Here is a 106526-nt window from a genome sequence, read left to right as displayed (position 1 = left end):
ATCACCTACAGCTTGTCGCCCTTCGAGCAGCGCGCCTTTCCGCACTACTTCAGCAAGGGCATCCCCAACGTTCTGCGCCGAACTCGGGCGTGCATCCTTCGCGTCGCGCCGCGTGAGTGCCCTGGCCGGGCGGAGGGGCTAGACTCCCATCCACAGAGGGTATTGCGGGTCCCCTCAGTGAGCACTCTGCAGCTCGCTATAAACACGCTTTCTCTTTCAATAGTCCTGAATGCCGTTGAACTGGTCATGTCCTCCCCATCTTACAGATAAAGGAGTTAGGTCACAGAGAAATGACTGGCTCAAGGTCACTTGTGTGATTCCAGTGTCTCCCTCTGAGGTCACCTTTACCCACTTCTTTCCTAGCAGTGAACTGTTTTGTGTTAAAGGTGCAGCAGATTGTGATGATAGTTGCACATTTTGACTTTGCTAAAACCCACAGAAGTGTACATTTCAAAATGGTTGAACGATGAAGTTTATGCTATGTGAATTTGACCTCAGTTTTTAAAGCATTTTAAAATGTGCAACAGGGGAGCGATAGGGAAGATTTGGTCACTGTTCACAATTTTCCTGGATAAACCCCTTTCTTTTACACAGCTGAAAAATGGGTTTGTAGCGTAAGCTTTTTGATCATCTGGTTTAAGAGTGATTTCTTAAGAACTAGAGACAGGAAAGCAGAATATAAGGTGAATCAGAAAAGAGAACGGATCCATGTGCCTTGTATGTGCTCACTGCTTCCTCTCATTTATTTTTATAGCGTTCGTAGTGTTCTATCTTGTCTACACATGGGGAACGCAGGAGTTTGAGAAATCGAAGAGGAAGAATCCAGCTGCCTATGAAAATGACAAATAAGCAACTCATCTGGATAATGGTTCCTTGTCTCTGAAAGACCCTTCTCTGGGAGAGGAGTGTATATTGTAGTGTCTTGAAGACACAATAAACTTATGGGCTTCACTGTTGTGATTTTGTGTGTTGTGTAAGCAGAGTCCTTGGATGTGACTGCCAATTTTCAAGTTCATAAACTCCCCTCCCCAGCATGATTCCTGAACCATTTTGGCTAGTCTGAGTTTGGGAAGGAGTGTGGCTCACCCCTTGTTCTGTAATCTACAAGACTGTAGCTGCAACTGAAGAGTTGTGGGTGGCATCAACTGTAGGGAATGTTAACTCCCTGCCCACTGCTTCCATATTGACAATAAAATCTAGTAATTACTGTGTCAGGTATTGTTAGCCCTTTATGCAAATAATGTCTTTTAAACCTCACAGCTACCTTTGGTGTTTTTTTCCTTCACAGGTAGCTTTGAAGTATCACCATTACACTCATTTTGCAGATGACACAGGCAGACAGGTTAAGTAATTTGCCCCAAATTATACAACTAGTGAATGGTAGAATCTGGCACTGAAGTTTCTGTTCTTAAAGCTATGCTGTTCTACATGATAGCTATCAAAGGAAGAGGTGAGGTGACTCCTTTGCCTCTAGAACTGAGGTCAGCAAACTGACTATGTTTGTACCAGGTTGCTGAAAGTGCTTTTTAGCCATGTATGACCCATAAAACCTAAAGTATTTACTCTGACCCTTTATGGAAAGTGTTCACCCCTGTCTTAGAGCCTTTGAATTATCTTTCTAGCGGAAAAATTACCCTTTTCCCTTCACCTAGGAGATGGTGGGGGTAGGTGTTGGCAGTTTATGCTTCTCGTTCCCTACTCCATTTCTAGAAACTTCCTTCTAAGGAGCTGTCCTGCTGGTCCAGAGCAGCAGTTCCACAGAGTAGGTCAGCTTCTGGCTCAGGCTGTGTCTTTCCTTCTTACTCGATTATTCCTGCCTTTCATGAACCAAAACTACCTCAAAAATCTATAAGGTATTAGGAGATTGCATTGATTGTGAGCCAGGATAAGGAGGTACAGCTGAGACTAATAGACCTGGGGCCCATATCCTTTTAACTTGCTTCCCTAATGTGTGGTAAAGGCAAGAAACCCTCATTCTTGAGCTATGAACTGCTTACCCATAAAATAGGTATATTAAGACAAAGCCACAGGGCTGAAGTAACTGAAATGTAAGAGTCTGGTAAGGTAGTGCAGGCCTAACAGAAGTGTGTGATGAAAATCAGCCTCACCAAACTGTAATTTTCGTTTGGCTTCTTGTCCAAGTTTATTCCCAGGGCTCACTGCCTGATATGCAACATATTTGGGTCATAGTCTCCTTTGAGAATCTGATGAAAGCTGTGAACTTAAGGTGTAAATATACCCATTCTTAATCTTGCATAGTCTGAACAGGTTCATGGGCCAGGGGAGGATCGACTACTTCCTTGACAGGCCATTGATCTCGGTTTCTTTCTTCCCTCCAATTCTAGCCCCAAGCTTCCTAGGTGGCATGGCCACCCTTGTCCCATCTTTGCTTCATTTTAGACTTATTTCTGGTTCTTTTGAGTGCTTTGGAGATTCCAGCCCCAAATCAAACTTAACCCTTTCTTAGTCTAGACTAGGTACTGAGCCTTTTGGTCTGAAATCTTTTATCCCAGTAGTGCTCTACTGAGAAGACTGTCCTAGAAGCCTTTCCATGCACTAAGCTTCTACTTCCAGATAAAATTGTTAAGCACTGCTTTAAGCCTGTCCCTCACTAAAGGACCTCCCTCTCTGTGTTTGGTGACTCAGAGTTCTGTGTAGTAGGGTCCTGGAGGGTGGGGGTAGTGGTAGTGGTGTGGAATATGAATTACAGCTCAGTACACCTGTACATGACTGGGATCTGGGATCATTTTATGGACTATTCTATCTATAGAAATTCATAAAGAAACTGAAAATGGGTGGTCTCTTAAGAGGGACCACTGTTATGGGCCTCTATCTCTATAGAGGATCCACTTGGAACCTCCAGCCCAGGTGTGGCTCCTTCACCTGCTGCTGGGGCACAATCACTTTTTCATTTAGCCCTCCTTTTCCCCAGCAATGCTCCTGCTCCCACAAAGGCATTTATCTCTGGTCTGCATAATGCTGTGAAGGGGACACTTCCATCAACCAACACGTTGCCAGAGATGCAGGCCCAGAAGTCAATGCCAGTTCTAGCCAGCAATTGAGCAAATATACTCTATTGAAGTTTTACCCAGAAAAGTTTTTCCATTTCAGTCTTTCATTTTTCATTAGGCATGTCCTACTTAGGGACAGCAAAAAAGTTTCCAATTACTGTCAAGCCCTTCGTGATCTTCCCTCCGCCTGGAATGTGTTTCAAACAGCTGTTCATGTAGCTACCCGCTAGGTCTCCCATTTCATCCTAGGCACTTAACTTCAGAAACAGAAAATCCCTTGGAGTTGTATTCAGAGTTACCAAGCTGTAAGCTATCAACCGTGCGTGTCTTTCTTCTTGTAAATTAATCATTTGAAACCCCACATGTCAGTGCCTGAGAGGCCTCACAGAGGTGCTCCCATCCATCTCATTGACACAAGAGACTAAAGCCCAAAGAGGGGCAGGGCTGGCTTCTGGTCAGCTAACCTACGTAGGTCTCTGGCTTCTGCTTTCCAGCCAAGCATTTCTTCTTATGGCTGCTTAGACCTTTCTGCTGGAGAAAGGAACATGTACTCTTATGTTGATTCATTCAGCAAAATACTTGATTGTACAGAGCCCCTGCACTTTTAAAATGTTTATGTTTTAATTTCAGGAATAGGCCTTCACAGCTACTCAAGGGATGTGGGATGGCCATGCCCACATCTGGACAATTCTGTCACTTCAGCTGAATGCTGTCTGGATGCCACTTTGCTTTTAAAAGTTTGACTTTAAATAAAACAACTACTGGGTTAGTGTAGACACATATTGAAATACTCTCCCCACAGTGATTCCTCCATGGGCAGTAACTAATGGATCTTTTTTGGGAGGAGGGATGGCATACAAGATAGAGGCTTGGGCCACGAAGGCTTCTGCAGTGTTGTCACACCCATGATGATGGATAGCCAGTCCTTTATTCCCCCTACAAAGAGGGGCCCTAAAGCCCCAGGCCTTTCCCTTGGCTGTGGTATTGGCTTTGTAAGTTAACAGGCTACTTTGATTTTGCCTGAAGTACAGGATGGCAGAAATGGAGGACTGGGAGAAAGCATCCATCTTGGGAATAAGCCCTTTCCACATCCCACTTGGCACATCACTGTAGGCTTGTTAAGGGGAGGTTGGCCCTCAGCCCACAGACCCAACTGGCTCTAGGCTATCACGTTGTTCAGGCTTTTGCTTACTTCATCAGATTTCTGTTCTTACCCAATATTCACTAGGTCACCTCACAGCCTCTTCTCCATCCCACAGAAGTTCCTAGTTAAGCCCCTACTTGAGGTCATTCTGTATCGAAGCACAGAAGTAAAGGGAAGGAACAGCTAATTAGTCTCAAACTTTCAGGATTGGTTGGGCGAGTTTGGCATAGGTCTGCTTCTCCATGTTCCTTAAGTGCAAGCAATGGCGTCTGTCTCCAGGCCTGGCCTGGTCCTGAAAGGACTGGTAACAGGCAGATGGATGATCTGTGGTCCTACCCTACCCATTATGCAGGTCCTGAGGTCTACCACACTCCCCTTTACTTCCTTGGCAAGAGGATTGGTGACTGTCCTGTAGTACCTTCAGCTGTGCCACATCTCCACCACTTTTTCTTGGGGAACAGGCACACCTGCCATATCCAACCTGTGAAGATGAAAAGGGCTTAGGGAAGAGGTATCAGCCAAATGTTCAGGGAGAGACAAGGCAGAAAATAAAAATCTTGTTGCCTTTCTTGGCTTTTTCCTCCAGATCAAAGGAAGATCTGAAGTCCTATATATCTCCTTTTTCACAGAATTCAAATTCATACCTTTCTCTACAAACTTATTAAAATATCTGTCACTTAACGAGTACCCATAATTACTCATGGTTTAGGGATTGCAGTGGTTCCTACTTAAGGTGACAGATGTTTTGGGCTTTGGAGAGTTCTCAGCCCTATGCCGGCTTCCCTGAAGTTGATGGATGTGCTCTGTAAAAGGTTCAGTCATGTACTGGCAGGAAAGCTAGTAATTCAAGGTTTGCAATATCTGTCACCACTGTCAAGCTTTCACTGACTTAGGAGGCCCTGCTATTTCCTCAAATTTTAAAGAAGGAAACAAAGTCAACCAATACTTATTTGCCCATAATTGAAACATATCAGTCCTGATTGCCCTTCCCCTGGGAGATAGCAGGTAGGTCGGACTTTGAATTTTCTGCTGCTGGGTTTCCATTTTCTAGACAAATGATGTGGAACAAATAATTAGAGAGACAGTTAATCTATACAAACAAGGATCTGGGGCACTGTAGGCAAGTCTGGCTGAAGCATCCTCCCACATACATCTTCCACAGAAGGGAGATAAGGGCCATATCCAATTGCCTGTAACAAAAGACATCAGTGCTTCTTTCCTAAATAAGCTGAAAGGACTCAGCACTGTTTCTAAAGAACTCATTAGGAGAATTCTATTTTGATTAGTGATTTCACTGAGCTATTTTGGAATGAAAATGTGGCTAGGTGCCTGGTCTCCCTCAATGGCTTCACGTGGCTTTTCAAAGGGGAGGAGGTAGTGCTGACTTTTGGTAAAATGGGTGAAAAAGTCTGAGCCAGCAACACAATCAAAGTCCAGATGAGGGATCAGTAAATACGTGCCTGAGAGGCAGGCCTTGAACACATTCCTCTCTGGTAGACATTAACTTATTAAACTGACCTTGACTGCAAACATAAACTTTGCCCCCATCTTACCTGGCAACCAAAAAAGAGGTGGGTCTGTCTATAAAAAGAAGTGGGTACTGTGCCCAGCCCTTCAGGCTCCTGGATCCTATCAAGATGTGGCATCTCAAACTCTTTGCAGTCCTCATGATCTGCCTGTTGCTGTTAGCCCAGGTAAGGGCAGGATATGTATGTGGGTGTGTGGGGGATGGCAGGGGTGGAGGGGGAACTGTAGGCAGAACTTGAGAGCCAGACTCAGTCCTGAGGAATGGACCCCTCTGCTCTGAGTCTACAGCATCTGGGGGTGAGGGTGGGTGGGGTGATGATCATTATTCTAAGATAAATAGTAAGGTTTCAACTCTTCTACACCTGAGGTGGCTATGTCTTCGCCCTACAGGTAGATGGCTCTCCAATACCAGAACTGAGTTCAGCAAAGAGAAGGCCGAGGAGAATGACCCCATTTTGGAGAGCGGTTTCCCTCAGGCCCATTGGAGCCTCCTGTCGGGATGATTCTGAATGTATCACGAGGCTATGCAGGTACTCCACAAACCTGTGAGCAGGGCTGGCTGGACCCAAGAGGCCTGGGAAGCTGGACAGAGGAGAGATCAGCACATACATACCTAATAACGAAACTGGGGTGGAGGACTGCCTGGGCTAGCGATAGGGGCTCCATGGAGGACAGTCCCTCAAGAGTTAAGAGCCAAGAACAGCTCCAAACAGGTACCCTGATAGAGTGATACCTTTCCTTTTTTTGCTCTACCCTGAGACTGGATATCAAGCACAGGAAGGAAATGCGGCAGAGGTGGCTCTGGGGACTGCTAGACCTTTGTCTTAAAAATCACCTTTCTTTTCCCTCAGAAAAAGACGCTGCTCCCTAAGTGTGGCCCAGGAATGATGTACACACCAGGGGAAAAAGAGGACAGCACTTACCTACAACAATGCTCCGTTCTATGGAATATTGATTAACTGCATTTGGCTGGAGACACTTAAGTAAAGCAATCTTGTTTTTAAATGTTTGAAGACAGATATACGCTTTAAATTGGTCTCCGTTTCTTCTTAGAATGTTGATATGTAGATAAGCATAACTAAACTTGTTAACTTAAAGAGTTTATTTTTCTATGGTTACTATTAAATGTCTCAAACTGCAATTTTGGCAGCCTGGAATTCACACTTTTGAGGGGAAGGATTCATTTTGTATACTACAGAAAACCCAGCATTGCCTAATGATAATGTGTTAACTTCTTAATCTGGAAACTGCAGTGAGAGTTAACATTTCTTCAGGTAATAAAAACACAATGGCAGGTTAAAGGCAAAAGTTTAGTAATAGCTAGTGATTAACCTGGAGAAGGCAATGGCACCCCACTCCAGTACTCTTTCCTGGAAAACCCCATGGACGGAGGAGCCTGGAAGGCTGCAGTCCATAGGGTCGCTGAGGGTCGGACGCAACTGAGCTGCTTCAGTTTCACTTTCATGCACTGGAGAAGGAAATGGCAACCCACTCCAGTGTTCTTGCCTGGAGAATCCCAGGGATGGGAGAGCCTGGTGGGCTGCCGTCTATGGGGTCGCACAGAGTCGGACACGACTGAAGTGACTTAGCAGCAGCAGTGATTAACCTCAGCAAGTTCATAAACCATGGCCCTGGATCTTAACCCTTCATTGCATGTAAAGAACGTATCAGTGAGGTGCAAAGACAGGCAATGTTGGTTTGTCTATGAACACAGAGAACCAGAAGAAAAACCTAGTTAAATGAAACAAAGCCCAAGCCACCAAGAATAACAAAAAGGATGTGTATGAGATTTCTCTTGGAGCAGGGAGAATTATGATCTATGCAGAGGGACCCATGGCCAGCCAGTTCAGAATTTTATTTTTTGTTTGCTGTCCTGTGAGTTTATTTTTAAAATAAACTGTAGTCTGTTTTTACATCATTGTGTGTGTTAGTTGCTCAGCCATGTCTGACTCTTTGTGACCCCATGGACTGTAGCCCACCACGCTCCTTTGTCCATGGGATTCTCCAGGCAAGAGTACTGGAGTGGGTTGCCATTTCCTTCTCCACAGAATTTCTGTAATCAGAAATTAAGACCTGGACTGGTGGGACCAGACTTTAAAAGAAGATTAGCACTGGACCCTAATATACAAACCAGAAAGTACACAGAAAGGGCAAAGTAAAAGTTAAAAAGTATAGACAGAACAGTGTTTATAAACTTTAATACAGAAAATCTATTTGATATTTATTAAACTTAGTTTCTCCAGCTATGGTTTGGCATTATACAAAGCATCTTAATGACACAGTAGAGTTAAAAAGATCTTTACAAATTGAAATGTGATACCCTTGTCTCCAAATATTTTAATTGCCATAAATTTGTTTAAAAATACACATTAAACGCATGTTTGACACTCTAAACTTTCTATAATCTCAATACCACAAAATACATATAATATACTATACAGATGTGGAAAAATCTAGTTAGTATATAATACTTTGCTCACCATTAACAGCTTTATTACGTGAAATGCACATACTGACTTAGAAATCCTAGCTTTTGAGCCCCAAAGTACCTCTGAAATTTTAATGTATTGCAACAAATAAAAATCACAGTATATAATTGAAATTTTGGTTGAAAATGTCAGATGCCTAAATATTTTGGATAAAAGAAATGTAAAACAAAGATTTGGATCATGTATAAAACAAAGGCATCCTATCAGACACTAACAGTACCTTTCTGCAGAATCAACAAGGCTTTTATCAGTGGCATTACCTCCCCTCCAAAACCCTCCCCAAGTATCAAACCATTATTCACCAAATAATTTTAATTAAAAAAAAAAAAAAAGGATTTTCAATAAATATATAAGTATTTATGTCCTCCATATACAAAATTTCTTAAAACCATTCAAAACGGAGGCTGGATAGAAATTTTCATAACTGTGCTTACCAACCCCACATCTGGTCCTCAAAGGTGACACCTTTTTAGGCACTGCCACCTGGGCCAGCTTTGTTGGTGAGCCCTGCCCATTCCCACCCCACCTCGACCCCAGTACTGTTGAATGCTCATGTCAATGATCTGCCAGGTGTGTGCATGAAGTTGTAAAATGGGGACACTTCTTGAACAGCAACAATAAACTCAACAGCATGGATAATTATGGCATTGATCTGAAAGGCAGCATTTCCAAATAGATGTTTTCCAGAGAGGAACATAGCAGGTAGAAAATTCCAGTGGTAAAAAGCTATAAAGAAACCCCATGTGGGAGCAGTAAGAGGTCAAAACAGAGTATTACTAGAATTTCTGGGTGGGAGCTTTTCCCCCATGCTCTAAATTAGAGCACCTTTTGGCTGTTTCTTTTTAAGAATGGGAATTTATGCTTAGCTGAGGAATGGTGGGCAAGGAGAGGTCAAAGCTGACATTCCCCAAAGTCAACTTCATTACTTCATTACATTCCCCAAAGTCAACGATTACTTGGGTTGCTATTTTCCGTTGCTTAAAGATTGGTTTAGACTTAACTCTAATGCCTTATTCTGTGACCAAATGCCATCAAAAAGAAAAAAAGAAGATATTCTTTCCATTCGCTTTTCGGGAGACTGTAAGTTCTTTTTAATTAACCATATGGTTTGAGTGAACAGAATCTGCAATTGGTTTACCAACTATTAATAACTTACTTCCTATCAGTTGTCGGCTTAGTTATAGGGTCTAGGGGTCTAAAATGAATTTTTCTATTAGTGAATATGTGAAAGAAATGCTCACAAACATGAACAATTTGGCCTCTTGTCACTATATATTCTAAGTCATTCAATGCTTATCTCTTCTATTTATATTACTGAATAGCAACCTTAGATGTGCAATATTATTATTGGAAAAAATTCTGCCTCTCCAACACATAGATACATGAAATTGAAATGAAATCTGTGTTCCACATAATTAGGGAATATGAGTTATAGGAATCTAGATGGATTTGAAATGTTTTGCTTTGCAATCTACTTAGGATTAAAAAACAATCTTCACAATCTGCCTAAAACATCCTTCCCAGTAGATGTTCCTGGGATCCAGAGGCAAACTTCTATAATTCAAAGTACATAATGAGGCCCTTTTGTTCAATTAGCAACTGGAAAATTAAAATCCTTCCCACCCTGTATGAGCCCTATAATACTACGGAAGGGCTCAAATATATTTTAAAAGTTAATTTACTACAAATCATAGTAATTAAGCTTTAACAATCTAAAAGGAATACACATTGCACCCTTGAACATTAATATTCAAGGTGTCAACAAGAAAGTGTCTTAGATCAATAAATAATGTGGAAATAGTTGCACTAAGCTAAAATACTAAACACACACATTTCTGACAAACTAATTTCATGTTTTCATACATACATACATATATATAAAGTGTGTATGTGTATATAATTTTAAAATCCAAAGTTGCATACCCTCACACTTAGAAGAGTGCACAGCGTACCTCTCCTCTACACAACTAGGCATCACTGACTGGAGCAACTACAGACTACTCTGAAACTCCACAGAGTGCTGCTGGCCTCCAGAGCCAGAACGTTCATTTACAACAGGTGTGTTTTGCAGGCTCTTGCTTCACAACACAAGCTTATTCAATAAGGTAATTTCTCAAAGTCATTGTCATTAAATACAAAAATGATGCTGTCTGATCTAGCTGATTAGACCTTTCTTTAATGAAAAGAAACAAACAACGATTAAAAAACAACAAACAACAGCAAACCCAATATAAAGCCACAAGTGTGTCGTTCAAAGTGCAACCCAGACACCTGTGCATCCATCAGTGCAAGAGCCCCCCAGAGCACAGGCATGTGTGGGCATGTGCACACATTACTCTAGACAGCTTTTACATTGGAGAATTAAACTGGTGATGGTCAACCTTCTCTACTCTGCAGCAACTACAGCTGTGAATTTATCTGAAGTATTCATTGCTTATAAAATCAGTTAACTACTTGCCCAGAAAAAGGTGGCACTGAGGCAAGAAATGGGCTAAATGCTTCCCAGTCAGGCTGGGCCTAGGCTGGACTGTGGAAACTTGAATCACCTGGAGGGGAGTGTTCCCCACAGCCCAGCCTAGGTTGGGCAATATTATATACCATGTGACAACTTCCTCCACTGTAATCTGTTCGCTGGTTGCCAGTGGTGTGGCTGCTGCCTCCTGGCATACAAGTGTGGTCTTAAGAGCAGTCAACAGAACAATTTTTAAAATAGTTGCTATTTTTATAATTAACTATATTAAATACAAGTCTTAGGCTAAGTAAGTTTTAGCTACTTGTCAAAATCAGTTTTAAGTATTTAGAGAACACTGAAGACACCTATTAAGGAAGGAGGAATGGTCGCCTGTAAAGGAGTCCAAAGTATGTGCTGAAACAGATGCAGACAGACAGAACTTCTGAGGAGATGGACACAGAGAAGAGGGAGGGGTGTTTCCACAGACTTTTACACTGAAAATTCAACTGTTTAGAAAAGGAGTTTGATCCATCGCCCATTACCACCTAGTGGGAAAAACCCTCCACAATTAAAAGCTTGAAAAACTTATTTCCCAAGAATTAACACAGTTTTAGAGACAGAATATTTTAGCACAGCACCATAAAACATGCAGGAAATTCTGCTTTAACAAATTATCAGTGTGACCTGGGAAATAAATGTTCCTGCTATCTTTCAGGACTCACAAGAGACTAGAACACACTGGAACTCAGAAGTGCCCCACTGGCTGCTGTTGCTGAAAGCCTAAAAGCTTTAAGGATACTTTTTCCATTTCGAAGATATCACAGAAAATTAAGGAATCAGAGTCAGAGAAATTAGAGAAGAACAGGGCAAACATTTACTTTGATTAACTGTGGCAAGTTTCTTACTGAATAACCACCATGGATCATAGAGAAGCTGTCTTCTTAAGGAAAACTGTTTCTAAAACACACTAAGATAAAATTACCAAGATATCAGAGGCAATTTTCTCCAAGGGAAAACTGTTAAATTCAACATAAATTAAGGATCTGAATCTTCAGTGATATGCAAAAAAAAAACAACTTGAGGTACAAAACCATTAAGAAGCTCAAGATGAGGCCACAGGACAAGAAAAGTTAACTAGCTTCATAAGTGTAGATTCAGACACAGAGGGGCCACTACACCACTGGGCTTAGAGATTTTCTATCCCTTCTTTCTCATTTCAAACCTTAGCGATCATCTATAAATAACAGGGCAATCCTTTTTTCTGATTGAATGGATTCATTTTTGGAATTGGGAGGACAAACTATTTTTTGAAGCAGCATTACCCAATAGGTTAGACTAAGTCATGTACCAAAGCATTAGCTTTTCTGAAAGAATTAATCTTTATGTGACCCTAAAGGACAACTGAAAAGGAAAGAGAATTTAACATTATTACTACAGAAGACCAACCATATGGGTGATCTGCTCCTAGTGTAAAACTTCATCTGTAAACAATCCATAGAGTCTTCATTTAAAGGTAAGATTTAAGGCACACCAGACATGATAGGGGCACTAAAACAAAAGACAGTAGGTATATTTCTCACCTTTAACTCCTATCTGCACCTTATAAGGGAAAGGTACTTTGATATACAACTCTTAACAGAGCTGGCTTATTAAGCTCTACTCCTGCTCCCCTCCCCTTCCCAAGAGAGCTCACATTGAAACAAGTTAGGTACTTTTCTAGTGCGAATTTTCTGATCCCATCAGAAACATATATCATTGATGAAGGCTTTCAAAATACAAAGGTAGTAAACATAAGATAGGTTTAAAAGGTGAAATTCATCATCTCTATATCAGGCATTAGAACCCTAAGTTGTATAGCAAAAAGCACACACACCAAAACTCCAGGCCACTTTACATCAGTCACTGCATGCTCCTACTGGAGCATCACAGTCTAGTGTGGGAAAATAATTTTTTAATTAAAATTCTGAAGAGAGATTTTACCCTACAAACATCATCAATGAAAGAGATATAGGCAGCAACCCTCAGGAGTTGGATCATCCTTTGTTCAACAGTAACTTACTCTGTTTTAGTTAAGTGTCAAATTATTAGTAGTAACAACAACCACCAAACATATGGTTTAATAAAATCCATAAGGTTCAAGATTGTCCTTTTATGAAACCCTTCACACGATATGCTTCTCCTAGAAAGTCTGCCTGCCCTCTTTTGTAATGCATTAAATGCAAGTTACAGTCACCTTGTGATTGCTATAGTGTTATTAACACATGTTCACAGTTCTTGAAATAATGCATACCAAATCAGAAACATTTCACTTTACATTCACATAGACTGCCATCTTCTCATATCTAAGTGATTTTCCATGTGTAGAAGAATATCCTTAATATTGTACTAAGTATAAATTCTGCAATAATAAAATTGTACTTAAGATCTGAAGTAATATCAGGTAGTAGGTGTAGAAAGAACATGTCCCTATTCTAGATAAACCAACTCTTACTCTTAGAAGAGTTACCACAAAAAGACATTACTTTTAGGTAACAAAGCTCCCAAAGTATATAAATAAAGTCTACATAACATTTACATAAAATATTCAACAGAGTAAATTTATAGGCAGAAATAACTAAGTTTTAAACTAGCCCCAATCTGGGAACTTAAAAAAATTAAAATAAATAGAATTTCAACAAATTAGTTATGAACTGCAACTGAAATTTCAATCTTATTATAGATCATTGAAACTAACTATCAACATGCTGCAGATTTAAAAGTATTTAAATAATTTTTCATATTGGGAATATTGAAGGGTCAAATGACATGACTTTGGGTTATTAAAAAAAAATGCAGGAACCAGGGAAGAGAAAACCATTCCTCATTCTTAGTGTCAACTAGGTGGTGTGTTATGGCAGTTTTCCTTCGTGACATGACACAGTGTTGTGGAGAAAATCAGAGGCAATGAGATTGTGTTCAGTTCAGGATATCAACTTGGCATCCTGGCGAAGCCAGTGCAGTCCCTGCCGGGTGTAACGAACTAGGTCTGTCATGATGCTTGCATTAAAGATGAGAGGGCCCATTACTTTATCCAGTTCAGCAAAGAATTCTAGAAAACCAAAAACACTCATTAAATGATGCACACTCTTTTCAATCAGTGCTTTAAAGTTTTTAGTCTAGACCGTAAAAAACTATTCATATAAATTATAGTAAAAAACATTTCCTCCTGCACTAAAATGGTAACTGTTCATGCTTTAGAACAAATCATCCCATAGTCAATCAAGTTATATTTTCCTTAAGTCACAAAACATTTTATAAAGACTATATGGTCAGGAATTAAGAGTTACACATATAAACAAAATGTCACCGATGGAAATTGCTACTACAAAGTAAACATGATTAAAATGGAGACCTAATTATACAAGGTATTGACACTATACTATTACTCAAAACATTCTCTGTGAACAGTTTTTGTATAAGAAGCAAGTGGTATGAAAATGCAGGATGTTGTTATCTGCAAGTTTCCCCCATAAGAGCCCCTGTGAAGTTAGATACTTACAATAGCCTGTGTCCAATCTTTTTGCTGTCATCATGTCATGCAACTTTAATGAACTGAATCTCATGTTTTAAACAGTAGTTTAAAAACGTAAGAGATAGAAATGACATGATTCTTTCTATGTGAACAAAATCAGACTGATGTGTATGTAAGGCAGGGGGTAGAGAGGAGGAAAGAATGACAGTATCCTAACATTTGATCCCAACACCATTCTGGGAGAAAACAGAGGGATGTAGGACTCAGTGAGGACAGTTTTTATATGCACAATGATAATAAAGACCTTAGTATACATATATAAGATAAGAAGTAATCAAACAGTTGAGGAGAAAAGGATTTCCTTTCTAGTACTCCAGCTAATAAATTCCTGATAAATTTTCTATTTCCAAATGGAATAACACATGTAGGTGATAATCATTAATGGATGCTAAAAGCCTAAGTTAAATAGTTTAACATTTTAAAGTTTACATCAAACTGAATCAGGAAAACACCAGATGAATGGTCAAATACTACTAAGACTAAAAAAGGAATAACCATTATATAACTCATAGTATCGGAGAAGGCAACGGCACCCCACTCCAGTACTCTTGCCTGGAAAATCCCATGGATGGAGGAGCCTGGTAGGCTGCAGTCCATGGGGTCGCTGAGAGTTGGACATGACTCAGTGACTTCACTTTCACTTTTCACTTTCATGCACTGGAGAAGGAAATGGCAACCCACTCCAGTGTTCTTGCCTGGAGAATCCCAGGGACAGCAGCCTGGTGGGCTGCCGTCTATGGGGTCGCACAGTCAGAAACGACTGAAGCGACTTAGCAGCAGCAACTCATAGTATGATTTAATAGGAAATATAGAGTTCAGTTCAATTCAGTTCAGTTGCTCAGTTGTGTCCGACTCTTTGCGACCCCATGAATTGCAGCACGCCAGGCTTTCCTGTGCATCACCAACTCCCGGAGTTCACCCAAACTCACGTCCATTGAGTCGGTGATGCCATCCAGCCATTTCATCCTCTGTAGTCCCCTTCTCCTCCTGCCACCGATCCCTCCCAGCATCAGAGTCTTTTCCAATGAGTCAGCTCTTCGCATGAGGTGGCCAAAGTACTGGAGTTTCAGCTTTAGCATCATTCCCTCCAAAGAACACCCAGGACTGATCTCCTTTAGAATGGACTGGTTGGATCCCCTTGCAGTCCAAGGGACTCTCAAGAGTCTTCTCCAACACCACAGTGCAAAAGCATCAATTCTTCGGTGCTCAGCCTTCTTCACAGTCCAACTCTCACATCCATACATGACCACTGGAAAAACCATAGCCTTGACTAGACGGACCTTTGTTGGCAAAGTAATGTCTCTGCTTTTGAATATGCTATCTAGGTTGGTCATAACTTTCCTTCCAAGGAGTAAGCATCTTTTAATTTCATGGCTGCAGTCACCATCTGCAGTGATTTTGGAGCCCAGAAAAATAAAGTCTGACACTGTTTCCACTGTTTCCCCATTGATTTCCCATGAAGTGATGGGACCGGATGCCATGATCTTCATTTTCTGAATGTTGAGCTTTAAGCCAACTTTTTCACTCTCCTCTTTCGCTTTCATCAAGAGGCTCTTTAGTTCCTCTTCACTTTCTGCCATAAGGGTGGTGTCATCTGCATATCTGAGGTTATTGATATTTCTCCTGGCAATCTTGATTTCAGCTTGTGCTTCTTCCAGCCCAGCATTTCTCATGATGTACTCTGCATATAAGTTAAATAAGCAGGTTGACAATATATAGCCTTGATGTACTCCTTTTTCTACTTGGAACCAGTCTGTTGTTCCATGTCCAGTTCTAATTGGTTTCTCAAGAGGCAGGTCAGGTGGTCTGCTATTCCCATCTCTTGAAGAATTTCCCACAGTTTATTGTGATCCACACAGTCAAAGGCTTTGGCATAGTCAATAAAGCAGAAATAGATGTTTTTCTGGAACTCTCTTGCTTTTTCCATGATCCAGCGGATGTTGGCAATTTGATCTCTGGTTCCTCTGCCTTTTCTAAAACCAGCTTGAACATCAGGAAGTTCACGGTTCATGTATTGCTAAAGCCTGGCTTGAAGAATTTTGAGCATTACTTTACTAGCGTGTGAGATGAGTGTAATTGTGTGGTAGTTTGAGCATTCTCTGGCATTTCCTTTCTTTGGGACTGGAATGAAAACTGACCTTGTCCAGTCCTGTGGCCACTGCTCAGTTTTCCAAATTTGCTAGCATATTGAGTGCAGCACTTTCACAGCATCATCTTCCAGGATTTGGAATAGCTCAACTGGAATTCCATCACCTCCACTAGCTTGTTTCGTAGTGATGCTTTCTAAGGCCCACTTTCTTCAGATTCCAGGATGTCTGGCTCTAGGTGAGTAATCACACCATTGTGATTATCTGGGTCGTGAAGATCTTTTTTGTACAGTTCTTCTGTGTATTCTTGCCACCTCTTCTTAATATCTTCTGCTTCTGTTAGGTCCATACCACTTCTGTCCTTTTTCGAGCCCATCTTTGCATGAAATGTTCCCTTTGTATCTCTAATTTTCTTGAAGAGATCTCTAGTCTTTCCCATTCTGTTGTTTTCCTCTATGTCTTTGCACTGGTCACTGAGGAAGGCTTTCTTATCTCTCCTTGCTATTCTTTGGAACTCTGCATTCAGATGCTTGTATCTTTCCTTTTCTCCTTTGCTTTTTGCTTCTCTTCTTTTCACAGCTATTTGTAAGGCCTCCCCAGACAGCCATTTTGCTTTTTTGCATTTCTTTTCCACGGGATGGTCTTGATCCCTGTCTCCTGTACATTGTCACAAACCACCCCACCATCCATAGTTCATCAGGTACTCTATCTATCAGATCTAGTCCCTTAAATCTATTTCTCACTTTCACTGTATAATTATAAGGAATTTGATTTAGGTCATACCTGAATGGTCTAGTGGTTTTCCCTACTTTCTTCAATTCCACCTATGAAAAGTTCTTACCTAAAATAATGAACTTGACTCTAATCAAGTGTCAAGATATAACTATCAGTATAAATGAGGGGGACAGAAGAGCAAGCTAAACAATACCATGAGGAAGTAAATAGCAAAATCCAGAATTTGACACATTCTATGGTACAGTTTCTCCTTGATATCAATGGCATGCCCCTCCCGCCAAAGAAATAGAAGAATGGAAGATACATAAGAAATTGATCAATGAATGTTTGGATCCTGTTTGAAATAAACCCAATTGTTTAAAGAAAAAAGGCATATTTCAAACAACAGGAAATCTACGGGGAGATTATGTCTTAAAAGACATAAAGGAGTTAGCTTTAAAATATACCAGGGTAAAGAAAAATATGATGGGGGGCATTGAGGAGGGATGGTGGGGGAAAAGAAAACAAGATTAGCAAAATGTTATATTGCTGAAACTGAAGTTGAGTAAAAGATACATGGGTTCATTATACCATTCTCTTCCCTTTAGTCAGTGTTTGAAAATTAGCATAAAATATGTAGGTAGGCAGGCAGGCAAGTAAGAATGTAAACAATAGTGGGGAAAGGAAGAAGGAAAGGGAGGGAGGAATGGAGAGATGAAAGGAAAAATGATGCTAGAAAACTGGCATCAGGGAGAAGAATATAATGCAGGGATAACTTAAAAATTTCATCTTGTAACCTTTCCTGAGTTGTATTGACAATATTTAAAATTTTAGAAACAAATCAGGTTTTTAAAAACACAACCGTCCTCCCACCATTACCCGTCTTTAGGGATCAGAATTTTTCATTTTCATCTGATGCTATAAGCATTATATTTAAATATACTCTGTGACTAAAGTATACTTGCTTGATTGGCTACTTAAAGTTTTCTACAAAGGAGCTGCCTGAACAGATGCTACATACACATATTTGCTCAAAAACATCTACTAAAGTGTTTATCCCGTACTTTTTCAAAGATCTTTAATACTTCCTAATTCGTAGTGTTCTTAGTTTGGGAGATAATGAGGTGCAATGACCTAATATTAAAGAATGCTAGACAGAAGGCTATTCATTTTATAGTCTCTTTTATCACCTAAGTTTCTTCCAATATATCTTTAAAAATCCAGTATAAACATGTTTTCTTATATATTAAATATCTCATATGTATAAGATGTCTGGATATAATCCTTTGCCCATAGCCAAATTTACCTTAACCGTCCCAGGACAGATTATACATTTTATTACTTTTATAGTATAAGCTGCAATTAAATGTGGCTGAACAAAGCCATATTTATCTTAGACCAAAACTATTGTTTGGTCTGTGTCACCACTATAGTGCAAGGTATTTTTTTGACAAAACTTAGTACATTTACATGATTGATAAGCCATGAAGATCAGCAAACTGACTGTCATTAACTCTAGACTAGATAATAAACTAAATGTACAAGACACTTAATTTAACTATTCCATAAAATCTCTTTTTAACAATTCCATCCTTCAGAGTCTCTCCAGAGACCTCCTTACCTTTTTGCTCTTTGGAAAGCTGTTCGGCTTGGTCCCAAATTTCAGTGGCATAGAGGAAGTTGGATGTAACCTGAACATAGCTGGCTGCCATGTGGTGAATCCTCTGTGGAATGGTCACTGAAGAACCACTTGCTGAAGCACTACTGGCTCCAGAAGAATAATTTCCTGAATTGCCTGGTGACAGCTTTGGAGAAACAGGGGAAGGCATCCCAACAGCTTTGCTACACACAGAGAAACAGGAAGTTTATTCATATAGAAAATGATGAATGTGAGGAAATTAATGTACGACTGGCTCTTCCTACATGAAAGCTTTTAAAATGTGAAGGTTCTTTTAAACTAAAAGGGAACTGTACTTCCAAAGAAGTACAGCTTCTTTTAAATAAATACTTAGCTCACTAAAGTGTTTATTGTGAGTTATTATTTTATCAAGACTCTTTGGTTTAACCAATGGCAACAGTACAAAAGATGGGAAAGAAGTGAGGAAGTCATATACTTTGGTAAGAGCTGTTCCAAGACTTAGAAGCTAGATCATCTCACTCTCAGCTCAACACACTTTCCACCTATCTGGGCATATAATTAGGTACTTCCCAATTGTTTTATAGAAAGCTGAGTGGATTAACAACACGAGATTTCATGGTATTTTTCATCCTTTCTGTGGGTGAGTGGGATGGAGGTGATGTGGGAATGGAGGACAAACCATAATCATGCCACTGTTATTAAATTTTGGCAGTGTCCAGACATGAACAAAGATAAGTGCAAGGTGATAAAACTCCAACTAGCCACAGAACTCAAGCTTAGAAAGGTTGAGGAGTTGTTAAAAAAAAAAAAAAAATACTCAAGACTTCTACAGGTGAAATGTTCCTTCTCTAATCTTTCTAAGAGCATGTTTAAGATATTTTCAACTTAAAAAAAAAAAAATGATAACGGTAAAGAATCCGCCTGTAATGTGGGAGACCTGGGTTTGATCCCTGGGTTAGGAAGATCCCCTGGAGAAGGGAATGGCTACCCACTTCAGTATTCTGACCTGGAGAATTCTATGGACAGAGGAGCCTGGCAAGCTATGGGGTCACAAAGAATTGGTCATGACTGAGCGACTTTGACTTTCACAAAAAGTACCTTTTTTGGAAAGTGGCCAAACCCATTCCACTTTCACATAAAAATAAACTTGTCACATAAAATTTTACAGAATAAAATTTACCTACCTTCCCAAGCCTGGTGATGGTGCTTGAGAGTTATTGTAAGAATTCTGTGGAGAAAAGAGAATGTACTTAATAATTAAAAAAAAAAAAAAAAGGCAATTTATGAAGTAATATTTAATTATGATGTAATAAATATATTCAAAAGCATTGGGCCAGTACTGATCTTAAGAAACCAAAATGTGTGTGTGTGTGTGTGTGTGTGTATAAATATGCAACAGAAGGAAGTTATTTAGATAAGAGCTGGGGTGTTCTGGAAGACTGAAAAGTGAGAGACAAAGAATGAGTAACATTCAGATGGATAAAGAAGAGGGGAGAAGGCATAGAGCAAGGCAAGTCATCCTATGTACAAAGGCTGCAGACAAGAGAGTGTATATGACCCAGACAATTTACCTGGAGTAAACTTCAGAAAAGAAAGAAGGAGAGTGAGAGAGAGATTGATCTTGAGGGCCTTGTAGGTCAGGATAAGAATCTTTCACTTGACCCTGCAGGCAATGCTAAGCTATTAAAGCATTCCAAGTCATTATCAGGGCTGAATTTTAGGAAGACTTATGTAGGGCTATCACGAAAAAACATTAAGTTTTGTGATAAAAATAGATTATATACATTGAAAGATTACTAACAGCTACTGTATATAGCTACATAGGTTCCACAATCAGATATGTGTGCATTTTAAACCTCAAACTATTTGAAAGTTCCCAAATAGTAGTTCTTCCTCTCCTATGACAGGAAAAACATGAGGGTACTTCTGAGGTGGGAATAGGAGACTTTACAAATTTTGTCTCCTGGGAAACAGATACTCTTACTGTGTACTTACCTTCAGATGCTCTGTCAGCGTCTTTGAATACTTCAGAGCAGTTTCTTTCTTCAGTTTGAAGAGCCTCAGGTACAGCAAAGACTGGCATCGCAGGCTAGCCAACAGAAAAGGACAGCTTATTTACCAGGATAACAGACTCTGGCCGCATCTCATAGACAAGCTTCACATTGCACCAGAGTACACAAGTGACTCATATGAGCAGACCATGGCATAAGGTCAATGACACTAACTCTTAGGCAAAACCAAAAGGTGTGATGTTATTAAGGTACACAACCTAGGGAGGGAAAGGAAAAGGAAGAGACCTAGGACTAGCCTCCTATTTGGAGAAGGCAATGGCAACCCACTTCAGTACTCTTGCCTGGAAAATCCCATGGACGGAGGAGCCTGGTAGGCTGCAGTCCATGAGGAGGAGCCTAGTAGGCTGCAGTCCATGGGGTCACGAAGAGTTGGACACGACTAAGCGACTTCCCTTTCATGCATTGGAGAAGGAAACGGCAACCCACTCCAGTGTTCTTGCCTGGAGAATCCCAGGGATGGGGGAGCCTGGTGGGCTGCCATCTATGGGGTTGCACAGAGTCGGACACGACTGAAGTGACTTAGCAGCCTCGTCTTTGTTGACATTCAAAAATCAAAACCTCAGCCCCAGGACACCAACGTGTCATTTATAACATAGGGACTAAAAAATCATTGCGGGGGAATTTCCTGGCAGTCCAGTGGTTAGGATTCAGTGCTTCATCTTTCTCTGTTGTGGTCCGGGTTTACTCCCTAGTCAGGAAACTAAGATCCTATATAAGCCGTATGGCACAGCCACCCCTCCCAACACCCCTGCCTCCCCCGCCACAAAAAAAACTTCAGAGCATAATTTCTACATCAAACTAAAAATAATCTAAAACAACAAAACTAGGAACTCACTTGTAAATATTACAACTCTGAAGTAACATATGTAAAACCAACATGGCTTACAAAGGCCCTGCATGGTCATCACTGCCTACCTCTCCAATCACTTTCACTTACTTCTTTCTCCTGGGTCTTTTAGTTTCCTGACACAAGGTTTCCAGTTTCTTTTCACTATCCAGCCCTTGTAAATGTTTCCTCTACCTAAGGACTAAGTATCCCTATAGTTTACCTTTACAGTTATATAAACTTTTCCTTCAAAGTACTTAATTCATGTACTTGTGTGGTTATTTGATTAACTTCTGTCTCTTCACACTATACCCTAGACTCCATGACAAATAGGACTGTGCCAGTTTTTTTCTACAGTTGCTCTCCCAGTTGTTAAACCCAGTGCCAGGTAAAGTAAATAACCATGATAAATAAACTCTCTCTCTGGGGATAAGCAAACAAGTCATTTCTTTATTCTGAGCAAGTTAGATGTGTGCTACCTGAGGTAAGGAATGCGTGCATGCAAAGTCGCTTCAGTCGTGTCTAACTCTTTGCAACCCTATAGACTATAGCCCGAGAGATTCCTCTGTTCATGAGATTCTCCAGGCAAAAATATTGGAATGGGTTGCCATGCCCTCCTTTAGGGGATCTTCCTGACCTGGGGATTGAACCCATATCTCCTGCGACTCCTGCACTGCAAGTAGATTCTTTACTGCTGAGCTGCCAGGGAAGCCCCAAAGGTAAGGTATATGTATATGTAAATTGAGGGAGAGGATACCAAATGAAGAGCCTGGATTTTTTATAGTGTCCATCTTTACTGAAATACACAATAGAAGCCTCAGTGTACAAAAAAAGAAAAGTAAACTATAGTCAAATCCAAAAAAAAAAAAGCCTAAAAAAGTGATCACTTAATAGAAAGTTCTAATATCATTCTCACTCTACCAAGGCTTTTATTTTGTCAAGAGGGCAATGGAGGAGAGGCTCTCAACAACTAAAAATTTTCAGTAGGAATTCTGTTGTTTTCTTCTTGACCCATCAAGAATAGATTTATGACTGGGTTATGGAAGGCCGATTCAAGGATAACTTTCAGAAGAACACAGACAGAAACTGCTTTGTCATCTAGCAGAGGCTAACATACAACACTTACCATAGCACTGTAAGTCTTTTATCTGCAGCTGTAGCATCTGGTGCCAAGTAATTCTTTAGCTTCATAGTGTATCTGTGAGATAAGAGAAGAAACAAAGGACACAAAATATAATACTTCATCTGTTTTATGACCTCCTCAGTCCTCTAAACATTAGAATCAAACTTAAAGACAAAAATACCCACTAAAGTGTCTACTTCTCCTTATCCAAGGACAATAAAGGATTAAGGATCCTCTTTAGCTATTATTTTATAAATTAGTCATTTCCAAGAAGGAACAGAGAAATATTATTGCCAATAATGCGGCAAGTTTCCCCACTTACTTGATGAGCTCCACCGTTTCTGAATACATAAGGAATGGGGATTTGGATTCCTGAGCATTTTTCTCTAATGCATTCCCACATTCAATGAAAGATACCACAGCATCAAGATAGTATACAGCTTTCTCAAACCTATCAGACTGAAGAAAGGAGAATAAAGGTAAATGAGAGCCACATTGATGTGCTACGAGAACAAATGAAGATTCAAGTTAATTTGATTAAAGATATAAATATTTACATACCAATGCATCTGCATTGTGCTTTAGCTTTTTTGCTTCTTGTAAATAATGGTCTGCTGAATAATTTCTGCAATGTAAATTTTTTATTTTAAGTAAAATGGGAAATATTTTCCTAAGATAATATTAGTTTTATAGCCCTCAGTTTTCATGTCCTCAAGTAAAGAACATGAGCTATTACTAAACATTTGATTAATTTTTTCCCTGACAAATGTTTCTATTAGGTTAAGAGCATAAATCATTTGAAAGATTGAGAGTAAACAGAATGCAGGTAGGAAAAATAACCTTTATCAAAAGGGAGGGGAAAAAACCCTACGTTACTTACTTATTTGAGACATGAGACAGTCTTTATTTTAAACCTACACTGTTTTACTTAAGAAAGCCTTTAAACAGTAAAGTCAGCAAAGGTCTCCATGAGAATCATGAAGGTAAATTAAGTTAAAAGGAGAAATACTTGGACTTGAAGGTGCCTTTAAAATTAAAAATCTGAATGTTCTGTCACAATATCACAATACAACAATATCACAATACAACCAATTCTTCCGAGCACTGACAGACATTAAAATGAGTTTCTTATACACTGACTGGAATGATTTCTTAAATGCATAAAAAATCTTATTTATCTTACCTGTCATCAAAGGCAAGCTTCGTTCTCCGAGGCTTAGAAGCATCAGGAGTTGGTGCAGATGGAGGACAGTTAGAAGAACTATTTGGAGCCTTTTCCTGACCAGAAAAATAAAAACAAAAACTATGTTGAAAATTATGAAATTAAAATTAAACTAGAAGTATTTCTTAGCTCGTGGTTAAAAAGCAAACAAAATTCCATTGTCTGTGGTAGTTAATTCCCTTGTTATAAAAATTTAAAATTTCATAATGTAAATGTCCTTTTTATGGAATGAGCCCATTTTAAATAACCAAGAATATTCTTTATAATATTCAGTTCAGTCAGTCAGTCGTGTCCAACTCTTTGTGACCCCATGAACCACAGCACGCCAGGCCTCCCTGTCTATCATCAACTCCTGGAGTCTACCCAAACCCATGTCCATTGAGTTGGTGATGCCAACCAACCATCTCATCCTCTATCATCCCTTTCTCCTCCTGCCCTCAATCTTTCCCAGCATCAGGGTCTTTTCAAATGAGTCAGCTCTCTGCATCAGGCAGCCAAAGTACTGGAGTTTCAGCTTCAACATCAGTCCTTCCAATGAACACCCAGGAACAATCCATCTCCTTTAGGATGGACTGGCTGGATCTCCTTGTGGTCCAAGGGACTCTCAAGAGCCTTCTATTAGGGGTCTACTATGTGGGAGGCAATGACACTGACACTTGTAAAAACTTAAGGAATACACAAATCTAGTATCAATATAGCAGTATTACTTCAGACAAAATTTGCTGGTAATAACTGGTCAATGAAAACAATTACAATATCTACAATTTACTATGTGCTTACTATTTACTAGGCACTAAGTTAACTAAGTACTTAGTATAATCATTAATCCTTTAACAACCCTATGAAATATGGACTGCTATTCAGTTCAGTTCAGTTCAGCCGCTCAGTCGTGTCCGACTCTTTGCGACCCCATGAATCACAGCACACCAGGCCTCCCTGTCCATCACCAACTCCCGGAGTTCACTCAGACTCACGTCCATCGGGTCAGTGATGCCGTCCAGCCATCTCATCCTCTGTCGTCCCCTTCTTCTCCTGCCACCAATCCCTCCCAGCATCAGTCTTTTCCAATGAGTCAACTCTTCGCATGAGGTAGCCAAAGTACTGGAGTTTCAGCTTTAGCATCATTCCTTCCAAAGAAATCCCAGGGCTGATCTCCTTCAGAATGGACTGGTTGGATCTCCTTGCAGTCCAAGGGACTCTCAAGAGTCTTCTCCAACACCACAGCTCAAAAGCATCAATTCTTTGGCACTCAGCCTTCTTCACAGTCCAACTCTCACATCCATACATGACCACAGGAAAAACCATAGCCTTGACTAGATGAACCTTTGTTGGCAAAGTAATGTCTCTGCTTTTGAACATGCTATCTAGGTTGGTCATAACTTTCCTTCCAAGGAGTAAGCGTCTTTTAATTCCATGGCTGCAGTCACCATCTGCAGTGGTTTTGGAGCGCCCCAAAAATAAAGTCTGACACTGTTTCCACTGTTTGCCCATCTATTTCCCATGAAGTGATGGGACCAGATGCCATGATCTTTGTTTTTTGAATGTTGAGCTTTAGGCCAACTTTTTCACTCTCCACTTTCATTTTCATCAAGAGGCTTTTGAGTTCCTCCTCATTTTCTGCCATAAGGGTGGTGTCATCTGCATATCTGAGGTTATTGATATTTCTCCCGGCAATCTTGATTCCAGCTTGTGCTTCTTCCAGCCCAGCGTTTCTCATGATGTACTCTGCATATAAGTTAAATAAGCAGGGTGATGATATACAGCCTTGACGTACTCCTTTTCCTATTTGGAACCAGTCTGTTGTTCCATGTCCAGTTCTAACTGTTGCTTTCTGACCTGCATACAAATTTCTCAAGAGGCAGGTCAGGTGGTCTGGTATTTCCATCTCTTTCAGAATTAGGATAGAATAAAAAATAGTCTCAAGGAAGCTGAGCAACTTGCCCAAGTCCAAACAGCTTTTAAGTAGTATTCCTGGAATTCGGGTTTTATGTCAGATCTATCAGATTTCAAAAGCCTAGACACTTTCTTAAATTTTATTCCGCCTCCTATCAACATGTCCATTCTGTCTCCTATCAACAGAGACCTTTAACGCAAGGGCTATGACCCTGTCCTCCCAACAGCTTCCCCTCTGGTCCTATCTTCAATAAATTGAATACACATTTTTTCCCATTAAAAAAACCATAAATAAGTAGAATTTCTCCTATGACTTCATAAATGTCTCAACATTAGAAAACCCAATAATATATATATTTTTATTACTTCTGCTTAAAAGAGACCATGTAATAACCATTTTTTTTCCTTTTCTTGTAAAAGAGTCCTTTCAAGTTCCACCTATTACAGCTTTCTTCAAGAATGAAAATAAAAGCCCTGAGATTTGAAAAAATACTAAACTCTTTATGGTAAAATCTGCACATTTACCAAATGGCTTCCTGAATACTACTGCAATCTAACATAACTTGGACAGCTTTCCCCCTGTGTTTTATAAACAGATCTATTAAGGTTGGCACAAAAGTAATTGTGGTTCCAGACCATGAATTTTAAATCATTACAACTAGGCTAAACATATCTTTATTAATCAAAATAGGAACCATTACGGTCAACATGTTCTTGCCAATGAGAAATAAGTTTGTCTATTCCTGTAGTGAAAAAAATCCATGCTTTGGGATTCCATGAACTCTTGGAAAGCATTTTTTGCGCCCTACTGGCTGTGGAAGCATTTCCCCTGCAAAAAGTTGTTGAGATGCTTGAAGTGGTAGTTGGTTGGCAAGAGGTAAGGTGAATATAGCAGATGGGGCAAAACTTCGTAGCCCAATTTGTTCAACTTTTGAAGTGTTGGTTGTTCAATGTGCAGTTGGGCGCTGTCGTGGAGAAGAATTGGGCCCTTTCTGTTAACCAATCGGGCCCTTTCTGTTAACCAATGCTAGCTGCAGGCATTGCAGTTTTTAGTGCATCTCATCAATTTGCTGAGCATACTTCTCAGATGTTAATAGTTTTGCTGGGATTTAGGGAGCTATAGTGGATCAGACTGGCAGCAGACCACTAAACAATGACCATGACTTTTTTTGGGTGCAAGTTTGGCTTTGAGAAATGCTTTGGAGCTTCTTATTGGGCCAATCACTGCTGCTGGTGGTGGTTGTATAAAATCCACTTTTCATTGCATCTGATTGAGAAATGGTTCATTGTTGGTGCGCAGAAAAAGAGAGGACACTTCAAAATGATGATTTTTTTAATTTTCAGTCAGCTCAAGAGCCACCCACTTATCAAGCTTTTTCTCCTCCATAATTTGCTTCAAACACCAAATGACTGTAGAATGGTTGACATTGAGTTCTTCGGCAATCTTTTGTGTTGTTGTAAGAGGATCAGCTTCAATGATGGCTCTCAGTCTGTCGTTGTCAACTTCGATGGCTGGCCACTCGCTCATCTTCAAGGTTCTCATCTCCTTCATAAAACTTTTGAACCACCATTGCACTGTACGTTCATTAGCAGTTTCAGGGTCAAATGCATTGTTGATGTTGCGAGTTGTCTCTGCTGCTTTACCACCCATTTTGAACTCAAATAAGAAAATCACTCGAATTTGATTTTTGTCTAACATCATTTCCATAGCATAAAATAAGTTTAAAATGAATAGTAAGTAATAAAAGTCACTAGCAAAAAAACATGAAGTGAGAACTGTGCATTAAAATAATGTACAACATAATCATATTTATTTACAAATGTATTCCAATAGCAAGTGGCAAATTTCAACAATGCAAAAACCTCAATTATGTTTGCACCAACTTAAATATAAGTGCCTAAGTTTAAATCTATTGAAGGAAAAGTGAAGTTTCTGAAAATAAAGAAAAATTACTATGTGTGGTAAGAAATGCTAACTAGACTTTCTGTGGTTGAGTAAGTTTTTGCAATATATATACATATAGGAAATCATTCTGTTGTATACCTGAAACTAATACAATGTTATATATCAACTTTATTTCAATTAATTAAAAAAACTGGTAGAAAAGGACTAACAAAATTTCAGTCAGCATATAGAAGGTGTGAAAATATCATTAATCTAACTGAATTCTACAGGTCGCTGTCTCTAATTCACATGGAAGACACAGTCTTTTCATTACAAAAATCTACCATATAAGTACGCTGTTTTACAAAGCAACTCAACAAATTTCAAAAGATTACTGCATGCGGATCACTTTCTAGCCCCTTCTACAAGGTAGAAGTACTAATCAAAAGACAACCAGAAAATCTCTGTATGTTTGGAAATTGAGTAACACACTTAAGTATTCTTGGATCAAAAATGGAATCACACAAGAAATTAAAAAACATTTTGAACTGAGTTATAAAAATATTATATACCAAGTCTTGAAGATGCAGCTAAAGCAGTAATTAGAGGAAAATATATAGTCTAACTGCTTATATTTGAATATTAGAGAAAAAGAGCTTACAATTAGTTTTGAAAAACAAGCTTAGTATCCATCTTTAAAAGTTAATAAACAGAACAGCAAAACAAAAAGACATAAGAAAGGAAATTATAAAGAGTATAAGTTAATGATATAGAAAACAAAAATAAACTACAGTGAATAAAGACAAAGAAAGGCTGTTTTTTTGAAAAAGACAAGTAAAAGTGATAAGCCTCTGATGAAATTGATGAAAGAAGAGAAAGACGGTACAGAAAACTAAAATTAAAAATAAAAGACAATATAAGAAGCAATATTAAAGATATTAAAAATAAAAGGCTATACTGAACAAAACTTATGCCAACATATTTCAAAAATTTGGTATCAGCAAATATCTAGAGAAACAGAAAATAAAAATTATATGTAATTTTGGTTTATCATATTATCTAATTTTATCCAGTAAGTTAAACACTGGATAAAGTACAAACAAGTGAGACACAAATCCCTGCTTTCAAGAAGCTGACAAGAGTAGAGACATAGACATTGAACTTTACCTATGAGATAACAGAAACCAAATGAGCAGAAGAGCTCACTTAATGAGTGCATTTTAAAAAGAAAGAAAGAGAGAGAAGAAGTTTAAAAGAAGAAGCATACAGGTCTCAAATCCTACAGTTCAAGGATGGGAAATGGAGAAAGAATCAGCCAGCAGGTAAACAGAGAACTAGGTCAGGGAAGGAGGCCTACAGAACAGGTTCCTCAAGGACACTACCTAAACTGCTATGGGAGTGGCCCAGCTGGAGAAAACGCCTTCGGTGTATCTCAATTTGAGACATTGTTCACAATTTAAATTACCTCAAAATTTAAAAGATTTAATCACCACATTTAATAAGCAGGACTAACTGCCTTTGTCAATTTTTTTCAACTGTTAAACAGTTGCTTATTTTAAGTCACAAATAATAATGCAGTAAATTATATGCTTAAAAATCTAGGTATTTTCTTAATTTTGTCAGGGAGTTTGCTCCTGATCATATCATTTTAGAAAGCAATGAAAAAACCTGATAAACAAATTTAGGATTAGAGCCTAAGTACAGCCTTGAAAAAGCTCCTCTGATCTAGTTATGCACCCACAAACATTAATATTCCCCTACCTGATGATCATGCTCTAGGGCTAATTCCAGTGCTAGCTCAGCTAAAGAATATTTTTCTTCTTCATGAAGCCAAATGGTTGCTTTAGTACTTTATGTAGTATAACTAGCTTGTAAAATCTAACTCTAAATAATCCAAAGACAATTTAAAACCATAGACAAGAACCCAATCAGAACAACTGGAGTTATTTATAAATTTGATCATAAACAACTGTTCTTCCATAACCAACCTTTCCAGTTATGGAAAACCAACTTTTCCAATTTCTACCTTAACTAATAATATGCGTGTGTCCAGATGACTTCATTCCTTTCATGGTCTCAGATCACAGCACAAGTTTATTATCAGACTATGACATTTTGAGAGTAAAAATGAACAGATCTGTAAGATTAGTAAGATGTTTACAAAATTTTCAAAGCACAGTTACCTTGGAGAAGTCACGTGGCAAGGAGATTTTTTTCAAAAGGCTCAGGTCCCTCAGTGCCTTACCTTGACCTCCTTAGAGCTACTGGAAGTCTTTCCTTCAGTCCTCTTCTGCTTTGATGCGGAGGAACTGTTTTTGCTGCTGGCACTATTTTCCTTGTTGCTGTTATTACTTGACTTTAAGGAAGAAGACTGACTAACAGTCCTCTTCCGAGAGCCATGCTCTGTTTTTGGATCTTTTGAAGGAACAGGCCCAGCAGGAGAAGGCAATAAATCTTTTTCTTTAGCAGCACTCTGTTTAGATGACCTGCCAAACCAAACAAATGCCCTCATTTCTCCACATAGTCATTTAAGAGTGATGGACTTTTCCCATTTGACTTTGCCTGATTTCAAAACAAATTTGTTTTTCCCTATTTGATTATTAGAACATATGATTTCTATAAAACAAAATAAAACTATAAATTTCAAGAGGGCAGATATCTTCTCCAGTGTTTCCTCCCCATTATGGTTGTATACTCAGTGCCTAAGCCTTGGTCTGCCATACACAAGTATTCAATAAATAGTGATTGAATAAAAGAACAAAAAGAGGAATGGTGAATGAAGATACTAATGCTTAAATGTCTCCTGCAGCAATACATAAGCTTGCCATCCAGCCTGAAAGTGGTAAAGCTTTACTTTAATTCTTATCCTATGAATACTTTCTATTCTTCTAAAAACAGAGATAAAGTGACTGAATCTTGCTTTTAATCCCAATTAACTAAAAGCAAAACCTCCCACTATTGTGGTATATGACTGTGTACAGAAATGTATAACATATACATACTAAATGGAATATTCTAAGAGCACATTAGAAAGTACCCAGCAGCAAATAACACACATAGATCAACACACATGTTAACATGTTTTGCAGACATACTCTTTGTTGCTGGATGGCTTGTGGCCTGCCATATTCTTGTCCTCTGTTTTAGGTTTCTTGCTCTCATTGGCTCGGTTATCATCTTCATTCTGGATGAAAAATAGAGGAAAAAAAGCAGTTAGGTTTTGATTTTTATTCATCTAATTTCAGTTTTCAGTGCTAGTCACCGTCAAATAGTTAATCTCTGATATACTTCAGAAAGAAGATAAATGTGAAGTCAAAGAACTCATTTAAACAGTGTTAAATAAATTAGGTTTTTAAGTCTGAGAAGAAGTCTCCTATTTTAGATAAGAAAAGCCGAAATGCTGAAACAGTCTTTTAAATGGCATCTTTTCAGTCTGATGATTTGAGGAGGGGGGATGAGATAATTAAGATATAATTCACATACCATAAAATTCATCTGTGTTGTAAGATTATTTGTCAATATTTTATTTCTTTGTAATGAATGAATATATTCCATTGTATGGGTATACCACATTTTATTTATCCATTCATCATTTGAATTTTTCCTACTTTTCAAGTATAGGTTTTTGTATGGACAAGTTTTCATTGTTCTTGGGTATATACATAGGAATGAAATTGCTGAGTCATAAGGGAATACTGTCTATTTACTTTTTGAGGAACTGTTAAACTATGTCCCAAAGTGGCTACATCAGTTTACATTCCCATAGGCACTGTCGTTCTCCACATCTTCACCAACACTTGTTACTGTCCATCTTTTTGCTTTTAGCCAAGACTAATGATTTTTGAAAAACTTGTTTGCTGAAACAAAAGCTATGGGCCTGTCTATAATTATCAAGCTACTATGTTTGGGGAATTTAAGTTTTCCTATTGATTTAAATATCAGGGCACAAATATTGCAAACATCCTGCCTTACAAAAGAATTTGTTCCCATACACAAATGATTAAAGTTGGACATGTGAAAACATGAGAAAAAGGAATCCACATCTTTCATTATCCTTGGCTGGTCTCTTTCTCAGTATTATCTGCTTTATCTTCAAGAATAATTTTACCAAAGCAACAAATCTCAAAAATCATCACTGGAAAATACCCTGGTGGTCCAGTGGTTAGGACTCAGTGCTTTCACTGTTGGGGCCTGGGCTCAATCCCTGGTGAGGGAACTAAGATCCTGCAAGTTGTATGGCATTCTGGGGCGGGGAGGGGGCGGGGGCGGGGTGGGGTTGTGAATAATCATCACTAAGTTTCCTGGTGATATACATTTTATAAAATAAAAATTTCATTTACAGGTATTGATATAAAAAAACTTGTGAGGAATACATGCCAATGAAATGTGGGGGAGGTAAGGAGATATGCTTAGTCGCTCAGTTGTGTCCAACTCTTGGCGACCCCATGGGACCGTAGCCCACCAAGCTCCTCTGTCCATGCGATTCTCCAGGCAAGAATACTGGAGTGGGTTGCCATTTCCTTCTCCAACAGAGATATGGAACACTCCTTTTAGAGGAAGGGGATTTTTTTATTACAAGTTATGTATACTGTAAAATTTTAAACAAGAGTAAAATATACTCAGTATATTATATGTTAAATGTCTGAAAAAGTTTACAAAGATTTGTAATACCTTTTTAAAGATAAAAGAACCATTTTTTTAATTCCATAAGAAACATCTTATTTTTTTAAGGAGCAGAATCTATCATATACAAGCTCTTATTTCATATAATTTCTATGAATTATATAGAATAATATAAAATCCTATAACTAAGTCCACCAATGTGAGGTTGTGGGCTCTAGAATCCAGCAGCCCTAAAGAGTTTACCAGTTGAATAAAGCATCCCTTTACTACAATAATGGAAGCTCTTAGCTATAGTACTAAAAGTAGGAAGCTTCAGTTTTCTAGAAATTCAAATTTTAAAAAATCTTCAACTTTTGAAGATGCAAAAAAAAAATAAAGTGTTATTCTCATTTGTCCAGATACATCAGCAACAGCACACAGTACTGTGGTTCCAAGGAAAAAGAGGGAAAACCGCAGGCTCATTTCATTTTAAGAAAATGCTATATTCCTCCTGTCCTCCTACATGAGATTCTCAGGGTCAACTGGGACTGGGATTTTGTTCTGAGTCCACCTGCTATCCCGTTCACCTGCTCATGTTTTCAATATCTTACAATCGCATTCACACATGTGTATCAAGGGAAATTATACTATTCTACAATACAAATTAGTAAAATGTACTCTCCTCTAAAGATTTTTCACTAAAGTTGAGAGATCACACTTCTTTCCAAAAAATCTGTCCCTGTATGTAAGTTTTTCAGCTCCATTGTACGTCCATTATTTTCCAATCACAGATATCCATGAATTTTCTTATTTCCTGGGTTTAAAAAAAGCTGACCTTAAAAGTATATACCAAGCTTTATCCGTAAATCCAAATTATCTTGGAATTATTTAGGGAGGAGAGCTGGTTATGTGCCAGCAGATGTTTTTAATTCTGAACTTGCAGATATGAGTGTTTGAAAAAGCAGAAAAGCTGTGGCACAGCTATGTACAATGGATTGGTGAAATCCTTAAGGACATGTTAAAATTGGTGAGTCAATTTACTAGCTGGAATTTGTAATCTAAAACATGTCACTTGGTCTGGATATAAGACAGAAGAAAGTGTTATAAAGTGTGACAACCTGGAGAGTACATATCCCAACTAAAGACATTTAAAACCAAAATTTTAAGAATGTTGTAAAGGCCAGTTTGCAATCTTTGCTTCGTTCTCACCTCTACAATGGCCAGCACACACTATGAACAGATGCCCTGGTTCATTTCTTATCTGAATCAGAAATTCAGATAAGAAATGAACCTTTAGTAAAGAATTAGAAACTATAATTCTTTACTAAAGGAGACAGGGAGAGGCACAGTGGTCCTCAAGAGACTCTTGTGTCTGTTGCCTCATCAGGGCTTTAGGCTCACCTCTATTTTCCCTCATAGCTATGAATTAACTAGCTAGTTTTTGGCTTAATGAGATTTCCACTGCATTTTAGAGGATGATGTTCACACAACAACAAGAACAACAAAAAACCCATTACAAACCTTATGTTTCCTCTTGCCTTTGTTGGAAACTTTCTCTGAGGCTTGTTTCTGAGCCTCTCTTGTGTGCTTTTCTGGCACATTTTTCTTTTCCCCCTTGGGTGGCTCTGTTTCTTTGTAAGGCTTTCCTGGTATTCTAGTCAAGAGATTCAGGTCAATCTTCACAATAAGTGGATACCTGTCATCAGGCTCACTGAGGGGTGAAAGAAGTTCCTTCTCTTCCATAGGAGAGAACATTCGTTGCCGAAAAAAGCTATCTTCTTCCTCCACTGAGGAGGGTTTAACGGGAGTCCTATTACTCTCAGGGTACTTAGGAGTTTGTGAGGAAGGAGGAAGGCTCTCGCTTTCATCCGAATCTGAGGATGAGGTATCTGTTTCTATAATTTCCCTTGATTTCTGGGAAGATTTACTTGTTGACTTGTATTTCTTTTTCTCTGCTGAAGGTCGAGGGGAAGATTTGGACTCCTTTTTTATATTGGGTTTTCTTGAGCCTTTGGTGGCTGCTTTGTGTCTGCTGGAGGGCATGCTGGTAGCCATGTCTACAGGAGTTTCACTCTCTATCTTCAGGCCTCCACGGGGCTCTTCAGCAGCTGCCTTCTCAGTCTTTTTGGGTTGTTTTTTTCCTACAGTTCTCCTCTGTGCTGTGCTGTCACTCTGGGCAGGAGACTTTTGCCTCCCACGCCCACTTTCTGATCCCTTTTGGACAGTTTTGGAGTCTCGTCCAGGAGTAGCAGAACTTGTTTCTTTAGGACCACCTGGATCTGTGTAGCTATTCCCTGTGCCCTGTTCTCGGCCTTCCTTTTTATAGCCTTGAGATGATGGGATATTACTGTCCACAGAAGAAGCTGGTGACACTTTATGTGGATTTACTTTATTCAGCCAGTTATCAAGTTGCCATTTATTTGTGGGAGGTGGTTCAGGCTGAAAAACAGAGAAAGAAGTATGCTTTTTCAGTACTGAAACTTTCTCCTTTCTTCATAATCTCAAGGAAGAGGAAAAAACACAATGCCTAACACCACAAAAGCATTTGTTTTTCATAGTTCTAACTGAACCAAAGCAAAAGGCTAAAAATAATAATAGCTCTAATCACTTCAATGAGAAGATAAGCTAATTATTATATATATAGCCTTTAAATATTAAATAGCCCTGTCAGGAATCCATACAGTACATTTAATTCCAGAAGGCAAACAAACGATGTAGGAACCAACAGAGATTTTAAACCACATTTTATCAAGCTACAGTGAATTTATACTATTTAAGACTTCTTTTCACCATAACTAAACAACATGAGTCACCAGGCTGAAACAAAAATAAAGCTCAAAGTAAATGCTGGGCATCACCAGGGGCCTTCAGAGTGCCTACAGAAGGGACCCTCTTGGCTCCCTCTCACCTCAGGAGATGCACTCTGGGATGGCTCATTTGCCTCACTGTCACTGGAACTACTTTCACTCTCTGAGTCAGATCCAGAGCTGCTTTCAGATCCACTGTGGCTGCTAGAATCATCCCTGGAGTTATCTGCCCCTTCACTATTATGGTGTGAAGGTTCAGAGTTACTGAAAGAAATAAAAAATATAAATGACCAAAAGATTTTTTTTTCAGAATGACAACCCGTAAGCATTCAAAGTTGACACTCCACTTTATTTAAAATGTTTACTATTTGTTAAGCTCTTCAAATTCTATTATTCTTAAACTTCATTATAAATGAAATAAATACTTCCTTAAAAAGTTTCTGAAATGCAGCATTAGCCACTAGTACTCACCTTTAATAAAAGCTTTACTGGGGTACAAAATACTCTAAAATTCATTTATTTTAAACACACAATTCACAATGATTTTTAGTTAATTTACAGAGTTGTAATAATAATATTTACTTTATAAGGTCAATTACTCTATCACTACACACTGTTATCAGATTTACCCTTCCACTCTAAATAAAACAAAAAATAAAAGGATGCCTACCTTCCTGGTGTACTCCTTGGCATTGTCTTATCACAATCCTAAAATTAAAACATGAGAGGAAATCTATAAATGAATAAATAGTACTTTATCTGCTTAATGTGAACAATATGTGAAATCTTAATAGAAAAACTTTCTTCTCTAATATATGCATCAATGGTCACTTAACACTTATGAAATACTGTTTTTACCTGAAGAATAACGAATTGCCAGGATAAGATTAAAAGCTGTGTTAATAGTTCTTCTTATCAACAATCTCATGCTTCATGAGGATGTTCTGATATATGCTAAGTAATAAGGAAAAGCCATTTAAAAAAAAAAAATAATAAGGGAAAAAAGTGGAGGTTTAAAGACAGAGTGGAAAACTGTAATATACCAGTGTCAGAAAAGCAGGAATGAACTTAACTACCTGGATCATAAATGTATTATTCAATTATAATTCTTATAAAATACAATAAAAACGAACACTGTGTGAAACTAGTAAATCCTAAGCAGACACACCTGTTCCCCATCACTGTCTTCACTGCTGCTTAGCTTTAAGTCATCTTTTAGCATACTAGAAGGAAAAGACAGAAAGGATGATTATTTGGGGAATTTCATCATGGCATAGCACAGCATTAGATATTCAACAATAATTCTAGAAATAATCACCGTGGTAGCTGAATATTTAATTGAAAAATAAAGAAAAGACTCAGTAAGTCTTACTCTGTCTGGTTTGGTTTATATCCAGAGTAAAAAACTGAGAAAGATGAAATTTAACAATTTCAATTTTGGAAGCTCTAACTTTTCCATAAGTAAAATATTCATCTTTGTTTTCTATAAATAAGTTACCTGCCACAAACTCCTATACTCACTTCTGTTATCTGTAATTTTTCTCTAATTGCAAATACACAAACTCATTCATTATTAAAACAAATTACCATACTCACACCCAACAGTCCACTAGAGGAATATGACTCTCAAAAAGAAGGAAGATAAAATGAAAACATCAGCAATTCTCTTTCACTATCCCCAGTGTTTTATGAAGAGATATGTACACTTGGGTAATTGTGAAAACCAGAACACACAAAGTGCTAGTTCGTAAATGCCTTGCTATGAAAGATGAGTGCTCTTTGCAGATGTACAATTTTGGGCAAGAACCTTGGTCATACAAGAGAAATAACCATATACGAATTAAAAATAACTCCAGAGTCCAAATCTTTCTTAATCAAAATTCAAATCAACTATTTAAAAAACACAAATAAATACTTTAAGTTAACAGTTCCTGGAATTAGTTTTTAAAAGTAAAATTATAGATTTAAATTTTCCTTAAGGCCACAGAATCAAAATCAAAATTAAAAGCTGAGTAAGGAATCACAAAACACTCCTTGCCTTTTTATAAGAAAGGAAAAATTAACACAAACCTTAGGGAAAACTAGAAAATGTTTGATTTCTATTACCACTAGTTACATTACCTTTCTTCTCAAAATTTCCTGACAGTCTCCAATCAATGGAAAGGAAATCTTCTTTCACTCCTACTACTACTAACACTCTCCCCTCAAAACTTAATCTGAGTTTCTAAATCTGATCCCAAGTTCAGAGTTTCACATAAACGACCATGTTGATACAAAGTAACCAGATGATTATAGAACTATGAAATCTATTCTAAGGATGACCAAATAAGTGGGACAGATAAAAAGGTCTTCTTTTGGTCAAGGTCTCAGTACATCTCTATGACTGATTTCCTATTAAGAAATGTGCTTACTCTGAATTCTCTCAGCCCTTATGATTTAATAATGGCAGGTCAATGAACCTGTTTACACATATGAATATGTCAAAGCTTTTACCATACTGCTTAAGGTACTGGATGCTCTTGTTCCCTCAGAAACCAAAGTAATCTGCACATATATGGTATGCTCCCATTGGTTTTCTGCACATGAATAAATATAATAAATAGGAATTTACATAATTTGAACTCTTCAACAGTCAGGTGAAATTTCTCGTATTCATGTATTTTCATTCTCACTCAATTCCTACTATGTTCAGCTGAAGAGGCTGAGGTTATCAGTATAGACTGTGGTTATACTGGTTATTCACTTTCTTTAGAATTTTGTTTCAATTACTGGATTAACTTGTGGTCTCAGGAATTCAGTAGTAAGTTCATTCTTTAAGTTGGAATTTATTATCATCCACTATACCACTCTACTACATTTTGATACATATTTCTGGGTCTACCTATAAAATAAAAGTAGGAAAACAACACGGACAGTATGAACTATGCTACTTTAATATTCTAAATTTTGTGGTCAAATGGAGGGTTTTACTAAGAAGAATCCTGTATTTTTTTTACGCGTTTTTTTGTTTTTTTTTTAAACAAACTAGCATCACAAACACTTCTGAAAGATAAGAAAAAAGTGTAATCATAGAGCAGGGGTATGTAAACTATGGCCCCACAAGCCAAATCTAGGCCTATTTTGTAAAGAAAGTTTTAACTGGAATATAACCACACCCATAGTCTCTGGCTGCTTTTACAACAGCAAAACAGTACAACAGCAAAATTGAGTAGTTGAGACAGAAACCATCTGGACCCTAAAGTCTAATAAAATATTTCACTATCTGGTCCTTTACATAAAAGTTTGCCCACCCGTGCCTTAAAAGATTAAACACATATTTCTAAGTGTTCTAGATATCCAGATACTACAAGTTAGATTTTGAGCAAAAAAAAGACAAACATTAAACTTATTAAGCAATAAACTTACGATTTAGACTGGTGTGCATTTGAAGTTTTAGAAGAAGGATTATATCTTTCTGGAGCAAAAAAGAATGCAGACATCAGCAACTATAGTATGGCTATTTATATTTTAAAATGTCTATCTATATAACCTCAAAGAAATAAAAACGATGGGATATAATTCTTCATCCATCAAATCGGTAACACTTTAATGTACATAATATGAAATATTGGTGGAAACAAGCATGTCACATGTTATTGGTAGGACTGTAAATTCATACAATCTTTCTGGAGGGCAATTTGATAATATTATCTTACCAATACTGTAAATGCACATATCCACTGACCTAGCAATTAAAAGGAAATGAATTTACACTACATCTAGAGGAATACATACACACAAATAAACACTCACACAGTTTATTATAGCATGGTTTGCAACAGCAAAACTGGAAACCAATGCCCATCTACAGGGATTAGATAAATACATTAGGATAGTTTCAACAATATAACACATTTTTGCTTTTAAAAAGAATGAACTAGAGCTTTATATTGATATTAAAAAAAAAAGTGACAGTGTTAGTCGCTCAGTCGTGTCCGACTCTTTGCGACCCCATGGACTCTAGCCCACCAGGCTCCCCTGTCCATAGGGATTCACCAGGCAAGAATACTGGAGTGGGTTGTCATGCCCTCCTCCAGGGGATCTTCCCAACCCAGATTGGGAAGATCCCAATTGGTTGATTGACTGACCTGGTTGGTTGATTCCCAACCAGGGATCAAAAACCCAGGTCTCCTGCATTGCAGGCAGATTCTGTCTGAGCCACCAGGGAAGCCCATACTGATATAAAGACAGTTCTAAAATAAATTAAGTGAAAAACACAGGTAATAAAGAGTAGGTGCAGCTTATGGCCCCATTTGCCAATAGTTAGCTATGGGCAGAGAGAATGGGGGAAGAGGAGTAGAGGTAAGGAGATACTTTTAAAAGATTTTAAGAGAAAATGAATACTTTCTGGCCTACAGGTAGTTATTTACTATGTATCTATAATGCTGGGTCCTTTTTTCCTATCTGTAGCTTTAAGACAGAACAAAGAAATAGTTACATAAGATTTGTTAACCTTAAAAATGGACCTCTGCTTTAAGATCACTAAAGTCAACAAACTAAGGACTAAAAAAGCTCCACATTTTAATCTCTCTAAATAGCTTATTACCAGAGTAAATATACCTGAGAAGTTACTGCTCTTGGCAAAAGAACATTTGTTTTTTTTTTAGAGAGCTTTATGGTGAAGTCCCAACATTTGCAAGGTTCCTGACCTTACCACTACCAATTCATACAGCCATCAATTCGTGGAACCACAATGAAACTCCCCAAAGCTATCTTCCCCTTAAGTTCTTCTGAGAGGCCAAGAGAGTGGAGGTAGACAGGGATTTTGTAGCAGACATCAGACTTTCCTCCCAGTGAAAAAGACCCAGAAAGAATAGTATGGCTCTTGGGGATATGAGGTGGCCATCAAATTGAACTCATGAGCTCTGAACTATTAGTTCAAATACTTAATAAAAATAGCTTATTTTGATACAGAGTGATTTATAATTCTTCATTTTTGAAGCTAAGATTCAGTTCAACCCATTACTAATCATCAGATCATAAATACTGGGATAAGATACACAAAAGAATTATTAAAGAAACATATGATATGACCACGAGAAATGAATGTGCAATAAACAGCTTAATATAAAAACCAAGAGGAAAAGAAATACTCACTTTGTTCTCCAGGGCCAAAACTGGACTGCTGAGACTCCTGAGAAAAAGAGACATAAAATTATACAGTGACATTAAGAGAAAAAGTTTTATTAGAGAAAAATACTTCACATTAAACTACTCAATTCCAACTAATTCAAAGGAAGATTCTGTTGAGTTACTAAGAATGCATAAAAGACAAAAGCAAAAGCAAAAACAAAACAAAAAACAAACAAAAAAAGAATGCATAAAAGAAAAAAAAACACCAAAAGAATTAATGATTCATCTGATCAACTTCACCAATTCAATGGTCAGTAGTAGAGCTTCCCAGAGCTTAATACAGAAAAGTACCAATCTATGAAACAGTCTTTCTTTTATCATTTGTTTTTAGCAGCATCCTTGGCACTCATATCGTAATTTAATTCTTGGTCTTAAGAAAATGTTATTTTTTAAAGAATACTAATAATGATATATTAAAGTGAAAATAGTTATGCAAATTATATATACTCAAAACATACCACTATTATGGACTAGTAACCCCTTCACAGTTATTCCCATGTCATTTTACTCCCCCTCCCTGCTCCCAATATCTTATAATTAACAACCTGAGGAAGAGATTTGCCATACTCATTTTACATACTGCTTTGTAAGCCCTATACTAGCACTGTGTCTGGCACTCAGCAAGCATCAGTAAAAAGAAAGCCAAAATGTCCAGGAAAGAAACTTTTCAAACTCAACTTTCAAGATGAGAACAGCTATTTCACAAGTGCAAGTTGTACATTTTTCTAGGTTAAGTCTGTGGTACACATTGCAGTACACTAAGATCACACAAACATCCCTATTCTCTTCAAAAGCTTACTTAAAAGTATAATCTTCTAAGAATGACAGAATTATCTGTGAAAGAGAAATCCAAACAGTATCAAAGCTAAAATATAGTTTTGCTTTTTAAAAATACTTTAAACCTACATCAACTGTCAACTGATTTTCAACAAGGGTGTGAAGACCATCCAACACAGAGAGAAAATCTTCAACAAAAGATGCTAGGACAAGTGAAGAGTCATACGGAATGAAGTCGGCTCCTTACCACAGACAACCTGAAATAGCTTGAAGAGCTAAATCTAAGAGATAAAACTACAAACTCTTAGAAGAAAATGCAGTGCCAAATCTTAATAACCTTGGATTTGGCAAAGAATTCTTATATATGACACCAAAAGCACACGACATGAAAGAAATAGATAAATTGGATTTCATAAAAATTAAGAACTTTTGTGCTTCAAAGGATACCATCAAGAAAGCGAAAAGACAACATACAAACTGGGGAGAAAATATTTTCAAATCATATATCTGATAAGAGACTGGTATCTACAATATATAAAAAGCTGTTATAACTCAATGCTGAAAGTCAAGTAACCCAATGAAAAAATTGGGAAAAGGATCTGACTATACATTTTCCCAAGAAAGGTGGCCAGAAAGCATATGAAAAGATGTTTGACTTCATTTGTTATTGGGAGGAAATACAAATCAAATTGACAATGAGATATCATTTCATACCAAGATGACTAGAATCAAAAAGACAGATAACCGTAGTATTGATAAGAATGTGGAGAAACTGAAAGCCTAATGGGAAATACTAAATGGTACATCTAGCTGTTTTGGAAAACATTCTGGCAGTTCCTCAGATAATTAAACATTAGAGTTACAACATGATCCAGTAATTCTGCCCCACGTATAACCGAACGAAATGAAAACATGTCCACACAAAAAATTGTGCCCAAAGGTTTACAGAAGTATTAGTCATAGTAGCCAAAAGGCCAAAACAACCCAAATTTCCATCAGCTGTTGTTGTGTTAGACAGTCATGTCCGACTCTTTGTGACTCTGTGGATTGCAGCCCACCAGGCTCCTCTGTCCCTGGGATTCTTCAGGCAAGAATACTGGAATGGGTTGCCATTTCCTTCTCCAGGGGATCTTCCTGCCCCAGGGATCAAACTTGCGCCTCTTGCATCTCCTGCATCACTAGGGAAGCCCTCCATCAGGTGATGAATGTAGAAACAAAATGATATATCTCTAAACAATGGATTATTATTTGACCATAAAAAAGAATGAAGGAACTGATACATGCTACAACATGGAAGAACCTTGAACATTATGCAAAGAGAAAGAATCCAGTTGCAAGAGATATGCAATATATGATATGATTTCATTTACATGTAATGTCCAGAAAGGGGAAATCAATACAGAGGACATATTGGTTGGGTAGGACTGGGAGGGGAACAGAAGGAAAAAGGTTGATAGCTAAATGGTAGGGAGGTTCCTTTTGAGGTGATAAAAATGTTCTAAACATTAAAAAAAAATTATTTTTGGCCATGCCACATGGCTTGTGGGATCTTAGTTCCCAGACCTGGGATTGAATTCGGGCCCTTGTCAGTGAAAATGCAGAGTCCTAAGCATTGGATCACCACAGATTTCCCAAAATGTTTTAAAATTCATGGCTATAATGGCTGCACATATCTATAAACATGCTCAAAACCATTTAACTGTATACTCTGAATGGGTGATTTGCATGATATGTGAATTCTATCTCAACAAAGCTATTCTAAAAAAGTCTTTAAATACATCAGTGACCAAGAGGTCATTCCTGTGAATCTTATTAAAAATGAAAAGAAGGATTTCCCTGGTGGTCCAGTGGCTAGGACTCTGCGCCCCCAATATAGGGGGTCTGGGTTCAATCCCTGGTCAGGGAACTAGATCCTGCATGTCTCAACTATGACCCAGCACAGACGAACAAAACATTTATTTTTTTACATGAAAAGAATTCTCTACCCAGCCTTGAATGACTAATTGTCTTATACTCATTTACCTGGTAAATGGTCTAACAGTTTAATAACCTAAGCTTTTAAGTAGTCTCTTGATTCCTTTTTCTCACCTCTGACAATAGTCAGTCAGCTAAGTGACCAAAAGCAACTGGAGGGACGTCCCTGGTTGTTCAGTGGTTAAGACTCCATGTTTCCAATGCAGGGGACATGAGTTTGATCCCTGTTTGGGGAATTAAGATCCTATATGCCACACAGGTGGCCTAAAAAAACACAAAACCTATAAAATAAATAAGCAAATATGACTGGATTCTGTCTAGACCATCTACTTACATGCAAGCCCTTCTCCTCTACATCTGTACTGCAAAGACGTGGGTTCTCACTTTTCTTCATTTACAATGGTCATCTAATGGATCTTCCTGCAGCCTCTAGTTGACCTTTCTAAAGTCCAAGTCTTAGTATATATCATTAATACTCCCTTATTTTTCACAGAGCGTACAATGGCTCTTCCTTTTTCCTAAGGCTGAAACCCAAACTCCTTGATACACATTCACTCACATATCTAAGTACTGGAAAGACACAATAAGCAAAAACTGACATGGCCTTTGTCTTCATGGAACTTAATATCAACGAGTATTTTTGCAACTACTCATGCAAATCAAGATAAAATAGCAACTGTGTTAAGTACAACAAAGGGCAAATGCTTGCACAGTATTATAAAGTAATATAAAAATAACAATTCTATTATTATTATGTGTGTGTGCATGCACGTGTACATGAGAAACAAACATACAGATACACATACACACATATACCCCTGACCAAGAAAATGAGCAAAGGCTTCCCTGAGTTGGTACTGCTCAGGATGAAATTTGAAGGATATGTAGGAAGTAGACTGGGAAAGGATGAGAAACATAAGTGTTCAGGGTAGACAGAAAAGCATGTGTAAAGGCAAGAAAGAATAGGAGCATAGCTAGTATAAAGAACTTCTAGGCAGCCCATGAGAGGAAAATGTATAGAAGGAAGAGGGTTAAGAAATTAAACTCAGGACCAGAGAGGCTAAATCACATAGCTGATTTTTATAACCATATTAAAGATTTGTGTGTTTGTGTGTGCAGTTTACTACGCTGAAGAATTATCCAAGTACATCTGCATACTGTGATTACTTTGGCTATTAAGTAGAGAACAGCTTTGAGAAATCTAGAGTGGAAGTAAAGATATTTTTGTCAGGAGATAACTTCAGTGGTGCAAATATGAGATGACCACAGCTTAAAGATACTGGTCTCCAAGCTTTTTTGATCATGTACTCCCCACCACTAAGACATTTTTGCATTTGTATCTCCCAAATATGTGTGTGCTCAGTTGCTCCTGACTTTTGTGGCCCGTCAAGCGTCTCTGTCCATGGAATTTTCTAGGCAAGAATATTGAAATGGGTTGCCATTTGCATTATTAACTAGTATATATTATGTAAGACCAAAATATTAAAAATTTAAAGGGCTCGGATAAATAGAGTAATTTTAAAATTGTATTTATCAATGGCAAAAATGCTTTCCTTACATACACACAAAAGTACAGTCTGACACTAAAACTGGTTTGATAATTGTTCCACTGGGTATCACAAAGACACAGCTAGACAAATGGAAGAGATGCTATACTGACTAAATCATGATACCAAAATTTCAATCTTGCAGATTAATATGCAAAAGTTTCTGTTGAAATTTAGCTAACAGATTTCCAATGGTCACTGACACAAAACAATTTCTCAAGAAAATAAAAGGTTATGGTTTAGTATTTTTAGGAAATGGGTTCAAAACTCACTGAAGTTAGAAAATTCTGTTTCCAAGTCTTTAAAGCTTGCACATATGACAATCATCATAGTTTTTAACAACAATAAAAAATACAGGATTTCCCTGGTGGTTCAGTGGTTAAGAATCCACCTGCCAATGCAGGTGGCCCAGGTTTGATCCTTCGTCCAGGAAGATTTCACATGCAACTTAAGCCCCTATACCCTAGAGTCTGTGCTCCGCAAAAAGAGAAGCCACAGCAATATAATGAGAAATCCATGCACCACAACTAGAGAAAGTCTGTGTGCAGCAACAAAGACCTAGAGCAGCCATAAATAAATAACAATGGAAATACATAGTGATGACATTATTTTTAAAACACTGCCTTCCTAACTTGAGGCAGTTACTTTTTCATTCATTGTTAGGACGTCACTTTTATTCTAAGAAGAGGGTTTAATTTATTATTATCATTTTAAATATGCTATGAAAAGATCTAATCTATTTGGGACTTACATGTGAAAGAGAGGGAGGGGAAAGGGAAAAAGGAAGGATGGAGGGAAGGAGAAGAGGGAGGGAGGGACAGAAAGGAAGGGAAAGTGAAAGTGAAGTCATTCAGTTGTGTCCAACTCTTTGCAAGCCCATGGACTGTAGCCCACCAGACTCCTCCATCCACGGAATTTTCTAGGCAAGAGTACTGGAGAGGGTTGCCATTTCCTTCTCCAGGGGATCTTCCCAACCCAGGGACTGAACCCGGGTCATTGCAGGTAGATGCTTTACCGTCTGAGCCACCAGGGATGTATCTAAATCACTTTTAAGTGCACCAACTCTTATTGTCATTAAACAAATAATCAGTGAACTTCTGGGTTAATATAAAAAGTATTTGGGAGTGCCACATCAGTTCTCCATGAAGGAACGGGGAGGAGAAATTATCTATACGTTAAGACTTAACTTTTCTCTGTTATAACTTTCTTTGAGTGGTACACACACACAAATAGCTTTTCAAGTATTTTATAACTGAAGTTACCAGGAGCCTGGTAGCTCAGATGGTAAAGAATATGCCTGCAATGCAGAAGACCCAGGTTTGATCCCGGGGTCGGGAAGATCCCCTGGAGGAGGAAACGGCAACCCACTACAGTATTCTTGCCTGGAGAATTCATGGACAGAGGAGCCTGCAGGCTACAATCCATGGGGTCTCAAAGAGTCGGACACCACTAAGGGACTAACACACACACACCTAACTGAAAAGAGAGGCAAACAATATCTTAAATTGATACTAGTACTAGAAGCACCTACACTTTCATTCATCTATATAGAGCTAACTTTGTACACTGCATGATTTATTCTAATACTTGTTTCTTAAATCTTTAGTTTTGCTTTCTTTCTTTCTTTTCTTTTTAGTTTTGCTTTCTAAGTCTGTTTCAACAGTGTTTCCTGACAAAGGAATGCATTTTAGTCTGTTTTCTCTGTGCTTTCTTTGTACTGGATTTCAGTCATTTTCTTTGTGATAAAAAGACCAAGTTTTTAATCAAAGGGACAACACTGGGAGAAACAACAAAAGAAGTTTTTAATAAAATTTTATTAGACTTGATTTATGTTAAAGGTTGTACTGCTGCTGCTGCTATTTAGTCGCTTCAGTCATGTCCGACTCTGTGCGACCCCATAGACGGCAGCCCACCAGGCTTCCCCATCCCTGGGATTCTCCAGGCAAGAACACTGGAGTTGGGTTGCCATTTCCTTCTCCAATGCATGAAAGTGAAAAGTGAAAGTGAAGTCGCTCAGTTGTCTCCTACTCTTCGCGACCCCATGGACTACAGCCTACCAGGCTCCTCTGTCCATGGGATTTTCCAGGCAAGAGTACTGGAGTGGGGTGCCATCGCCTTCTCCAAAAGGTTGTACTGAATACCACATAATTCAAAATGTCACTAACAAATTATGATGCTTTCATCATTTTATCAGTTACTATCTCAAGGTATATGCTATATACACCAAAAGCAAGATTAATGATAAAAATGCATGTCAAATTACTGCTGATAATCTGGATTTTTTCTTATTTTTTCTGCTTATGGCATCTTTGTTTCTACTACGCAGTGGCAGATAAAGAGCTCATACTTGGAGAAGGACAATCTCAACTTTGCTATTTACTTGTTTGGTCAGAAAAGGATTTGTGTGTTATTTTCTTTTGATAGTTTCACTGCAGGTATGTCTTTTAATAAAGCCATTTGTGCATTGGTGAAGATTAGCTGAATTAAAATCAGTTAACACAATCCATATAATCTTAACAAAGCACACTTAAAACTGCAATATGCCACAGCTAGGAAGAACAAATGAACAAGAATAACTATCAACTTTTCCATATTGAAAAGACCTAAACTTCTCTTTGGATACCTCACATACCAGACATAAAATGTGATCATAAAATGTGAGGGTTTGATTCCTGTTCAGGGAACTTAAGATCCAGCATGTCACGTGGTGGGGCCAAAAAAAAAAAAGCAAAATCCTGTAAAAGCAACCTAGCCAAAGCAACAATCAGTAAGTAGCTAACTGAGCTGTTTCAGAAAAACAAAAAATCGAAACACAGTTCAGTTCAGTTTGGTCGTGTCCAACTCTTTGTGACCCCATGGACTGTAGCAGGCCAGGTTTCCCTGTCTATCACCAACACCTGAAGCTTGATCAAACTGTCCATCAAGTCGGTGATGCCATTCAACCATCTCATCCTCTGTCATCCCCTTCTCCCCCTGGCTTCAATCCTTCCCACATCAGAGTCTTTTCTAATGAGTCTGTTCTTTGCATGAGGTGGCTGAAGTATTGGCGCTTCAGCATCAGTCTTTCCAATGAATATTTAGGACTGATTTCCTTTAGGATGGACTGGTTGGATATCCCTACAGTCCAAGGGACTCTCAAGAGTCTTCTCCAACACCACAGTTCAAAAGCACCAATTCTTCAGTGCTCAGCTTTCTTTATGGTCCAACTCTTTCACCCATACATGACTACTGGAAAACCATAGCTTTGACTAGGTGGACCTTTGTTGGTAAAATAATGTCTCTGCTTTTTAATATGCTGTCTAGGTTGGTCATAGCTTTTCTTCCAAGGAGCAAGCGTTTTTCAATTTCATGGCTGTAGTCACCATCTGCAGTGATTTTGGAGCCCAAGAAAATAAAGTCTTTCGCCGTTACTACTGTTTTCATTGTTTACTCAGGTAAACAGAGTTACCTGAGTATATATTAATATATCTAAATTCAGTCAACATTTATCGAATATCTATTATATGCCAGAAATTATTCTATTGGTACCATCTAAATGGCTCAGTGGTATATCTACAGCACCAAGAACACTGCCAAGGATTGTTCAAAACATACAGTTGAATATGAGTAAAGGTAGTCAAAAGCTTTAGTTCACTTCAAACTATTACTGGAAAATCTACCAACTTATCCCTAAGCACACTCATTCACTCTGCTTTCCCTCCTGTGAAAAAGAATGACATAATTGTGCTCTGTGTGTGCATGCTCAGGCACTTCAGTTGTGTCAAACTCTTTGTGAGCATATGGACACTATATAGCCTACCAGGCTCCTCTGTCCATGGGATTTTCCAGGCAAGAATACTGGAGTTGGTCGCCATGCTGTCCTCCAGGGCATCGTCCTGACTCAGGGATCTCCTGAATTGCAGGTGGAATTTTTACCCACTGAGCCAGCTGGGAAGTTCTAATTGCGCTCCAAGGCAAATATTCTCTATGCTATGCTATGCTATGCTAAGTCACTTCAGTCATGTCTGACTCTGTGTGACCCCATAGACGGCAGCCCACCAGGCTCCCCCGTCCCTGGGATTCTCCAGGCAAGAACACTGGAGTGGGTTGCTATTTCCTTCTCCAATGCATGAAAGTGAAAAGTGAAAGCAAAGTTGCTCAGTCATGTCCGACTCTTAGTGACCCCACGGACTGCAGCCTACCAGGCTCCTCCATCCATGGGATTTTCCAGGCAAGAGTACTGGAGTGGGGTGCCACTGCCTTCTCTTGGGCACAAATTTCAATTCCTCTTGTGAAGATTTCCTAAGATTACCTTCTTTCTTTCTCACTTATCGCTTGCTTTTCCTTTTTAACAAAATCACTTTCATCAGCATATAAATATGATAAAATGCCCTCATCTTATAAAAAATACTCCCCAGGCAATATCATCATACCTTTTTTTGGCACCACCACATTTCTCTGCTCCCTTCTACAGACAGTGCCTCAAAATAAAATCTCCGTTTATATAATCACTGCCTTTAATACCTTTTTAGCCCACTGCAACCTTCTCTTGCCCTCATCTTTGTAACTAAAAATGTCACCAATAAAGAATACATTCTCAAAATTTCCCTGGTGGTCCAGAGGTTCAGAATCCCCCTTGCAAAGCAGTGGACATGGGTTCGATTCCTGCTCAGGGAACTAAGATACCTCCTGCTGCATGGCAACTAAGCCAACTAAGCCCATGTGCTGCAACTACTAGGCCCCCACCCTCACCACAATTAAGAGAGTCCAAGCACTGCATGTTGAAACAAAGGTCCCATGTGCCACAACTAAGACCAGACGCAGTCAAATGAATAAAAATTTAAAAAAGAATACTCTGTCAAATACTATATGATATCACTTACATGTAAAAGCTAAAGCATGACACAAATGAACTTATCTGTGAAACAGGAACCAAATCACAGACATAAAGAACAGCATTGTGGTTGCCAAGGGGGAGGGGGCAGGAGGGATGGACTGGGAGTTTGGGATTAGCAGATACAAACTATTATAAACAGAATGGATAAACAACAAGGTCCTACTGTATAGCAGAGGGAACTATATTCAATATCACATGATAAACCATATGGAAAAGAATATGAAGATGAATGTATATAAAACTGAATCACTTTGAACTGCAGCCCATCAGACTCCTCTGTCCATGAAATTTCCTAGGCAAGAATACCAGAGTAGGTTGTCATTTCCCCCCTGGAAAATCCTCAGATACTTGAAAATAAAACTACATGCTTCTAAATAACCCATGGCTCTAAGAAGAAGTCAAAGAAGAAATCAGGGAAATATTTTGCACTGAATGATAATAAAAACACAATATATCACAATTTGTGAGATACATTTTAAAAAAGGGCTTAGAGGGAAACTGATAGTTTTAAACACTTAAAACAAGAAATATTTATAATCTATGATCTAAGCTTCCAAATTCATAAATCAGAAGAAAAGCAAATGAAACCCAAAATAGGCAGAAAGAAGAAAATAATCACAATAAAAGCAAAAATCAAAGAAATAGAAAACTGAAACAGCTAAAGGATGGTTCTTGGAACCGACTATAAAACTGATAAATGACTAGCTAGACAGATCAAGGAAAACAAAAAGAGAAACTACAAATAATCAGTAGCAGGGGAAAGAGAACTTTACTATAGATCTTACAGACATTATAGAATAAGCATAGCTTATTAATGACACTGGACCAATAAATCTGACTGAAAAGAAAAAAATTACCAAAACTGACATAAGAAATAGAAAATTTGAATAGCTTTATATTTAATAAAGAAATAATAAATTTAATTTGTAATTTTAAATCTTCCAGTCGAGAATACTAGGGGTACAGTTAGCTTCACTGTTGAGTTATAATAAACACACAAGGAAGAATTAATGTTAATATTTCACAAACTATTTCAGAAAATAAAGATGAAGGGAACATTTCCTTGCTCCTTTTAAGAAGCCAGCACTATCCTGATATCAGACCAAAGACATTATCAGAAAAAAAAGAAAAAAGAAACCTATCAATTCTGGCATCACTACACCCCCGCCTGCCCAAGGCAAAGGTGAAAAATCTGAACTAATATTTCAAAAAGAAGAATGGCCAATAAGCTCATAAAGAGGTTCAGTGTCATTAGACATCAGGGAAATACAAATTAAAACCAGTATGAGATACTGCTGCTGCTAAGTCACTTCAGTCGTGTCCGACTCTGTGTGACCCCATAGACGGCAGCCCACCAGGCTCCCCCGTCTCTGGGATTCTCCAGGCAAGAACACTGGAGTGGGTTGCCATTTCCTTCTCCAAATGAGATACTGCTAATGCCCAATAAAATGGTTGAAACTAAAAAGAATGACAATACCAAATGTAAGATGTAAAACAAATGAAATCAGTCCTGAATACTCATTGGAAGGACTGATGCTGAAGCTGAAACTCTCAACACTTTGGCTACCTGATACAAAGAACTGACTCACTAGAAAAGACTCTGATGATGGGAAAGATTGAAGCTGGGAGGAAAAGGGGATGACAGAAGATGAGATGGTTGGATGGCATCACTGGCTCAATGGACATGAGTTTGAGTAAGCTCTGGGAGTTGGGGATGGACAGGCAAGCCTGGCGTGCTGCAGTCCACGGGGTCGCAAAGAGTCGGACATGACTGAGCGACTGAACTGAACTGAAAACAAATGAAACTATTATACACGGCCGGGAAATGGGAGTGGATAAGGTAGGAGTGTGGTACAACCAATTTAGCACGCCCTTGATACACAATCCAGAAATTCTACTTTTTTCTGTATGACTCAGTATACCCGTAAGAAAAGACAATACAAGTTCACACAAAGAATTGTTAGTCAATGTTTATAAATACTCAATTCTTAATAGGTCAAATCTAGAAACAACTCAATGTTGATCAACAGGTGAATGAATAAATAAATTTTGGTATTTTTGTACAATGGAAATAAAAATAAACTATGAATATAAAGAAAAACATTACTGATACATTCAAGAACATGGAAGAATTCCAAAAGTATATACTGAGCAGAAGAATGCAAATATATATGCCAAAAATATATATACATTGTATGGATTACATTTATATGAAATTCAAGAGAAAGCAAAACTTACCTATAGTGACATAGAACAGATAGCAATTGTGTGGGGCCAGTGGTGGGGTGAGGTGGACTGGAAAGGAACTTGAGGGAACTTTGTGGGTTGAAGGAAATGTTCTAATTCTTAATTAACATGGTGCTTATAAAGGTGCATATGTCTATCAAAACTCAGGCTGTATATTATATGTGCATTTTTTATGTGTAAACATAGCTGACTTAAAAAGTAAAAGAGTCGTATGACACACATACATGCAGAGAGTTTTCTCTCTACCTCGTATCACTCACAAAAATAAATGGTGCTAAATATAAACAAAGGAAATAAAACTACAATCACATTAAAAGAAAAATGAGAAGTTATGATCCTGGAGATGGAAAAACCTTCTTTAACAAGACATTGAAGAGTAAAAGCTTTATACAAGAGAAAGATAAATTTATTCATCAAACAAAATATTTTAGACCATAAAAGTTAAATGGGCACTAAGTGGGAGAAACATTTGCAGTATGTGGAACAAATTATTCAAATCTAGAATTCAAACAAAACAACATGAAACAAAAACAGAAATTTTCCTAAAACTCATTAGGCAAAAGGTATAGCCCAAAGGGCAGAAGAAATAGGCCAATTAATCCACATAGACATTAAATGGATGACAAATCTGTAAAGATGATGAACCTCCCCAGCAATCTAGGAAATAGAATACTATTTCCTACTCAAAAGATTGGTGCTTAAAATAATAAATAGCAGTGTGCATGTAAGGAATAAAAGGAAATACAAGTGCAGGTATTGACTAGCACAATTACCACAGAGGGAATTTGAGAGTATATACTAACTATATACTCTCAATATTCAACAATCTTATATCTTGCTTTTTACACAAAAGAAACTCATATGCACACAAGAAGGCATGAATAAAAGCTATCCACTATAGCAATGTTTATAGAAATGAAAACTTGGCAACAAGATAAATATCAAAGGGAAATGGCTAAATAAATTTAAATTAAGATATAAAATGGATGCAATTAAAAGAACTGAATACCTCTATATGTAATATATTATATATAATAACATGAGAAAGTATCTAAGATCTATTGCTGACTGATTAAAAATACAGAATAATATATCTATACAGAAATTAAACGAGAAAATGTTTATATGTAATGATTCCATTATATGTACATATAAATGCATTTGAAAAGACTTGTAAACGTATGCATGAAGTAGCTCTGGTAAGACGGAGGAGGCAAAATATGGAGAAGGCTATTATTAGGGGTCCTTCTTACATTATTGGTCATAAGTATAAATTAATGTTTAAAAAAACAAATCTGTTGATTTTAGATGAGTCTGGAATTATTGTCTGAAGAACTGTTACCACAGGCTGTAAGTACAGTTGTTGCATCCTCTGGAAACGAGTTCCTCATTCAAACAGTTTGGGAAACCCTCACCATCTGTGAGGCCAAGAATATCACAATAGTTCACAACAAACAGTGATGACCTCTAGGTCTCTATCACAAGTTGCCTTCAAAGATTTTCCAAGTTTCTCTCAATCTAAGTCAATCTCAATTCTAAGGTCTAGTTTTATTTTCTTCATAGTAATTATCACTATCTGAAGTTACCTATTCATTCACTTATTTGTTATCTATCTCCCACTAAAATGGGAATGGCAAGATAATTCTGAATTCACATGATTTTAGTCAAGCCATTTAGAGTTTTCTTACAGTATAAAGACACATTTTATTTACTTACCTTAGTTGGAAAAGGAAATTTGGAAGGTTCTGTTTTGCATGGTGTATGAATAGCCGTTAGAGGGGGAGGCCATGAATGCGTCATCTCCTGAAATGTAATTATTACAGTTTGTTTTCAAGCAGGTCAAGGATAAAAATTACACAGCTAAAAACCAGATCTGTATTATAAATGCTGGTTTTGTGACTGCTCCTCCGAAGGTGTACATATTTAATTAATAATATTAATTAAGCACAATGTGCGCAAGGCACTATGGGGTAGGTTAACAGGAAGACAGTTTACACTCTGACTTCAAAGAGGTTAGAGTTAAGGTGATAAGGCCTGTGAATAGTTATAGAAATCAGCCTGTAACCAAATACAGGGCACATAGTAAAATGCTATTAAGGAAGAGCTTATTATGGGAGTGGGAAAGGGGGATAACAATAAGAAAAGAAGCCAGCTTTTACTGTGTACCTTTAATGGGCCAGATACTGTGCTATTTTACCTCTGTTACTCAGCTAGTAGTCATAATGACATTATGAGGTAGATACCATTATTATCCTGACTCTATGTAGGATAAAACTGAAGCACAGAGATTAAGCTATTTACTCAAAGTCATATACTTAGTTAGTAAAGGACACAGAATTTGATCCTGGGTAGTCTCTCTACAGAGTCCACTCACTGATCCGAAATTTTGGTCAAGTGGAGAAAATCAGAAGAAAGGTATCAAATGCACACATAGAGGAAGACAGACAAGTAAGACAACATGTCTGATTTCATTCAATGCCTTCTGTCTAATCATATGCCAAATATGTCCAAGCGGAAGTTTGGATACAATCACAATGTATATGTTAGAGATGCAGGAAACAGAGAGGTATCAGACCCAGAATAAGGAAGAAGTATTTTATCTCTGGCACATAGTTCAAAGCCAGCCGTCAAGTAGATTGAGAAAATACAATGAATTAAAGGTGGTATAACCTTTAGGAATTTATCCTATAGCTATACCCACACAGTTATGTAAAGATACATGTTTAAGGGATTCACACTAAAAAAATGAAAACAACCTAAACATCAACAACACAGGATTAATTAAATTACCAGACACTCATACAATGAAACACCAAGCAAACAGAAAAATGAGAAAATTACCTTCTGAAATGACCACTGTTAAATGACAAATACAAATCAGTGTATGTCCTCATAAATGTTTATTTATGGAAAAATCTCTCAGAGATAATTAACCTTTGGACAACAGAATGACTGAAGGAAGAAGAGAAGAGAACACTTGATACAGCTTCTACCACTTGAATCTCTTGAAATAGTCACCTGCACTCAGCTTGCTCTTTATCCTCTTACAATGCTTTATGTTTTTAATAGTATTTCACTTTCTGAAGTAATTGTATATAGTTGATTATTTCCTACATTGTGCTTGAAAATGCCAGCTCAAAGGGTGCAACACTAACACTATTATCACCACAATATCCCTGGTGCTTGACACACAGTAGGTCCACAGTAAGCTCTGAATTAATAAATCATTTCTTACAATAAATATATTACTTTAAGACTAAAAAAACCTTTTTATTTCCTTTAAGTTTATGATGAGGTTCCCAGAAAAAATATGACTACAAGTTATGAAGAAAACACAAAGGCAATGTGAACCTGTGCTTCCTTCTATGCTGCACATAGGGAGGGAAAAGAAACAGAAACTTATATGCCCCAGGCTTTCATTGTTGGCATTTTACACCTTAAACACCAAAATCCTCTCAATAAAAAATCTATTTAACTCCCTACTGTCAAATGACTGAGCATCTATTACACCCAAGGCCATGTGCCAAGTCATATATATATATGTACATAAAATATATAATAAATGGCTTCCCTCATGGCTCAGCTGGTAAAGAATCTGCCTGCAGTGCGGGAGACATGGGTTTGATCCCTGGGTTAGGAAGACCCCCTGGAGAAGGGAAAGGCTACCCACTCTAGTATTCTGGCCTGGAGAATTCCATGGACTGTATAGTCCATGGGGTAGCAAAGAGTCGGACATGACTGAGCGACTTTCACTCAATATAATAAATGGTCAGTAGTATCATAGAAATAATTAAATACAAGAAAATCTTAAGATTTCTTTCAGGTATTAACGTGCCATACATTTCTGAGGATTTAAGAGTAAAGATATATGTTCCCTTAGACTTTTTACGAACATGGCAACTGAAAAATGAAAGCAAAGAGTCATCATTGTGGTCTGATGACCTGATTCAGGGGGGAAAAGGATTTCAGTGGGATTCTAAGAAAAAACAGAATCTGTATATAACTGAAGAGGAAGGAGAAACACATTCTATGAAAGTTTACAGAGATGAAAGAATACGAAAGGGTATGGCTTAGGGAAATCAGTTTGGGAAAAGTGGTCAATCTGTAGTGGGAGAGGCCGAAACTGGCCTGTATACAGACTAACATTTAAAATGTTAAATTTGCACACTATTCTTTTTAGGGGCCTTAGAGAGCCTGAAAACTTCTTAGAAGGAAATTATGAAGACAAAGGATTAAAGCAAAGAATATGACAGCAATACAGAAGACAGATGAGCAGGGAGACTCCAGACAGAAAGTCAGAGTGAGGAATGTATATTACAATTACTAAAGCTCAAAGTGGCAGAAATGGAGACAAAGGAACAAACATTTTCAAGAAATTTTCAAAGTCTTGCATGTAGTTTTGTGGTTAAAAAAAACATGAGAGAAAAAAGTGAAAGATAATTGGGATTCTACAATTAGCCAGGAAGAACAATGATACTACTAACAGAAGTTAAGTCTGATAAATATGGCTTCAGACATATCTGAAGAGGCAGGGAGAAACCCAAACAGAGACCCACCTAAGAAGCAATGAAGAGACAAAAACCAAAACCCAAAGGAGGCCAAGACAGGAGAGAAAGATTGAATAGCTGTCTAACAGCTGAAGTCCAAAGGATGGAGGAAATTTTCATCAAAGAAAAAGAAGAGAGGAGCACTGGCTTAAAAAATGAACTCAAGTTGAAGAGATAAGAGAGGACACAAGCTTTCCCAAAGGGCAACTTTGGAATGTTGAGAATGCCAGACAAGAAAAGGTGTGTAGAAAATAAAAACAACGTAACAGTCAAGGAAGAAAAAAATGGTGTTTCCAGAAGGAAAAAATAAAAATTCTTTAAAACAGCAGCAATAGTAGAGAACTCAAATGAAGCCTCTAATGGCATGGGAGGTAATGACCTTGGAGGTACAAGTTCAGGAGAATGGCGGAGGTAAAAGAGATTTTAGTAGGCTAAAGGAAGGACAGGGAAGCCTGGTGTGCTGCAGTCCATGGGGTCTCAAAGAGTTGAACACAACTTAGTGGCTGAAAAACAACAAAAGAAAAGGAGAAAATAAGTGGCAGCAGCCAATGCAAGCAGTCTTTCAAAAATATACACAGTGAAGGGGACTTCCCTGGTGGTGCCGTGGATAAGAGTCTGCCTGCCAAAATGCAGGGGACATAGGTTTAATTCTGATCTGAGAAGGTCCCAGATACCTCGCAGCAACTAAGCCCAACTACTGAGCCTGCTCTAGAGCTGCAACTGCTGAAGCCCACGCGCCCTAGAACCTGTGCTCTGCAACGAGAAGCCCATGCACCAAACCAAAGGGTAGCGTCCACTCGCCACAACTACAGAAAGCCTGTGCAAAGCAACAAAGACCCAGCGCCGTCAATAAATAAATAAAAATTTTTAAAAAGTACATACAGTGAAATACAAGTACAGACACAAAAATTCAGGTGTACACAAAAAGTACAATTAATATGTGACTGATGGTTTTTGTCTATTGAGGCAAAAACAGGTTCTTTTTCTAACAGACAACATTTTCTTTTCCCAACAGAAGAATGTACTCTTTAGTCATGTGTCAAGTTTAAACATATTCCATTAAACACTCAAAATGTATAGTATTCAGAGAAGACTTTTTACATATATCTGACCAGTATATACAGATGAACTACAAAGCAAGCTATTTTCAACACAATGGTTTGATAACTACTGAGATTTTTAAGCATTTCAAATTATTAACTGATAAACCTAAGAAGGTATAGTTATATTTGGCTTCTTCCTCTTTTCAAAGCAAACTGTTAAGACCAGAATTTGTTTTTACTTACAAACAAAACCCCCAGCTTTTTGAGGGCAAAGAGTAAACAAACCAAGTAGTTCAGAACTTAAGTATGAATATAAACAGAAAAGAGTCAGTTATTTTTGATGGACACAATCAGGTTATACATGTAATCAGTCTGCTGCAGCTTCAGATACTTTGTGACATACAGGGAGGAGGAGAAGAAGAGGGTAGCAGAGCATCATAATTAAAGAGACAAACTATTTAAAAAAAAAACCAAAAACTTACTTTAAGAATTTCATCCACACAACTCACATCCCCAGAAGCAGATGCCTAAAAAAAGAGGAAAAGAAACACATATTAGGTCTGAAGTCATTTCTTATTAAGTTTTTATCATTTGTTGTATAGATTTAACATTATTAGAAATAAAACTAACATTAAAGATATATTTGGTATCCCACTACTCAAAGCCAGAACACTAATTAGAATCTTTGGACTAATTTCCTTAACTACATAATTTCAAGCACTAAAAAATTTTAATCACCAAACTGTACATGATTGGAAATTTAAAAAAAAGTTTTCCAAGAAATCTTATCTTGCTTATACTTGGATTAGAAATTAACTTTTAAAATGTAGTTTTTTTCAGCTGAACAAGATGTCAAAATTTAAGTCAATTTATATATAAAATATACTATGATACTGAGATCATCATTTCACATAAACTAACAGAGTAAAACCAGTATTATTGAAAGATTAGCTGTCTGGAACACAATGGACATTTTATATAATATTTCTTAAATCATGAAAGTTAAGTTTATTCTGAAGCACAAACAACAATTGAGTTATGGTGAAGTCTAGCTCTAAGGATCACATTATAATGTGTAAAGAAAGAACAAATCACCACTTTACTGTTCTCTTGAGAGGAGTAATTAGATGACAAATGCCAGGAACAATGCATTTCCCAAGGCCACAAGAAAGATTTTTAAATGTCCTCAAAACATCATTTTACCTATCCCTTATCCCTTCCTCCACTGTTTTAAGCTATGATCTGTAATTTTCAGCTACTGATATGGCTTAAAAATTTTATTGCAAAAACTAGATTAAAGGATAAAATTTCAGCTATTTCACAAAGAATGCTCATTATTCTGAATATAATGTTTTGGTACATAGTTCTAAATACCTTAAATTTCAACCCACCGCTATCCCTGGAGCAGTCGCCGCAAACCTTTAAGTGTACCCAGAGAAAAGGATCATGGCATCCAAATCATAAAACATTACCATCTCCATGCAACCAAAAGAGTCTCAACATTTACCACAATGAACCATGCCCACATCTTATTGATGAGTATTGTAATGAGAAGTAATTTTTTTAAAACAAAAGAAACAAAATGTATTATCCTATAAAATCAAAATGAGGAAACCTAAGGTATTGAGAGATCATGTTTTAGTTCTATAACTTAAAAAAAAATTTTTTTTTAATTTATTTATTTTAATTGGAGGCACCAATACAGTATACTAATGATAACCCTGTATGGGAGAGAACAAAAGAGACACAGATGTATAGAACAGTCTTTTGGACTCGGTGGGAGAGGGAGAGGGTGGGATGATTTGGGAGAATGGCATAGTTCTATAACTGACTTGTCATTTTAATATTTGAAAACAATGAATGCCTTTTTCCTACTGCTCAAGAGAAGTGTCTAAGAGCTCTATGGATTCACTTCGGAGTCAATCACAAGTTTTTCCTTAAACTTTTACATTCCTTACTGTTAAGACAAAGACTTCAAGTTCAATCATAATTTTAGGGTGAATTGCTTCATATAGTTACAATGTTAAAAAGCTCTACATGTGTGACTTACATCCAATGGTTGGGAAGGTATTTTCAGCTTGGTGAGATGTGCTTTACTGCTGGGCTTCAGTTCAGTCATGCTGTTGCCATGAGACTGGCTGCTGTAGTGTTCAGAGGACAGCTTTGGTTCCATGGACTCCTGTCCATCCATGGGCCGCACATAGGCAGTGGGTTTCTGTAGCATTGAGCTGGACTTTGACATCAATGAAGGTGGGAAAGACTGATTTGAGTGCTGCCCACTTGAAAAAGGTACACGGGAAGGAGAATCCCAGTTTGCATCAGGGTCCCGAGGTGATTTGGAACGCTGATGTTCTTTGCTATGGTGATCATTCCCATGAGACCTGGAATGACTGGAGCTTAATGAAGAAACAGCCTGGGGTTTTCCAGGGCTGGAAGAGCGTGATTTGGAGTGTTCTGATCCATGCTGGCCTTTTTTTCGGCTACTGCTCCCACCACTGCTGTATGAGTCACGGTCATGTCTCTGGCCACTACTATTAGTGCCACCACTGGCACCTGCACTGGCCCGCTGGCTACTGTGTCCACTCTGTAAGCCCGAGGACCTTTTCTGAGACTGAGAAGTGCTGGGTGCAGGTCCTACTGGAGTCCATTTGCTACTCTGATGAGAGCTCCCATGTCTCTGTTCAAAGAAATTTGGGTTAGATTTTTCATCTGCTGTCGGCGGTACTGTAGGCTTGGGAATTGCAACAAGCTTTGGTATAGATCTGTCTCCTATGAAATCCTTCATTTCATCGTAGTTTCCAAGCATACTCTGAATACGACTTGACAGCTTATCTTCTTTGCTAGTCTAAAAAAAATAAAATAAAATAAAACTATAAAATTAGCATAACTAGAAATAAAAGATGTTTCCAAACTAACTTCACAAACTTTAAATGGAAAGGGACTTTTCCAAAAGGAGGTCTCATCTCATATGTTAAGGTTAAGATCTCAAAGCAAACTCCAAATACATATTTTTTTATGGTGAAAAAGAAAATTCACTGTAAGTGAAAAACCTTCATGTTAAAACAATAATATTCTAGAGGACACTGAGAAATATATATACAATAGACTACAGGAGATCTTTTAAAAATCCAAATTTCACTAATAAATATACTAGAACAGTAGTAAAAATATTTTGAAGAACAGGAAAAGTAATTATGCCTTTATGTAATTAAGTTCCAAATCAGCAGATTAGCCAATACTCATACTTTTGGCAGTCAAGGAAAACAACATATTCCTTACATTCAATGTTACAGTTAGAAGCAGAAGTAAAAAGGTGAATGAAACAAGCTATATATACTTAATTATCTTTTTTTAATTAATAATTCCTTCTGTTATTGGAACACATCAAGTTAATAAAAGTCAACAATAAATTAAGCATGGAAAATCCAGTGATAAATTTTTAAATTTTGGCTATTAATTGTGACCATCAAGTCCTCCAACTTTTGAAGTCAAAAGTGTATACTCTGAGTTTCAAAAATTATTTTTGAATAATAAGATCCAAAATGTCTACAAACTTTAGGACTCTTTCATATTCATATATGTGAAAGAAGAAAGTTGACTGATTACATAAAAAGGAAATCAAGACTGAAAAACAAACAGAAGACCCGGAACCACCAGTATTTATTCTGAGGTTGGTATGAATCAGTAAGGACTTTAGATTATATGAAAATCAGTCTTAGAGGTTAATGTATAGCAATTTATTGACAATATCAAGGTCAGAAATCAAACCCTATTCATTGGATATTTACATACTACACACCATACTACAAAATAAAATGGTAGTATGAGTCAAAGAGGGAGAAGGCAATGGCACCCCACTCCAGTACTCTTGCCTGGAAAATCCCATGGACAGAGGAGCCTGGTAGGCTGCAGTCCATGAGGCTGCGAAGAGTAGGACACGACTGAGCAACTTCACTTTCCCTTTTCACTTTCATGCACTGGAGAAGGAAATGGAGATCCACTCCAGTGTTCTTGCCTGGAGAATCCCAGGGACGGGGGAGCCTGGTGGGCTGCCGTCTATGGAGTCACACCGAGTCGGACACGACTGAAGCGACTTAGCAGTAGCAGGATAAGTCAAAGATTCTGGACCAAACTCCGGTTCTTTTCAATATGTCTTTAATTCCAAAGTATTGTGTTATAAATGATGTCAGTCTAACTGCCCTTCATTGGACAAATCTTAAAAGCTCTGAATAAACGGCTACTTATAGATCTCACAAACGGTTTCTACAAACACCAAATGTTGTAAGAGTAAACCCAGGATATGCTGTTAATTTGTGTTTCATGAGAAAAAAATCTAACACACTTTCAACATCATACTATGAAGCCAACAATGATCACTGGTGCTGTAATACATACTATTATAGCTATTCTACACAATATAAACCTTTAAATTATAGTAATACTTCCAATGAAAGTGTTAGAAAGTATGAATGTGTTAGTCACTCAATTGAGTCCAACTCTTTGTTTGTAACTCCATGGACCGTAGCCTGTCAAACTCCTCTGTCCATGGAATTTTCCTGGAGTGGGTACTGGAGTGGATAGCCATTCTCTTCTCCAGGGGATCTTCCTGACCCAGGGACCAAACCTGCATCTGCTGCACTGCAGGCAGATTCTTTACCACTAAGCCATCAGGAAGGAGAAGGCAAGGGCAACCCACTCCAGTACTCTTGCCTGGAAAATCCCATGGACTGAGGAGCCTGGTAGGCTGCAGTCCATGGGGTTGCTGAGAGTCGAGCAGTCGGGCACGACTGAGGGACTTCACTTTCACTTTTCACTTTCATGCATTGGAGAAGGAGATGGCACCCCACTCCAGTGTTCTTGCCTGGAGAATCCCGGGGATGGGGGAGCCTGGTGGGCTGCCATCTATGGGGTCACACAGAGTCGGACACGACTGAAGTGACTTAGCAGCAGCAGCAGCAAGCCATCAGGAAAGCTTACTTCCAATGAAATCCAAAGCCAAATCAAATATGAGAGAAACATTTGTGGCCACTACAGTTACATTAAAATCATCAGGTTCAGTTTGGGTTGGATCCCTGGGTCTGGAAGATCCCCTGGAGGAAGGCATGGCAACCCACTCCAGTATTCTTGCCAGGAAAATTCTATGGACAGAGGAGCCTAGAGGGCTATAGTCCATAGGGTCACAAAGAATTGGACATTACTGAAGCAACTGAGCATGCACACATGCAAATCAAGTATAACAATGGTTTTTTAAAAAAGGCAATTAGTTCAACTTATTGAACACCTCTGACATTATGCTTTAATCTAAATTTGACATTGTTAATTAAGCATTACACATATAAAAAGGAAATCAGAGAATCTAGTATATGACAACAGGAAAAGAACCAGACTGATAATGAAAATACTTTTATTCAAATATACTAAAACTTGATAAACTGGTAAGCAAATGGCAAGAAAAAGGGAAAAACAAAAGAATTTATGAAATATTTCTCTTTGACTCATGTTATATCCAAACATCCAAGGAAACAGCAGATGATGTGTATTGATAAAGAAACTTTTAATTTAGTTCAAGGCACAGAAAGGTAAAATGCCTGCCAAGGGCTAGTGGTAGAGTTAGGAATAAAGATAGGAATGTTTGAGCTAACCCATACTTAAGGAGTTAGAGGACAGAGATGGGATGGTGGTGGGGTGAAGGATTTTAAGGATGATTTTAGGGCACTAGTGATGTTATATTTCTTGATTTGGGTATTAATTATGTGAGGTTGCTCATATGGTGAATGAAAATTCTTTCACCTATAACACTTACTTTGTGTACTTTTCTGTACATATGTTATATAGCGATGAAAAATTTATACCAAAGAAGTACATTCTATTATGAGGAAAGGAAAAATGTTAAAGGGCATAACATAGTAACTCTTCCTAATATAAAAACTCAAGTTTAAACATTTTAAAAGCAAAATATGTTACATTATAGGGGAAAAAACATTCAAAGGACAACTTACAACTTTGTATGGCTCAGCAAAGAGAGGAGAGCTAGGTGGGAAGGCGTCGTCGCCCTGCTGAATTTCCTGATTCCGCCTTTCCCGTTCTTTCATACGCAGCACATTCCGGTCTTCACGGTTCATGTTGCTATGAAGAGAAACACAACCTTTACATCACACAAAAAAAGGAAAAATTAAATGTTCTGTACTCATTTTGTCAGTTTAACGCTCCAATCGGATATTCCCTTTTAACTTTCAAGTGATAACACGCATTAGTACTGAAGTTGGGTTTTGGCAATGGTTATTATCTACTAAATAAGAGGACTTCCCTGGTGGCTCAGACAGTAAAGCATTTGCCTATAATGCGGGAGACCTGGGTTCAATCCCTGGGTCAGGAAGATCTCCTGGAGAAGGAAATGGCAACCCACTCCAGTATTCTGGCCTGGAAAATCCCATGGGCGGAGGAGCCTGGTAGGCTACAGTCCATGGGGTCACAAAGAGTCGGACACGACTGAGCAACTTCACGTTCACGTTATCTACTAAAAACCGACAGTGTCTTCCCACAACTATCCAGATAGGAAACACTGGCCCAGGATATTAGTTAGGATCCACCCCATTTAAACACTTAGGCTTATCAATTTTTTAAGTTTTCTGCTAGCTAAAAGTCAGCTAAAACTTACGTATTCAGAGTGAAAGTAGTACTTAAACCCATAATTCTTAGTTATTTCCTATAAGCCTTCTGTGGCTTCTTCTTCAGAAATCTAACTATTCTTTGTCATTAGAAGCATACAACCCACTCCTACCTACCACCCCCTCCCCCCAGGGTCCGATGCTTTTCTCTACTTTCCATCTACCTTCTCTTGATTTCTTTTTGTCCCAAACACAGCTTCCTTGGTGTCCATCCTTATGGCAGTTTGATCTCAGCTTTGCTGTTGCTCTAGATTCCCTAAAAAATGACATTTCTGCTCTAAATACATTAATATTTCAATTAACACCTCAATAAATGCCAAAACTGAGGCTTTCAGCAGCAGAATCTACAATTAACTTGGGTTAGTAACAGTAGTTGAAATTTTACAGAAAAAGTCTTTTGGGAGAAGGGTTAAATGAGGGTGTCATTTCTATAATCATGACAGTATGCTCTGTTTTCACTAAGAAGAAACCAAGGAAAATAGTTTATATCAGAGGGATTTTTGGTTAATAGATAACAATGAAAACTGTTGTCTAATCCTGGGACAAGGGATTATCAGGGACTCTGCAACACACTCTTCCCTGGAGACATTTAATCATCTGTCCTAGTTATGCTTTGTTTTGCTTTGAAAGTTCTGCTGGAGGCCAGACAGAAAGACCAGGTTACACAGTGGAGTATTTCCAGCCTTATGATAAGATTCAGAAATCAAATTAAATCAGAAAATTAAAGTCAATCAAGACTGGTAGAAACTATAATTGTAAAATGAGAATGGACAGCAAAACCAATTCTTGAGGACTTTTGTAAGCACAAATAAACATTAAAATATAAAACTTCTGATTTGCAATTTACTGTCATTCAAATAGAGCAACTTAGTGTTTAAAAATGTGTTCCAGGTATCCAAATGTATATTCAAGTTCCTTCTTTTATGTACAAGTTTCTAATAAACTTAGAAAAGAATATAAACTATTTTGAGGTTATGGGAATAGTGTGTGCTTTCTTTGGTCTCCCATCAGAACCACAAAAAATATTTGATTCTTTCTTTAATAAACACCGTAAAACATCTACACTTTGGTATTCAGAAATTAAAATGAAAGAACATTTATTATCCCCTAGCACACTTGTGCCAACTAATAACTGTGTATCACTAACAATCAAACTTCAAATAGACCTCTAGAGCTATAGTGCCACAACACATGAACTTGTGTCCATATATGCATTAACTACCAATTTCCTCTAATTTCCTAAGTTTAATTCTTGAAAGCTCAGTGACTTCTCCAGTGATCCAGTGGTTAAGACTCTAACCTTCCACTGCAAGGGGAGCGGGTTCAATCCCTGGTTGGGGAACTAAGATCCCATACAGCAGGGCAACTAAGCCCATGTGCCCCAACTAGAGAATCTCACCCACCACAAGAAGCCTGTGTACCACTAGAGAAAGCCCGCTCAACACAATGGAGACCCAGAGCAGTCCCCACCCCCAAATTCTTGAACAATCAGAAAACAACAGACGTGCCTTATTTAAATTATGATTTAATTTTGTGTATTCAACAGCACTAACATAATCATGCAAGAAACATGTGAACATTTACTGCAAAAATGGATGATTCCCACAATAAAATTCCTCCTATAATTCAATAATAAAAAAACTTTGTTTTCTTAAACAGTAAAAGTCATCACACTGAATATTTCCTCTTTTAACAAAACTGCCAAGAAGCTCATGATGAAATTAAATGATTGCTAATAAGAACTAATATCCCAGTTTCAGTTCTTATTCTCTAGGTTTTTTCTGATTTGACTTATTTTCACATCTAATACACTAGTTCTATTTTTTTCCTTCTGTGTCTTTCAATATCAGTATCTCTGCCTAAAATAAAGTTTTCCCCAAAGCAGAATTCCAATAATTCCACTTGAGCTGACCTAAAATTAATATGAAATTCAAATGACTCAATTTGAAGTATATCTCTGTTGTACAGCCAAAACTATATTCCTCCTATATTTGCAACTACTATACTGAAACAGAATTCAGTAAAAAATAACAAACTGCTATATCACAACCATTCTACTAGATAAAATAATTTCTAAAAGAAAATTAGCAAGCAGAAAGAAGGTTCTTCTTCTAAAATTTTTAATTACTTAAGGTAAATTGTTTAAGTACCTATCCAGTACTTAAAGTTGATATACCAATTACAAATTTTTTCTTCTAGTTAATTTACTGAGATATAATACACAGCACTTGAAAAGTTAACAGCATAATGGTTTGATATGTGTCATAAAGTCATCATCACAGTAAGTTTAGTGAACATTCATAATCTTATACAGATGCAAAATTAAAGAAATAGAAAAACATCATTTTTGATGAGAACTCAATGACTGATTCTCAACTTTTAAGTAAAACATACAGCACTGTTAATTTTATTAAATTGTATTGTCCAGCACCTCCCTAGCACTTATCCTTATAACTGGAAGTTGGTATCTTTTGACTGCCTTCATCCAATTCCCCTGACCCTGATCCCCCATCTCTGGTAACCACAAATCTTAACTCTGCCTTTTCTGAGTTTGTTTCTAAAGTGTAATTGATCTGCAACACTATGTTAGTTCCTGTTATACAACCTGTTTTACCTCTATACATTTATGAATCTAGTAAGATACCTCACCATACAAAGATAATATATAGTTACTGACCATATTCCTCACACTGTACATTTCAAACCTTTGATTCATTTACTTCCTAACTGGAGTTTGTACCTCTTCATCATCCTCACCTGTTTCTTTCCTTCAACCTCAACCCCTCCCCCCAGCAACCATCTGTTTGTTCTCTGTATGAAAACTCTGTTTCTGTTTTATTGTGCTTGCTCTTTTTTTTTTTTTTTTAAAGATTTCACATATAAGTGAAATCATGTAGTATTTGTCTTTGTCGGACTTATTTAACTTTTTAGGATAATATCTTCTAGGTCCATCCATATTGTTGCAAATGGAAAGATTTCATTCTTTGTGATGGCTGAGTAATTTTCCATTATACATATTCATATATCACATCTTCTTTATCCATTCATCTACCAATGGAACTCCGGCTGCTTCCATATCCTGGCTGTTGCAAATAATGCCACAACTAACATAAGGGTGCATATATCTCAAGTGTTTTTGTTTTCTTTTGTTTGCTGGATTATATGGTAATTCTGTTTTTATGGATGGTATTTCAGATAACATAGCAATGTTAAGTCCCTCAACTGTGATAACTCTATTTCATTATGTAGGAGAAAATCCTTGATTCTTACTTAGGACATATACAACATACAGGCGAAATGTTATGTTTGCTGCTGCTAAGTCGCTTCAGTCGTGTCTGAATCTGCGACCCCAGAGACGACAGCCCACCAGGCTCCCCCGTCCCTGGGATTCTCCAGGCAAGAACACTGGAGTGGGTTGCCATTTCCTTCTCCAATGTTATGTTTGCCAACTCTCAAATGGTTGGAATCTACACCAAGTATGTATAGATAGTATGTCTATAGAAAGTATCGTATGTGGGGTTGGGGGGAGAGACAAGAGAGAGAGGGATGGATAAAGGAAGGAGGGAAAGACAGAGGTAAAGGAAAGAGTCAGGAAGAGGAGAAGGAAGAGTAGGAGCAGCAGCAGCAACTAAGTGTTAACAGTAAAAATGTTAATCTAGGTGAAGGGTATAGAGATCTATATTATACTTTTCTTACGTTTGAGATTTAAAAAAAATAAAATATGAAAGGTTAAGAGTGATTAAAATGTTAGAGCATGATGGGTGCTTTCCAACATTTTTCAGCCTTGGGACTACCATCAAACTACTTCTCCTCTAGGGCTTACAGTATTTCTCTCATGACTAAGGTGCACCTCCAAATCCACTCTGATTTCCAGTTCTCCTCAACTCCTGTGTGTCATGATTTATCACATTTCAGAAAAAAATTACAGTTATTACTTGTAAGAAGGGGACAACATCCACAGGCCAAGCTTCGGTTCAATAAAAGTAAATGAACATCCAAAATTTATCTAAAGCAAAATTTAGTATTATTAAGTGTGCTATTAAGTTAATATGCAACAAGCGTTTATTTTATACTTAGTATCAGGGAGAACAAGAATAACCTGCCATACTAGATTAAAACTTATTATAATCCATTACCATTATCAAAATAGCATGGTAAAGAAATGAACAAATTGATCAGTAAACCAGAGGCAAGAAATAAATCCCAAAACATGTGGGATTTTAATAGTTTAAAAAGCCCAATTCAATAATAAAATGTTTTATTTAATAACAATTAAGAGCCATGTACTTTTCTAAAATGACAGTTATTAAAATGGTGAAGACATTTCAAACTCAGCCAGAATAAAAACAAACCTTTCAGCCCAGTAGCCTCACTTGTGGGACTGTATTCCACAGAATTAAAAGCACAGCTATAGGCTACAAAGATGTTCACTGCAGCACTGTTTTTAGTGGTAAAACAATTTAATTGAATGTCCGAGAATAAAGAGATGGTTAAATAAACCATGATTTATTAAAGCAAATGAAGTAGATAATTTCCAATTAACCTGGGGAATTTCCATAAATGCTGTTATGTAAGGAAAAGTAGGTGCAACACAATGTATGCCATATGATTGACAGCCTCAGTATTTCTTTAGCTTAAACCTGGAAGCAGAATTGTTAAGTGCTGAGTATATAGAAATACAACTAACTCAACTAATAGGAAAACATGCCCACCACCATTCTCATAAGCTAAACACAAGAAAACTGAAAATCTGAATATCCAGTTTTCATGCATAATATGAAATATGTCTCCCTATTTAGTTAAATCATCTTTCTTATCCCTCAGTAAATATTTTGGCCATTATTGCAAATGTTAATAGGGAATAGTCTTCCACCTATGTATTTTCCAAAAAAGACAAACCTTTAAAGAAATTTTTTTTTAGTAAAATATAGTTGTTTACAACACTGTTTTAGTTGCAGGCATACAGGAAAGTGATTTAGTTATAGACATATATATATTTGGATTCCTTTCTATTATAGGTCATTACAAGATACTGACTACAGTTCCCTGTGCTATATAGTAGGTCCTTGCTGGTTATCTATTTTATATACAGTAGTTCGTATATTTTAAACCCAAACTCCTAATTTATCTCTCCCCTCTTTCCCCTCTGGTAACTGTTTTCTATGTCTTTAAATCTATTTCTGTTCTGTAAATAAGTTCTTTGTATATTTTTCTTTTAGATTCCACATATAAGCACTATCATATGACATTTGTCTTTCTCTGATTTACTTTACTTAGTATGATAATCTCGAGGTCCATCCATGTGGCTGCAAATGCATTATTTCATTATTTTCTATGGCTAAGTAATATACTATTGTGTATATATATCACATCACCTTTATCTGTTCATTTGTTGATGGACACAGGTTGCTTCCATGTCTTGGTGACTGTAAATAGTGTTGCTATGAACAACGGGGTGCATGTATCTCTTTGAATCATAGTTTTCTCCAGATACATGCTCCGGAGTGGGACTGCTGCATCATACAGTAACTCTTATTTTAGGTTTTTAAGGAACTTCCATACTGTTCTCCATAGTGGCTACACCAATTTATATTCCCACAAACAGTGTAAAAAGGTTCCTTTTTCAAAAAAGATAACCTTGATGGGTCTGTTTTTCCAATTACACAAGTAATACTCGCTCTTGGCCCCCAAACTCTAATATGATCACTATAAAGTAGAAAGTAAAGTCACCAATAGTTTTACTTCCCTGAAATAAATCATATTCCAAGGAGTCACATAGAGTAAAGGTGAAAATTATTACACTTACAATTCTTACTTCATTTAAAAAGTAATGAACATAGTTCCATAACAATATACATGAATTTTCATTCTTTTATTGCCTGCATAGTATTCATTTAACCAGAAAGCCCCTGAAGAGGTTGTATCTGGAATTCTGTATGACAAACATTATAATGATTGTACATGGTGTGCACACTATTTTCATTTCAGATAAATTTCTCCATGTGAAATTGCTAAGTCAAAGGATATATGCTATACAACTTTAATGTATACCACTAAACTGCTTTTCAAAAAGACTGTTTTAATTGACAGACTACTAAAAAGAGTGTGACACTGCCCTTTAACCATGTCATTTTCAATCCAGGCATTCTGAGTCTTTTTTAATTGAATCACCTAAAAAATTAAAAAAAAAAAATATTCCAACGTTACTTGTTTTATTTATCCAAAAAATACAGGAACCTGTCTGCTACTTCTAGGCACTGTTCGAGAAGCCAGGGAAAAAATAAAGAATGACTCCTAGATGGTCCTTGATCTTGAAAGCTCATAGCTGCATTCTACTCAATTTCTCTGATAGTTAAGATTGCACATCTTTTTCATGAGCTGCTTAGCCATTCATATTTCATATTTCTTCTTCTGTGAACTGCCTATTTATATCTTTTGTCCATTTTCCTATTAAAGTGATAGTCTTTTGATTATATAATAACCATGCTTTTCCAATCTGTTCTACATCTTAGCTGAGAAATATGAGGTTAGGATTAAACCTTATGCTAAACTGCATCCTACTCTACTGACCCCCTCTTCAAGTCTTCTGGCTCCTCCTTCAGGACTACTTCCAAACTCTGTAGGCAGGCCTACAGTCTCCTCAATCTAAAATGCAAACCTCACACTGCAGTTTTTGAAAATTTGTCAATACTCTCTCCAAGTCTCTTGATTTCTTTCTGTCTTTTTGACTTTCACCTTGATCCACATTTGTTCAACCTCTCTGGAGTTTCCCATTCTTTATGTCAATGGAGTAACTATAATCAATCTAAATAAATAATTTTAAGTATTTTTACTACAGACTATGTGCTATCTGTATCTTTACTTTTCAGTTACCTGTAACGAGAGACTAAAAGTGAACTATACTATGGACTACATGGGACTAGGGTACTCAATAAAGGAAAGGGCTGGCTTTAATAGCCCTTTAATAGCTGCTACTCATTGCAGTTATTTAAGTTTTATCCACCCACTACTAGCAGCTATGTCCAAGTGAAACTGTCTTTATAGTGGAACTGGATACTTGATATTTAGCTGTGATTATATAACACACTAGACATATGATTTAGGTAAGTAATCTACATAAATCTCACTTCTGTCCTTTAAAAAACGTCCAAACTAATTGGATGGTAAGAATTAGATGAGAGAATTATTTGTGTACCCATGAGAACTACACGTGTACCCCACTGTTCATCGCAGCACTGTTTATAATAGCCAGGACATGGAAGCAACCTAGATGTCCATCAGCAGATGAATGGATAAGAAAGCTGTGGTACATATACACATTGTATTTGAATATTTAACACTATACAAGTATTTAATACAGTCCAGTGGTATTTAACATGGTCCAGAGTATTTAACCAGAGAAGGTGATGGCACCCCACTCCAGTACTCTTGCCTGGAAAATCCCATGGACAGAGGAGCCTGGTGGGCTGCAGTCCATGGGGTCACAAAGAGTTGGACATGACTGAGCAACTTCACTTTCACTTTTCACTTTCATGCATTGGAGAAGGAAATGGCAACCCACTCCAGTGTTCTTGACTGGAGAATCCCAGGGATAGGGGAGCCTGATGGGCTGCTGTCTATGAGGTCGCACAGAGTCGGACACGACTTAAGTGACTTAGCAGCAGCAGCAGCAGAGTATTTAACACAGTCCAGGTTAGGACTTGGCACTCTCACTGCCAAGGCCCCAGGTTTGATCCCTGGTCAGGGAACTAAGATCCCACAAGCCACTTGGTGTGCAGCCCCCCTCCCCCTCCCTCTAAAAAACAGAATAAAGGGTAAAACAAAGAATAAAGAGTGACTGTAAACAGACACAACATATCTTTTTAGGGTAATGGAAATGTTCAGCAATTAAATTGTGGTGATAGCTGCACACTCATAAACCGATTAAGATTCACTGAATTGTACACTTAAAAACAAGTGAGTTTACGGAATGCAAATTATTCCTCAATAAAGCTGTTTTTGAAAACAGAATGAAGAAATCTTTGTCAATTCTTCCTGTATCTTTATGGCATTATTAACAAGTTTCAGACCAGTGTGTTCCTTTAAAGAATTGAGGATCCCAACTTTCTGCCTCAACTGCTCGTTTCCCTATCAGAAACAACTGAGGTCTCACAACATTAAAATAATCTGGTGTTAGAATTGAAAGAGACACGTGTACCCCAATGTTCACCGCAGCACTGTTTATAATAGCCAGGACATGGAAGCAACCTAGATGTCCATCAGCAGATGAATGGATAAGAAAGCTGTGGTACATATACACAATGGAGTATTACTCAGCCATTAAAAAGAATACATTTGAATCAGTTCTAATGAAGTGGATGAAACTGGAGCCTACTATACAGAGTAAAGTAAGCCAGAAAGAAAAACACCAATACAGTATACTAACGCATATATAAGGAATTTAGAAAGACGGTAACGATAACCCTGTATGCCATGCTATGCTAAGTCGCTTCAGTCGTGTCCAACTCTGTGTGACCCCATAGATGGCAGCCCACCAGGCTCCGCCGTCCCTGGGATTGCGAGACAGCAAAAGAGACACAGATGTACAGAACAGTCTTTTGGACTCTGTGGGAGAGGGAGGAGGGGGATGATTTGGGAGAATGACATTGAGACATGTATAATATCTTATAAGAAACGAATCTCCAGTCCAGGTTCGATGCACGATACAGGATGCTTGGGGCTGGTGCACTGGGATGACCCAGAGGGATGGTATGGGGAGGGAGGTGGGAGGGGGGTTCAGGATGGGGAGCACATGTACCCCCGTGGCGGCTTCATGTTGATGTATGGCAAAACCAATACAATATTGTAAAGTAATTATTCTCCAATTAAAATAAATAAAGTAAAATTAAAAAAAATAATCTGGTGTTATTCAAGAGATAAAGGATATGAGTAGAACAAATATTAACAGTCTCTCAGGTTTTGATACACTGACTTGAACAACACTGTAATAATTCAACTAGGTCTAACAGGTATAGAACACTCAACGAAAGCAGAATACACATTCTCCTCCAGTGCACACAGAACATTCTCCGACAGACTGTACATTAGGCCATAAAACAAATCTAAATAAATCTGAAAGGACTGAAATCATACAAAGTATGTTATTGGATCACGATGGGATGAAATCAGAAATCAAGGGCAGAAGGAAAACTGAGAAATTCACAAACGTATGGAAATTATAATCCTAAATAACCAGTTGGTCAAAGAAGGAAGAAGTCCTAAGAAGGAAACTCTGAGATATTAATAAAACCACAACTCCAAACCAAAACTTATGAGATGCAGCTAAAGCTGTGCTGAAGGAAAATGTGTAATTATAAACACTGATATTAAGCAAAGAGAAAGATTTTAAACGAATCTTAAAAAACCAAAACAATAAATAAATAAAAAACTAAAAAGAATTAAAAGTAAACTAAACCAAATGAAAGCAGGAGGGAGGAAATGAATGAAAATTAGCATGGAAATAAAATACATAATAGAAAAATAATAGAGAAAATTAGCAAAACCAAAAACTAGTTCTTTAAAAAGACCAAGAATGTTGAAAAACCTTTAGTAAACAATCACCAAGAAAAAAGAAAGAGAATTAAAATTACTAAAAGCAAAAATGAAGAGGGGACAATATTACCAACCTTACAGAAATAAAAGATTACAAACGAATACAATGAAAAACTGTATGCAAACAAAGTAGGTAATCTAAATGGAATGGACAAAATTCCTGAAAAGACACCAGATCACATAAGTCAAGAAATAACAGGAAGCCAGAAAAGACCCATAACAAGAGGCTGAATTAGCAGTCAAAAAAACTCTTATAAATAAAAGCTCAAAACTGAATGACTTCATTGGTAAATTCTAACAAATGGTTAAAGAATTAACACTGCTGCTGCTGCGTCACTTCAGTCGTGTCCGGACGACTCTGTGCGACCCCATAGACGGAAGCCCACCAGGCTCCCTTGTCCCTGGGATTCTCCAGGCAAGAACACTGGAGTGGGTTGTCATTTCCTTCTCCAATGGATGAAAGTGAAAAGTGAAAGGGAAGTCGCTCAGTCATGTCCGACTCTTAGCGACCCCATGGACTACAGCCTACCAGGCTCCTCCATCCATGGGATTTTCCAGGCAAGAGTACTGGAGTGGGGTGCCAATGCCTTCTCTGGAATTAATACCAATCCTTCACAAACTCTTCCCAAAAAAAGGAAGGAGGAAACTACTTCTAATTCATTTTGTAAAGGTAATATTATCCTGATATGAAAACCAGACGAAGACATCGCAAGAAAAAAAATCTACAGATCGGGTTGCTGTACTCGCCCTCTGAGATGGCTCACACTCTGTCTGTGGAGTGTGCTTCTCTCTGAATCTGAGTAAATCCATTTCTTACCTAAAAAAATAAAATAAAATTCTACAGATCAATACAAACCTTATATTTACACAAAAAGTCCCCCCTAAAATACTAACAAACCAAATCCAGCAATATTAAAAGGATTATACACCATGACCAAGTGAGGAATGCAAGACTGGCTTAACATCCAAAAATCAGTTAAAGTAACACATCCTAACAATAGAATACAGGACAAAAACCAGATGACCATCTCAACGGATGTAGAAAATGCATCTGACAAGTTGTAACATCTCTTCTTGACAAAACCACTCAACAAACTAGGAACAGAAGGAAATTTCCTAAAGCTAACAAGGTATATCTACAAGGAAAATGGAGCTATCATATTTAATAGTGAGAGACTGAATGCTTTCCCCTTAAGATCAAGAAAAGAACAAGACAAGGATGTCCTTTCACCACTTCTAATCCATACTGTAAAGACGTTCTAGTCAAGTCAATCAGGCAAGAAACAGAAATAAAAGGCTCTGAACTGGAAAGGAAAAGTAGAATAATGATATTATATGTAGAAAACCATAAAGAATCCACAAAATATCTGTGAGAGCTAATAAATGAGCTCAACAAAGTTGTATGACATAAGATCAATATACAGAAAAAAATGAATTCTACTTCTATAAAGTACAATAAACAAACCAAAAATGAAATTAAGAAAACAATTCCATTTACAATATCACACACACACACACACACACACACACAAATACTTAGAAAAAAATTAACAAGAGAACAGCAAAATTCAAACTCTGAAAACTACAAAACATTAAAGAAATTAAAGAAGATCTAAAAAAAATGGGAACAATCTTATTCATGGATTTGAGAATTTATTAAGATGAAGATACTCCTTTAATTGATCCACAGATTCTACAGAGTCCCTATTAATATCCCAGCTGACTTCTTCACAGAAATTGATGAGATGATACTAAAATTCACATGCAAATTCAAGAGTTCCAGAATAGTCAAAACAATCTTGCAAAAGAAGAAAGTTGGAAGACACACACTTCTCAATTTCAAAATTTACTAGAAACCTCAAAAGAGAACCAGGAGTCTGGAAATATATCAATACTTCACATTTGTAACAGATTTTCCACAAAAATGCTAAGATGACTCAATCAAAAAATGGGGAAAGGACTTGAACAAGCTTTTCTCCAAAGAAAATATACAAATAGCCAATAAACACATGAAGTGATCTATAACATCATCAGTCTTTAGGGAAATGGAAATCAAAACTAAGAGATACAACATCACACCCATTAGGATGGCTATTATCAACATTTTAAAATCTTGTTTAAAAAATGCTGGCAAGAATATGAAGAAATTAGAACCCTGAGCAGTGCTGGTGAAAATGTAAAATGGTGCAGCTGCTGTGGAAAAGTTTGTTGCTCATAACATAGAATTACCATATGATCCAGCAATCATACGCTTACATATACAGCCAAAAGAACTGAAAGCAGGGACTCAAAATAGGTATTTGTACACCCCATGTTCATAGCAGCATTATCCACAGAAATCAAGAGGTGGAAGCAACCTGAGTGCTCACCAACAGATGAATGGACAAACAAAATGTGGTATACACATACAAAGAAATATAATTTAGCCTTAAAAAGGAAAGAAATTCTGACACATGCTACAACATGAATGAAGCTTGAGGATATCAAGGCTAAGTGAAATAAACCAGTCACTTACATGAGGTATGTAAAAAAGGCAAATTGACAGAAAGCAGAATGGTGGTTGCAAGACACTGGGCATAACGGAATAGGGAATTATCATTCAATGGGTATGGAGCCTCTGTTCAAGATACACTGTAAATGTACATAATGCCACTGAGCTGTACATTTAAAATTACTGAAATAAATTTCACTATATATATATATAAAACCACAATAAGAAAATATAGTAATCATAGTTCAAAAAAGGGGGGAATTCCCAGTGAACCAGAAATTCATCACCTATAATTTTTTAAGTAAAAACATGTAGTTTTATAACCTTTTAAAATTCAAAACCTCAAAAATGGTTGAAAGAGTAAAATGTGACCTTTAAGTTGCCTTTTTCAAATGTTCAGAACTAGTGTCTGGCATGTTACAATGTTTTTTTTTTTTTTTTTTTAAACTAGTGTCTATTATTAAATGATTTACACTTCAAAAGTCAAAATGAGAATTGAGCTAAGATTTCAATTATTTCAGAATCCAGTTTATTACAACTGCTATTAAACTATAACTTTATGTTAAAGCAAAAAGCCTCATTGGTATAGAAATTCCTCTTGCCTCATTTGACAGGATTTCTCCACCCAAAAAGAGTCTGAAGAGGTCATTTCCTACAAGCAAGGGAAACAGGTTGTACACCTGTGGAGATCAAAGCCAACAGTAACAAAACATCAGGTACCTGGGATGGAGAGGGAGATGGAAGGGAGGTTCAAGAGGGAAGGGAAATAGGTATACCTATGGCTGATTCATGTTGATGGTTGACAGAAAACAAAATTCCCTAAAGGAATTATCCTTCAATTTAAAAATTAAAACTAAGCTGGGCTTATCTTCCAAGCACACATTAAAAAAAAAAAAAATTAGGTACCAAAATAGAATTTTGCATGAAGGGACCCTTCCCCTGAAGAGACTTCTATAGCCTTCAGGTTTAAACTAACTAGTAAAGGGACTTCTCTGGTGTTCCAGTGGTTAGGGCTCTGTGCTTCCAATGTGGGGGGAAGGGTAAGAGGGGTAGATACCTGGCTGGGGAACTAAGATCCCACATGCCACGCCACATGGCCAAAAAATAAAAATAACATAGTAAAAAAAAAAAAATGGAAACCATACCATTTTTTCTTTATTATATCTTTACATATCATCTAACTTTTCATAATAACGTTTCATAAATCATTTTCAACTAGGCCCTCAAAGCTTCCCAGAAATTTTACTATTTTTCTCGGACAAATGCTCTTTCCTATTCCTCAAAAGAATTTTCATGGAGCTCTATGACTCTTCCTCCTAACTTCCATTCCACAAATGACCTTGTCTTACTGAACAAAGATTAAAAAGATTAAAGATCAGAGAGAAATCTTCTCATCAATCAACCATCAACTTTCAAATTATCAGCACTGGATCCATTTTCTTCTTTCCTCTGGCTAAAAAAGAAAAAGCATCTATCAAAGAACAATTATGCCCATTTTGCTATCTTCTTCTGGACTTTTATCAGTAACTGACTTTTCTACAGTAACTTCAACTTTTCTCTCTTTAATTAATCCTTTCTATCATCATTCAAACATATAGTTCTTTACAAAAAAGAAAGTATTTCCTGATCCCATAGATCTCTCAAGCGACCATTCTACCTCTCCTCTATTCTCCTCCACGGGAAGGACTCTTGGTGATTCTCCATTTTCTCTACAACCATTTGTTTCATTTAAGTTACCCAAAAGGTGTTCGGAGCAATATAGTGAATACCTGGGTTATCAGCTGCCTGGGAAACACAGCATTGCCTGTGAAGGCTACTGTGTACCCCTCCTGGATCACATCTCCTGTGCTCCCTTCCTGACAGCCACTATTCTGCTTTTGGTGTTAATCGTTTTCTCATAAATTTCTTTATATTTTTACTATATATGTATGAATCCCTAAATAAGACCCTGAATTGTTATGCATATTTTTCAACCTTTAAAAATGGTACACTCTATAAAGACTCTGAGCCTTTAAAATTTTCAACATTATGTTGAAATTAATCCATCCTGACTCATGTGGCTGTAGTTCATTTATTTCCACTACTGTGTTATACACTCTCCAGATTTGTTTCCTCTTTTTCTGCCATTACAAACAATGGTGTAATGATCATTTTTATACACTTCTCTTTGTACCAATGACTGAGTGAGTTTTTCTGGAACCCATATCTACAAGTGGAATTGCTAGGTTTCAGGCAATGAGCATCTCCTATTTTAACTGATACACACAAACTGCTTTCCAAAATGTATCCAATCACTATGCAACATTGTTTCCAACCTTGCAACATTCTGTTTCCAGCTTCCCACATTCCACTCCTTTGCCAAGATCACACTCATTAGCAAGTTGCTAAATTCAACAGACCCTCTATCATTTTAGTTGACCTACCATTCCACATACTCAGCCACTAATGGCTCCTTAACATACTTTTGGCCTCTATAACCTCCCAGTTTTCCTAGCATCAGGTTCTTCCGTTCTATCTTACCAGACCTCTTAAAAAGTGGTGCTCCTCTGCACTCAGTCGTGGGTCTTATTTAGTCTCTGATTAAGTTTACATTCTTTCCCTACATTCTCATGGCTTAAAATACCAAGTATATGCCTACACTACAAATACCAAGATATGCTCCACATCACACCTTTCTCTTCTGAGATAGAGAACCACAAATTCAGGGACCTGTTTGATCATGTTCTTTGTCTGAGGAATATCAATCTCAGTACATCCAAAACTGATTTCTTGATCTCTTTTCCCTTCACTTCAACAACTCCTGCTCCAGTGATCCTCATTCTACCAACAAACTGCTCTTGCTGAATCCTCCCTTCAACCTCTCTCCACATCCAATCCATAATCATAGCCTCCAAAATATATCTTGTATTTATCAGTTCACTTCCTCCTCTACTGCCACTGTTCAAACAAGCCATCATTTTATCTCTGACTTGGACAAATGCTAGGGCCTTCTAATTGGGACGCCTAGTTTTCCTCTTCTCTCTCTAATCCATATTTCATACAGCAGTCAAAGTGATCTTTTTAAAACACAAATCAGATTATGTCACTCAAAACCTGATTAAAAACTTTTAGTAAGCTTTCCACCTGTAGGATAAACTTTAAGGTACTTAACATTGGCCTGCAAAGCCAGGACTTGACTTTCTCCTGATGTGACTCCTGCCTATCTATCTCATCAGATTCATTTTATATCCTGACACCCTCCCCTCCCAGCTCCCACCAAGGGCTGTTTTCGGGTTTCTTGAACTTGTGGTACTCCTTCCAGCTTAAGGAAATTCATGCAGATAATTCTTCAGAGTACCTGATCACAATTAAGTATAAACTTATTTTGATGTTCATTAGTATTTCCTCTTCCACTAGACAATAATCCGTGAATGTTTTTTCCAGCATCACATATCTGAACATAACCTAGCAGACAACCAAATAAGTAAGCTGAACTTTACAACCTGATTAAAAAGGAGTGATTATCTCATTTATTAGGAGATAATATCTTGAGATCATGATATCCTTTACCTAATACCACAAAATACTATTATTTGGGGACTTTCCTGGTGGTCCAGTGGTTAAGAATCCACCATGCTGTGTAGTGGATGCAGGTTCAATCCCTGGTCAGGTAACTAAGATCCCACATGCCTTGGCGCAACTAGGACAGAACACTGCAACTACTGAGTCCACACGCCACAGCGAGAGTTTGTGCACCGTAACAGAAGATCCTACATGATGCAAAGAAGGCCCTGGGTGCCCCAACTAAGACATGACTGATGCAGCCAAAAAAATAATTTTTTAAAATACTAACATTTCAAAATTGAAACAATTAGTACTTTATATCACACTAAAATCAGACACTATTCTGCAACACATTTTAACTTAGTAGATTCTTAACATTTGCATTTAATGATTTGAGATTGACAAGAACTTAAATGTATTTCTTTACTAATGTGTTAAGCTATATATACAACTCTGATACTTTAATGATACTTCCTTACCTTAGAAATCAAACAGTATCACAAGGTTTATTATGTTATTAAGCAGTATCCAATTTGAAACACTATTTGCCAAACTGATTACTGATAAACAGAGTTGCTCTTTTTAAAATATTAGACAATTTAAAACCTTAATTGAAGAGCAGAAATGCTTATTACATACACAAGTATGCTCACACTTAAGTGTAAGCATTAGAATATGAGTATTCATATTATTTGTAGCCAGCTGCCTCTCTTTAGATGTTTCTCTCAGTACTAAAACTAAACGCTCCTGCTTCCCTTAGTAAGTAATCCTTCATGGTTACATGCCCTGAAGCTGTTTTAGAAACATAACGAAATAAAATTATACTTCTTGGGCATTTACTAATACTTGAGAAATGTTTAAACCAAACTTAATTCATTTGCATTTATCTCAAAAAACTGTGCTACCACTCTAAAAGCATATAAACAAATCAACCTGAGAAGTCCACCTTTATCTTTAAAGATAAATAAATGGGTGGAAAGAATAGTTAAAAGTCAAATTTTAGAAATCTCTTTATAAAGAAGAAAATCTTTTGACTCAGTTTCTTACTTTGAAAGCATACAAATATCTAAAACCTGCAAAGGTATCTTATTGGAAACTTATGTAACATATGAACCAATAATTATCTTTACTTTATAAAACCGATCTAATTAAGACATTTTCTACTTAAAAGTCATTAATAACTCTCCACTCCATGGAAATCTAACAATCTTATCTCAGGTTGCAAAGCTGTCCAAAGTCCAATTTCTATCTACTTTTATAAAGACTTCAGTACTTATCTGAGCCCGAAAATAACCTACACATATTCAGATCCAGGTCTCTGCTCAAACTAGTCCCTCTACATATAATGTCCTTCCTTCTCTCCATTTCCAAATACATCCATTTGAAAGTTTATCACATAGCACCCCTCCTCCAAGAAGGTCTCTAAGAATCCTCTGGGAACTAAACTCATTTACTTCCCGAAACATTTCTTTTTATTTCATTTGGCACTAACACTTGCCTCACATTATTGTTATTTTTCTACCTGCTTTCTCTACTCATCTCCATGTTATAAGCCTCTAGAAAGAAAGAACTAAAGATATGATTTAACTTCCCCTCTCTCCTCTCTAGCACTTAACGAAATGGCTGGCATACAACAGATATATACTCAAAACACTTGATGAATTTTATAAAGGTAACACTAAAGTCTTACAGCCTCAAGAGTCAAAGAGGCAGTGAGAGTACTCACTGAAAGTTGTGTTTCACATATGTCGCCCATCTTTTTTTACCCACATAGTCTCCCATTTCTTAAGACCTGCTTACATTTCACAACAATAAGACGGTAGGTTTTCTTTTTCCCACATTCAATACATTATAAACCCAATAAATCATTACTATTGATACTAAATGAATTCTGTTGTTTTTAAAGCAATTTCTCTAAAAGAAAAAACAAAAGAAACACAAGTATAGAAATGATTAATTTCTATTTTTACTTAAACCCTGTACTCTCAAATGTTCACCAAATATAAGTGCTAGACTATAAAATCTCAGCATCATACTTGGCAAACTGAGATGGTATGAAAACTGTTTCAGTAACAACACTCAGAAAGAAATTATCAGCTCAAAAAGTACTGCAAGACTGCTTTCACTTATAGGACCTGAGGAAGCCAAGAGAAAATAACACGGGTCCAAAAGGCTAAATAAAAGTTTTATTACTTAAAAATGCATCTAGCAAATTCAGCAAAAGTTAAAAAGCATTACATAGCAAAGGTTCTTTAGAATTAACACTAAAAAGGAATTCTTTCTAATCAATTTCATCTTCACTTGCTTACTTCCAAAGTAAAGTGAAGTCTCTCAGTCGTGTCTGACTCTGCGACCCCATGGACTGTAGCCTACCAGGCTCTGAGGAGCCTCTTAGTCCATGGAATTTTCCAGGCAAGAGTACTGGAGTGGGTTGCAAGTGGTAAAAAAGTATCTGAATTTCCGGAAATATATTTTAGTGCTTTGCCTGTGTGCTGTCGTGTCATTCACGTCCGACTCTTTGCGACCTCATGGACTGCAGCCCACCACGCTCCTCTATCCGTGGGGATTCTCCAGGCAAGAATACTGAAGTGGGTTGCCATGCTCTCCTCCAGGGGATCTTCTTGACCCAGGGATCGAACCTGTGTCTCTTACATCTCCTGCATTGGCAGGCGGGTTCTATACTACTAGCGGCACTGGGGGAGAAGGCAGTGGCACCCCACTCCAGTACTCTTGCCTGGAAAATCCCATGGATGAAGGAGCCTGGAAGGCTGCAGTCCATGGGGTCACTGAGGGTCGGACATGACTGAGCGACTTCACTTTCATGCATTGGAGAGGGAGATGGTAACCCACTCCGGTGTTCTTGCCTGGAGAATCCCAGGGATGGGGCATCCTGGTGGGCTGCCATGTATGGGGTTGCACAGAGTAGGACACGACTGAAGTGACTCAGCAGCAGCAGTACTGGGAAGCCCATTTAGTGCCTTAGAATACTTAAAAAAAAAAAAAAGGTGAGAGGAAAAAAAGCTAACATACAAACTTACATCAGCCCCTACCCTAATTACCCTAAATTCTTGTTAATAAGGTTCTATTAAAATGTAAATAAGGAGACTTCACTGGTGGTCTAGTGGTTAAGACCCTGAGCTCCCAAAGCAGGGGGCCTTTGTTCCATCCCTGGTCAGCGAACTAGATCCTGCATGCCACAACTAAGCCCACACGCTGCAACTAAGACCTGGTGCAATCGAATACATTTTTAAAAATGTAAATAAGAATACTACTTTTAAAGGTAGCTAAGGTCATTTAAGGTTACTTCTCTTAAATTACTGGAATATAAACTTACAAATTATAAATTAGTTATTTATTATGGTACAAAGAATATTTACTTTGAAAAATGAATTTATAAAGGGATGAGTAAATGTACTTTCAAAATATTTTCTAATTCAGACTCGTAACATATTTAAATAGAATTCAGAAGGAATTCTGAAGGCTTTATAACTCTGATTTTAAAATGTCTGTTTGGTATAAACCAATACTATATATAAGGTACATTAATATTGTAGTTAACCAGGGCATATGTTGTATCAGACACTGCACTAAGGCTAAGATATAAAAACAAAAGTTAGCCATCATTTCCTAAGATTTGGTTGCAGCTAGATTAACTACAGAAAGGTGGCATGAGGGCAGGAGAAGAGAAGGGAAGAAAGAAAAGGGAGGGAGAAAGGTTAGTTTTGAGCAGAAAGAACATCTTGTGGAACAGCCCTGAAGAGTGAACACAGCATATACCCAAGGAAGAGAGACAGGATCAAGAGTAGTTGGATAATAGGGTTGGGGGGAGTGAAAAGGAAAGATAAGACTGGAGAAATACATGGGATCAAACTAGACCTTTGGGTTTGTTTCTGAAATCTGAAAGACATAAGGATATCTTTTCAGAGAAAATTATATCTCTCAGATCTTGAGTGATGACCTTTTAAAAATTATAATACTAAGAATTTAGTATGAACATAAAATTAGGTATGAACTAATTTTGTTTATAGCTCTATGGAACTGTAACACTTTAAACAACTTTAAAACACTTTAAACACTTTAAAACAACTTTAAATAACACTAATGTGGGATTTCCCTGGTGGTCCAGTGGTTGGAACTCCACATTTCCATTTCAGGGGGCACGGTTCTATCCCTGGTTGGGGAACTAGGATCCCACATCCTGCATAACACTATTGTTACAGATTATGCTATTTTACATAAACTAAACCAATGATGTATTTGATCCTGAAAATATGTAGCCTCAGGTTTAGTTTGATATATAGACAGAGAGATGGAGAAGGAAATGGCAACCCACTCCAGTATGCTTGCCTGGGAAATCTCATGGACAGTGGAGCATTGTGGGCTATAGTCCATGGAGTTGCAGACATAGCAACTAAACAACAATAGATAGACAGATACAGATACACAAGTAGATACATAGATCTATCTATCTATATATATAGCAACTAAACAACATAGTTTAGATAGATAGAATAGAACAATAGATAGAACAATAGATAGATAGATATAGATATACAGGTAGAGATATTTGGTTGCACCACAGAGCTTGCGGAATTTTAGTTCCATGACCAGGGACTGAACTCAGGCTCTCATCAATGAGAGCACAGAGTTCTAACCACTGGACAGCCAGGAAATTCCCAGTTTTCTACAGTTTTAAACCATTTCTGTAATTTGACTACAAGAACATAGTGTAGAAAATGCTTATAAATATGTCATACTGCTGCTGAGTTGCTTCAGTTGTGTCCGACTCTGTGCGACCTCATAGACGGCAGCCCACCAGGCTCCACTGTCCCTGGGATTCTCCAGGCAAGAACAATGGAGTGGGTTGCCATTTCCTTCTCCAATGCATGAAAGGGAAAAGCGAAAGTGAAGGCGCTCAGTCGTGTCCAACTCTTCACGACCCCATGGACTACAGCCTACCAGGCTCCTCCGTCCATGGGATTTTCCAGGCGAGAGTACTGGAGTGGGGTGCCATTGCCTTCTCCACCATACCAGCTGCTGCTGCTACTGCTGCTAAGTCGCTTCAGTCGTGTCCAACTCTGTGCAACCCCATAGACAGCAGCCCATCAGGCTCTGCCGTCCCTGGGATTCTTCAGGCAAGAACACTGGAATGGGTTGCCATTTCCTTCTCCATTGCGTGAAAGTGAAAAGTGAAAGTGAAGTCGCTCAGTCGCATCTGACTCGTGGCGACCCCATGGACTGCAGCCTACCAGGCTCCTCCATCCATGGGATTTTCTAGGCAAGAGTACCTGAGTGTGGAGAAGGCAATGGCAAGCCACTCCAGTACTTGTGCCTGGAAAATCCCATGGATGGAGGAGCCTGGTAGGCTGCAGTCCATGGGGTCGCCACAAGTCAGATGCGGCTGAGCGACTTCTCTTTCACTTTTCACTTTCATGCAATGGAGAAGGAAATGGCAACCCACTCCAGTGTTCTTGCCTGGAGAATCCCAGGGACGGGGGAGCCTGGTGGGTTGCCGTCTATGGGGTCGCACAGAGTCGGACACGACTGATGCGACTTAGCAGCAGCAGCAGCAGCAGCAGGAGTATTTATACCAGAGAAATCTGCAATTGCTAAAAGGCAGGATTACTTCCAGAGAGCTGCTTTCCCGGAATATTACTGTGTATTTTGAACCTCCCTCTCTACTGTTTGACTTAAAGTTGGAGAAGAGAAATTGACTTCTGTATTCAACACTCAAAAGACTAAGTCCTGAGATCTTTTTATCTAATAAATATCAAATGAAACACTAAAAAAAAAAAAAAAGAGTACAGGAGTGGCTTGCCATTGCCTTCTCCGACCATATCAGCTAGTAGTCCTTAAATATCAATTTTAAAGAGCCCTTACTTGCTAACTCTGGCAATCTTTCTTGCTCATTTGTGGTTTCGTACCTTCATGGCAATCCACTCTAGCATTCTTGAAGGGATAATCCCATGTACAGAGGAGCCTGGTGGGCTACAGTCCATGGGTTGCAAAGAATCAGACACAACTGAGCATGCATGTACCTTAATGAAAACTATGTTAAATGTGTATCTAGAATAATGACTGCTGAAGTTTGAATAAAACACTCATACTGCAAACAAACTGTTTCATATTGATTAATTGCAAGATGGGATCTACCAGATACACCTCACAGTGAAAACATAATACTAACTACTAGCCCAGGTTTATATTAACATATACATGATCCAATTTAACTCACCGTCTTGCCCTGCCTGAGCATCATTAGTATAATGATGCTTTAAAGCATTAGTTATAATGCTTTATAACTTGGCATAAACAGGTTAATAAACAAAATCTAATAAATAAACAAAATCTAAACTCCCAAGCCATTACTTGGCTATAAATCAGTCCTTTAGAAGTTAACATAAAAATTCACTAATGTACAAGAATCCCCAGTTAGAATACTACAGAAAATGCCACACTACTAAGGAGTTCAAGGAGAAGTGAATTTGCCATTTGAGGGGAAAAAAAAAAAAATCACTCTGGTACAGGATGAAGTAGATTACAAGGTAACAAATGAGAAGACTATTGCAATAATCCAGGTAAGAAATGAAAGCATGGATTAAGACAGTAATGGTAGGAGTGCTGATAATGTAGATAAAGGGTTTGGATTCAAAGATTTTATGGAGGCAGAATCTTGGGGATAGACAGATGTGAGAAGTAAAACAGAGGAATCAAGGACAACCTGCAGGTTTCTAGGAAAAACAATAGTGGTATAATCTCTGAGGAAGGAAAACAGAATTTAGGAGTGAGGAGATTGAGAAGCAGTAGAATTCAACATAATTAACACTTACAGGGACTATCTGATCAGCTTCTAGTCCTAGAAGTTTACTCACACCCAGTTGTTCTCAAAATTCTCTCCCCCATTCACGCAGATATACTAAGAGCAACCATGTTACAACAGAAGCTAGAGTGTAATCTTACCTTCAGGGTACAGTTGACAGATAAAGTTTGGAGATTTAACTAAAGCTAGGCCAATGTGCAGACCCCACCTGTTTTATTTAAATATCTATCTACATATGCACGTGTGTGTGTATAAACACACACGTATACACACATATACATATATCTACACATATACATGGGAGAAGGCAATAGCACCCCACTCCAGTACTGTTGCCTGGAAAATCCCATGGATGGAGGAACCTGGTGGGCCGCAGTCCATGGGGTCGGTCACTAAGAGTCAGACACGACTGAGTGACTTCACTTTCACTTTCCACTTTCATGCACTGGAGAAGGAAATGGCAACCCACTCCTGTGTTCTTGCCTGGAGAATCCCATGGACAGAGAAGCCTGGTAGGCTGCAGTCCATGGAGTCGCACAGAGTCGGACACGACTAAAGCGACTTGGCAGCAGCAACACACATATACATACATACAAATAGATACATATACATACAATCAAACAAAAAATACCCTAACAGTCATCACAGTAAATAGGACCTTGTAACTAACTGCTCAACCCTAAGGCAATCCTCAGACTAAAATATCCACTAAGGGCCATTTCATCTGCTAAGACAGAAGTTGACAAACTTTTTTAAAGTAAATATTTTTGGCTTTTTAGGCATAAAGTTAGGACTACTCAACTCTGCCACTGTAGTAGCAAAAGCCATGAACAAATGGGTGTGCTGTCTGTGCTCTGGTAAAACTTTATTCAGGGACACTGAATTTTGAGCTTCCTATAATTCCCATATACCACAAAATATTCTTCTTTTGATTTTTTTCTCACCATTTAAAAAAACGTAAAAACCACTCTTTGCTCTCAGGCCATACAAAAGCAGGCAGCACTGGACCTACCAACCATAACGTGTCAATCCTTGTGCAAAGGCAACAGAACTGCCCTCTCCTAAAATTCTTTCAAATGCCCTCTAAGTATAAGCCTCAACCTAAAACAACAGAAAAGGAAAATCTTTCTAGTGGACAGAACTGAAAATCTTCATTTGGCTCATCAAAGAACTCACTCCACTTTCAAGGAAATAAGTCAACAAATGAAGACCCATGTAATTTGCTGGTTCTATCATTCACCTTATACTGTACCTGTCCAGCAAGACATGGTGTAAGTTTGGGAACAATGATACCTTCCTTTCCCTTCCCCTCCTAAGAGTTTCAGGGTCTTTTTCCCCTATCACTGTGTATCAGTTATGTTCGGAATGCTTAAATTAAGTATTTAGCCCACAATTTTCAGACCTGTGACAAAGCATATCTAGGCCTGATTAACAAAGAGTATCACCTTTAGAATCTGGACTCAGAGAACAATGTACCTCTGGATGCAGTAAGTAGATATGATTTGGGTTATTTCCGTAGCAGAGATGAGAGTGTTTGCTGGTATATATAGTGATATTATATTAAAGAAAATATTAAATATATATAAGAAAAGTAGGACTCTGTGTGTACTAAATAGCCATGGAATGAATGAACTGGACAACTGTTTTAGTGTGTCCTTTATTCCTCTTCTCTGCAGGATGCAACCCTGTAGCCAAAGCTGTGGTCCAGAGGTGGACATATAACCTAATGAGTCCCTTTATTGAGATCTGAGATTAAGAATCATGTCAGCCTCTCTGATGGCAGAAGATACAAGATTAAAAATTCAAAAGATACTAGTAAGTATTAAAGTTGATCTGCAGCAAAAGAGAACTAACTCAACACACAAATAGCATCTTGTAGAAAAAAAGAGTATCTTCTGAGATACAGAGGATACTCCTGACCTCACATGGAGCCTCTGGATCTAGTTTTTCCTGACTTCCAGCTGTCCTCCTATGGCTTGACTGCCTTCCTGAGAATTCATGGCAATTCCAATAAATTCTTCTTTATGCTTAAGTTAGGAATGTGTCTTTTTCCTGACTAAAACAAGGTACCTATTGGACAATCTCAAGAGGGACAGTCAGTTAGATCAAAGAGTTCTAGTGAGTTTAAAACACTTAAAGATGGTAGTTACAGCAATAAAAATGGATGAAATCACCTAGAAGAGTGAAAACAGGTCCAGGTGAAAATTCATAACTATCAATATGATCAGCAGAGAATTAAGCATCTGCAAAGAGGCAGCTAGTACTAAAAAAGGCAGGAAAGGGACAGAGTCATAAAAGTCAAGTAAATAAACAGTTATCAAGGAGACAATGGGTAACAATACCAAGTATAGAAAGAGGTAAACGACTAAGCAATGACTATACAATTTGACAACGCAGAAGCCTTGGTAAGAGCAATTTTACTGGCATGCTAGGATGAGAAGCCAGGCTGAGAGTTCAAGAATACACGGGAAGTACACAACTCTACCTACTAAGTATTCTTCCCATTAAAAAGAAAATTCATGTCTGAACTGGATCAAGCTTCTAGATGTAACTACCAATTTACAGGAAAAACAGTGGACAGAGGAACATATTACATGAAACCACAGGGATGTAATCAGCAAAATCCAGACTATGCGAAATCTCATGGGCAAAGGCTTGGCTTCTTTAACAAACCAACTGCATAGGAATAAAAACAAAAAGACAGTAAGGAACCCATAGAGGAAAAAAGAAAAGAGGGTTGAGACACACATCAATCCAATATGATGTATGAATCTTATTTGGATCCTAATTCAGACAAACTGTTTAAAACAAAAACTCCAGTAAGGGAAATTTGAACAATGACTACAATATGTGATGACATTAAGGAATCACTATTAATTTTTTAAGTAAAATCTTAAATTGGATTAGTGCTTTAATTCTTAGAACCACACAGTAATATTGTATAACAGTCTTTATTCTACTAGTGAGTCTTCCCTGACTGTGCTTGAAGTCATCCAGTGTGCTACAGTTTCACAGTTAATGCATAACACATAATTATTAAGAGAGATACAGTGATACAAGGACTCAAAGGAGATAGGGCACAATTAGGGTAGGGTGGCGTCAAGTAAAACTTAAGGTAATGGTATTTGCGTTGTGCCTTAAAAGATGGTAAAATGTAAAGAGGCAGGAATAAAAGAGGAAAAGTGATATTCCAGATGGAAGAAATAATAGCAATTGGAAAGAGGTAGGAAGACCTATCTATGAAGAGCACTGACTGTGCTCACCTTTCCATAAAATTGTCCCCACCCTAATGATGACAAAAAGAAAAAGTCAAAGAAGCCGAATAGAAGCCCAGTTCCAGGACAGATCACAACAGTATCTGGGTAGCCAAACCATACTGGCTTTATCCAGAACAATCTATTTATAGAGTCAATTTCTGGGCGTGAGGAGTTAACCACAAGTGTAGGAGTGCTTTTCTTAAACCAAAGAGAAAGGTAGCAAGGTAACAAGTCAAGTTAGCTTTAAGCGGTTTTTAGTCACTGACTATACCTTATTCCATAATAACTGAGACTGGAAAACACCATCCCAGGGATCAAATATAATTGTTTCAACTTAGAGGAAATAAAAAAGGAAGTGGGAAAAGCATAATGAAGACTGGGGGGTTAAAAAGTTGAAAAACTTTTATATTATACATAAAAGTTTTTATAGTAAGATATCTGTAGAATACAACTTAAACAAAAAATAAAATCTACCATATGATCCAACCACCACACTCTTGGCCAAAAACTATAATTCAAAATGATACATGCATCTTATGTTTATTGCAACACTATTCACAATAGCCAAGACATGGAAACAACCTAAATGTTCATTGACAGATGAATGGATAAAGAAGATGTGGTCCATATATATACAATAGAATACTACTCGGTCATAAAAAAAGAACAAAATAATGCCATTTGCAGCAACATGGAAGCAACTAGAGATTATCATTCTAGATGAAGTCAGAAAGAGAAAGGCAAATAACATAAGATACCACTTATGTGGAATCTAAACTATGGCACAAATGAACCTATCTACAAAACAGAAACAGACTCACAGACATAGAGAACAGACTTGTGGTTGGGGAGAGGGCAACTAGGCTGGGGCATGGACTGGGAGTTTAGGGTTAGTAGATGCAAACTGTTACATACAGAATGGATAAACATTCTGTATGTTTATCCTACTGTAGAGCACAAAGGTCCTACTGTACAGCACAAAGAACTATATTCAATATCCTGGGGTAAACCATAATAGAAAATAATATAAAAAGATAAGGTATATATGTGTATAATTGAGGCACTGCTATACAGTAGAAATTAACACAACATACTTCAATTAAAAATAAATTTTAAAAACTAATAAAATAAAATAAAATCTAAGTCATCTATTTTTATAATACACACTTCACTTCTGGGTCACTGTCCAGGTGTACTTTCGTTTGATACTTTAGGAATACCTCTGATTTTTATGAAAAAAAATTTGAAGAGAAGGCCTCATACATTCTGGACTCCATTCTAAACCAGTAGATGGTCACAAAAGAAACACCTGTTTTCTTTGTTTCTCTCAGGTACAAATAAAAATATGACATTTACCTTAACTCTTAAAAACAAAAGATACATAATTTTAGAAGTCTTCACCTTCTGTCATCTTCTGTAGCTGATAGTTACTTTTTCCCCTTCAAATACTGGTCACTTGCTCATATGATTTTTTTAGGAGTACCCTTTTGTGAAATCTTGGGTTGGATATCCCATTCAAATTCAACCTAATAACTGTATAAAATATTGGGGAGGACACAAAGATATATAGTCCTTGCTCTAAAGACACAAAAGACCTATAAAAAAAATCACAATAAAAAGCAGAATGCATCAACTGTCACGAAGAGTTACAACATCTTAAGGGCACAGAGAAGGGAATGTACATCATCTGACAAGCAGAAACTGAATCTAAATGAAAAGATGCTGTCTTTAAGAATTCTTAATTACACAGCTTCAGAGCACTGTAGAATCACCTTTACACCTCAAAATGGTAGACTATTTTCCAATGAATACAGCTAAGCTCTTTCTTTAATCAAACAGTAAAGATTTGGTCATTCACAAACATCCTATCTTGTTCCCACCTGACACAGAATTTTATTTAAAGCAAAATCTGTCTACTGTTCCTGTAGAGCTAACAAAAACCAAAGTCGTGAGCCTGCAAGCCACCATAAACTGAATGAAACTGCTGGTGTTAAACAACACACACACACACACACACACACACACACAATTTTTTAATTGCTTCAGGTAAGTTAAGGCTAAAAGAGAATTTAAAATAACTTAAGCTTTTTTTGTGTTTGAAGACTGAAAGCGGCAGTGATGAAAAAGTAAAATAAATCTGAGCAATTTAAAGAAGCCAGCTTTGTTAAAAACCAGATGGCCACTTGCCAACACTTCTTCAGGAACATAAGACCAAAGACGATTCTAGGCAAGATTCACTGGCCACAGAGGACTCTTTATTAAACACAAAATCAAGAAAGTTCTCATAAATATTTCAATTTTAGTAAGTTAAAGGACAGTTAAATAAAAGGAGCACTTTACAAAGCTTTGCAGAATCAATACGGAAACAAAGCTCTGTGCTTTTAACATCGGAGCCCTCAAACACAAGCCACATTTTAAACATCACATTTACAAACCTCCTATTCACAAACAACTAGAGCCTAAATTCCGTCAGGAAAAGTACTGATAACTGGAAAAGGGACCGGCCTTAGTTTAAAATCTCCAACAGGTCAGCAGAAAAGAAATCGCACAATTCTGAATTGCAAGTGTCTGAGAACCCTAAATCGAACTCTTCGTCTTTGGCTGAACTCTATACACAAGCATTTCACATCTGTACCTTCAACTTCCTATAAATGATATCGTTTGTGAAAGAAAAGACAATAAGGATACTCCTCAAACTCCTATATCCCATGATCCATCCTCAAAGAGTGGAAGGAACAGCAAAGTGGAAGGAACAAAGCACTGACGTCAATTACGAGATTAACCCCGGGCACAGGCAGCTGGAGGAAAGGCCTACACATCAACACCCAAATACAAGCTATCGGGGTAACTAGCTAGCAGGGCGATTCAGAAGTTATGGGGAGTATTCAAGTATTACACCCCCATATTCCCATTTTTAGTCAATCCCCTTCGCCAGTCGAAGGCGGAAATTTTTTTTCCTTTTTTTTTTTTTTTTTCTTGTTTGGGGGGGGGGGGGGGGGGGGCGGGGTAGGAGGAGGAGGAGGAGGAGGAGGAGGAGGAGGACGTGCGCAGGATCGCGAGAAGGAAAGCGAGAACTAGTTGGGTAATGATAGCCAGAACCTAGGCCTATTCTCTCTTTTAACTAGAAATGACTTGAAATTGAGGAAGGTATTAAAAAGTAACACATCAGTCGATGATGAATTTCTGAGGGAAGGAACGGATTAAGGGACGAAAGGAGAAACGGTGAAGATGGATTTCTGGGAATTTTTGTTAGGATTGGGTTAGCTTTTTTAAATTTCTTTTTTCTTTTTCTTTTTTTTTTGAGGATCGGGGGTGGAAGGCGAAGATGAGGGAAGAAGCCGGATCGAGCAGCCCTAACCTGGAAGGTCTCTCCGAGCCCCCAGGCGAACCCTGTTCTCCCCTCCCCCTACTCTCTCCCCGCGGCCGGCCCGGCCCTCAGTCAGTCAGTCGGCTGTTCTCACCTCCAGTCCCGGCTCCGCTAGGCCCGAACCATTTCCCGGTTGCGGCAGAGGCGGCGGCGAGCCTGCACCTTCAAGGGACGCGCATTCGAGCCCGCCGGGGGGGCGGCGACAGGCTGCCAAGGGCGAGGAGCTCCGGGCGGCGGCGGCGGCGGCGGCGGCGGGGGTTCGAGAGGTCTCAAAAAGCGCAGGCGGCGGCGACGTACCTCACACACCACAGGCGGAGGTCCCGCCCCGCTCCATGACTGTCGGGTCTAGCCCCCGACGGCCGGCTGAGGCGACAGGGGCGGGCTGACGAGGACCTGGCTCCGGGCTCCCCCGCCCCGTCCGCTGGCGACGGCGGCTCGACTACCGCAGCCAGGACTGTGACTGACGCAGCGGCCGCGCCACCCATGTGACCAGGGCCGGGCGGGGACCAGAGCGTCACGTGGCGACGCCGCGCCCCTCCCCGCCACAAAAACGGAGGGCTACGGGGCCTGCTGCGTTGGGGGGGTGACGCTGATGGTGGTGACGTGCTCGGCCGCCGGATCCGAAGACCCGGGGCAAGCCGGGTACTGCCTCAGGTGGCCTAGGCCAGCGTCCCGAGCCCGGCGGCAGCGTCTGACAGGGCGGGCTGGACATTGCCCGGCCTGCACACCCCGGCGCGTAGCCGCTAGTGAGGTTCGGAAGGGCGGGGCCGGGCCGAGCCGGATCTACCGGTTCTGGGGCTCAGGAGAGAAGGTTGTCAGCCTAAGGGTGTGGCTGAAGCCCCCAGACCCTCTGTCAGGTGCTGACGTCTAAGCCCGGGGTCAGTTACGAGACCCTCCACAGCTCCGGCCGAAAAGGGAAGTTTGCCGGGAGTTTCTGTGCAGGAGGCCGCCTAGAACCTCGCATGAACTTCCACGAAGCCAAGCCAGCCCTTTTTTCTTCGTCATCTCAACAGCTTCTACCATTAGTACTTTTCTTCAGGACATTCCAAACACTTTCCTTCAGTTCTTAACATCCGTGCCAGTCAGGGCAAGCTATAATTTTATGGAGAGTTAAATCATAGTTACAGACTCAGTTCAGTTCAGTCTCTCAGTCGTGTCCAACTCCTTGCAGCCCCACGGACTGCAGCACGCCAGGCTTCCCTGTCCATCACCAACACCCAGAGACTACTCAAACTCATGTCCATCGCCTCGGTGATGCCAGCCAATCATCTCATCCTCTGTCCTCCTCTTCTCCTCCTGCCTTCAATCTTTCCCAGCATCAGGGTCTTTTCCATTGAGTCAGCTTTTCCGATCAGGTGGCCAAAGTATTGGAGATTCAGCTTCAACATCAGTCCTTCCAATGAGTATTCAGGACTGATTTCCTTTAGGATTGACTGCTTGGATCTCCTTGCAGTCCAAGGGACTCTCAAGAGTCTTCTCCAATACCACAGTTCAAAAGCATCAATTCTTCCTAGCTCAGCTTTCTTTATAGTCCAACTCTCACATCCATACATGACTACTGGAAAAACCATAGCTTTGACTAGACAGACGTTTGTTGGTAAAGTCATGTCTCTGTTTTTTAATATGCTGTCTGGGTTGGTCATAGCTTGTCTTCCAAGGAGCAAGTGTCTTTTAATTTCATGGCTGCACTCACCATCTTGTGGTGATTTTGGAGCCCCCTCCAAAAAAGTCTCTCACTGTTTCCATTGTTTCCCCATCCATTTGCCATGAAGTGATGGGACCAGATGCCATGACCTTAGTTTTCTGAATGTTGAGTTTTAAGCCAACATTTTCACTCTTCTCTGAAAGAGGAGTGGCTTTCATCAAGAGTCTCTTTAGTTCTTTGCTTTGTGCCATAAGGATGGTGTCATCTGCATATCTGAGGTTATTGATATTTCTCCCAGCAATCTTGATTCCAGCTTGTGCTTCATCCAGCCCAGTGTTTCTCATGATGTACTCTGCATATAAATTAAATAAGCAGGGTGACAATATACAGCCTTGACAAACTCCTTTCCCGATTTGGAACCAGTCTGTTGTTCCATGTCCAGTTCTAACTGTAGCTTCTTGACCTGCATACAGATTTCTCAGGAGGTAGGTCAGGTTGTCTGGTATTCCTGTCTCTTTAAGAATTTTCCAGTTTGTTGTTATCCACACAGTCAAAGGCTTTGGCGTAGTCAATAAAGTAAAAGTAGATGTTTTTCTGGAACTCTCGTGCTTTTTCTATGATTCAATGGATGTCGGCAATTTGATCTCTGGTTCCTCTGCCTTTTCTAAATCCAGCTTCAGACTAGACAGGATTTTCAAAGTGTCTCATACAATACATAGTTACACCAATATGGTAACTATCCAGAGAAACTACTTTGGGTTCATTATTTGGAAAACACTTTATAACTTCCTGCTTCTTATCTGTTTTCTTTCCACCTAGGGCCGTCATGGAAAGCTGGGGTTTTTTTCCTTTCACTTTCTACTAATTTTGAAGGAAGCATTTTAAAGATTTTTTAAAATAAAATTCAAGGATTTTAGGAGCTTTTTGATAAACTATAAAGAATGTGCATATGAAAATGTTTTTATTAGTCCTAAAAGCCGGTCCTAAATTTATTAGGACTAATGAATTTATTAGTCCTAAATTCATCAGCATTATTTTTTCTTCATATAATTCTGAAGTGACGACATATTCTTTAAGGCTAAACTATTTATATAGATTTTGTCTATGTATCTATATAAATTAGGAAATGTAGTCATGCAAAACCCAAAATGAACTATGATAAAGTAGAGTGAAAAATAATTGGCACCCGCATCTCTGACCTTCAACTACTCCAATTCTAGAGGCAATCCCTTAACCCTCCCCAAGATGTGTCATAAATGTATATTAAAATACATGTACTTTTTATGCAAAAGATAACATACTGTGTATACCGTTAAGTTCTTTTCCTCAGTTAAATATCCTGGATATCTTCTCAGTTCAGTTCAGTTGCTCAGTTGTGTCTGACTCTGCAACCCCATGAATTCCAGTACAAAAGGCCTCCCTGTCCATCGCCAACTCCCAGAGTTCACTCAGACTCATGTCCATTGAGTCAGTGATGCCATCCAGCCATCTCATCCTCTGTCGTCCCCTTCTCCTCCTGCCCCCAATCCCTCCCAGCATCAGAGTCTTTTCCAATGAGTCAACTCTTCGCATGAGGTGGCCAAAGTACTGGAGTTTCAGCTTTAGCATAATTCCTTCCAAAGAAATCCTAGGGCTGATCTCCTTCAGAATGGACTGGTTGGGTCTCCTTGAAGTCCAAGGGACTCTCAAGAGTCTTTTCCAACACCACAGTTCAAAAGCATCAATTCTTCGGCGCTCAGCTTTCTTCACAGTCCAACTCTCACATCTATACATGACCACTGGAAAAACCATAGCTTTGTCTAGACGGACCTTTGTTGGCAAAGTAATGTCTCTGCTTTTGAATATGCTATCTAGGTTGGTCATAACTTTCCTTCCAAGGAGTAAGCATCTTTTAATTTCATGGCTGCAGTCACCATCTGCAGTGATTTTAGAGCCCAGAAAAATAAAGTCTGACACTCTTTCCACTGTTTCCCCATCTATTTGCCATGAAGTGATGGGACCAGATGCCATGATCTTAGTTTTCTGAATGTTGAGCTTTAAGCCAACTTTTTCACTATCCTCTTTCACTTTCATCAAGAGGCTTTTTAGTTCCTCTTCACTTTCTGCCATAAGGGTGGTGTCATCTGCATATCTGCTGCTGCTGCTGCTAAGTCACTTCAGTTGTGTCTGACTCTGTGCGACCCCATAGATGTCAGCCCACCAGGGTCCCCCGCCCCTGGGATTCTCTAGGCAAGAACACTGGAGTGGGTTGCCATTTCGTTCTCCAATGCATGAAAGTGAAGTCGCTCAGTCGTGTCCGACTCTTAGCGACCCCATGGACCACAGCCTACCAGACTCCTCCATCCATGGGATTTTCCAGGCAAGAGTACTGGAGTGGGGTGCCATTGCCTTCTCTGCTGTATAACTGAGGTCATTGATATTTCTCCTGGCAATCTTGATTCCAGCTTGTTGTTCTTCCAGCCCAGCGTTTCTCATGATGTACACTGCATATAAGTTAAATAAGCAGGGTGACAGTATACAGCCTTGACGTACTCCTTTTCCTATTTGGAACCAGTCTGTTGTTCCATGTCCAGTTCTAACTGTTGCTTCCTGACCTGCATATAGGTTTCTCAAGAGGCAGGTCAGGTGGTCTGGTATTCCCATCTCTTTCAGAATTTTTCACAGTTTATTGTGATCCACACAGTCAAAGGCTTTGGCATAGTCAATAAAGCAGAAATAGATGTTTTTCTGGAACTCTCCTGCTTTTTCCATGATCCAGTGGATGTTGGCAATTTGATCTCTGGTTCCTCTGCCTTTTCTAAAACCAGTTTGAACATCTGGAAGTTCACGGTTCACGTATTGCTGAAGCCTGGCTTGGAGAATTTTGAGCATTACTTTACTAGCATGTGAGAGGAGTGCAGTTGTGCGGTAGTTTGACTGCCTCATTCTTCCTAAGGACAGTATACTATTTCATTATATGCAAATATAATAATTTAATCAACCCCTTACAGGTGAACATTTAGGTTGCTGCCAAACCATTACTAAATTACAAACTAAGCTGCAACTAATAATCTCACAAGATAGACAACTATACCAGTAATTCATTAGACCACAATCTTTAGATGGAAAGGTATTTTCAATTTGAATGAATGCGTGCATGCTCAGTCGTTAAGTCGTGTCTGACTCTGTGGGACCCTGTGGACTGTAGCCCATCAAGCTCCTCTGTCCATGGGATTCTCCAGGCAAGAATATTGGAGTGGGTTGCCATTTTCTCCTCCAGAGAATCTTCACAGCTGAGGGATGGAACCTGAGTCTCCTGAGCCCCTTGTCTTTGGCAGAAGGATTCTTTCACCACTGAGGGACCTGGGAAGTCCCTTCAATTTGAATACAGATTGTTTAATTGCCTCCATAGAAGTAGTGCCAATTTCATTTTGTCTAGGAAGATTTACAAGTCCATATAGGAAAGGAGTGATGATGAAGAATGACAACAAGAAAGATTATCATTTTACACAATAATTTAAGAAGTATTAAAGCATTGATGATAAAATTTTACAGGAAAATTCCTTTATTTATTTTGGAGTAAATGTTTGGCTAAATTAAAAGATAATATGCTTTTTGTTCCATAAAGTATCATGACAGTTTTTTGATATAAATGAGACCTTACTTAAAAACTAAAAGGGGGGCTAGGGGTGGAAAAAATAGGGGTGGACTTTTCTTTGGCATTTTTATTCAAATAAGGATGTCCTTCCCTTTTAGCAGTGAGAGAAAAAATTCCTAAAATTATTTCTCAACTCATAACATTTTAATCAGATACATCCATTTTAACAAAATGAATTTTCTGTCTTTAACTTCATATTCTAGAGCAATGTAAGTCAACTGCACTGATTGGCATAATAGCAGAAAATACCAACCATAAAACTTTAAGAGAAAAAAATCTCTGAGAAAAATATGACTATTTTATTAACAGGCAATATTTGAACAAAGTATTCAGTATACATTGTTGCAACAGCAATTCTTAGTAGACTTCTGTGGTTTTTTAAGTCAGATTTTTGTAGAGGTGTAATTGACATACAGTGAAAAAACATAAATATAAAACGGAATCCCTTTGCTAAACACAACATTGTAAATCAACTATAGTTCAATAAGAAAGTTGAAAAAATAGAGGCTTCTCCGGTGATCTAGTAGTTAAGAATCTTCCTGCTAATGCAGGGGACATGGGTTTGATCCCTGATGGGGAGGATCCCACATGCCAACAGGGTAGCTAAGCCCCTGAGCCATAACTGCTGAGCCCTCACATGTGCCTAGATTCCGGGCTCTCCAAGGAAGAGTAGCCCCTGCTTGCTGCAACTAGAGAAATCCCAACAAAGAGTAGCCCCCACTCTCTACTATTGGAGAAACCCACAGTGCAGCAACAAAGACCCAGCGCAGCTACAAATGAATCAATCAAATATTTTTTAAAATAATAAAATTTATATACAGTAAAATTTATCCTTTTCAATGTTTGATTCTATGAGTTTTAACAAATGTGTGCAGCTATGTGACCAGCACCCTAATCAAGATATAGAGCATTTCCTTTACCCCTACCCCTAATCATTTCCTCTTGCTCCTATATAATGAACCCCTCAGTTCAATCCCAGTTCCTGTCAGCCACTGATGTACTTTCTGTCCCTATACGTCACCTTTTCCAGAATATCACATGAATGGAATCATATAGTAAGTAGCCTTTTAGATCTGGCTTCCTTCACTTAGCATGCCTTTGAGATCTATCTATTGTCATTGCATATCTCAGTAATTTATCCCTCTTTATTGCAAAGCAGTATTCTATTACTATAACACAGACTGTTCAGGCATTCATCAGTTGAAGAGCATTTGGGTGGTTTCTACTTTAATGATTATGAGTAAAATTTATATAAACACCCATGCACTAGATTGCATTCAGTCTTTAAACTGATTTTCTAAAAGGCACTTCTAGATACATGAATTGCTAAGTCATAAATATACCTACATAAATATTATTCTGTGTTAAGAAACTCGAATAAATTATTCATTATTTATCAAATGTTTTGTTTATTAAACACTTACTTTATACCAAGTACTGTTCTAGGCAATGAATAAAACAATTGTCAAATGTTGGCATCCCCAAATATATCACCAAAATTATGTGTTGATAAGTCAAAGCTGAGTTTATTGCTTACTAGTAAAAGAGACTAGTACCTTGAATGGTTTCAGTAGCATTTCCAAGGGGAATTTGGGATATTTATAAGATTTTGAGGTCTGGACTAAGGGGGTTTTTCAGTTTAGGAGGCTTGATTGGGATTGGGTAAGAATCATGATATAGTAGGTTAGGATTAGCAGACACAGCAAGGCAAAGGTTTTTAAGAGTCTTGAGTGTGTATTAGTTTTTATTGCTGCTTTAACAAATTACCACAAACATTTTAAATCAACTATACCTCAGTAAAAATAAATAGGGAATTCCTTGGCAGTTCAATGGTTAGGACTCCGAGCTTCCACTTCAAGGGGCCTGGGATTCAATTCCTGGGGGAGGAACTAAGATTCCACAAGCTGAGTGGCATGGCAAATAAATAAATAAAATTAAGACATCTATTGAAAAATTGAGTAGTTAAATGTTCATTAAAATGGGACTTAGAGAAATTTCTGAAATGGAAAGTTGCAATTTTTATGTTCCTGGTTGAATGGTTCTGGAATAGTAGTAATGTTGAAGATGACAATGAAATAATAAAATTATGTCAATGTTGATAGTAATCCATGTGGATATGCTGCTGCTAAATCGCTTTAGTTGTGTCCCACTCTTGTGACCCCATTAGATGGCAGCCCACCAGGCTCCTGGTCCCTGGGATTCTCCAGGAAAGAATGCTGGAGTGGGTTGCCATTTCCTTCTCCAATGCATGAAAGTGAAAAGTGAAAGTGAAGTCGCTCAGTCGAGTCCGCCTCTTTGCCACCCCATGGACTACAGCCTACCAGGCTCCTCTGCCCATGGGATTTTCCAAGCAAGAGTACCGGAGTGGGTTGCCATTGCCTTCTCCCCCATGTGGATATAGATAGTTTCAATTCTGTGTCTTACTTTGGAGCCATTTTCAGCCTGAGTTGGAGAACGTTAACATCTGGCCATGATCAATCCAAATCTTCACTGTCACCTGGGGTATCGTGATTTTTGTTGTTCAGTGGCTAAGTCATGACCGACTCTTTAGGACTCCATAGACTGCAGCATGCCAGGCTCCTCTGTCCTCCACTGTCTGCCAGAGTTTGCTCAAATTCCTGTCCATTGAGTCAATGATGCTATCTAACCCTCTCATCCCCTGCCACCCTCTTCTCCTTTTGCTTTCAGTCTTTCCCAGCATCATCATGATTAAGAATCAAATTTCTGGGGAGTGGTTGTTTCAAATTGCACAAGTACCGGGTTTTCCCATTCTTAATCCTTCTGGGGAATGCTCAGGAAAACTAGAGAACACTTATATTAGTTACTGCATTTGAGGGGCCAGAGAGCTGGAGAATTATTTATATAACTACTCCTATTGATTACTGTTGAAGGCTTTCTAGCAACTCTGGCCTGTTGCATGTAAGTAGAGCAAACTATAGCAGCCAGAAATGTTTTGGGGGCAAATAAAATCAGGAACATCTGCATAAACTAAAGTTACACTGACATTTCTGAAATAGTGGAGGTGAGGGACATGGGTGGGCATGGACAATTTCTGCTACAGTGGTAATTACTGTACACACTATGTATCAGGCAAATGCTAAACATTTTGAGATGCATTATTTACTTTTTTTACCTTGTCTTCTCTATCTTGTGTGCTACCACCATGCTGAAACCAGTCACCAAGGTAACCATCGATTCCCATACTGTCAAATCCAAAAGTTGAATTTTTGTCTTTACCTTTTTGTTTTACACAATGAACCATTTTCTCTTGTTTGAGGCACTTTCCTTTCTTGGTTTTTGAGATGCCACACTCTCCAAGATGTCTGAACACTTGATCTTTAGCTCTTTTCTTTCTGTTTCTTTCTGGGATTGGCAATTTTTCTGTAAAGGCCAGATAGTAAACACTTCAGGTTTTACAGGCCAAGTGGCAAAATCAAGGATTTTGTGTAGGTACAAAATAGTAGATTAAAATTTTTTCCATAAATTTTTCATGAAATTCAAAATGTAGTAATTAAGCTTTGTAATTCAGTAATTATAAAGAATTATTTGTAATGAGAATAATAATTTTTCTTTTTGGGCAGGGGATGAGGATAACATTTCACTTACTTGGAATTCAAAGTTATTATTTCCTGTCATCAAATGTGATTTCAGATTTTTTTTTCCCCACTTCTACTTTGCCAGATATTCTTCTGTTAGTGCTTATCTGTAGTAAAATTTCATGTATTTCATTTTCAAAAACATCTTTTCGCAGGTAGGTATTGCCAAATACAGATACGTAATATTACTTAAGAATATTGATTACTGAGAATTCCCTGATGGTCCAGTGTTTAGGACTCGGTGCTTTCACTGCTGTGAAGTCCAGAAACTTCCATAGGTACTGCAGTTTGAGCTCAGAAAAGACATATGCTGCAAATTTGTATGGTAATAGACATTTTACTTGTATCTTTGGACAGCACAGGAAGTATATAAAGCAACTTGATATTGTTTGTGATTAAAAAAATTATCATTGCTGAAATGAATTGACCATAGTAAAATTTCACATATATACAGTTTGCTTTGTAATTTAGGTTGAACTTGTTAAGAAACATGATTGAGTCTTCAATAAAAGCTAATTTCCAAGCCATTTAGTGTTCAACAGTGGCTGAGGGCACTTCTCATTCACAAAAATCCAACTGACAACATTATTCACAATAGCCAAAATGTGGAAGCAACCCAGATGAATGGATAAGCAAAATGTGGTATATTCATTAACAAAATATTAATCAACCTTAAAAAGGAAGAAAAATTTGCACATGCTACTACATGAATGAACCTTGAGGATATTATGCTAAATGAAATAAGCCAGTCACAAAAAGACAAATACTGTTATGATTCTACTTATAAGAGGTACCAAAAATAGTTAAATTCATAGAGACAGTACAATGTAATTTTCAGTGGCTGGAGTGAAGGGAATGGGGAATTATTGTTTAATGGGTATAGCATTTCAATTTTGCAAGATGAAACAAATTTTGGAAATGGATAGTGGTGATGATTGTGCTTAATGTTACTGAATGGTACACAAAAAATTGGCCAAATATTAAATTTTATGTTATATGTATTTTACCACCATTAAAAAAAGTTTCCATCTCAGTCCAGAGCTCAAATAATCACAATAATATTTTACCATTACTAAGCCATCAAACTGCGATGTGGTATAGCAAGTGAGGATATTCAGGTATATTTCTGAAAAAAAAAAAAAAAATTCCTGGAACACATGATGGTTAAATCCAGAAGAGGAAATAAAGTTCACTCTTGATGCTGTTAGTCAGATGATACATGATAAATTCAAATATTTACAAGGCTTTAAACACCTTACATTTTCCAAAGCTTTGTAAATCTGTTCAAATAAGTTTTTTCTCCTCCACACATGTTCGTTTGTTGTTGTTGTCTTCGTCACGAAGTCGTTTTTGACTCTTTCGTGCCACTATGGATTGTAGCCTGCCAGGCTCCTCTGTCCATGGGATTTCCCAGACAAGAATACTAGAATGGGTTGCCATTTCCTTTCCCAGGGTATCTTCCCGACCTGGGGATCAAACCCATGTCTCCTGCATTGGCAGGTGAATTCTCTACCACTGAGCCACCAGTACCACCATCAATTTAACATATCTTATTCAACTCAACTGCAGGTTGTACGGAATTAGGGTTTTCACAACTTCCTTGAAAACATTCTCTTTTGTAGTTGTTCCACACAGACTACTACTCTTAGAGGTAATTCTTTAGTCACTTCAAACTCAATATTGATTCCTCAGATAAACAACTGACTGATACCAGCGACATCTGTGTACTCATCAAGATTCAAGTACCTATATCTAAATGGAATAGCATTGAAAGTCAAAAATTAAATCCTCATATTTATGGTTGAAAAATTCAACAAGGTTCTAAGACAATTTTCAATGAGCAAACAATAGTCTTTTCAACAAATTGTGCTGGGACAATTGGATATCCATATGTAAAAGAATTATGTTGGATTCCTACGTCACAGCACATACAAAAATCAACTCACAATAATCCAAGCCCTAATTGTAAGAGCTAAACCTATAAAACTCTTAAAAGAGAACAAAGGCATGAAGCTTCAAGATCTGGAATAGCCACGGTTCATTAGATATGATACCAAAAGTACAAGCAACAAAAGAAAAACATGAACTGGACTTCATCAAAATTAAGATGTTTTGTGGTTCAAAAAGACAGCATCAAGAAAGTGAATAGACAGGACTTTCCTGGTCACTCAGTGATAAAGAATCTGCCTGCCACTGCAGGAGCTGCAGGAGACATGTATTTGATCGCCTGGATCAGGAAGATCCCACATGGTGAGGAACAACTAAGCCCATGCACCACAGCTAGTGAGCCACTGCTCTGGAGTCCATGCTCCACCACTACTGAGCCCATATGCAGCAACTAGTGAAGCCCATGTGCCTAGAGTCTGTGCTTCTCAATAAGAGAAACCATTGCAATGAGAAGCCAGTGCACTGCAGCTAGAGAAAGACCTCTTGCAGCAACAAAGACCCAGCCAGCCAATAAATAAATTAGTAAATAGATATTTAAAAAAATAAAAAGAAAGTGAAAAGACAAATACCCAATTTTTAAAATATGCACGGAGGTTCTTTTTTTTCTCTTGCCTTCCTCTCTTGCCTTCCTCAAAAGTTTAAACATAATGCTATCATATAACCCAGAGTCCTAGGTATACACCCAAGAAAATTACAAAAAAAAGGTCCTCATAAAACCTTGCACATGAATGTCCACAGTAGCATTATTCATAATAGCCAAAAGATGGAAAACAAATGATACAGTGTAAATGAACCTTGAAAACCTTATGCTGACTGAAAGAAGTCAGTCACAAAGGACAATACACAGTGTGGTTCCATTTATATGAAATGTTCATAATATGGAAATCTATAGAGATAGAAATTAGTGATTACCTATGGCTGGGTGCTTGTTGGGGAATAGGTAATGACTGCTAATGGGTACAAGATTTCTTTGGGGGGGTAATAAGAATTGATTCTGGTGGGGGTTGTATAACTCTGAATTGTACACTTTCAATGGGTGAATTATATGGTATGTTCATTAAAACTCAAGAAGCTATTAATATTACAAAAAATAAGGAAAACCAATTGATACCCCTTTGTTTTTTAATTGACAATTGATATTGCTCTCAATGTCTTTAACTCTGAGCAACTGTTCTCACAGAAAGGTTAATACTCTTAAGCAAGTTTATTTGCTCTGGATATATTTCTTTGGCTGCTACTATCAAATATGATTTAATGAACTTGTCATCATTAAATGACTTTCCTCACTTACATAATGCTGCTGCTGCTATGTTGCTTCAGTCGTGTCCGACTCTTAGTGACCCCGTGGACTGCAGCCTACTAGGCTCCTCTGTCCACAGGATTTTCCAGGCAAGAGTACTGGAGTGGGTTGCCATTGCCTTCTCCACACTTACGTAATGAATCACTCAAAAACTTTAGTCGCAGCCTCCTTTTCATTTTTAAACATTTTTGGAAGAAATTAATTTGTAATGAGGTGAAAAGTGAAGTCGCTCAGTCGTGTCTGACTCTTTGTGATCCCATGGACTGTAGCCTACCATGCTCCTCCATCCATGGGATTTTTCCAGGCAAGAGTACTGGAGTGGGTTGCCATTTCCTTCTCCAGAAGATCTTCCCAACCCAGGGATTGAACCTGGGTCTCCTGCATTGTAGTCAGATGCTTTACCATCTGAGCTACCATTGTACATCAAATCCCAAATGTCTTTTAAGTAAAATCTCCAATGTTTTCTGTGATCTAACCTCAGAAGTCACATGCATTTCTGTAATATTCTATTGGTTGCACAAGTCAACCCTATTCAGTGTGGGAGGGGACTGTACAAGGACATGAGCACCAGGACTCAGAAGTCATTAAGAGCCATTTCAGAGGCTACCTACCACAATGCCTTGTTAAGAGAAAGGACTCAACAAGAACTGTTGCTATAAAAATGATTCTAATGCAAACATTAGGAAAAGTAGTTAGTACAAATTCACACGTGGTTCATAGTCTCTATACATACCCACATTCTCAAAATAAAATCCAAGTATACTATTAAGGCAAATGAGAATATTAATGATTTTGTTACTATCCACTCTTTCAACAATTATTGGTAGAGTGCCACTGATATACCAGGTAGTATTCTAAACATCTAGGTTGTAGGCAAGCAAGTGCTAGTGAAGTCACTCAGTCGTGTCCGACTCTTTGTGACCCCATGGACTGTAGCCTACCAGGCTCCTCAGTCCGTGGAATTTTCCAGGCAAGGGTACTGGAGTGGGTTGCCATTTCCTTCTCCAGGTTCTAGGCAGTAGTGAACAAATGGTCCTTATTCTCATGGGGCTTCCACTTTAGTGTAAAAGAAAGAGAAGAAAGATACACACACACGTACAACTCTAAACTACTTCCAGGTATAAACATTAAGAGGAAAAAGCAGAGCAAAGGGATAGAATCAGTTCAGGGGCTATTTCCACTAGGTTGGCTAGGAAAATCTTCTCAAAGAAGATGAACTTTGAGAAGAAGCTTGAATGTGATCTTTTAATAAATGTATACTTTAAAACCTATGAGCATGAGGTTTTTAAAATTATTCCATAACAAATTGCTCAAAACTTAGTGGCTTAACACAACAATAACCATTTATTGTCTCTCACAATTTCTATGGGTCAGGAATTCAGGTGTGGCTTTGCTAGGCAGTTCTTGCTTGGGTCTC

The 106526-nt window shown here is 38.0% G+C and overlaps 3 protein-coding genes across 7 annotated transcripts in view; 2 read left to right on the top strand and 1 right to left on the bottom strand.

The window, feature by feature from the left end:
• The window catches only part of LOC102393778 (cytochrome b-c1 complex subunit 8), a 1659-nt gene extending 708 nt beyond the window's left edge, over positions 1–951 (top strand). The window contains exons 2-3 of one of the 2 annotated variants that reach the window (XM_044947663.1): positions 1–159; positions 755–951. The exon at positions 1–159 is cut by the window's left edge and continues 56 nt beyond it. In XM_044947663.1, the coding sequence (XP_044803598.1) occupies positions 1–159; positions 755–763 (168 nt within the window). In that variant the 3' untranslated portion in view covers positions 764–951. The remainder of the gene's footprint in view (positions 160–754) is intronic. The other variant, XM_006050556.3, reaches the window with a different exon arrangement.
• A 4795-nt stretch (positions 952–5746) lies between these two features.
• On the top strand, positions 5747–6714 carry LEAP2 (liver enriched antimicrobial peptide 2). Its single transcript, XM_006050557.3, has 3 exons — positions 5747–5849; positions 6073–6212; positions 6534–6714. The coding sequence occupies exons 1-3, from the start codon at positions 5793–5795 to the stop codon at positions 6568–6570; spliced, it is 234 nt and encodes a 77-aa protein (XP_006050619.1). The 5' UTR covers positions 5747–5792; the 3' UTR covers positions 6571–6714.
• A 1149-nt stretch (positions 6715–7863) lies between these two features.
• On the bottom strand, positions 7864–93451 carry AFF4 (AF4/FMR2 family member 4). 4 transcript variants are annotated; one of them, XM_025292706.2, is made up of 22 exons: positions 93079–93425; positions 64080–64171; positions 63247–63373; positions 59298–60092; positions 57730–57774; positions 53374–53460; positions 40201–40237; positions 38470–38518; positions 36233–36287; positions 35735–35772; positions 35166–35328; positions 33779–34696; positions 30751–30839; positions 29901–30141; positions 23839–23933; positions 23217–23280; positions 22978–23114; positions 22659–22730; positions 20630–20723; positions 19819–19862; positions 18617–18837; positions 7864–13711 (listed from the first exon to the last, which is right to left on the bottom strand). In XM_025292706.2, the coding sequence occupies exons 3-22, from the start codon at positions 63367–63369 to the stop codon at positions 13584–13586; spliced, it is 3495 nt and encodes a 1164-aa protein (XP_025148491.1). In that variant the 5' UTR covers positions 63370–63373; positions 64080–64171; positions 93079–93425; the 3' UTR covers positions 7864–13583. The 4 variants fall into 4 exon arrangements, with proteins under 4 accessions (XP_025148491.1, XP_025148489.1, XP_006050620.1 ...); XM_025292704.3 differs by lacking the exon at positions 64080–64171 and having other exon boundaries at positions 93282–93451; XM_006050558.3 differs by lacking the exon at positions 64080–64171.
• Between the last annotated feature and the right edge of the window lie 13075 nt (positions 93452–106526).

This window comes from Bubalus bubalis, chromosome 9, assembly GCF_019923935.1.
Source record: "Bubalus bubalis isolate 160015118507 breed Murrah chromosome 9, NDDB_SH_1, whole genome shotgun sequence".
Classification (NCBI taxonomy): domain Eukaryota; kingdom Metazoa; phylum Chordata; class Mammalia; order Artiodactyla; family Bovidae; genus Bubalus; species Bubalus bubalis.
The sequence above is the reverse complement of the archived record's forward strand: the minus strand, read 5'-3'. Positions and strand labels throughout refer to the sequence as shown.

Bases quoted from the DNA above. Each gene is read 5' to 3' on its own strand.
- AFF4 (XM_025292704.3), bottom strand. From the start codon at position 63,369: ATGAACCGTGAAGACCGGAATGTGCTGCGTATGAAAGAACGGGAAAGG. The intron at 60,093-63,246 runs GTAAGTTGTCCT...TATTTTTTTTAG, and splicing joins TTGCTGAGCCATACAAAGTT to ACTAGCAAAGAAGATAAGCT. The intron at 23,934-29,900 runs GTAAGGCACTGA...TTTTCTGGTCAG, and splicing joins GTAGCTCTAAGGAGGTCAAG to GAAAAGGCTCCAAATAGTTC.
- LEAP2 (XM_006050557.3), top strand. From the start codon at position 5,793: ATGTGGCATCTCAAACTCTTTGCAGTCCTCATGATCTGCCTGTTGCTG. The intron at 5,850-6,072 runs GTAAGGGCAGGA...TTCGCCCTACAG, and splicing joins GCCTGTTGCTGTTAGCCCAG to GTAGATGGCTCTCCAATACC. The intron at 6,213-6,533 runs GTACTCCACAAA...CTTTTCCCTCAG, and splicing joins TGTATCACGAGGCTATGCAG to AAAAAGACGCTGCTCCCTAA.